This window comes from Cheilinus undulatus, linkage group 14, assembly GCF_018320785.1.
Source record: "Cheilinus undulatus linkage group 14, ASM1832078v1, whole genome shotgun sequence".
Lineage (NCBI taxonomy): Eukaryota > Metazoa > Chordata > Actinopteri > Labriformes > Labridae > Cheilinus > Cheilinus undulatus.
Genome location: NC_054878.1, coordinates 2,132,423 through 2,275,217, shown reverse-complemented (window position 1 = coordinate 2,275,217; position 142,795 = coordinate 2,132,423). Strand labels below are relative to the sequence as shown.

General features: G+C 39.2%; 11 protein-coding genes across 11 annotated transcripts in view; 4 read left to right on the top strand and 7 right to left on the bottom strand.

Moving 5' to 3' along the window:
* Positions 1–10,395, top strand: part of LOC121520958 (zinc finger protein 3-like) — an 11,225-nt gene extending 830 nt beyond the window's left edge. The window contains exon 3 of the mRNA XM_041804591.1: positions 7,396–10,395. Coding sequence (XP_041660525.1) covers positions 7,396–9,524 — 2,129 coding nt within the window. The 3' untranslated portion in view covers positions 9,525–10,395. The remainder of the gene's footprint in view (positions 1–7,395) is intronic.
* Positions 10,396–18,113: 7,718 nt separating this feature from the next.
* On the top strand, positions 18,114–21,064 carry LOC121520960 (zinc finger protein 16-like). The gene is made up of 2 exons (XM_041804593.1): positions 18,114–18,353; positions 18,760–21,064. The coding sequence occupies exon 2, from the start codon at positions 18,938–18,940 to the stop codon at positions 20,129–20,131; it is 1,194 nt and encodes a 397-aa protein (XP_041660527.1). The 5' UTR covers positions 18,114–18,353; positions 18,760–18,937; the 3' UTR covers positions 20,132–21,064.
* A 5,153-nt stretch (positions 21,065–26,217) lies between these two features.
* Positions 26,218–28,999, top strand: LOC121520961 (zinc finger protein 773-like). The gene is made up of 2 exons (XM_041804595.1): positions 26,218–26,466; positions 27,019–28,999. Exon 2 carries the CDS (start codon positions 27,197–27,199, stop codon positions 28,388–28,390), a length of 1,194 nt encoding a protein of 397 aa, XP_041660529.1. The 5' UTR covers positions 26,218–26,466; positions 27,019–27,196; the 3' UTR covers positions 28,391–28,999.
* Positions 29,000–29,672: 673 nt separating this feature from the next.
* Positions 29,673–44,024, top strand: LOC121521761 (zinc finger protein 721-like). Its single transcript, XM_041805920.1, has 4 exons — positions 29,673–29,927; positions 33,478–35,416; positions 36,709–36,856; positions 41,646–44,024. The coding sequence occupies exons 2-4, from the start codon at positions 33,566–33,568 to the stop codon at positions 43,844–43,846; spliced, it is 4,200 nt and encodes a 1,399-aa protein (XP_041661854.1). The 5' UTR covers positions 29,673–29,927; positions 33,478–33,565; the 3' UTR covers positions 43,847–44,024.
* Positions 44,025–60,311: 16,287 nt separating this feature from the next.
* On the bottom strand, positions 60,312–65,826 carry LOC121521625 (gastrula zinc finger protein XlCGF26.1-like). Its single transcript, XM_041805745.1, has 2 exons — positions 65,581–65,826; positions 60,312–63,048 (listed from the first exon to the last, which is right to left on the bottom strand). The coding sequence occupies exons 1-2, from the start codon at positions 65,747–65,749 to the stop codon at positions 61,451–61,453; spliced, it is 1,767 nt and encodes a 588-aa protein (XP_041661679.1). The 5' UTR covers positions 65,750–65,826; the 3' UTR covers positions 60,312–61,450.
* A 3,796-nt stretch (positions 65,827–69,622) lies between these two features.
* LOC121521670 (gastrula zinc finger protein XlCGF57.1-like) lies at positions 69,623–76,438 on the bottom strand. The gene is made up of 2 exons (XM_041805804.1): positions 75,925–76,438; positions 69,623–72,128 (listed from the first exon to the last, which is right to left on the bottom strand). Exons 1-2 carry the CDS (start codon positions 75,971–75,973, stop codon positions 70,180–70,182), a joined length of 1,998 nt encoding a protein of 665 aa, XP_041661738.1. The 5' UTR covers positions 75,974–76,438; the 3' UTR covers positions 69,623–70,179.
* A 1,429-nt stretch (positions 76,439–77,867) lies between these two features.
* On the bottom strand, positions 77,868–85,957 carry LOC121521760 (zinc finger protein 658B-like). The gene is made up of 4 exons (XM_041805919.1): positions 85,718–85,957; positions 83,972–84,052; positions 83,668–83,788; positions 77,868–80,190 (listed from the first exon to the last, which is right to left on the bottom strand). The coding sequence occupies exons 1-4, from the start codon at positions 85,955–85,957 to the stop codon at positions 78,164–78,166; spliced, it is 2,469 nt and encodes an 822-aa protein (XP_041661853.1). The 3' UTR covers positions 77,868–78,163.
* Positions 85,958–88,642: 2,685 nt separating this feature from the next.
* LOC121521955 (gastrula zinc finger protein XlCGF57.1-like) lies at positions 88,643–93,755 on the bottom strand. Its single transcript, XM_041806174.1, has 2 exons — positions 93,612–93,755; positions 88,643–90,944 (listed from the first exon to the last, which is right to left on the bottom strand). Exons 1-2 carry the CDS (start codon positions 93,649–93,651, stop codon positions 89,260–89,262), a joined length of 1,725 nt encoding a protein of 574 aa, XP_041662108.1. The 5' UTR covers positions 93,652–93,755; the 3' UTR covers positions 88,643–89,259.
* Positions 93,756–96,816: 3,061 nt separating this feature from the next.
* Positions 96,817–99,725, bottom strand: LOC121521956 (zinc finger and SCAN domain-containing protein 21-like). The gene is made up of 2 exons (XM_041806175.1): positions 99,595–99,725; positions 96,817–97,436 (listed from the first exon to the last, which is right to left on the bottom strand). The coding sequence occupies exons 1-2, from the start codon at positions 99,656–99,658 to the stop codon at positions 96,817–96,819; spliced, it is 684 nt and encodes a 227-aa protein (XP_041662109.1). The 5' UTR covers positions 99,659–99,725.
* A 4,638-nt stretch (positions 99,726–104,363) lies between these two features.
* LOC121521954 (gastrula zinc finger protein XlCGF57.1-like) lies at positions 104,364–110,106 on the bottom strand. Its single transcript, XM_041806173.1, has 2 exons — positions 109,969–110,106; positions 104,364–107,476 (listed from the first exon to the last, which is right to left on the bottom strand). Exons 1-2 carry the CDS (start codon positions 110,006–110,008, stop codon positions 105,561–105,563), a joined length of 1,956 nt encoding a protein of 651 aa, XP_041662107.1. The 5' UTR covers positions 110,009–110,106; the 3' UTR covers positions 104,364–105,560.
* A 3,234-nt stretch (positions 110,107–113,340) lies between these two features.
* si:dkey-63b1.1 (B2 bradykinin receptor) lies at positions 113,341–115,745 on the bottom strand. The gene is made up of 2 exons (XM_041805965.1): positions 115,672–115,745; positions 113,341–114,563 (listed from the first exon to the last, which is right to left on the bottom strand). Exon 2 carries the CDS (start codon positions 114,552–114,554, stop codon positions 113,469–113,471), a length of 1,086 nt encoding a protein of 361 aa, XP_041661899.1. The 5' UTR covers positions 114,555–114,563; positions 115,672–115,745; the 3' UTR covers positions 113,341–113,468.
* Between the last annotated feature and the right edge of the window lie 27,050 nt (positions 115,746–142,795).

Here is a 142,795-nt window from a genome sequence, read left to right as displayed (position 1 = left end):
TTATGTCTTTATTTGAAATATTTGTCCCTCAGAAAAGCTTACAAAGGGAAACTTTGACCTCAGAATTTATCCATTATAAGTAACATTAACCAGTTTGTTCCCACACTTGTGCAGTGGGCTTTATTATCAAACTTAACTGTCAAAAATGTTTTTCGTCTGTATATTTTGATTGCTCTTGTTTGCAATTTTGCCCCTCATTTCCATTTTTCTGCAACTTTAACTCAATTCTAGCTGCTTTTCACCTGTTTAAGTTGACTTTTGCGATTAAATGCCACTTTTTTCTGCCACTTTTTTCTGCTTTTTACACATTTGAGTCACCTTTCAATCATTTTTGCTGTTTTTGCTGCTTATGGAAAATTTTTGCCACCTGTAACTTATTTCTTTGGTCACTTCACCCATTTTTGCCACTTTCTCCACATTTTAGCCCCTTTTCATCCATTTTTCTCCACTTTTTGCCCTTTATTGTCACTTCTCATCCATTTTTACATTTTCTCCCCACTTAAGCCACTTTCTCCTAATTTTTCCACTTTTTTCTTACTTTTCACCCTTCTTTGTCACTTTCTCCCCGTTTTTTTCCACTTCTTGCCCCTTTGACTCACTTTACACACATTTTTGTAATGTATTTGCTGCTTTTTGACAGTTTTTACCACCTATAACTTATTTTTTACCCATTTTTTTTCACATTTTCTCTCCATTTTAGTCATGTTTCACCCAGTTTTTTTCCTATATTATACCAATTTGCCACTATTAAATCAATTTTTGCCACTTTTTGCTGCCTTTTGACCGTTTTTCCACTTCTAACTTATTTTTTATCACTTCTTACCCATTTTTGCCACTTTTTACCTAGTTGTTTGCCATATTATTCAAATTTTGCCCCTTCTCACCCATTTTTGCCACTTTTTTGCCCCTTTTTTGACCATTTTTACTACCTCTTACATATTTTTATTTTATTTAATTAACCCTTTTTGGCACTTTTCACCACTTAGATTGTGGCTCTTGTAAAGGTATTTTTCAGCAGTTTGGCTCTTTGGTTGAGCAGGGTTGAGTAATGCTGGTCTAAAAGGTATTGGCCTGTGTAGATACTTATATTAAATGAATACATCTTAATATTACATTTATCAGAGGAAAGTCTTATAAATGTTATTGTTTTATGTGTAGTCAGAACTTATGCTGCACTATCAGCTCATTTGACTTAGATGGGGGCAACACATCTCAAAAGTAGGGATGGGCCATGTTTACCATTGTGTAACAGTCTGTAAATGTCTGGGAAGTGAGGAACCCAGAGTTTTGGGAGAGGAATGTTGTCCCATTCTTGTCTGATGTAGGATTCTGGGTGTTAAACAGTCCTTTTCTGTTGGTGAAAGGTCTGGACTGCAGGCAGACCAGTTCAGGACCCGGACGTCTTCTCCTGTGAAGCCATGCTGTTGTGATGGATGTGGTATGTTGTTTATCATGGTCTTGCTGAAATAGTCACAGCCTTCCCTGACAGAGACGTTGTCTGGATGGGAGCATATGTTGCTCTAAAAGCTCTCTCTAATTTTCAGCATTGATAGTTCCTTTCCAGATGTTAGAGCTGCCCACACCATAGGCACTAATGCAACCCCATACCATCAGAGATGCAGGCTTTAGACCTGAGCCAGGAGAACAAGCTGCATGCTCCCTCTCCTCTTTAGTCTGCAGGACAGAGCAAAAATATCTTAACAGTCCCAGTGGTTTCAACAGTTTTCCATGTTACCATTCTAAATGAGCTTTGGCCCAGAGCAGACAGCAGTGTTTCTGGATCCTGTTCACATATGGTTTCTTCTCTCCATGATCCAGCTTTAACTGTCATTTTGTGGATGGCACGGCCAACTATGTTGACAGAAGATGATTTCTGGAGTGTTCCTGAGCCCATTTCCACTACAGAATCATACCTGTTTTTAATGCGGTGGCCCCTGAGGGCCCCAAGATCACCTCACAGAGATTTTATTAGGTTCTCTGAATCTTTTGATGATATTATGGAAGATTCAGTCTTCAATATTTTATGTTAAGGATTTTTTTTCTGAAATTGTTCCACAATTTTTAGACACATTTTTCAGAGAGTAATGAACCTCTGCCCATCTTTATTTCTGAGAGACTCTGCCTCTCTAAAATGCTCCTTTTGTTCCCAGTCGTGTCACTGACCTGTTGACAAATCAGCTGATTAGTGTCAAAATGCTCCTCCAGCTGTTTTTCAGTAGTACTACTTTATTTTGTAGCTTTATTGTCCTGTCCCAACTTTTTTGCCACTATCAAATTCAAAATCAGCTAATACTTTTCAAGGAATGGTAAAATGTCTCAGTTTCAGAATCTGATACATTATGTTCTTTTGTGAATCAAACGTGGGTTTATGAGATTTGACAATCATTAAATCCTGTTTTTGTTTACATTTAACACAGCACCTCACCATTTTTGGAAATGGGGTTGAAGTACTTTAAAGGTTTACCAAAATGCCTGCAGGAAGTTTTTTTAATTTTACTATAGTGCCACTGTTGCACTTTGACCCTTAGTTTCACAAAAAGAAAAACTTTTATTCTTCAGATATGTTCAGTTATTTTCAAAGCAGTGTTGTAAAACCTTCAGGTTTTGTGTTTTTATGCTCTTTAATATTTATGTTTCAAGTTAAGCTGAAGTTTGTATTACAAGTATAAGTCTTGGAGGAAACAGAAAGCTCCAGAAACACTGATATATTACAGCTAGGGCTGTAAAAAGACAAAAATTTTGATCCGCTTAATCTAGGAATTTCTGTAGTTAAATGCAATTAATCACATCTTTTTCATCACTCTTTAGAATGTATCAATTTGGATTTTGTACTACTTTAAACTAAGGCTAAATGACTTCCCATGTGTATACAGACCTATAGATTAAAGCTCATAACATGATCAAACCACAGAAAAAAAACCTTTATGGACTGAAATGGAAGTAAGAACATTAAAAAGGGGAATGTTTGACTTGTCTGACTCCTCTACAGAGCTGTGGAGTTTTTAAAGGGAAATGAGACATTAAGGATCAGTGCTGGACTTATTTTTCATCACTGTGACTGCAGAGAGACTCGGACACAGCTTGACCAGAGAAAGGTGAAAGTGAAAACACAAGATTAAATGTGCTTAAAACATTAGTGCACTCATTGTAGATCTGTGATTAATATATTTACAATGTAAAATTGACGATGGATCTAAATGTAAAAATATGTTACTAGTGTCGTTTGGAAGATTGAAAAGCTATCATATTCAATAAATTGCAATGGATTGTGGGATACGTAGCTCCTTCATTGAAATATGTAAACAGACTTGTATGTGCACCTTTTCTCAGAATGTTTTGTCGTCCTGACTCCTGAGTATTGGTAAGGCTGGTTGGTTTGGTTCCTGCAGTTAAACCACTGATATAGGTTGTTTCCACCAAGCGGTCCGACTCAGTTCGGTGCGGAACGGCATGCATTTTTTTGCGTTTCCATAGAGGAAAAGTTAGAAAAGGTCCCAAAAACCGACCCGTACCGTCCCACTTCTCAGCACCCTTCCGTAGGGGTACCAGTCTTACCTAGCGCCACCAAAAAGGTGGAGCTACACACACAACAATGGGGGTTGTACTGACGTCTCGTCAGCGCGCAACACAGCTGCTCGGCTCCAGGCTGCAAAACATGGAAATCTGGCCACAAATCAAGTTTCCTGACATTTATCTGGACTTGATTTTAAGAACACAAAGTAGAGCCCAAAGGCTCACATCAGCCTGGTCTATCTGTGATGGATGTGAAACTAAATTAATGAAGAAGTTTTGTGAATATGAAGCCTTAGAACAGATGATTATCTTCTGTAACTAGTTATTTATCTCCTTCTTACTTCAGGTAACCCGTGAAAACATCGCTCTTTGGTTGTTGAACGTGCTCTTAAAACTTTGGACTGCAGCCTATTTTAAAATGAGATCAGCACACCAAGGATTTCTGACTTAATCTAGTTTGATTTTAACACCAGCTGGACTTTTAACTTATTTTGAATGTGATGAATTCTCACAGTACAGCTCTGAACTTTTGTGTTTTGTTGTATAAACTGTTAAAGACTAGATATATTCACATATTAATGTACCGTTACGACTCAAACCATCTCTGTACCTGTATTCCATCAGCTGAGGATCTGTACTGAACGCAGTTAACATAATTAAGATATAGTTATTTCTTTTTAAAAAGCACTTTCAGCTGAAATAAAGCTGTTTAATGCTTATTCCCTCCTGATTTCTGTCACTTATCCTTTCTACAACTCTGCAGCTGGACCAGCAGACTCACGCTGACTGTGACTTCACATGCATGCTTTTACAGCCCGCCCATCAAGTGAGGGCGCGGGTGTCTGTGGAAACGCAAACTTTTTTTGGGTTTAGCGTACCAAACCATACTGAATCAAACCGGACCCCCTGATGGAAACATGGCTATTTAAGGACTTTTAGAAATGTCTGTGAGGGATCTGAAACCAGAGCTGCTGAAAAAGTGGGTGGGCACTGTTGATCTCTGTAGGGGCTTCACTCTTCAACTTTGTACAAGATGATGTGAACTTCTAGTCCATCAGTTGACTCATCACTCCAGTGATGATGATGGGCCATTTACTGTTTATGACTTACCTGGTGGTGTAGGTGTGGAAAATGCTCAGGATTTCACCTGCTCAAAACTTCCAAATAAAGTTTCTCTGCTCTCTCTCTCAGCCTGATGATTCTCCATCTGTATAAGTTCTTCGGAGTGCTCTAGTTCATACAGATATCCTCATCTATCCACAGTAAACGGCACATCATCATCACTCGAGTCAAAAATCGCTCATATTATCTTTGTTCTAGCTTGGTGTGGTGTTATTATCCCTGTAGAGGGCCGCAGACCCACACAGCTGATCAGAGGATCAGCAGAAGACAAAATGAATATCCCTTTGAGTATCATGGTGGAGGAAAACGGTGGAGTGCTACCTCCAGTGGAGTGAGTCTTCGCCTCAAGTGACAGGGTTCAAGTATCTCAGGGTCTTGTTCATGAATGAGGGTAAAATGAATCATGAGATTGACAGGCAGACTGGTGCAACCTCAGCTAGGCCTCAGTTTTTCCAAGTGGTACCATTCCTCTTCCATATCATGTTATCAGTTTAATGTTCAGAAAGTACAGCCCACTGGTGGTCTTTGAGCAGTGCATAGGAGATTTTAGACTCTTAGGGTGCTGAAGCACCCCTAAATTTGATCTCAGAGCATTGCCCATCTAGATTTCCAAAATCTGACAGGTATTTGGTAAATATCTTCTTATTCTCTAGCTATTTTTTACATAAAGCTTGGTAATAATTAGCACTATGTCAAACTTATAAGCCAAATGTCATGTCTGAAAGTAGCAAACACTCTGAGGGTGGAAAGAAAGTGGCCTAACTATCAGATTAATGTTGAGTGAAAATTAGAACAGATTTATTAGGTGTAGTTGACCACAGTTCTTAAAAAGTGGCAGAAAATAAGCACTCGAGTTCTACAATAAATCTATTTCATTTCAAAAGTGTCTGCAGTAATTTAGGCATCTTTCTCTTCTGTAGGTAATGTAAAAGTTGTGATGGTGATGTGATCAGGCAGGTAAACATGCCAGTCAATGATAATTGCAAATATATATGATAATGGTAATGAACCATTTAAAAATGTACACATTTTGTGGGGTGAATCCCACATTGTTGTTCATTTTAATACGTGGTGCACGTAGGAGACGGTCTCTTGTGATATTGGTGTTTGAGCTGGTGTACTAAACTCTAGAACAGGGGTGTCAAACGTAATCACAGCAGGGGCCGGATTCTGGATTCAGGACTAACCTGAGGGCCTAACAGGGTCCTCTTTTTAACCATAAACTGTCAACCTCATTTCACCAGTAATAAAATATGAAATAAAAACTTTAGCACTGATGATAAACAATTTTGACATTTAAAAATTTAAAAAGATACAGGCTGACAATCTGAGAAAAATAAATTTGTAAGTTCAAAAAGGTCAAAACATGAAATTGAAATTGAAATGTGAAAAATAATGTTTTTTTTAAGGCAAATATATTAGAAAGAAAATCAAAATCGTGAGTTTAAAAGGTCAAAGTATGAAACAGAATTTTTCATCATGACATTAAAAGTCAAAATATGATTCAGAAATTTAAATTGTGAGTCTAAAGGGTCAAACTGTGGGATTATGAAGTCAAAATTTGGAGTTGAAAATATGAGGTAAAATACAAAATAACTGGTTAAAAAGGTCAAAATATGACTTAAAAATTAGAATTATGAATCTTAAAGCTCAAAATATTATATGAGAAGTCAAAATTATGAGTTGAAATGCTCAAAGTATGAAATGAAAAGTCAAAATCCTAAGTTTAAGTCCGAATTGTGAGATGCTAAATTGAATTTCAGTTTCTTTTCCCACATTCCTGACTTCTTATATAAATATTTTTACTCCTTACTTTATTAGATTTTGTGACTTAACAAGGATATCTTAAATCATCAGGATAAGTCCACATGTTTATACTTGAGGAAATCTGCAGACCTCAGACTGATGGGCCTGTTAGAACAGAAATATGAGATCATCTAGCAGGCTGGATTTAATTGTTCCACCGGTTGGATAACACAGTGAAGTTTGAGAAATCTCATGGCATTAATTACACCCTGGACACTGAGATCGTCCCAAAGTCTGACACTAAGGAGGAGGAGACTCACATCCTTATTGTGGAAGGCTTTCTGCTTTACACCTACGAACCTTTGATTGACGTGCTGAACCAACGTTACTTTATTTCCATCCCATATGAAGAATGCAAAAAGAGGAGGTGCTCTAGGAACTACATGGTGCCAGATCCACCCGGCCTGTTCGATGGCCACGTCTGGCCCATGTATTTGAAACACAAGAACAAGGCCCCCGGGCCTTGAGTTTGACACCTGTGCTCTAAAATGTCTACATGTCACAGTGTCTTTAGAAGCTCAGCACCCAGAAAGTTTTTATTCTAAAATCCCTCTTGGGGCAATCAGATGTCTCAAAAAGGCTTACCAGCTCAAGTTCAAGTTCATTTACCATGTCCTGTTTGAGATACTTGAGGAGGTGGAGTTTGAACATATTCCAGGTTCACTCAGGGGTAGCTGTTGCTCAACTTTATGTACAATCTGTGATTTAGAAGCCGTTTTTCTGCATCTCTTTAAGTCGGAACTGCAGCAGAATTCTCTGATTTGAACCACTGGGGCGTTTTCCAATGTCCAGTCTTTTTCATTACAGGACAGACTTAGTTGGAGCTCACAGTAAATTCCACACACATTGGACAACAGAACTGACCTGGAGAGAGCTAAGCGGCAACTCTGACCTATGACAGCAAACTTTCTGTTTGTAGTTTTCTACAGTTTGATTATTTTTTGTGTCCTGCAGGTGCTCATGAGGTGCTGGTGAGTCAAGAAGAGCCTAGCCCTGAGCAGCAGGAGTGGAGCCCCAGTTGGGACCAGGAGGACACTGGGCCCCCACAAATTAAAGAGGAACAGGAGGAACTTTGGAGCAGTCAGGAGGGAGAGCAACTTGGAGGAATAGAGGAGGCTGATACCAAGTTACCCTTCACAATTGTTGTTGTAAAGAATGAAGATGATGAAGAGACAACCCAGTCCTCTCAGCTTTATGGGAGACACACCGAACAGATGGAAACAGGAGCTGATGGAGAGGACTGTGGAGGAGCAGAAGCAGCCAGGAACTCAGATTCAGAGACACATTTACAACCAGAGACCGTGGTCAAGACTGAAGACTTTTCTGAGGCTGAGACTGAAGACAGTGATGGATGGAGGGAAGCCACAGAAAATCAATCAGAGATAGACTCTGTGGAAAACTCTCAAAATAAGAGACAAAATACTGATGAGAAATCTCACAGCTGCCCTGAATGTGGTATTACATTGAAAAATAAACAGAATCTTGGCAGACACATGAGAATTCACACAGGAGAGAAGCCATTCAGTTGCTCTGCCTGTGGAAAGAGATTTAACCAAAAAACTCATCTTGCACGTCACCTGGGAAGTCACTTGTCGAAAAAACCCTACAGTTGCTCTGGTTGTGATCAAAGATTCTCTTGGCCTAAACAGTTTAAAAAACACAAGTGTGTTGGAGGTCCAGGTTCAGAGCTTCGACAAGACCAAAATGAGGAGAAAAGAGATGCAGAAACAGGAGCTGCTGGAGAGGATGGTGGAGGAGCAGAACCAGCGAGGAACTCAGATCCAGAAAAGAAGAAAGACAGCAATGACTGGCGAAGGATAACGGAACAACAGTTAAATTTAATCTCTGCAAAAAAACATAACTATGTGAGACAGAAGACTGGTAAGATATCACTTACCTGCCCGGAGTGTGGTAAAACCCCTAAAACGAGAAGAGATCTGAGACAACACATGTTAGTTCACACAGGAGAAAGACCCTTCAGCTGCTCTGAGTGTGGTAAAAGGTTCAACCATAAGTCTTATCTAACACTTCACATGGCCCATCACAGAGGAGAGAAACCCTACAGCTGTTCTGGTTGTGACAGAAGATTTGCTTGGTTTAATCAGTTAAAAAGGCACAAGTGTCTTGGACCTCAACCCCCAGAGCTTCATCAAAGCCAAACTGAGAAAAGAGAGGCAGAAACAGGAGCTGATGGAGAGGACTGTGGAAGAGCAGAGCTAGCCAGGAACTCAGATCAAGAGAGAAATTTAAAACCAGAGACTGAGGACATTTCTAAACCTGAAATGGAGGATATTGATCATTGGATGAAGACTACAGATACTCAGTCAGGATTAATATCTGTAGTAAACACAAAAAATAAGAGGCGTAAGAGACCGCACTGTTGCTTTGAATGTGGTAAAACATTTGAGAGCAACAAAGATCTGACCAGACACATTAGAATTCACACAGAAGAGAAACCCTTCAGTTGCTTTGCATGTAGAAGAACATTTAGCCAAAAAGAGCACCTGAGCAGACACATGCTCGTTCACACAGGAGAGAAACCCTTTAGTTGCTCTGAGTGCGGTAAGAGATTTAGCCAAAAGTCTAATCTGACACTTCACATGGCACATCACAGAGGAGATGAACCATTCAGCTGCTCTGTTTGTAGTAAAAGATTTAACCAAAAAGATCATCTGACCAGACACATGTTAGTTCACACAGGAGAGAAACCATTCGTCTGCTCTGAGTGCAACCAGCGTTTTAAATCAAAGTATAATCTCACACGTCACATGATACAACACAAAGGGGAGAAACCATTTGGCTGTCCAGGCTGTGACAGAAGATTCTTTTTGAAATTTCAGCTAAAAAATCACAAGTGTCCCAAAGGTCAGGCTTCAGGGGTTTATCAAAAGAAAACTGAGGGTCAAAATGAGGCAGAACCAGAAGCTGATGAAGAGGACTTTGGAGGAGCAGAGCCAGCCAGAAACTTAGATCCAGAGAGACATTTTCAACCAGAGATTGAGATCAAGACTGAAGTTTACTCTGAACCAGAGAGTGAAGACCATGAAGACTGGTTTGACATCAGGGAACATCAGATAGGTTAAGTTTTGAGATTAACTGGATTGATTCTCATTGATTTCAGATGTTGGCTTGGTATTAAACCCCTCATCTGCTCTATATTCTATTCAGTCCCAGTGGGCAGGTAATTTTTGAGAACCAGTGTTTTCCCAATGTTCTCAAAAATAGCCTTTCACACACACACACCATGTTCTCGATAACCTCTTTGTCCACAAGAAACTGCAAAAAGGCACTGTTTGTGCTGCAACAACCATACCATGTGACCAGCTGTCTGTCCCTCTAGTGCTGGCAAAGCAGAAGCATATCCATGAAAAACATTTTGTCACCTTTTCTCTGCAATAGCCATGTCTTTTTCAAAGTTGTTCTATCAACCCAAACTTAGTTAGCAGCAGTTTATAATGCTGCATGAAAGAGGAATGACCTCTGTAGTCCACTCAGGCATCTCTGTTTACCAGTATTGTGGGGAACCAACTGTGTATCTGTTTGTCAAATATCCAGTCAGCAGTGTTAAAAACGGCACAAATTTCCTCCGTCTGTTTTTGCCATGTAAACGAAAATGATAACACCCCTCACAGCCACATCAAACAGAGGAGGAATGGGCACACAGTGTGATGTAAACAGCCCAAAACTCAGCTTTTTCCTGTCTACTCATAAATGTTGTATAGGAGTTTCTGAAAATCTTCACCCTGGAAGGAATTTTACCAAAGGTGCATTTTCAGAGACCAACTATGCTGCCTGCATATGTACAGAAGGCCAAAACACAGAAAAAAAACCTTTTCAAAAATCCCCTACATTCATGGCCTCAGTTATCTTCTGAGGGGCAGAAATCAAATCTATTAATTTCTGTTGATATGTGGAAATAAACTTAGGACAAAAGGAACATTCCTTTGTGGGATGAGCAGCAGAGCTGAGTTAGTGGGTTGCGCCCATGAAAGATTTGCCGAATCTTCTCTGCCAATGCCAAACAGCTGATTCTGCCTTTGACTCTTGTTTGGTGTTTGGTGGATTGGATGATTGAAATTTGAAGAAACAAGACATATTGGGAATTTAACAATTTGTTCATTTAACAAACAGGAGCCTCAGTAGCATGTGGAAGAACCGAACACAGCCACAACAGCCTGGCTCCTCCTCCTCATGCTGGTCACCAGCCTGGTCACACACTGCTGTGGGTTGGCATCCCATTCTTCAACCAGCATTTATCACAAGTCAGCCAACGTGGTTGTGTTGGTCACTCTGGCACTAACAGCACACCCAAGCTGATCCCACAAGTTCGATTGACACCTGACTGGCAGAACCTGGGGGTACCAGAAGCTCAAAACGAGTCAGTAGCACCAGCAAAATAACCTGTTTGGTAATAGCAGAGAAGATTTGGCAAATTTTTCATGGGCGCAACCCACTAACTCAGCTCTGCTGCTCATCCCACAAATGCATGTTCCTTACAAATGTGGCATCATTTAAAAGGGAAATAAACAGGCTTTCCAAATGTGTAAGAATTATTGCCAAGAAGCATTGTTACAACAAAGAAATAATGTACCAAACACAAATTTCCTTACTTTTTGTGCTAAGTTTATTTGCACTACCAGCTGTGTTGTGACAACAGAAGTGTAAATCATAATAAAATAGATTCCTTTTTTCTTCCTGATAGTGAGTGTGATAGATAGTTTAAGTTCCAGCTGGCTCAGTGTGTGCATGGTTTAAAAAAGTAGTGATGTACAAACCCGATTACTGATGTTTTACTACTTTAACTAATGTTACACTCTGTAGGCATCATCATGCATTACGATTATCAGTCATGACACCAGTTAGTTTTTCTTGGGTTCAGAGTGGTTTAGTTGCTAATTTATAATTTTATATATTTTCTACTATCTACAGAGAATGAAGGTCTCTGTTGCTATGCCTTTTCTGTCAGTATTATATGTGTAATATTTTGATCAGTGTCAATCTGACATGATGAAGGAGGAAGGGAAGAAGGTGACATGACTGATGCATGTAGTTCCTGGTTCATTGCTAACCAGCTAATTTACATAAATCCTTTAGAGCAGAGGTGTCAAACTCAATTTACAGCAGAGGCTGAATTCTGAATTTGGGTCCAACCTGAGGGCCGAGCAGCGTCAACATTTAACCATATACTGTCAACCTCATTTTCACAAGCAATGAATTATTGGGGAAAAAACCATAGTTCTAATGATAAAGGATTTTGAAATTGAAGAAGGTCAAAATAATAAGGTTAAAGGCTCGAAATCTTAGATAAAAATTCAAACTTGTTAGCTGAAAGGGTTCAAAACATGACATTTAAAGTCAAAATATATTTTTTAAAAGGCAAATATATGAGATAGAAAGTTCAAATCATGATTCTTAAGAGTCAAAGTATGAGATCAATTCAAAATCACAAATTTAAAACTTCAAAGTGTGAGAAAAGCATTTAAATATTTAAATTTAAAAGTCAAAATATCACTTAGAATTTAAAATTGAGGATCTAGAAGGTCAAATTATGAGATAAAAGTCAAAGTAAGGTGCTAAAAAGGTCAAAACATGAGAAAAATTTGTGCTCATGAGTTTAAAAGGTAAAAATATTACTTTAAAAATTAAAATTGAGGATATGAAGTTCAAAAAAATAAGATAAAAAGTCAAAATTGTGAATTGAAAGGGTCAACATATGAAACAAAAAGTCCAAACTATGATTTTGGGTCATAACTGTGAGGTGCAAAATTAAGAATATGAAATGAAAACATGTATTTTAGCACATTCCTGACTTTTTTTTCTAATTAATTTACCTTTTTTTCTAATTTTTTTGACTTAACAAGGATATTTTCGATCATCATGGTTAACATTTACATTTTTAAACTGAAGGAAATCTGCAGACCTCAAACCAGTGGGCCAGTTATAATAAAAATATGACATGATCTGGTGGGCCGGGTGTAACTGTACTACCGACCGGATTAGGCCCCCGGGCCTTGAGTTTGACACCCTTGCTTTAGAACAACATAGTATTGCTATTTGTAGCATTTTATTGTATTATATTTACTTTAATATCTTCTGCCTAGGGTTGTCTAGTTGACACATCCTGCTGTCTCTGCATCGTTTTATTATTTATTTCAGAAATGTCAGCGTGCTTTACTTGCTGATGTGTGGACTTGCCTTTTTTTATGCCACAGTGTGCAACTTAAACGACTCCAGCTGAGGTAGGCATAGAGCAGCAATGATCAATGGCATATTAGCGTTGGCTATCATTCAGGCTGTATCGTCTGCTGCAGGAGAAATAATCACAGAGTGCCCTACTACATGAAGTAGAACCAGCAACCACGTCACAGTAACACTATACAAATCATGTTTGAGGTGGACTGTTAAAGAATCTTTGCTTTATTAGCTGAATTAGGTAGCACTAGCTTACTTTGTTGCATTTCCTGACTGAGTGGGTAAAATTAATGCTCATTCTCTGGTAGAACTATCATAAAAGTTTAAAGTAGCCGTCTCGTACTCGTTATTGCTTTGTCTCTTTTTCTGTGTCTTTGCATTTCACTTCTTAATCTCAAAGGCAATTAAATCTACCTTCCTGCTCCACTGTGTTTGTGTGACATTTTTAGTCTGGCTAGTCAGATTTCAGACTCAGAAGAGTTGCATAAAATATAATAAGTAAACTGAGAAATGGAAAGCTGCGCACCCATGGAGGTAAATGATAGAAACTGATATGTCATTCAAAATGTGCTAACATTAGCTGTATTAAAATGGTGACAGACACATTTTTACACGAAGTATACAAATACCCACATGTATGTCTTGTATTTTGTTTGACTTAAACACATTCTGATGTAAATCTCCTCAAAGTATTTTCTCTGCAATACAAAACTCATATGAGAGTATTTTTAGGCTAAAGCAGGTGCATGTAAAAAAATAGGAATTTTTGAAATATCTGTATAAAGCTTATTAAGAAAGTATTCAGACCCCCTTCGCTTTTTTTCCAGTTTTGTTATGTTGCAGCCAAATACTACAGTCGTTTAAATTCATTTTCATTCTCAATAATCTACCCTTATTAGACTCATTGTATTTTGCAAAAATCTCCTAATGAAAGCCAAACGGTCAGTGTTGTTTTTTTTTTTTTTTTTTACTGTACAGAGGTTTCTGTCCAGCCACCCTGCCATGAAGCCCAGATGAGTGGAGGGCTGCAGTGATGGTTGTCTCTCTATGTTTTCATAGTACAGCTGTATTTGTACAAATGCTTAGGGTGCTTGACTGCCCTATAGTTTAAAACAGAAGGTCTTCTCTCCTAAATAACATACATTTGCTTTAATATTTTATTTTTCTTTTTTAGTAACTGTCAGCCTTTAGTCAGGATACCAGTTATTAAAATGGTGACCATGCTATGTTATGCGTGTTGAAGAGTGCCTTAGTTTGATTCCCTTTCATTTCTGCTGGGCTCAAACACAGATACCCTAAATACCACAAAACACTTCTTCCTCTGTGAGGGGCCAATGGGGAGCTTTGGGAGGCTGATGATCACTGCTTTAAGGAGGAATTTGGCACTCATTCAAAGGAAGATTCAAGATGAAATTGGATAGGAAGTGAGATTGTCACCTAAATGTTATTAAATAAAATGATTCAGTTAGATGGGAAACATCCAGCCAAGAGTTATCAAGAGGACCTGGATGCATCCGAGGACCTCCGCTTCACACCGGAAGTTGGAAAATCGCCGCCATATCTCGTCTTCTAATACCGGAATTCACTTGAACTGAACATCTTTGTTGTTTTTTCTGTGTCTGTGTTAGGGTGAGTAAAGAAGAGTACCCCATGAGCAGCATAAGTGGAGCCTTAATCTGAGCCAGGAGAGCAGTGAGCCCCAACACATTAAGACAAACCACCATATTCCTCTTCACTCCTAACTCTGAGGAGTGGTGATAATGAAGAGGAACCTCCCTCTTCACAGCTTCATCAGAGACAAAGTGAACAGATAGAAACAGTACCAGGTGGAGAAGACTGTGGGGAAGCAGAACCAGCTAGGAACCCAGATTCAGAGAGACATTTACAACAAGGGACTGATGATGAGACTGTAAAGACTTCTGGAGTTGAGACTGATGACAGTGGTGCTGACTGGAGAGAGACCAGAGAACATCAGTCAGGCAATAAAAACATAAAAATAGACAATCAAAGATGGGCAAGAAATCACTTAGCTGCTCTGAATGCATTCAAAAAGAAACCAGATCTTTTCCTACACATGAGAACCCATTCAGGAGAGAATGCATTCAGTTGCTCTGTTTGCAATAAAAAGATTAGACATAAGGGAATCTGTCAAAACACATGCTAATTCACACAGGAGAGAAACCTTTCTGCTGCTCCATTTTCAGTAAAAGATTAACTCTAAAATCCACTCTGATAAGTATCCACAGGTACTGAACATACACATGCTAATTCACACAGGAGAGAAACACTTTAGCTGCTCTGTTTGTAGTAAAAGTTTTAACTGAGAAGGTACTCTGATTAAACATAATTTAATTCACACTGTAGTGAAACCTTTCATCTGCTCAGAGTGCATTTAAGGATTTAACCAAAAGTGCATCTGACCTCAGATCATTTAGTTCATACAGGAGAGAAAACCCTTTATCTGTTTTTAGTGTAATAAAACCACAAAACTAGTCTTGCCCATCATATTTTCAATCATACAGGGGAGAAGCCTTACAGCTGCTCTGTCTGCAGAAAAAGTTTCTCTGGAGAGTCCAATCTGAATAGTCACATGGTATGTCACTGAAGAGTGAAACCCTTCAGCTGCTCTATATGCAGGAATAGATTTAGCAGTAACAGTCATTTGATCAGACATATAATAGTATAGTATAGTATATAGTTCATTGAGCGAAACCCTTCAGCTGCTCTGTTTGTAATAAGGGTTTTGATAAAAAGCCTGCTCTGGCAAGCCACATGGATCATCATGAGTGGGAGTAACATTCAAGCTGCCCTGAGTGTGGAAAGACGTTTAAAACGAGGAGGGACCTGGTTGTACACAAGACTTCATACAGGAGAAAAACCCTTCAGTTGCTCCGAATGCGGTAAAAAAATTCAACCATAAGGAAATCTTAATCAACACATGAGGGTTCACACAGCAGTGAAACCCTTCAGCTGCTCTTTTTGCAGTAAAAAAATGTCACCATAAAGGACATTTGACCAAACACCTCAGAGTTTCCACAGGAGAGAAACGCTTCAGTCATCCTGAGTGTGGTCAAAGATTTTATGAAAAATATGATATGGCACATCACTAGGCACATCACAGAGGTGAGAAACCCTTCAACTGCAGGTTTGGAAATGAAGATTCTCATGAACTTCACAGTTGAAAAGACACAGATGTGTCTAAGAGTTCAGGCTTCAGAGCTTCCTTAAAACCAAATGAGGGGGAAAAGAGAGAAGTGTTAACCAATCTGGAGCTTAAATTGGTGATTGAGACATTTCCAACAAGAAACTGAGATCAAGGCTGGTAGCAGACCAGAAAACATCGTTCAGGGTCAATCTGAGGACTAAAGAAGTTTATTTCAGTGATATGAGATAGTTTACTGGTGAGAAACCACTCAGCTGCTCTGACAGTGGTAATACCTTCAGTTGGAATTAACCTTTCAAAAGACAAAACCTAAAATGGGAGGGATACCATATGATGGCTCTTACTGAAGATTCACATAAAGGTAATTGCATGTGACAAAACATTAGTTTGGATGATTCTAAAAAATCTGTTTTAATGCTTAATATCTCAGTTCCCAATACACTGCCCTCCAAAAGTATTGGCCCATTTCCTTTACTTTTGTTGTAGACTGAAAACATTTGGGTTTGACATCAAAAGATGGTTGTGAGACAACAGATCAACATTTCAGCTTTTATTTCTAGGTATTTACATCTTGATCTGATACACAGCTTAGGAGATAGCTTTATTTGTAACAGAACACTACATTTTTAGTTGAGCAAAAGTTTTGAAACAGAGAGATTTAAAACAGATTAAAGTGAATCAGACTTAATATTTAGTTGTAAATCCTTTTCTTGCAGTGACTGCATCAAGCCTGTGACCCACTGATATCACCGAACTTTAGCGTTCTTCTTTTGTGATGCTTTTCCAGGCTTTCATTGCAGCCTCTTTCAGTTGTTGTTTGTTCTGGGGGTTACTCCCTTCAGTCTCCTTTTTAGCAGGTTAAATGCTCTATAGGGTTTAAGTCTGGAGATTTGCTTGGCCATAAAACCTTCCACTTCTTGCCCCTGATGAACTCCTTTGTTTAGTTTTGCCAGTGTGTTTAAGGTCATTGTCTTGCTGCATGATGAAGGATCTCCCAATCAGTTTGGTTGCATCTTTCCTTAAACTGGCAAATAAAATGTTTCTGTAGACTTCTGAGTTCATGCTGCTGCTGCCATCATGTGTTACATCATCAATGAAGATTAACCAGCCCGTCCCAGAAGAAGCTAACCTGACACGCCAGATGGATGTGTTTCACACATCTATCTACTACTATTTGCCACTTGTTTTTTGAGTATCCTGAGAGTCGCTTATTTTGGTTAGATGTAGAGCAGTTCTACAATCTACAGACCAGTTCCAAAATTCAATTAAACAGAAAAAGGATGTTTTATTTTTTACAATTGTGGAAATTAAAACTGTCAAAAGCTGTATTTTTGAATGTACTTATATTGTATGGGGAATATTATATTCATAAGTGTAAATGGACACAAAAAATACCAAAGATACAACAATTCAAAAAGGAAATAAAATTTTAAATGAGGTCACTTAAAGAAATGAAAGACAAAAGAGCAAAGAAAACTCTGGACATAATGGAATCCCTAAATATGTTTATTCAATTCTGAGATTTCCCATGTATATGTATATATGTATATAGTGAATAATTTTATATACACAGGTGAATAATGTAAATGTCTGTATATATGGTTGTATGTGCTTCACATATATCAATTAAAAAATAAAAATAAAATAAAGAAAACAGCCTATGGCTTGAAAGCTTCTAAGCCAGATGTCTACATCATGCATCAGCAGTGTTTGAGCTGAAAGGGGAAACAAATGTGAAGATCCCTATGAGCAGAGTTGAGCTGAGAGCAAAAATTAAAGCGGATGTGGAGAATGAATGGCAAAGAGAATGGGAAATAGAAGACAAGGGAGGACACTATTTCTCTTTTCACCCCAAAATTTTAAAAGTTGTTTATTATCAAGGAAACTGGAAAGATTCTGTTAAACTATGCAGATTAAGACTGGGACTCTGTGGATTAAATCATGATTTGTATGTTACTGGGAAACATAGTGCAGGGCTATGTGGGTGTGGCCGCCCTGAAACAGTAAAACATTTTCTCTTGAATGTAGTAACTATAATGCTGAGAGGAGAGATTTGTTTGAGACACTATAGGATCTGGGATTAGTTTCATTCTCTATTAAATCTCTCTTTGGCCTCCAAGACAACCATCAGCAGATAATGAAAGCAATTTTACAGTTCCTGCGCGATACACGACTGTGTGCGAGGATATGAGACGAGAGTGTGACACCTAGTCTGACCAGTGGATGGCAGTAATACGCCTAGTAGCGTCGAAACTGCCGGGAATACAAGAAGAAGAAGAAGTGTTCGAGTTTCCGGTTTTTTCTTCGTCATGGCTCAGCTAGCATGTGTGGCTGTGCTAACTTTGTAGATTAGCAGAGTAATGTTGTAGTTTTCTTTTCCTTCTTCGACTCTTGGATGTGTGGAAGTGTCCGGGTTTGAGGATCTTAAAACTTTATTTTGACGGTTCTCAGAGACCTGAGAGGACGAGAAACAAGATCTGAATACGAAGAGGAGCTCCACCACCAAAGAATATCCTGGATGTGACTTTAAGACCTGCTATAAAGCTGCAGGAGGCTGGTTGGTTTCCTTTATACTCCTGGAAAGTTCCGTTTCCAGTTCAGTGATCTTTAGTCTTTAGCTTTAGCCTTTAGCTTTAACCACCAGCTAACGTTCACAGGCCGACACAGCACAGTGTTAGCCACAGCTAGCTCCTTACAGAGAATCATTGAGTTATTGATATTAAAGAAGCTTGTGTAATATTTATAGTTTATCCGATGAAGCTTCAAATTGTTGCTAAATAAGAGGTGAAAGTTCATTAACCTTGGTATAGTTTTGACAGTTCTAGAGCTTTATAGAAAAGAAATTACATTAAAGAAACGTGACGTACAAAACGTCAATAATCCTGACATTTTTTAAATCAGCTAAATGTTTATTGTTGGTTTTATTTGGCATGTATTTAATTTGTATTTGCTGTGTTCTGCAGGCGTCCTTGGTGAGTAAAGAAGAGCAGCAGGAGTGTAGTCCCAGTCTAGACCAGGAGGACACTGAGCCCCCCCACATTGTGAGAGGATAATGATGAACTGAGGAGCAGTCAGGAAGGGGAGCAGCTTCACAGACTGGAGGAGGCTGATATCACCAATCCTGTTTCTTTAAACAGTAAAATGATGGTAGAAACCTCAGTCCTCACAGCTTCATTGGGAGCTGATGAAGAGGACTGTGGAGGAGCAGAACCAGCCAGGAGCGCAGATCCAGAGAGACATCTACAACTAAAGACTGAGGTCAAGACTGAGGACTCCTCAGGAGCTGAGACTGATGACAGTGATGATTGGCAGAGGACCACAGAGCATCCATCACGTTTAGCTTTTCTAAGAAATGATGACGTCTACCAGACTGCAGCAACTTTTGACTCTGACAGAATCTGTCATCCAGGAAGGACATTTTTCAGTGGCTCAGGATGTTTGAACCAGATTACAGTAAATGGAGCTGTGGGTCATGAAATCGATGACATCGGGGTACACAGAGAAACAAAGCAGGAGGACAGTGCATCCTCATTTATTAAAGAGGAACAGGAAGAAGTCTGGATCAGTCAGGCCGATACCCCAAAGTCACTGTTCACTCCTGTTCCTGTGAAGAGTGAAGCTGATGAAGAGAAATCTCAGTTCTTACATCTTCATCAGAGACAAAGTAAACAGATGGAAACAGGAGCTAATGGAGAGGACTGTGGAAAACCAGAACCAGCCAGGAACTCAGATTTGGAGAGCCATTTACTACCAGAGACTGAGGTCAAGACTGAAAACTTTTCTGGAACTGATGACAGTGTGGACAGTGATTTTTGGACAGAGACCAGACAACGGCAGCCAAGTTTAGAATCTGTAGAAAACACTGACCATGCTAGAGAAATGGCTCAAAAGACATCACAAAGCTGTTCAGAGTGTGGTAAAACCTTCAAAACAAAATGGCTTTTGAAACAACACATGAGAATTCACGTCGCAGAGAAACCCTTCAGATGCTCTTTTTGCACTAAAAGCTTTCATCATAAAGGAAATTTGACAAAACACCTGAGAGTTCACACAGGAGAGAAACCCTTCAGCTGCTCTGAGTGTGGTCAAAGATATGTTGACAAATCTTATCTGAAGTGTCACTTAGCAGTTCACACTGGAGAGAAACGCTTCAGCTGCAGGGTTTGTAAAGAAAGATTCTCATGGCATTCGCAGCTGAAAAAACACAAATGTGTCAGAGGTCAGGATTCAGAGCATCCCAAAACCCAAAACAGGGGAAAAAAGAAGCAGAAACAGAAGTTGAGAGAGAGGGAGCTGGAGAGAACTGTTGACCAGCCTGGAACTGAAATCCAGTGAGACATTTGCAACAAGAGACTGAGGACAAGGCTGAAACCTGAGACTGAAGACAGCCATGATGATTGGTAGGAGACCAGAGAACATCATTCAGGGTCAGACTGAGAACTAAAGAAGTTTATTTCAGTGACATGAGATGGCTTACTGATGAGAAAACACTCAGATGCTCTGACAGTGGTAATACCTTCAGTTGGAGCTAATCTTCCACAAAACCTATTTTGTCCATCTCAGCTGCTTTAGTACCAGCTCTGTGTGAGAGAGCCTATTTATTTGTGGAGGAGAGTGCCAAGTGGGTTTTTGCCTCTGATATCAAGCTCCTGGCCTTGCACTGGTTGGTGCAGAGTTTGACCATTGCCTGCTGCCAGTGTGTGCTAAGGACTGCAATTAAGGTGCATCATGATGCAGCGCGACAGTCTATCACCGAAGTGTGCTGGGCTTAACAAAAGCACTAATTTGTAGTATTCTACAAAGTATGTGTTATTGGGCCATATTTCAGTTCCCAGTGCATACTATGCTATCTCATCTTGAGGTTTTGTGTGTAAAGCAATGTTTTTTATGTAAAAGTAGATGAAAACTCAATTTTTACAGCCTCTCGGTATCACAGTAATGTTCAATATTCACATAATAGTTATCATTCTTCAAGTTTACTTTTTGGTTTAGTTGGCCAAAGATAATAGAATAAGATCAGTGCGTTGACTACTGTAGTGGCTGATACTGAATTTGGTTTTATTTCATGTAAGTAATTTTCTTGTAGCTAAACCTGATGTCTTTGCTTTTTTTATCCAGCTAACATGATAAAAATACTTTGGCGATGTGTCCAAGCTGAGGTCAGATTGATTAACTTATTATCTCTCTGTGATATTTTTTACATTGTCTTCTAACTGAAGGGTTCCTCTTTTGGGATAAAGGAGTTTATGAAATAAACCTAATCTGACTGTTGTAGTTCTGCAGCAACACCTGCCAAACTTCCTTTTTTTACTTTAGACACTTGATACAAACTAATAGAAGTAGATGCTATCTCTTGCATAGCATCAATTCATAACAGATGACATCTCGAGACACTTTTTAAAAACCAGAACTAGACCTTACTCTTCATTTGGTTTACAAAAACAAACTGTGATCTACTGTAAGCTCGGCACTAAGCAACATTTTGCAAAGTAACAGTAGCAAAGAAAACCACCTACCTTAACAGATGGAATCCCAGAGCAGAACCAGACTCGTGTTGAACAGCCAAAACCTTGATGGAATTGTGAGGGGACAGAGGAAGATCAGAAAGAGAGAGACTGGTAGAGACAAACAACAGCAACAACAGTGAAAGGATGGATTTATAGCTACAGTGAGAGCAATGATGGTAACAGTATTTGTGGTATTAGCTGAACACTAATGCAGTTCAAATCCAGCATCCCTTAGACTCCATTTAACATTTATAATAGGGAATTGTAGAAATAAAGCTGGTATTGATAGTTGTTGTGGTTGGCAGTCAGGTAGATCCCCAATGGTAGATAGTTCACACCGACAATCTTGAGAACCCTTGACAAATATGGTAAGTATCTTATAGCGCTGTAAAAAATAATTTCCCCCTTTGTGATTTCTTACTTTTTGCATAATTGTCACACATGTTTCAGGTCATCAAAAACAAATTGTTATCCTGACCCCAGCTGGATTTCTTTCACACATCCATCTGGAAAACCTCTCATACACAGCATTTGGGAAAGGGCAGAGGCTTTGAAAAAAAACTCAGGGTGATTGCATGAAGGTTCTGTCTGTCACATCTTTACGGGCCAATCAGAGCAACAATACATGTAACGTTGTCGTCCCAAACTGAAGAGCGCTGCTACGATGAGTAAACTCTATATAGAACTGCATAACGCCAAACATGGCGACTATAGACATGTAAGTACACGACTTTCATCGTTTTTGAAAAGAAAACAACTCACTGCTTTTCTTTGTTCTTCTTTTAATGAAGAAATGTTGTCAAGTTTTGACAAAACTGGCACTTTAGCAGCATCCACGCTAAGCTCTTCCACCATAATTGCACCGGCCCCTTGTTGCTGCTTGCTTACGTCACGTCACCGCCATGCCTGAGAGTACTGCCCCTCAATGCTGATTGGTCCTGGTACTTTCTAACCGGGCCCAAACATTTTATATGGGAGCTTTGCAAGATGGATTTGCCAGTGAGAAACACGGAAATGAGCGAATCTCTCTGCTTTGCAAGGTTAACTAATTGTAATATTAGACAAAAAATAACCGGTGTAACTAAAAAGTGAGTTTATAAATGGTGATTTCATTTATCAAGGAGAAAAAAGACATCCAAAACTACGTGGCCCTAATTAATCACAGTTTTTGAAAGCTGAGTTCAGTTTCACTATACGCACCCAGACCTGATTACTACAAGATCTGCTGAAGGAATAAATCCCTTAAATAGAACCTGTCTGACCAAAGGAAGTAGGCTAAAAAGATCTCCAACACATCAGGGTGCCATCTCAAGACATTCAGGAACAGATAAGAAACAAAATCAGACATCTATCAGTCTGGAAGGAATTACAAAGTCATTTCTAAGGCTTTGAGACTCCAGCCAACCACACTGAGAGCCATTACCCACAAATGCAGAAAACTGTGAGCAGTGGTGAACCTTTCCAGGAGTGGCCAGCCTACCAATATGACTCCTAGAGCGCATAGACGACTCATCCAGGAGGTCCCAAAAAAACCCAGAACAACAGCCAAAGACCTGCAGGCCTCACTGACTCAGTTAAGGTCAGAGTTCATGATTCAACAATAAGAAAGGGACTGGGCAACAATGGCATCATGGGAAAGTTCCAAGGCCAAAACCACTGCTGAACAAAAAAACACCACCACTCGTCTCACAATTGACTAAAAACATCCTGATGATCCCCAAGACTTCTGGGAAAATATTCTGTGAACCTACCGGACAAACAAGACTAAGCAAAATAAATAAATAAATATAAAGAAGAAAGGTTGCTCTATAAACAGTCAAACCTCTTCTTTTCCTCTCCTAAATGTGTGAGTGCTATACCATACCACTATCAAAATAGATATTTAGTAGTCAGTACTTTGTGTAGATTTTAAATGAGTTACTTTTTTCTTTGACTTCAGTACAGCAATTTTCAAAGTTTGAGGGGGGGCCCCCTGGGGGGCGCCACAGGACCAGTGTTGGGGGTAACGTGTTACAAAGTAATCTGTTAGAGTACTCAGATTACTTTTTTTGAGTAACAAGTAACGTAACGCGTTAGTTTTACAATTCAAGTAATCCCGGTATTAGTTACATTTTCATAAAAGTAATCCGTTACTGAAAGAAAAATCCCAAATTTCCTCTCTCTTCCTTGGCTTCAAAAAGAGAGAAAGAAAAAAAGGACGCTCCTTGAAGCATCTACTCTGTTTGTCCTTCTCTCTTCCTGTAGTCACGTTGGCACGTGCCAGCGGAAGGTAAACATTCTGTGCCAGTATGCCCACGTTGTTAGCTTGTTGAACCAGCGAGATGACAGAGAGGACAGCAGGCCACTGTGGAATTATCCCATTATGATGGATTTTTGGATAAAAGGGACTAGAGCAGCATCCTGGTGAAACGTAAGTTTAAACGCCCTGTTTGCTTTCATTGAATCAGCTGTGCAGCTGTTCCACTTACGCGCTGTTATTACACACAGCCTTGGAGTGATTCTGTCTACCTCTGCTCAGCTTGTTGTCAGATTGTGAGCATGTTAAAGAGCTGTAAATGTTTTCCTGTCTATAGGTGGTGTTTTCAGGCAGCACAGATACAGATTATGGGCTATAAATTAAGCTGTACATCGGCATTAGAGTCTGCACATTCAAATACAGAAGTGCGGTCGTTATCTGTCATTTTTACAACCACTGAGTGGAATGAGTGGCTAAAGGGTTCTGGTATTTAGTAACGCAAAAGTACTCTAACGCGTTAGTTTTAGAAGTAGGTAACGCAGTAACATAACATTATTTTTCTCAGTATGTAACACAGTAATCTAATGAGTTAGTTTCAAAAGTAACACTACCCAATACTGCACAGGACTACATGGGAGGTGTGGAACTATAATCCACAAAAGAGGTGATTTGCTTTTCTAACTTCTGCTGTGCATGAGGCAAATTGGACAGATTTCGTTAATGCAGAGACTACACTAGAGTCTACTATTGAAGTTAGGATTTCCCTGCATTGGTCCTGTTGATGCTCATTTGCAACAGCGTTTAATTAGCAGAGATGTACAGCTAATGACAGCATGAGGCTGTGTAAACCCTGGGGTCACATGGAAACCAAACACTAAGTCTAATGACCAAAACCAGGGAATTTTTTTGACAGGAAGTAAAAGGAATTTTAGTCACTGAAGGTAACTGAGACATTTAGCGCCGTAAATGCTCAGACAGCCTGCCCAGCTGATGTTTTTTTTTTTTTTTTGGCACTGAAAATGATCAAATGTGAGCACCAGGCAAGGCTGAAGGTGGAGGATGATCTGCTGTTATACAATACTGCGTTAACTGCATAGACCCAAACTCATAGTTCCCACTAGTGAAAGTCTAGAGCAGGGGTGTCAAGGTCAGTCACAGCAGGGGCCGGATTCTGAATTTAGGTCTAATCTGAGGGATGAACAGGGTCAACATATAACCAGAAACTGTCATCTTCATAGTGTCAGTAATGAATTGTGGGAAAAAAAATACTAAGCTGATGAAATGATTATTTTGAGATTTTAAAAAAGTCTAAATGATAAAAATAAAGGCTCAAAATCTGAGATCAAAAGTCAAACTTATAAGAGCAAAAGTTCAGAACGTGAAATTAAAAGTCGAAGAAAGTTTTTAAAAGGCAGTAGCATGACATAAATTCAAAATCATGAGTTTTGAAGGTCTAAATATGAGATAAAATTCAAAATTATACATTTAATCTTCAAAATATGAGACAACTCAAATATGAGATGGATCAAGTAATACATTTTAAAGGTCAAATTATGAGATAAAACTGGAAATCATGAGTTCTATCAGTCAAAATATGAGATAAAATTCAAAATAATACATTTTTAACTTCAAGGTATGAGATAAAAAGTCAAAATCATGAGTTTTAAAGGTCAAAATATAAAATAAAATTGGACATCATGAGTTTTGAATGTAAAAATTTGAGAATACATTTAAATCACATTTAAAGGGTGAAAATATGACAGAAATAAAAATTATGAATCTAAAAGGTCAAAATATTACATACAAAGTAATATTTATAGTATATATAATAAATAGTAAGAATTATTTCTACTCTTAACTTTTTCACATTTTTATGACTTAAAGATATTTTAAAGCATTGAGATTAAGTTTAATTTTTTTATACTGAAGAAATCTGCAGACCTCATACTTGTGGGCCAGTTGTAGCAAAAATATTAATGATCTTGTGGGCCGGGTATAACTGCACCACGGGCCGGATTTGGCCCCCGGGCCTGAGTTTGACACTCCTGGTCTAGACCATAAAGATCAGGTAGTATTGGCAAAAAGTTCATTACTGAAACCAAATATCTGATTGCCCAGGAAAAAGAGTGATATAAAAGAAATGCAGACCAAATTATCAAAAATATAAAAGTGTTAAAAGAAAAATGCTTAAGGTTGAGACATAAATGTTTAAAAATATAATTGTTAAAACCATACTTTTTATGGGGGGGTGGATCCACGCAATAAATTATTTTCTCTTGAGGGAGGCTCACTCTCCCACACACTGAAGAGCCCAGCTTTACTGTTTTTAGACCAGTGCTTTTAAATTTAAAGAATGGCTACTTTAACTTGAGGACACTATCCTCGTTCATCCTCCTATTGTAACTCTTGATCGGAAATTATTCTTTATAAAACAGAAGATCTGATTTTAACTGCCCAGACATGCCGCCTTAGATTTGGTAGATAGAGTCGACCTCTGTAAGGGAGTTGTAGTCGGCAGGTAGAATTTTAAATGATGATAGGGGGCATTTTAAATCCAGCGCATTGTCATCGGCTTACATTTCCCCGCTCCAAGATGGCGCGCTCTTAAACGCGTCTATACCGGATGTGATATCTACGTCATGGATCAGCAGTGTTTGAGTTTCCGGTTCTTTCTTCATCATGGCTCAGCTAGCATGTGTGGCTGTGCTAACTTTGTAGATTAGCAGAGTAATGTTGTAGATTTCTTTTCCTTCTTCGACTCTTGGATGTGTGGAAGTGTCCGGGTTTGAGGATCTTAAAACTTTATTTTGACGGTTCTCAGAGACTTGAGAGGACGAGAAACAAGATCTGAATACGAAGAGGAGCTCCACCACCAAAGAATATCCTGGATGTGACTTTAAGACCTGCTATAAAGCTGCAGGAGGCTGGTTGGTTTCCTTTATACTCCTGGAAAGTTCCGTTTCCAGTTCAATTTTTGGGGGTGATGATCTTAAGTCTTTAGCTTTAGCCTTATGTCTCTGTTGTACCTTTGTTTACGTTGGTTTATTTTAAGTTATTTTTATAGTCTGTCAACATTATGTTTTTATGTATGCCTTCATGTAATGTCACTTAAGTTTATTAAATAAATAAATAAATAAATAGCTGTAGCTTTAGCTTTCAACTAACGTTCATAGGCAGACACAGCACAGTGTTAGCCACAGCTAGCTCCTTACAGAGAATCATTGAGTTATTGATATTAAAGAAGCTTGTGTAATATTTATAGTTTATCCGATGAAGCTTCAAATTGTTGCTAAATAAGAGGTGAAAGTTCATTAACCTTGGTATAGTTTTGACAGTTCTAGAGCTTTATAGAAAAGAAATTACATTAAAGAAACGTGACGTACAAAACGTCAATAATCCTGACATTTTTTAAATCAGCTAAATGTTTATTGTTGGTTTTATTTGGCATGTATTTAATTTGTATTTGCTGTGTTCTGCAGGCGTCCTTGGTGAGTAAAGAAGAGCAGCAGGAGTGTAGTCCCAGTCTAGACCAGGAGGACACTGAGCCCCCCCACATTGTGAGAGGATAATGATGAACTGAGGAGCAGTCAGGAAGGGGAGCAGCTTCACAGACTGGAGGAGGCTGATATCACCAATCCTGTTTCTTTAAACAGTAAAATGATGGTAGAAACCTCAGTCCTCACAGCTTCATTGGGAGCTGATGAAGAGGACTGTGGAGGAGCAGAACCAGCCAGGAGCGCAGATCCAGAGAGACATCTACAACTAAAGACTGAGGTCAAGACTGAGGACTCCTCAGGATTTGAGACTGATGACAGTGATGATTGGCAGAGGACCACAGAGCATCCATCACGTTTAGCTTTTCTAAGAAATGATGACGTCTACCAGACTGCAGCAACTTTTGACTCTGACAGAATCTGTCACACAGGAAGGACATTTTTCAGTGGCTCAGGATGTTTGAACCAGATTACAGTAAATGGAGCTGTGGGTCATGAAATCGATGACATCGGGGTACACAGAGAAACAAAGCAGGAGGACAGTGCATCCTCATTTATTAAGGAAGAACAGGAAGAAGTCTGGATCAGTCAGGCCGATACCCCAAAGTCCCTGTTCACTCCTGTTCCTGTGAAGAGTGAAGCTGATGAAGAGAAACCTCAGTTCTTACATCTTCATCAGAGACAAAGTAAACAGATGGAAAGAGGAGCTAATGGAGAGGACTGTGGAAAACCAGAACCAGCCAGGAACTCAGATTTGGAGAGCCATTTACTACCAGAGACTGAGGTCAAGACTGAAAACTTTTCTGGAACTGATGACAGTGTGGACAGTGATTTTTGGACAGAGACCAGACAACGGCAGCCAAGTTTAGAATCTGTAGAAAACACTGACCATGCTAGAGAAATGGCTCAAAAGATATCACAAAGCTGTTCAGAGTGTGGTAAAACCTTCAAAACAAAATGGCTTTTGAAACAACATATGAGAATCCACACAGGAGAGAAACCCTTCAGCTGCTCTGTTTGCACTAAAAGTTTTTATCATAAGGGAAATTTGACAAAACACCTGAGAGTTCACACAGGAGAGAAACCCTTCAGCTGCTCTGAGTGTGGTCAAAGATATGTTGACAAATCTTATCTGAAGTGTCACTTAGCAGTTCACACTGGAGAGAAACGCTTCAGCTGCAGGGTTTGTAAAGAAAGATTCTCATGGCATTCGCAGCTGAAAAAACACAAATGTGTCAGAGGTCAGGATTCAGAGCATCCCAAAACCCAAAACAGGGGAAAAAAGAAGCAGAAACAGAAGTTGAGAGAGAGGGAGCTGGAGAGAACTGTTGACCAGCCTGGAACTGAAATCCAGTGAGACATTTGCAACAAGAGACTGAGGACAAGGCTGAAACCTGAGACTGAAGACAGCCATGATGATTGGTAGGAGACCAGAGAACATCATTCAGGGTCAGACTGAGAACTAAAGAAGTTTATTTCAGTGACATGAGATGGCTTACTGATGAGAAAACACTCAGGAAATTAACCTTCCTTAAACAGGAGAGACACCATCTGATCGTTATGCTCTTGGTGAATGTTCACATAAAGGTTATTGTATGAGAAGCTCAAAACACACAAATTAATGTCAAAACGATCGCCCTCATTGTTTTCAAACCCACACCACTGGCCGCGAGGCGCACCATGGCACTTTTACACCACTGCTCTATTTCCTGCTGGTCACGGCTGGCTGAGTGTTTCCTGAGAAAAGCTGTTTTATCTCATAAGTGCTAACTTTTCAGAGTTTGTGCTAATTAAAAAAAAAAAGATTATTGTTTTCTGAAGCAGCATTGGTTTTTATTGTATGGCCAACTTAAGGATATTTGCATTTATTCCTGTAATGTAATGTCTATTTCTGTTATTCAACCCCCCCAGCTTATTTTCAGTTTCTTTTTTAACCTTTTTTCCTTGTTCATATCCAATTTTAGTATTTTTCTGTCTATTTTTCCTTATCACTATTTTGTATTTTCATCAAGTTTTTAATAAACTTTTTTTTTTTTTTTTTTCTCAACCCCGCTCCAAGATGGCGCTCACTTAGACACGTCCAAGTAATCCGGCTGTGTTATCTATGTCATGGATCAGCAGTGTTAAGTTAACAAGATTAAGAATAGGACATTCAGGTTTAAACAAGACACTTCACTAGATAAAAAGCATCCAACAGGACTATGTGAACAGTGCAGCCTTGAGGAAGCAGTTGAACATGTTTTATTTCATTGTCAGAAGTATGAAGATAAACAAGAAATATTAGGAAGAGAACTCAGGAAATTGGGAGTTGAGATGACACTTAAAAGTCTTTTTACTGTTGGACAAAAATGGCTGTTCAAGTACCTTATTGAGACAGGTTTAATGCACAGAATTTAGGATTGTTTTGTTCTACTTATTTATTATTTTATTTATTTATTTATTAACTTTTTTTTTAAATTAAGACTATTATTTTCATTAGTGTTGGTTGAACACGGGTAGTTATTCTGGTCCACACTCCAACACAGTAGGTGGCGGTAATGCACCTTAACGCTGGTTGCCACCCGCCAAAAAAAAAAAAAAAAGAAGAAGAAGAAGAAGAAGTGCTCGAGTTTCCGGTTCTTTCTTCATCATGGCTCAGCTAGCATGTGTGGCAGTGCTAACGCTGTGGTTTAGCAGAGTAATGTTGTAGTTTTCTTTTCCTTCTTCGACTCTTGGATGTGTGGAAATGTCCGGCTTTGAGGATCTTAAAGCTTTATTCGGACGGAGGCTGCTCGCTGCGGTTATCAGAGACCTGAGAGGACGAGAAACCAGATCTGAATACGAAGAGGAGCTCCACCGCCAGAGGAAGCTGCTGGATGTGATTTTAATCCCTGAGATAAAGCTGCACAGAGCAGGTGGGTTTATTTACACTCATGGAAACGTGTGCTGTGTTTATGTTTCAGGGATTCTTTAGCTCAGCATTCATAAACGGACACAGCTCAGTGTTAGCCGCAGCTAGCTCATGATTAGAAAATCATCGAGTTTGGGGGTTTAAAGGCTTTTAAGTAACGATCATAGTATATCTGATGGAGCTTCACATTATCAATAAAAATCTGAGGTCAGAGTCCACTAATATTGGTATGAATCTAATGACGAACTGTAGAAAAGTCTGTTTTAACAAGGCAAGTTTTATTACAAAGCAGCATTCATATTTAATAATTCAAAGAGCTGTACAGAGTTAGAACCAGGGCATCAAGAACATTTAAAGAAATATGAACATAAAGAATATATGATCAGTTGAAAACTGATGCATTCAACTATTGTTCTTCATATAATGTTTAATACTTTTTAATTTTTAAATTAACACAAATTAGACACTTCTCATACTACCAATGCTCAACAATACTCTGTAAAAAATCAAACATCTGAAATGAAATCTGTTCAACAGGGGTGGAAATTGACTAATTACATTTACTCAGAATACTGTAATTAAGTAGTGTTTTCAGATCCATTTTCTTCTATTCAGTATATTTAGAAATCAGCACTTTTACTTCTACTAAAGTTTATTTTAACCAGAGTAACAGTACTTTTACTGGAGCACAATAGTCCTCAGCTTTTTCCACTTCTATTGACTATACAGTAGCACAGAGAGAGAGAATGATTTTACATCACATCCGTAAACAGCTGTGGGACACGGCAAAATTAAAGTGTTGAAATCTCAGAGTTACCTAGGGGAGATGTAACCTGACACGCCAGATGGATGTGTTTCACACATCCATCTGGGAAAGCTTCAACAGGAAACGTTTGAGAAAAGCCAGAGGATTTGAAAAAAACTCGGAGTGTAATTGTATGAACATTCTGTCTGTCACATCTCTACAGGCCAATAAGAGCAACAAAACACGTGAAGTAGCAGCTATTGAGCTGCACATGCGCAGCTACGGGGAATAACACAAAACATGGCGACTGTAGACATGTCAGTACTCGACTTTTGTCTTTTAACGAAGAAATGTCATCAAGTTCTGATAAAACTGGCGCTTTAGTGGCATCCACGCTAAGCTCTTTCGCCATAATTGCACCAGCCTCTTGCTGCTGCTTGTTTACATCACAACTCTGCCGTGCCTGAAAGTACTGCCCCTCGTCGCTGATTGGTCCCGTCACTTTCTAACCAGGCCCAAGTGGTTCAGATGGGAGCTTTGCAAGATGGATCCGCCAGTGAGAAACAAGGAAATGGGTGTATCCATCTGCTTTGTAAGGTTAGGGGAGATGTAGGTAGTATCCCCATCATGCCCTTGGGCAGAATGTTTAGACGTGTTTGGATGTTGCCTGTTGTACAGTGTTTGCTCCATAAGTGAAGTTATCCACAGAGTTAGAGTTCCAGCCTGTGACTGAAGGTGCTCCTCAAAGAGTGCATATTCTTCATCAGTTTGCATCGTCTTGCTCTGAGGCTGACTCTGCGTTGTTCTAGTGATAGCAAACCCACCTTGCCACCGATTTTCAAGAGTAGCTGAAACTCTGTCATATTGTAAGATATTAAACACTTTAAAGTGTAGTTTAACGGGTTTAACTCTAATGAAGATGCAATGCGCGTTAAAACCTAAGTCCTCTGCACCTGATTAATTGCAATGCATGATTACTTTACTCCAGTTTCTTCTTTGGATCTGCCTGTGAGATAGATCTGTTGAAACACCTTTGTACTGGTGCCTTCTGTGGGCATCGACCTCCACCAGTGGAGGGGCTGAAGTACAAGAGACTTCCTCTTCATCATTAAATTTAACTCTATATGAGTTTAATTAACGCTGTCATTTTCCTGTGCATTTGACTTCATTATAAGAGATGTGACTTAACCTGAACAACCTGGTTGGAGATCTATTCTCTTGATGTTCTTGCCAATAAGATTAGATTTTACCGTACAACTCCCCAGTAGCTACTCAGTACTCAAAGTAAACTTTAGATTAAATACTTTTTACTTTTACCTAAGTAGCAATGATCTTCAATCACCCAGAAGTGGTTGATAATTTTGAAAGAGACACTAATCACATACAAAAATTAGACAGACTAATGATAATAATGAAATGCAAAGTAATAAGACTTAGAAAAATCAAAGGTGAAACACTCATGTCTGTAGACTGACAGGGTGCTGGATCCAACAATAAAGCGAAGGCAAAGAGAAAAGGTCTGCATACCAAGGAGCTCCCATATCATCCATCAAGTGATGTTTCAAGCCGGCATGCTCTGGTTGACTCTGAAGAGCATGCTGGCTCGAAACGTCACAGACTTGTACATATGGCAGTATTTAAAAGCTGCTAAATTGGTTATAAGTTTTTGCAGAAAAGTTCATATCTGAATAAGCAACTTTTTTAAGCTGTTACCTACTGACACTGATATCTTGTCAAATATGCTGTGTATCCTGAATGTAAATGTATTTAGAAAGTGTGATCAAACTGACTGATAATTAAAAAAAAGAGACAGTGCTTTACCTAAGCCATTTGCTGATGTAACTGATCTATCTACATGGATTTTTTTAACAGAGTAAATAAATCACAGCTTGGTAAGCAATTAGTCAAACATCCATAGTCAACAAACTGATAAAAGTGGGGCTCAGATTTCCTTCTTTTGATACAAGGAGAGACCTTAGAGCAGTGTTACTCAACTGTACTCACCCAAAGACCCCAATTGTTGAAAATACCAATGCAAGAGCAACAATCTAAGTGGTGAAAGTGGCAAAAAACAGCTTGAAGTAGCAATAACAATAAGTTAAAGGTGGAAAAATGGTCAAAAAGCAACAGAAATGGGTGAAAATTAGCAAAAAATGGGGAGGAAAAGGTGGAAAAGGGCCAGAAAGTAGCAAAATTGGTTGAGAAATGACAAAAAAAACTAGTTACAGGTAGCAAAATATGGTCTAAAAGTGGAAAAAACTGGCCAAAAAAGTGAGTGAAAAGTGACGAAAATGGACAAAAAGCAGTCAAAAGTGGAAAAAACTGGCAAAAAATAGGAAGAAAGTGATATATAATGGCAAAAGGTAGCTTAAATGGGTGAAATGTGGGGGGAAATGGTGAAAAAGGGCAAAAATGGGATACAAGTGGTAATAATTGGACAAAAAAGGGGTAAAAGTCACAAAAAAAGTGGCAAAAATGGGCAAAAAGGTAGGAAAAAAGTGGCAATTATTGGCAAAAATGGTGGAAAGAGCAAAATTTCTCGCCTTTTTAAGGTTTCTCGGGGTAATAATATTTAAAATAAAGACAGAAAAGAGCCACAAATAATCACAAAAGAGCCACATGTTGAGTATCACTGCTTTAAAGAATGATAAATTCACTCAAACACTGATCTGACAGTAGAACTCTTTTAGAGATAAGCACCAACTGTAAGCAGGAGGATAAAGTTCCAGATTAGGGTTCTTAATTAGCTAAAATGTTAATCAGTGGTTTTCTTTGCATATATCTTATATTGATTACCTGTGTTCTGCAGACATCCTTGATGAGTAAAGAAGAGCTTCCCCCTGAGCAGCAGGAGTGGAACCTCAGTGTGGACCAGGAGGACACTGAGCCCCCCTGACATGACAGAGGAAAATGATGGACTGAGGAGCAGCTGGCACGCAGAGCAGCTTCACAGACTGGAGGAGGCTGACACTACCATTCCTGTTTCTGTGACCAGTAAAAATGATGTGAGAAACCTCAGTCCTCACGGCACTGTGGGAGCTGATGGAGAGGACTGTGGAGAAGCAGAGCCATGCAGGAACTCGGATGCAAGGAGAGATTTAGAACTAAAGACTGAGGTCAAGACTCACCACTATTCTGAAGCTGAGACTGATGACAGTGAAGACTGGACAAAAAGCAGAGAACTTCAGTCAGTTTTAAATTTTGTAGAAAACACTGAAAATGAGAGATCAGAGAAACCATATAGCTGCCATGAGTGTGGTGAAGTATTTACAGCGAAACAACTTCTGACTCAACACACGAGAATTCATGTAGAGACACTGTTCAGCTGCTCTGTATGTGGGAAAGGATTCAAACAAGAACGACACCTCACCAGACATTTGAGAATTCACACAGGGGAGAACCCCTTTAGCTGCTCTGAGTGTGATAAAAGATTTAACCGTAAAGACAGTCTAACCAGACACTTGGTAGTTCATACAGAAGTAAAGCCTTTCTGTTGCTCTGTTTGCAGTCAGGGATTTAACCACAAGTCTGTTCTGACACTTCACATGGCACATCACAGAGGAGAGAAACCCTTTGGCTGCAGTATTTGTGACCAAAGATTCTCATGGCCTAAACAGTTAAAAAGACATAAGTGTCTTGGATGCCAGGCTGGGGAGCTTCACCAAATCCATCCTGAGGAGACAAGAGAGACAGAAACTAATGGAGAAGACTGTGGAGGAGCAGATCCAGTCAAGAACTCTGATCCAAGGAGACATTTACAACTCAAGACTGAGGACTCCTCAGAAGCTGAGACTGATGACAGTGATGATTGGAAAGAGACCAGAGAACATCCATCACGTTTAGGTTTTCCAGGAAACGATGACATCTGCCAGGCTGCAGCAACGTTTGACTCTGACAGAAGAAAACACACAGATAGAATGTTTGTCAGTGGCTCAGGATGTTTGAACCAGGTTACAGTAAATGGAACGGTGGCCCATGAAATCGATGACATCTGGGGACACAGAGGATCAAAGCAGGAGGACAGTGCATCCTCATTTATTAAGGAGGAACAGGAAGAGGTCCATATCAGTCAGGCCAATACCCTGAAGGTCCTATTCAATCCTACTCCTGTGAAGAGTGAAGCTGATGAAGAGAAATCTCAGTTCTTGCATCTTCATCAGAGACAAAGTGAACAGATGGAAACAGGAGTTAATGGAGAGGACTGTGGAGGACCAGAACCAGCCAGGAACTCAGATCTAGAGAGCCATTTACTACCAGAGACTGAGGTCAAGACTGAAAACTTTTCTGGAACTGATGACAGTGTGGACAGTGATTTTTGGACAGAGACCAGACAACGGCAGCCAAGTTTAAAATCTGTAGAAAACTCTGACCATGCTAGAGAAACAACTCAAAAGACATCACAAAGCTGTTCAGAGTGTGGTAAAACCTTCAAAACAAAATGGCTTTTGAAACAACATATGAGAATCCACACAGGAGAGAAACCCTTCAGCTGCTCTGTTTGTAGTAAAAGATTCAATGTGAAGGGAAGTCTGACCAAACACATGACACGTCACACAGGAGAGAGACCCTTCAGTTGCTCCGAGTGTGGTAAGAGATTTGACAGAAAAGGAAGTCTGACCAGACACAAGATAGTTCACACAGGGGAGAAACCCTTCAGCTGCTCGTTTTGCACCAAACGTTTTAACCAAAGGTCTAGTTTGAAACGTCACTTGGCACAACACAGAGGAGAGAAACCCCAAGTCTCCTCTGACTGAGCTCTAAAGCACTTCTGATCAAGCGGCTGGATAAGCTCTGTTAGTAGAGCAGATGCTACACATACAAAGGGTTACAGTCCTCATCGACTCCTGGACCTGAGAGTATTTGATGTATACTATTGTTCACCATTCTGTATCCACACCTTTATTTGTATCTATAGTGCTCTCTCAACAGCAATAAAGATGTCATCCGACCTCACACATTTAAGTTTGCATGGGAGAGAAGGCAGCCATGAGCTGTGGGATTTTTTTTTCATAAAGCATTCTGTGAGGGTCTTAGAATGTGTTTTAAGTACTGCAGGCTTCCTTACAGATGGGAAGAGACTAGAAGTAGGAATTATGGCAGACTATGCCTTTTGCCCTACTAGATTTTACGATGGTAATGGTAGTAATTTAAGAGCTTCAGAATGAGGATTGGCAATTGGCTAGGGACAGCAGAAAGGGCTGCCCATCCCCTGCTGCTCTTTATTGACTAGAACGTATAACACTGAAGTCATTGATGATCATTTTAATGGTCAAATATATAAAAATCCTGACAAGTACATTAAATACTTTTTTTCAAAGTGCCGTCATATAAACTAGAGGCCATAATTACTGTTCAATGTAATTTTGGTGTCAAAACAATGTATGATGATGGTATAACTGATGATGTCTTACATGATTTAATATCCTGAAAATTACATCAAAGAGTTTTTTCAAAGGACTGTCATACAGACTAGAGGCTATGATCAATGTGATTTGTGTCTTGATGTCACTACAGTCATTCAGTACATTAGTAGACATTTAGATCATGAACTCATATCTCATGAATTATTGAAAAGAAGTGTGGGTTTTTGTAATTGTCATGTTCTACTGTTTTTGGGCCAGGAAGGATGAATCTGTAAATGTCTTTCTAACTTACCTGACTATATTTCTATTAAATTATTCCTCTTTCTGATAACTTTCTTAAAAGATTAGAGGTTTCATCTTTGAATATATTAGGGGTTTCATTTGTCTTTGAATGAAATTGGTGTTATATTCAGAAGGTGGTTCTTCTCTTCCAAACTACAAAACATTTCCTTGAGCTTTGATAGAAGTGGAATATAAAACCTACAGTACCACTTCAAATCAAAACGGAGGCGGAGTTGCAACATTTTGTATTTTAAATCACCGGAAAAAGCAACGAAGTCGTTCCGGGTTTGAACGCCCTCAGAGCTCCGTTAGTATGTGGAGATTAGCTCACATGAGGTCAGTAGTAATGTAATCAAAGCTCCTAGCTTTAGCTTAGTTGTCTTTCCCTTCTTTGACTCAGAGGTTTGGAAATGTCCTGGTTGAAAGAATCACCCTCTCCGGTTCTCAGAGACCTGGGAAGACTAGCAACAAGACCTGAATACGAAGAAGAGAGAGAACTGCTGGATGTGGGTGTAACACCTGAAATAACGCAGCAGAGAGCAGGTGGGTTTAATTTAAACTTAAGGAAACGTGTTTCCTTTTAAAGTGTCAGTGGGCCTTTAGCTTTAGCCTTTAGCTTTAGCCTTTAGCTGCCGTTCATAGACGGACACAGCTCAGTGTTAGTCGCAGCTAGCTCCTGAGAAGAACATCACCGAGTTTACTGGACTTAAAGAGTCTTTGAAGGCATAAAAATACAGATAAACGATGATTCCAGACCAAACTAAATATAATGGCTGTGTTTGTATGATGTCTGACGGAGCTTCCCATTATTATTGAGACATTATTGAGACATTGACTCAGGTTTGATGGATAGGATCAGGGCCAATGAGCAGAATAATTTAGAGAGCCATCTTTTCAACTTCTGAGGGAAAAAAATCAGAATTCTTTTTTTTTTTAATGCAAGACGGTGCTGTTTTTACAAATTCTTAGGGAAAAAAAGATCTCTATTTTTTTTTCAAGCAGTGTTAATTTCATTGACTAAAACTATTCATCGACAGCCTTTTTTCCATGACAAAAACTAGACTAGAATAAACAAAAGTAGATCAGTGATGACTGAAACTGACAAAAACTAAGTTTAGTTTTCATCAAAATGACTAAAACTAGACTAAAATGTAATGCATTCAAACATTCAAAGTCCCCGATATTTCTCCACTGTGGGTAAATCTGTCAAAAACAATGTAATTATCTGTAACTATTCTGCCTCTCAGCTGTAGAAAGCAGGGACCCCAGGTTAGACGGAGTGCAGAGAACACACTACCATGATTTGGTACCAGATTTAGGCAAGAAAATAAATGCTTGGACTAAAAGTAAAGACTAAAATGTGAGGACATTTCATGGACTAAAACTAGACTAAAATGTTTTGAGTTTCGTCAACTAAAACTAGACTAAAACGGAAAAGGGTAGAAATTACCCTTAGTATAAAAAGTATGTGAACCCCTAGGCTAAGGACTTCTCCAAGAGCTAATTGGAGCCAGGAGTCAGCCAACCTGGAGTCCAATCAATGTGATGAGATTGGATGTGTTGGTTAAAGCTGCCCTGCCCTATAAAAAACACACACCAGTGTTGAGTTTGCTGTTCTCAAGAAGCATTGCCTGATGTGAACCATGCCTGGCACAAAAGAGCTCTCAGAAGACCTACGATCAAGAATTGTTGACTTGCATGAAGCTGGAAAGGGTTACAAAAGTATCTCTAAAAGTCTTGATGTTCATGTGTCCATGGTAAGACAGACTGTCTACAAATGGAGAAGGTTCAGCACTGTTGCTACTCTCCCTAGGCATGGTTGTCCTGTAAAGATGGCTGCAAGAGCACAGTGCAGAATGCTCAATGAGGTGAAGAAGACTCCTAGAGTGTCAGCTAAAGACTTACAGAAACCTCTGGCACATGCCAACATTTGTGTTGACAAATCTATAATAAGTAAAACATTAAACAAGAATGGAGTTCATGGGAGGACACCATGGAGGAAGCCACTGCTGTCCAAAAAACACATTGCTGCACATTTGAAGTTTACAAAAGAGCACCTGGAAGGTGGAGCACCGTCCACAGCACTACTGGCAAAATATTCTGTCCATAGATGAAACCAAAGTTGAGTTGTTTGGAAGGAACACACAACGCTATGTGTGGAGAAAAAAAGGCACAGCACACCAACATCAAAACCTCATCCCAACTGTGAAATATGGTGGAGGGGCCATCATGGTTTGGGGCTGCTTTGCTGCCTCAGGGCCTGGACGGATTGCTGTCATTGACAGAAAAATGAATTCCCAATTTTATCAAGACATTTTGCAGAAAAACTTAAGACCATCTGTCCACCAACTGAAGCTCAACAGAGGATGGGTGATGCAACAGGGCAACGACCCAAAGCATCGAAGTAAATCAACAACAGAATGGCTTCAACAGAAGAAAATACGCCTTCTGGAGCGGCCCAGTCAGAGTCCTGACCTCAACTCGATTGAGATGCTGTGACATGACCTCAAGAGAGCGATGCACACCAGACATCCCAAGAATATTGCTGAACTGAAACAGTTTTGTAAAGAGGAATGGTCCAAAATTCCTCCTGACTGTTGTGCAGGTCTGATCTGCAACTACAGGAAACGTTTGGTTGAGGTTATTGCTGCCAACGGAGGGTCAACCAGTCATTAGCCTAGGGGTTCACATACTTTTTCCACCCTGCACTGTGAATGTTTACATGTTTTGTTCAATAAAAACATGAAAACATCATTTTTTTTGTGCAGTATTAGTTTAAGCAGACTGTGTTTGTCTATTGTTGTGACTTCGATGAAGATCGGAACACATTTGATGACCAATTTATGCAGAAATCCAAGAAATCTCAAAGGGTTCACATACTTTTTCTACCGACTGTATGTGAAAACACAGATCTATGTGTGTCTGAATTTTGGAATTGGAACTTTAGAAGTTTTTCCCCACTTTTGTGGCTAGGTTTATTTGGACAGGGCCGAATATATGACATTACCAGGTGCTGAGAGAATTATCCTGCACCCTGATGCTGCAACGATATAAATCATCGCAATGTTAGGAGGGCTGCTAGATAAACTCCTCAGTAGCAATTTATCTAAAAACAGTTTAGTTAGGGGTGGGCGATATATCGAGTATACTTGACATATAGCGGCCTTTGCCACACACGATGTATAAAAAGGCTATATCGCGAACATCCGAGTATAAATTATGTGGAAGTTTTGAGCCGTCAGCGTGTATTTCTCACTGGAGTTTCCCTTCTCCCATTGTCCCTGAACACAGCAGAGCGCTTGTCCCCCGCCCATCCAGAAACCTCCGCCTCACATGTGTGTTTTTGTATCAATGGAGGAGAGAGGAGGTAAACACTATGGGTAAATGGAGCAGTGTGGCGAGTTAGCGGAAAAGCCATGGTTTAAAAATCTCACAGAGACACTCCACCCAGAATACTTGATTTGCCTGGGCGCAGGCACTGTGCTAAAAACTCTGCCAGAGTCGTACATGTCAGAGAGAAGACAGCCCAGCAGCAGAAAAAGTGATCTACTTCTCCACAACAACATAGCCTTATCTCAGCCTAACAGCTCAAAACAGCAACAATGAGGAGTTAAAAAGTTCCTCCCTCCATATGAGCTCCCCCCCCCCATGGTCACACAGGAGAGTTTCTTAAATAAGCTCTAAAGACGCTCTCATGTTATGAACTTGTCAGAAACTGGTCCAGCGTTCATCAGCACAAACTACAGCTATGAGTTTGAACGGTGGACTAGACTGCCGGGTTTGGTCTGAATGGTGGACTAGACTGCCAGGTTTGGTCTGAATGGTGGACTAGGCTGCAGGGTTTTGGTCTGAATGGTGGACTAGACTGCAGGGTTTTGGTCTGAATGGTGGACTACACTGCAGGTTTTGGCCTGAATGGTGGACTAGACCGCAGGGTTTTGGTCTGAATGGTGGACTAGACTGCAGCATTTTGGTCTGAATGGTGGACTACACTGCAGGTTTTGGCCTGAATGGTGGACTAGACCGCAGGGTTTTGGTCTGAATGGTGGACTAGACTGCAGCATTTTGGTCTGAATGGTGGACTAGACTGCAGCATTTTGGTCTGAATGGTGGACTAGACTGCAGCATTTTGGTCTGAATGGTGGACTAGATTGCAGGATTGGTGAGGTTTGTGTAGCTTTGCTTACCCTTAATGAGGAAAATAACCATTTTATTAACAGCAATAGTAAACATAACACAGAAAAAAGTTCAGGACTGCCCATACACTGTAAAAGACAGAGTATTTCATGATTTAGGTATTTTTTAGTTTATTAGTAAAAGTTTTAATGAAGTTCTTTTCAAAATACAATGGCTAAATTTTACTTTATATTAATATTTCCTCTTTCTGCAAACAATATTATATAAAAATCCAACAGAACAGTCAATTTTAATCACCAAACTAGTGCCATTTAGAGCTGAGTTAAACATTATACAGACAATTAGAGGACATTTCAAAGTATTGCGACATATATAATGCTTTGGGATATATCAAAAATATATTGCTATATATCAATTTTAGGCCATATCACCCAGCTCTGAGTTTAGTGTTGCTGATGTCACTGCCTTCATCTAAAATTAATGTTCAGCTCAATGCTGTATCTTTGTTTATTGTGAGGTGCATTTTCCAAATCTATCAGCCACAGTGGCCTATGAGTCATTGAAAACATCATAACAAGGAGATATTTGACAGGAAACTGTAAAATCAATCCGTGACTCCCCAGTGCCAGGAAGCCTTGCTTGGGCCATAGTTCAGTGTAAGGTCAGGGGGGATTGCTGGACGGCTTGTCTATTTTTTACTTGAACTCGATACAGCAGAAATAAACATCGTACCTCTTCAAGGTGTGTTTAAATCTTTTTTTCTTTTTAAGATTTATTTTTTGGCTTTTAATGCCTTTATTGATAGCTGATGACAGTGGGTAGAATCGGAAATAGTATTAAAACAGAAAGTACGGAACAGAAAGTACCACAGGCCGGTTTCAAACCCAGGCTGACCATGTACATTTGCCACGCCTTAAACCACTAGGCCACCTGTGCCGTGCTTTAATCCACTTTTTACTTATCTTTAGCTCTGGATGATTAAAAGAAACGGGCTGTATCTATCTCCCTCCAAACAGAAACAGTTCAATCCCTCCTTTCTAACAGTGTTATGATGCTAAAGTTCAACAAAGTAACCAATGATAGGCATGTTCTCTTCCTGCTAAATTTATCACAATGTTTGTCACAGTGCTTTGGATTTTCCTTGAAAATGAAATAATTAATTTTATTATGTGATTTTCTCTAATGTTTCCTGCAGATATCCAGCCACCATTAAAGAGTAAAGAAGAACTTCCGTGCAAACAGCAGCAGGTGTGGAGCCCCAATCTGGACCAGAAGGATTCAGAGCTCCCACACATTAAAGAGGAACAGGGCAGTGAGGAGGGACAGCAGCTTCAAGGACTAGAGGAGGCTGATTCGACCAAGTTCTCCTTTACCCTTGTCACTGTAAAAAGTGAAGATAATGAAGAGAAACCTCAGGTCTCACAGCTTCATCAGAGACAAAGTGAACAGATAGAAACAGGAGCTGATGGAGAGGACTGTGGAGGAGCAGAAGCAGCGAAGGACTCAGATCCAGAGAGGCATTTACAGCCAGAGACTGAGTGCAAGACTGAAAACTCTTCTGAACCTAAGACTGAAAACAGTGACGAATGGAGGGAGACCAGAGAACACCCTTTAGGCTCACCCTCTGCAGAAAACATAGAAAATAATAAACCAAAGACTAGTAAGAAATTACACAGCTGTTCAGAGTGTGGTAAAACATTCAAAGACAAACAGGATCTCACCAGACACATGAGAATTCATACAGGAGAGAAACCCTTCAGCTGCAATGAGTGTGGGAAAACATTTAGAAGGAAACAAGATTTGACCAGACACATAAAAATTCACACAGGAGAGAAACCTTTCAGCTGTGCTGTTTGCAGTAAAAGATTTAACCTAAAGGACCATTTGACAAGGCATATTCTACTCCACACAGGAGAGAAACCGTTTAGCTGCTCTGAGTGTGGTAAAAGATTTAACCAAAAGTGTACTTTGAATTCACACATGGCAACTCACAGAGGTGAGAAACTGTTTGGCTGCTCAGAATGCAGTCAAAGATTTAGTCGAAAGTCAAATCTAACACGTCACATGGCGCTTCACAGGGAGCAGAAACCATACGTCTACTCTATTTGTGACCAAAGTTACTCCTGGTATTTCATATTAAGAAACCCTAAGTGTGCTGGAGTTCAGGAATCAGGGCTTCATCAAAACCAAACTGGAGAGAAGGGAGAAGCAGAAACAGTAGCTGATGGAGAGCAGTGTGGAGGAGCAGAACAGGCCGGAAACTCAGACCCAGAGATAATTTTACAACCAGAGACTGAAGTCAAGACTGAAGACTTCTCAGAAGCTGAGACTGATGACAGCGATGACTGGATGGAGACAAAAGAACAACAGTCAGGTCTACCCTTTGTGAAAAATATAACACTCAGGGGACCAGTTATTGATAAGAAATCACATAGCTGCTCTGAATGTGGGAAAAAATTTAAAAAGAAACATGATTTGACCCGACACAGGAGAATTCACACAGGGGAGAAACCCTTTAGCTGCTCTGTTTGCAATAAAAAATTTAATGATAAAGGAAATCTTTCCAATCATATGTTAGTTCACACTGGAGAGAAACCCTTCAGCTGCTCTGTTTGCAGCAAAAAATTTAAACAAAGAGCTAATCTAAAACTGCATATGGCACATCATAGAGGAGAGAAATCCTTCAGCTGCAGTCTGTGTGACAAAAGATTCTCATGGCGTTCACAATTAAAACAACACAAATGTGTTGGAGGGCAGACTTCAGAGCTTCATCAAAACCAAAATGTGGAGGCAGGAGAGGAAAAAAAACGAGAAGACTGTGGAGGAGTAGAACCCTATAGGACTTTAGACCCAGAGAGACATGTAGAACCAGAGATTGATGACAGTGTTAAATGGAGGGAGGCCAGACAGAATCAGTCAGATTTTAAAAATAAGAGGCAAAAGACAGGTAAGAAATCACATAGCTGCTCTGAGTGTGGTAAAACATTCAAAGATAAACAAGACCTGACCCGACATATGAGAATCCACACAGGAGAGAAACCATTCAGCTGTTCTGAATGTGGTAAAAGATTTTGCCTTAAGGGTTACCTCTCAACTCACATGGCCCGCCACAAAGGGGAGAAACGCTACAACTGCATTGTGTGTCACCAAAGATTCTTTTGGCATGCCCAGTTACAAAGTCACAAGTGTGCTGAAGGTCAGGCATCAGGGCTTCATAAACAGGAGAGAAGAAAGACAGGAGCTGATAGAGAGGATTGTGGAGGAGCAGAAGCAGCCAGGAACTCAGATCCAGAGAGACATTTACAGCCAGAGACTGAGATCAAGACTGAAGACTCTTCTGAACCTGAGACTGAGGACAACAATAGTAATTATAAATCAACCAGGTTTAAACTCTGAGTAATAATGACATTACTGTCAGTGACAGGTGTGAAACGTTTCATAAACTCACACAAGAGAAACAGCATTTTCCCTACATAATTTATGCAACATATGTAAAAAATAATAACCGAAATCTATTGTTTGTAAATAACTTGCAGGCTGTTGATGTGAAATAACTTAGCAGGGGACCCAAATGAATCCATCTGCAATAAAAGATGAAGAAATCCCTGCCAGTTGTGTCCTTAGCTGGATGGTCTAGGACACCTTTCAGAGAAAGAACAGGGACTTTTCAACAAGAAAAGCCCAAAAAGGTGAAAAAGAAGACCTCAGTCTCAACTACAACTCCTAGCTAGCTTAAAAGCTAACAACTGCCAGTAACTACTACCGAACACTGCCTGATCAACAGGAGACTACTGAATGCTACCTACTGAGATAGCATGGCAATGCGTATGAACGCAGCGGCCCGGCACTCCATCACCAGTAGCAAAACAAAGCCCTACACTTACACCAGAACTGACAGCGTGCTCACGGAGTTTACATCTGAGGAGCAGCATGACACCTACAGCCAGTGGGGAGGAGGCAGAGACGGCATTGTGCGAGAAGGTGGAAGCAGGAAAACAAGCTGGGCTGCAGGCTAGGCTAAGAGTGGCCCCACACAAACCTGCCCTGCCAAGCTTCTTTCTCCTAGGTGCCCACTCTCTCCCCAGCAAGATGGATGACGTGAGGATTTCTAACCACCACTTGGACGACTGTGTTTGCTGCTACAGAGGAGACTGATAATTTTTTTTTTTTTCACAATGCAATGACAATAAATGACTATCTATCTATCTGTCTGTCTGTCTGTCTATCTATCTATAAAAACCCCTAGGAATCAGTCACCTTGGGTCATAATTATCTAATGTTCAATTTCTCATACCGTAAAGGTCTTTGCACACTGGGTCTGTTATTTTCAGATGCATTTTTAATCTATAATCTGATGTAATGTAATCAGATGTAATGCACTCAAACTTTGCACAAGTCCAGTTCATGTACTTGTGTATTAGTGAAAATGTACAGAATAGGTCAAATGATCTCTCACAGCAAAGGTAAAAAGAAGTGATTTTGTGGCTCTTTCATTCATTGAAAGATATCAGGTCCATCCATTCTGGCGGAGATCCTCATATATTGAGGCTGTGAGTTAATGTGTCAGTGCTGTGCTGAGTTTGGGAGACAGAGCACAACTTTTCAATTCGGTCTCTGTGTCTAGTGATTGTGAGTAAAAACTTTGGCCTTTATCATGGTATTCCATAGTTGTCATCCACATGACACATGACTATAGTGTTAAAAATCAAAGTTTTGTTGAGAGAGAGTGAAAGGGAGCTATGCCGCTGCTCTGAATGGTTGATCTCTCATTTAAATAGGACAGACAGAGTTCCTCTCTTACCACCTCGTCCTCCTGGAAGATGCCAATAACTGCTGTTCTTTTCCAAGTGTATGGCTGCCAAAGGAAGTTTTTCTTTTATACAGTGGATCAAACTTAAGAAATAATTAATGAAAGTAGCACACTGTAATTCTTTTTTCTCACATATTTTACAAGGGTGAGTAGTGAGCTGTTAGTGAGAATCTCATGACATCCACAGGCTAAAATGTGTGATACTTTCCCAAAAATCAATTTTCTGTTTTTGTTCAGCTAAACCATAACCTGTATTAAGATAGACAGCATAGGCCAATGTCATCTGTTTGTGTTCATGTGTACATGTTGCATGTATTATCCCATTTCCAAAAAAGTTGGGGCACTGTGCAAAATGTCAAGAAAAACAGAAGACAATCTCATAAATGCATATTTTATTCACAATAGAACAGAAACAACATATCAGATGATGAAACTGAGGCATTTTACCATTTCATGAAAAATATTAGATCACTTTCAATTTTATGGCAGCAATGCATCTCAGAAAGTAGGGACAGGCCTCAAAAGGCTGGAAAAGGTAAGTGGTACTAATGAAAAATAGCTGGAAGAGAATTTTACTACTATTTAAGTTAATTACCAACAGGGCAGGTACATGACTGGGTATAAAAGGAGCATCTTAGAGGGGCGAATGTTCACCAATCTGTGAAAAACTGTTAAAAAATTGGTGGAACAATTTCAGAAAAATATTCCTCAATGCAAACTTGTGAAGATTTTGAATATCCGACAACCTACAGTCCATAATATCGTCAAAGGATTCAGAGCATCCGGAGAAAGCTCTGTGCACAAGGAACAAGGCTGAAGGTTCCTCTCTGGTGATCTTGGGGTCCTCGGGTTGCACTGTGTTAAAAACAGGCATGATGGGCTCAGGAACACTTCCAGAAATCATCGTCTGTTACCACAGTTGGCCGTGCTATCCACAAATGACAGTTAAAGCTGGATCATGGAGAGAAGAAAACATATGTGAACAGGATCCAGAAATACCGCCGTCTTCTCTGGACCAAAGCTCATTTAACATGGACTGAGGAAACATGGATAACTGTTCTGTGGTCAGAGGAATCAAAGCTCATTTAAAATGAATTGAGGCAACAGGTAAAACTGTTCTGTGATCAGCTTGATCAAATTTTGAAATGCTTTTAGGAAACCATGGGCACTGCCTCCTGTGGACTAGGGTCAGGGTCTATATGAACAGGATCCAGAAACATCGCCATCTGCTCTGGACCAAAGTTCATTTAGAATGGTAACATGGAAAACTGTTGAAACCACTGGGACTGTGAAAATATTTTTTGCCGTGTCCTGTGGACTAAAGAGGAGAGGGAGCATCCAGCTTGTTCTCCTGGCTCAGTTCTAAAGCCTGCATCTCTGATGGTATGGGGTTGTACTGGTGCCTCTGGCATGGGCAGCTCTAACATCTAGAAAGGAACTATCAATGCTGAAAAGTAGAGAGAGCTTTTAGAGCAACATATGCTCCCATCCAGACAACGTCTCTTTCAGGGAAGGCCTCAACTATTTCAGTAACACAATGCTAAACCACAGACCACATCCATCACAACAGCATGGCTTCACAGGAGAAGAGTCTGGGTCCTGAACTGGTCTGCCTGCAATCCAGACCTTTCACTAATAGAAAAGGACTGTTTAGTACCCAGAATTTTACATCAGATAAGAATGGGACAACATTCCTCTCCATCAACTGGTCTCTTCACTTCCCAGACATTTACAGACTGTTGATAAAAGAAGAAGGGATGCTACATAATAATAAACATGGCCCATCCCTACTTTTTTTTTTAGATGTTTCATGCCATGAATAAATAAATAATTCAGTGATTAATATTTTTCATGAGATGGTAAAATGTCTCAACATCTGATATGTTGTTTATGTTCTGTTGTAAATAAAATATGGGTTTCTGAGATTTGGTTTTATTTACAGTTTTTACAGCTAGCCAACTTTTTTGGAATTGGGGTTGTGTATTAAATCTGTGTTATTCTGTACATTGTGAGATCAAAAGAATATATTTTCAACTACTGCCTTGAAAAGCTCTTTTAACATTTTGTGAAATGGAGGGCTCAAGCCTGTGAATATGGGCCCTGCTCTACAAACTGAGCCAAACTGGTTGCCAATGGATCTCCTAAAATTGAACATGACTTCAAACATCACGTCTATATTAAAATAAACGGGAACTTTTCCATCTGCTTCCTTTAGTGTAATTCATAAAGTCATTCCTGGCAGATTTAAAATGTATTCCATGTTTGCAGGAATGTCACTGACAGAGGAAACAGTGCAGAGAAGAAGAAGAACTGAGAACTGTTTGGGGACAGCATTTCATTCATTGAAGAGGCCGTGACACAAGTCACAAGTAACCTTGCAAAGCAGATGGATTCGCTCATTTCCGTGTTTCTCTCTGGCACATCCATCTTGCAAAGCTCCCGTCTGAACTGTTTGGGCCAGAAAGTGATAGGACCAATCAGCATCAAGGGGCGGTGCCTTCAGGTGCAGCGGAGTGGTGACATAAGCAAGCAGCAACAAGAGGCCCGTGCAGTTATGGCAGAAGAGATTAGCATGGATGCTGCTAAAGCGCCAGTTTTATCAGAACCTCATGACATTTCTTCATTAAAGGAAGAACGAAGAACAGCAGTGAGTTGTTTTCTTTTCAAAAACGATGAAAGTTGTGTACTGACATGTTTACAGTTGCCATGGTTCACGTTTTGTAGTTCTTAATGGAGTTTACTTCCTAGTAGCGGCGCACCTCAGTAGCAGCTACGATGTGACGTATTTTGTTGCTCTGATTGTCCCATAAAGATGTGACAGACAGAACGTTCATCCAATTACCCTCCCGAGTTTTTCAAAGGCTCTGCCCTTTCCCAAACACCGTTTTTGGGAGGTTTTCCAGATGGATGAGTGAAACAAATCCATCTGGCGTGTTAGGTTAAGTCACAAGTCTTACAAAACAGAATTCAATGCGGGGTCAGCATCAAGCCTTCTGATGAAGTCAAACGTTTGACTTCCTGATCAAGGCTTGATGGCGAAACACGTTGAAATGTGTTTTAAGGTTTCACATGACCATGCTGTGAAAATAAAAGCATTTCAATACTTGTAGAGAATGCCTTGGAGTGTTTTGTTTATTCAATGACTCCATGAATCCCTTTTCTAGAGAGCACCTCAAACAAAATTTTTATTGAGTCTAAAAGCAATCCTACATATAAAAAAACAAAAAAAAAAAAAAACAGAATTCAAGTCGGACTTGAGTCTGAGTCTCGGACTTAAGTCCTGCTCCAATGGTCACACACCTACAAATTAATTCATCAATGCAAAGCCAACAAACATTTGGAAACAGTGAGTACACCACTTTGGACTGATTTGATACTTTATTACCATCCACACCCCAAAAAACCTAACTGGTGTCATTATAATCATGTGCAAAAAATATAAAAACAGTAGCAAAGGAGGTATCATTAGCTCAAGTTATAGAATATAAGCAATCACTGTTTTTCTGTTACTATAAATCTTTTTGAACTTGTATCAACAGGACTCTGGTCTAAGTTTCATAACTGAGAACAGAAGTCAAACATTTAAAATTAAGATCTCTATTATCAGGTGTTGGCTATTTAACTAATCTCTTGTTACAACAGCTGTCTTTTGTATATTTGTTCCCAGCAGACAGAGCAACTAAACGGTTTTCTAATGTGCAACATTTTTTGTCCCTTCAGAAAGTTAGCCCATGTAAATATGTCTGCCTTCCAGGGTATTTGCATAGTGTCTTCCAAATGCTACATCCCACATCCTTGACCCAAAAAAGTAATTTCTCAAGCCCTCTTGATAATATTTCTAGAATTTTCTTCAGTCCAGACTTCCCTCTCTAGTTGTAAAAGTCTCTCTTTGTCTGAGTGCCTAGTGGCACTGCTCCACTGCAGTCCTCTCCACCAGCTCCTGTTTTTATACACGGGAGGGTTATGTGACTCTTTGGCCACAAAGAAATGGGTCTTGGGGGCCAGTCTCCCAAGATTTGACTTTAGATGTGTCAAATCTGACTTTTTTGTAAGGCCCTCTCCCCTGTGTGAGTTTTATTGTGTCTATTAAGATTGCCCTTTTCCCGAAATTGTTTCCCACACACAGAGCAGCTAAACGGTTTCTCTCCCATATGAATAAACATGTGTGAAGTAAGATTTCCTTGCTGGTAAAATCTTTTACCACACTCAGAGCAACTGAAGGGTTTCTTTCCTGTGTGAATAATCATGTGTTTGGTCAGATTTCCTTTTAACATAAAGCTTTTACTGCAAACAGGGCAACTAAAGGGTTTCTCTCCTGTGTGAACTAGCATGTGTGTGGTCAGATTACCTTTTTGATTGAATTTTTTACCACACTCAGAGCAGCTAAAGGGTTGCTCCCCTGTGTGAATTCTCATGTGTTGTGTCAGATGACGTTTAGTATTAAATGTTCTATCACACTCAGAGCAATGATGTAATTTCTTATCAGTCTCCAATGTACTATTTTTAAAGTTTTCTCCAGAGTTAAAACATGGCATATGATCTATGTTTACTGACCTGTCATTACAACTATTTTCATGCTCTGGTTCAGGAGATTCTTCAGTCTTTTGACTCTTCTTAAGATTATTGTTAGGGCTATTTGCCTTTGTTTGATAGGGCAGCCCAAGAGAGACAGGAAACCTGTGAACAGAGAGAGAGGGATTACATGCAGTAAACAGCACCAGGGCAGGGAACTGAACCTGTGAAAAATCTACTGAGGACTGTGGCATCTGTACAAGGGGTTCCTGCTCTTCTAGTTGATCATATCCAGCCCCCTGTGAGTCTTCAGTCTTGACCTCTGCCTCTTGTTGTAAATGTGTCTCTCTATTTGAGCTCCTGGCTTCCTCTTCTCCTCCACAGTCCTCTCCAGCAGCTCCTGTTTCTGCCTCTCTTTTCTTCTGAATTTGGAGTTGATTAAGCTCCAAAGAATGAACATGAATACACTTGTGTTTTTTTAGCTGTTTAAGCCATGGGAAACTTTGTTCACAAATACTGCAGCTGTAGGGTTTCTCTCCTCTGTGATGTGCCATGTGAAGTTTTAGACTAGACTTGTGTTTAAATCTCCTTCTGCAAACAGAGCAGCCGAAGGGCTGTTCTCCTGTATGGACCAATATGTGAGTGGTCAGATTCCATTTTTGGTAAAACCTTTTACCACAGAATGAACAGCAGAAAGGTTTCTCCCCTGTGTGAAATCTTGAGTGTTGTGTCAGATGCCGTTTCATACTAAATGTTTTACCACACTGAGAGCAGCTATAAGATTTCTTATTATTGTTCTTGGGTCTCTTATTCTTTACATTTTCCACAGAATTTGAACCTGACTGGCTTTCCCTGGCCTCCCTCCAGTCATCACTGTTTTCTGTCTCAGCATCAGAAGATTCTTCAGTTTTGACTTCATTCTGTGACTGTAAAAGTGTTTCTGGATTTGAGCTCCTGGCTGCTTCTGTTCCTCCACAGTCCTCTCCACCAGCTTCCGTTTCTGCCTCTTTTATGTCTACTTTTTGGTTCTGATGAAGCTCCAAAGCCTGAAATCCAAAACATTTGTGCCTTTTTAATTGATAATACCAGGAAAATCTTTGACCACAGACAGTGCAATAGTATGGTTTCTCACCCCAGTGGCATAACATGTGACGTCTAAGACTGGACTTTTGGTTAAATCTTTTACTGCAAAAAGAGCAGATGAAAGGTTTCTCCCCACTATGAACAAGCATGTGTCTGGTTAGATGCCCCTTTCTGTTCAATCTTTTATGGCAGACAGGGCAGCTGGAAAGTTTCTCTCCCTTGTGAGCTAACATGAGTCTATTGAGATTTCCTTTTCGGTTAAATCCTTGGCCACACACAGAGCAGCATAGTGGTGTCTCTTCTATGTGAATTTTAATATGTTTGGCAGGATCCTGTTTCTTTTTAAATGTTTGAGTAAACTTCTTATCAAACAGTGTTCTTTTAATCTCAGTGTTTTCCACAGAGTTTATACTTAATGGATGTGCCAACGTCAGTCTCAAAACATCCCTGTCATCTCTTTCAGAGGATTCTTCAGTTGTAACCTCAGTCTCTGGTTGTAAATGTCTCTCTAGATCTGAGTTCCTGGCTGATTCTGGTCCCCCAAAGTCCTCTCCAACTCCTATTGTTGCCTCTTTTTTCTCTTCAGTTTGAGTTTGATGAAGGTCCGAAGCCTGGTATCCAACACACTTGTGTTTTCTTAATTGTGTGCGCCAAGAAAATCTTTGGGCACAAACAACACAGCCGAAAGGTTTTTCCCCTCTGTGATATGCCATGTGGAGTGACAGACTGGAATTATGTTTAAATTGTTTTCTGCAAACAGAGCAGCTGAAGGGTTTCTCTCCTGTGTGAACCAACATGTGTTTGTTCAAATGCCCTGTTTGGTTAAACCGTTTACCACAAACAGAGCAGCTGAAGGGTTTCTCTCCTGTGTGAACAATCATGTGTTCAGTTAAATGTCCTGTTTGGTTAAATCGTTTACCACAAACAGTGCAGCTGAAGGGTTTCTCCCCTGTGTGAATTCTGATGTGAGTGGTCAGATTATGTCTTGTCTTGAATGTTTTATGACACTCAGAGCAGCTGTGGGATTTCTTGTTATTCTTTGCTCTCTTATTCTCAGTGTTTTCCACTTGGTCTAAACCTGCCTGATGACCTGTCAGCTCTGTCCGATCATCAGCACCATTTACAATAACAGGTTCAGCAAAGTCTTCAGTCTTGATCTCATTCTCTGATTGTGAATGTGTCTCTGGATCTGAGTTCCTGACTGATTCTGCTCCTCCACAGTCCTCTCCATCAGCTCCTATTTCTGTCTGTTTAGTTAAGGACTGAGCTTTCTCTTCATCATCTTCACTCTTTACAACGACAATGTTGAATGGGAAATCACCGTTATCGGCCTCCTCCAGTCCTTGAAGCTGCTCTCCATCCTGACTGTTCCACGGTTCCTCCTGTTCCTCTTTAATGTGTGCGAGGTCAGTCTCCTCCTGCCCCAGACTTGGGCTCCACTCCTGCTCCTCAGGGTGACGCTCTTCTTCACTCATCAACAGCTGCTGGACATCTGCAGGAAACAGTTAACAAAAACAGAATATATGTTAAAATCCAACTCTAAATCTTTCAGCAAATCCTATAAATGTGAGAACCATCAAAGAAGGACAAAATCTTTGTCTTCATAGCCGGCACAGTAGTGACTGTTGTCAGCTTTAATGTTAATAATGATCTTGAAACTGGATAAATCACAACATATTCTTCTAACCCCTACTCATCTATATGCAGCTTGTGCTGCAATAACACTCATTTACAAACATCAACATGCAAAAAAGAGGGAATTGAAGATCTTCTTTAAAATTTTATTCAAGAATTTGAACCACTTCACATTCAACAGCCATTCAGAGATGGAGAGGAGGCATCATTGTAGTTACAGATGTGATGAATATGAAAACAAGGGTCAATGTTGATAACTGCCAACAGGCAGTCACAACCTGGCAGGGAAATTTGGTTATGACTCCATGAAGCTCAACATCAAAAAGACTTAAGCCAGGTTTACACTGTGTGATTTTCCCCCAATTCAAACATGAAATTAGAGTTGCCCGACTCACTTTAAGTCGGGCTGACTTTCAGTCTGATCAGGCGTCATTTGTCGTGCTGTGTACAGGGGGGTATGACGCAACCCCACGACCTGCTCCCGACTGGTTTGAAGGATTTCTGGCATGTTTGATATTTTGGTCATACGACTCCAGACACTTCACAGTGAGAGCAGAAATGTGAGCAGAACAAACAACTTTAGGGGAATGTTTTCCTTCGTAAACTGTCAGAAAATGTCCTTAGGCGCCATGGATACGGAGATGAATTCAGGAGTATACGGAAAAGTTTTTTGTCGTATCAGCGTTTCATCCACATGGAAACGGCATTTTGGGGGGCCGTAAACGCTAATTTTTAAAACCGGGTCCCAGAGTGAACAAATCTGTAAACGCTTACCGTTTCATCTCTGTGTGGACAACCAACTGCATCTTTCTTGAAATGATTACATCACGCATAGCGTAACTCACGGCACATGCACTGTAGAACCAAAACAACAATGGAGGATTACAGGGCTGTAGAAGCTACTGATGCTCCTTTACAACCACCGAGAACAGCAGACACCAGATGTTCTTAAATCCAAGGCACAGAACAACCAAAGGGCAACTAGAAGAAAGTTTGTGGCAGTTTTCTGTGATCTTCTTCTCTCTTTTGGTGCATTTTCGTGGCAGCCTTACAGCTCCACTTACAGGCTTGGCATATATACTACAGGGTTTTCAGTCGTTTTTAGTGGTTCCATGCTTATGCAGACATTTCCTGAAACGATCCTGTATTTACGAAAAACTTTTTCAAAACGAAACAGCAATATATAGTTTTACATTAAAACTACTAGTTTATAGTTACATCAGAAGAAGAGGGGGAAAGCATGAGAGAGTGAAGATTGTTAACACACAGCCAAGGCGAGTTAGCGGTGTTTAGAGATGAAAATCTGAGATGAAGATGGACGATTTGGTTCCAAAAAAAAAAAAAAACAACTGGATCTGTCATCTGATAGGGGTTCAGATTTCAAAGGGAAGATGTCAACAAAATGCGGTGACATGTGGCGAGATTATGGCAGCAGTAACACATCGCCCTGGAAAAGACAGGGCCCCACTAAGTGTTGTTGAAAAGACAGGGTTTAAAAATATCATAAAGACATTCCACCAACAGTGCTGGTGTTATTTTATGCACCAAAACGCTGAATTAAACATGTATGCTGTAATTTAGAGTGACCTTAATGCACAATGTTAATTTTAGGCCATAGTGCCCAGCTGTAAAGAGAAGGAATTTTAAAAAATAAGACTTTGCCATCAGCTATTTTTAAATCATCATTATCTTACCTAATTTCACAATCGGTACACCCCTATCTTTTCACAGTAACAGTAGACTACACATCATGAGCAGGTTTATCCAACGATGATGATTTTCAGTCACTGTGGAGGTCCAGCAGGCAGCAACCACTAAAGCGTCTTTTAAAGTGCATTAAACTCAGTGATTATTTCTGGATCAGGAGCTAACTGATGCTAATGCTGTGTCCGTCTATGAACGTTAGCTAGAGGCTAAAGCTAAAGCCTTAGATCCATTATTAGAAAACAGGATTACATCAGTGTAAATAAACCCACCTGCTCTGTGCAGCTTTATTTCAGGTGTTAAAATCACATCCAGCAGTTTTCCCTGGTTGTGGAGCTCCTCTTCATATTCAGATCTTGTTCGTCCTGTCAGATCTCTTCTTCGAGCTGCAGCGAGCAGCCTCCGTCCGAATAAAGCTCTAAGATCCTCAAACCCGGACATTTCCACTCATCCAAGAGTCGAAGAAGGAAAAGAAAACTAAAGTCTGTCAGCTCCTCCACACATAGCTCCATAGATATCTACGGTTAGCTCAGACGTGCTAACTGTTAGCGCCTGAAGAAGTGACGTCAGGTTTGAGTTTCCGGTCTTAGGAGTCGAACCACGGCCGGATATAGCTGGGATTCTTCTTCGTGGCGTTCCGTCAGTCAGTACCCTGCGCCTCCACAGTCCAGGAGTGGGTACTGGGCTCAGATCCTGGAGTCCAGTTCAGTTACAGGCTGGAATCTGATCACTGCTCCGCCAACTGAAACAGCTGGACTTAAGAGAGAAAGATGAGAGTCAGATCTGAACAACTGCTGTCTTTCACTCCTTTATTTTTTACAGAAAAACTCCATGTTGGATTTTCTCATCATGTTCACACTCACACTAACCATCAGAGTGTTCACCTCTTACTTTCAGATAGCTGTCCAGACCACAATGACACATATCAGCCTTGTTAAAACCGCACTATTCTTTCTACTAGATTTCATCTGCAGCATCAAAAGAAAGACAGTGGTCTATCTATTTATTTCCTCCTTCATTTATTCCCATAGGATCCCCATGAGTTATACTGCAGTAACAACTCTTCTTGCTGGGGTACTTACAAAGAGACATGACAAAACGGCCTACACACAATCAGTAACGAGATACAGTGAAATAAAATAAAATGAAACAAAACAAAATAGCAAAATTTATCAGTAAAGATTTGTAATTGGAAAGGACACACCAGTGGATAGAGTCAGGACTTGTTTAATAGGAAATGAAAGCCCATTTCTGCCACTTCACCGAGAAATAAATAGAATTATGATGATAAGTCATAATTCTAAAATAAAAAGTCAACATTATGGGATTCATCACTGGGATATAAAAAGTCCTTATTGTGAGATTAAAAGTAAAAGTATGAAATAAAATATCAAAACCATGTGATTAAAACGTCAAAGTTATGAGAATTAAAGTCATAATTTTGAGGAAAAAACATCACAATTATTTAATACTAAGCCAAAATAATGAGCTAGTGAGTCATCATATAACTTTATATCTTAATTTACTAAATAACCTCAACTTCCAATCTCAAAATTGAAACTTTTCATCACAAATGTTGCCCCCTTTTTTCAGAAATTACCTCACTACATTATCTCTCTTGTCTTTAAGTGGCAGAAATGGGCTTTTATAAATAACATACTAGTATTTTTAGTATTGATGTTGGGGGTTACAGCAGTGCTATCTGTCATTAAAAATCACTCTGTTTTTTAAAGATGCCTGTTTTTTCTGAATGTTAAAGAAACACTTTTGAAGATAACCCTAAAATGTTTCTGCGTGTTTATTGAGACAAGTTTCATTTTATAAAGCCTTGTATCTCCTGTAGTGAGACTGAAGAAACCTTAGCGCTCATTTGATTTGTGTTCTGTCACTCAAAAATTCTAGGCCATGGGTGTCAAAATCAAGGCCCGGGGGCCAAATCCGGCCCATGGTGCAGTTATACCTGGTCCACCAGATCATATGATATTTTTATTAGAGCTGACCCACCAGTATGAGGTCTGCAGATTTCCTCCAGTATGAAAATGTAACCTTCACCTTGATGATTTATGAACAATTATAAAAAGTAAACAGTAAAAACAACTTGATAAAAAGTCAGGAACGTGGGGGAGAAATTTGTGTTTTCTCTATATTTTCCATTTTGAGTCTCACAGTTATGACTAAAAGTTCTGGTTTTGACTTTTTATTTCATATTTTAAACTTTACATCTCCTAACTTTGACTTTATCTCATATTTTTACCTTTAAGATTCATAATTGTAAATTTCATATCTTATTTTAACCTTTTAATGTCATCATTTTTACTTTTATCTCATGTTTTGACCTTTTTCAACTCCTAACTTTGACGTTTATCTATTTTCTTAACCCTTAAAACTCATGATTTTAAATTTAATTTCATATTTTGACTTTTAAAACTCATTCATTTGAAATTTTATCTCATATTTTGACATTTTAAAATTATTATTTTTAAGCTTAGCTCATGTTTTGACTGTTAAAACTCATGATTTTGAATTTTTTCTCAGTTTTTGACTTTTAAAAGTCATGGTTTCAGTATCCTATCCCATATTTTGCTTTTTAAAAACATTTTGACTTTAAATGTCATGTTTTTGCCTTTTAAACTTCTAAGTTTGACTTTTTAATCTCAGATTTTGAGTTTTTAACTTATGTTCACCTTTTAATGACAAAATCATTTATCATAAGTGCCAAGTTTTTTACCCCCATAATTCATTGCTGGTGAAAATAAGGTTGACATTCTATGGTTCAATATCCAGCCTGTTATCTTTATTTATTTATTTAGACACGAAATTGTTCAGTCCTCAGGTTAGACCCAAGTTCAGAATCTGGCCTCTGCTGTGATTTAGTCTGACAGCCCTGCTCTAGGTTAATATAAGAAATGGTTATCATGCAAGATAAACAACATTAATGTTCTGTTATCCAAATGTTTGCATTCCCTCGCTCAGTAAGATTTTTTTCAGAAGTTTCAATTATTATTTTATTTCGTTAAAAAATTAACTGGAGTTTGTTGTTGCCTTTTTTCTTCTTCTTTGGTGAGGTTTATAAGCAGTCGGCAAATTAAATGATGCTTCTCCGCTGCCTACTGTTTCACTTTTTCTTCCTATCCACAATAATCATTTCCACCTGTGTGTTGCACTCTTTAACCCACTACGTCCACATCTTAATCCTGATATAATTATCTAATTCCTCCTATTTGTTCTTGCTTTTCTCATTTCTCCAACTCTCCTTTTGATTCCAAAACATTTTCATCCCTTCATTTCTGGCAAATCAAGTCCCTACGTTATTCTACATACATTAAATGATATATGAAATTCTATTCATGTTTTATTGTTTGTTTGTGAACAACAGGGAACATAGATGTCTTTCCCAGGTCGTCTCAGGCTTTAGATAGAAACCTCTGCATTCTCTCTCAGTGCAGATTCAATCTACAGCTGCTTCCTGAGCTGCTTTGTGAGTGTGAAGTCCGGATTTCCTGTTACTGCTGCAAAACACTCTACTTCCTCATATCTGTCCCTCATTCTTAGTGTGTGCCTGATGCAAATTCAATCAGTAGTGCACCGTGGACACAAATTTTAACCAGAGGCTTTGGTATAGTTCAAAGAACTTTTTAATTCTAAAATATCAGCAAAAAGAAATAAAAACAAATTACAACAATACATGCCCTGATTCAAAACACTGTTAAAAAATGTGAATAAAGCAGAAGACAGGGATATGAAAATCCATTTAAATCTAGATTTGATTGAATACAGAACCAATACATTATACTTTATGTTCAGTCTAATAAAATTTTATTGCTCTAAGGAAACACATTCTGAGTTTGATGCCTATAACACATTCCAAAAAAAGTCTGGACAGGAGCCCTGCACAGGAATAAACCATGAAAAAGTCCACTTCTGCACAACAGACTCCTTCAAGCCAGACTGAAGCCTGCTAAGGACAACATGGAGAAAGATCTGGATAGGAAGCATGTCCTTTGGTCATATGAGACCAAACTAGAGCTCTTTGGCAGTATAGACGATGGAGAAAGAAGGGAGTGGCCTATATCCCAAAGCACACCATCACCACAGTAAAACCAGATGGGTCTGTTTGGCTAAAATCAGAACGCTGGGTCCATCTAATGTCAACAAGAGGTGACCTCACAGTAAATCTATTCCTAGATGTAGGCAGTGAACTGCAACAATGGAATCACTTTCACTTGTCATTCCTTATCAAGAAGTGGCTAAGTTTGTAGAAGTGTAGATTATTTTAGTTACAAAAATGGCCACTTCCTTTTTTTTTTTTCTACTACTCCTTTGGCGTTTTTGTGTACCTTCAGAAAGTAACTCAAACTGAATATACGACGCGCTCCAAATTACCATGCAATGATATTTTTCTCCTATTTTCCAAAATATTAATACAAATGACAGAATATTTTTCAAGTCATCAACCGTTAGAGCATAATTCAAATGTTTTTGGACAAACTTCATAATGATAATAATTTTTTAAATAAAACCTCAAAATGCACTGTTCCACATTATTAAGCACAACAGTTTTAAAATGTTTTATAGGTTGTAAAGAACTGAAAATGGTCATTTGTTGAATTTGCAGCATTAGAAGGTCATATTTAATGAAATCAAAGCTATTTCAGTCAAACACATCTTAACTGGCCAAGTTCCATGTTAACATAGGAGCCCTGCTTTGATATCACCTTCACTATTCTTGCATCCATTGAACTTGTAAGTTTTTGGAGTTTCTGCTTGAATTTTTTTGCAGGATGTCAGAATATCCTCCCAGAGCTGTTGTTTTGATGTGAACTGCCTCCCACCCTCATAGATCTTTATCTTGAGGATGCTCCAAAGGTTCTCAGTAGGGTTGAAGTCAGGGGAGGATGGGGGCCACACCATGAGTTTCTCTCCTTTTATGCCCATAGCAGCCAATAGCTACTTTCACACTGCCGCTCTTTTCCATGTCTGTTATGCCTTCGTTCCGCAACGCTGTTCTGTATGAAAGCGACCGTTCCGCAATGGGGGGGTTCAATCTCGCCCCACCTCTGATCCGGATTGAGAGGTAGTATCAGAGCCGTAACAGACTTTTCTACAACGAGTGTGAAAGGACGTAACGGCATTCCACAACGGCGAGTGTGCGTGGCTGTCTTCAGAAACGGGAGATTTAAAACCAGCACACTTTAATCGAGCAGCATTTCATTGGAGAAAAAACAGTGGGATAAAACAAAGAATAATGTGGATTAACTGGAGAGACTGCAGGGTTAGAGAGCTGATCACACTCTGTACAGGAGAGGAGAGAGCAGACACATCTCTGCTCACAGCAGCGTCTGAAAAGTTCCATGTGAGCTCAGTACTCTGAAGTTTCCGACCTCCAATGTAAATACGTGTGCTGTGACACTGCTTAAAGTCAGACCTCTAACTCAGAAACATGGAGGAAAAAAGTCTATTGATCTAATTGATCAAAATGAATGTTCATGTTATTTTCCCCGTATTTCATTGAGTAAATACAAAGTTGTCAACTGAGAAATCAAGAGTTTCGAGTTTCATTGAAAGCAGCAGCTTGGGCAGCATATCTGGGTAGTATATCTTGGGCAGTTTCCATCTGATTACGGGATGCCGGGGTGTGTGTGTACGCTTGGGCGTGCACGGCTCTGTTACACCTTTGTGTGAATTGCTTGTTGCAGAACAGAGACGGGCATTCCTTTTCACCTTTATTGCGGAATCTCTGTGTAAAAGTGGCCAATGACACAGAGGTATTCTCTGCAGCATGAGATGATGCATTGTCATGCATGGAGATAATTTTGCTACAGAAGGCACCAGCAGCTTCAAACACCCGTGTGCTGCTTTGTAATGGCATTTTAGCAGCTGCTCTCCTAATCTGATGAATTTGACTGTCAGAAACCTTCCTCATTATGCCTTTATCTGCATGAACCCGTCTGTGCTCTGTATTAGCCACAAATTTCACAGCTTAAGTTTTCCTGAAATATCGAATGTTTTCATACCTTGTCCAAGGCTTTGCACTATTTGAGGCTTTCCAGCAGCAGAGAACCTTTTTCTTTCCCATACTGCTGAAACCTTTGGCCTGCTTAATAATGTGGAACATCCTTCTTAAGCAGTTTTCCTTTAATTGGGCTCACCTGGCAAACTAATGATCACAGGTGCCTGAGATTGATTTTAGTGATCCAGAGAGCACTGAGACACAATACCATTCATGAGTTTAATTGAAAAACAAAAATTTGAACCCCTGCTCTAGGCTAATACAAAAAATGGTTATCACACAAGATAAACAACATTAATGTTCTGTTATCCAAATGTTTGCATTCCCTCGCTCAGTAAGATTTTTTTCAGAAGTTTCAATTATTATTTTATTTCGTTAAAAAATTAACTGGAGTTTGTTGTTGCCTTTTTTCTTCTTCTTTGGTGAGGTTTATAAGCAGTCGGCAAATTAAATGATGCTTCTCCGCCGCCTAATGTTTCACTTTTTCTTCCTATCCACAATAATCATTTCCACCTGTGTGTTGCACTCTTTAACCCACTACGTCCACATCTTAATCCTGATATAATTATCTAATTCCTCCTATTTGTTCTTGCTTTTCTCATTTCTCCAACTCTCCTTTTGATTCCAAAACATTTTCATCCCTTCATTTCTGGCAAATCAAGTCCCTATGTTATTCTACATACATTAAATGATATATGAAATTCTATTCATGTTTTATTGTTTGTTTGTGAACAACAGGGAACATAGATGTCTTTCCCAGGTCGTCTCAGGCTTTAGATAGAAACCTCTGCATTCTCTCTCAGTGTTGTTCTGCCTGCATTCAATCTACAGCTGCTTCCTGAGCTACTTTGTGGGTGTGAAGTCCGGATTTCCTGTTACTGCTGCAAAATAAAAAATGGTTATCACGCAACAACAGGGAACATAGATGTCTTTCCCAGGTCGTCTCAGGCTTTAGATGGAAACCTCTGAGTTCTCTCTCAGTGTTGTTCTGCCTGCATTCAATCTACAGCTGCTTCCTGAGCTGCTTTGTGAGTGTGAAGTCCGGATTTCAAAAATTTGAAAGTTTATGACACTAAAATCCAATGTGCATAATAATTTGGAGTGTGGTGTAGAAGTACCCTCAGAGGCTGGGTGATTTCAGATCAAGATGATGTCTTATGTGCCTGAAAAGGCCTTCACAGATTCCAAGATTTTAAATGTTCTCTGTTCTGCTTCCAGTCATCATCCAGTCAGATCACTCTGTCATCTAACACTGACTGGTCTCAGCATTGTTGGAGGGAATTCCTTCAGTGTGAACCAACATTTGCCTCGGATTTACCCCCGCCCTTACGTGCCTTGCCATGTGAAGATGAAGAGTAAACTTTCGGGTAAAACTTGTGCTGCAAACAGAACAGCTGAAAGGTTTCTCTCCTGAATGAATCATCATGTGTCTGGTTAAAGTTAATTCTCGGTTGAAGCTTTTACCACACTGGGAACAGCTGAAAGGTTTCTCTCCTGTGTGAATTCTGATGTGCCTGGTCAGGTCACGTTTGACTGTAAATGTTTTGCCACACTCAGAGCAACAGAGAGAATCATTTTGCTTCCTTCCCATGTGAATGCACATATGTTTGGTCAGATTTCCCTTATCGTAAAATCTACTACCACACTCAGAGCAGCTAAAAGCTCTCTCTCCTGAGTGAATAATCATGTGCCTGGTTAGTATAGTGTTACACGGAAATCTTTTGTCACAAACAGAGCAGCTAAACGGTTTCTCTTCTTTGTGAATCAACATGTGCCTGGTTAGACCATCCTTACGCTTAAATCTTTTATTGCAAACAGAACAGCTGAACGGTTTCTCTCCTGTATGGATTCTCATGTGTTTGGACATATTTCGTTTCCTTGTGAATGTTTGACCACACTCAGAGCAGCTATGCAAACTTTGTTCCTTCTTTTTTCTTTTATTTACGTTTTTGTTAATGTGTTTTAAGCCTGCTTGATGCTCTCTGGTCTCCCACCAATCATCACTGTCATCAGTCTCAGTTTCAGAGACTGACACTGAGACTGAGTCTTCAGTCTTGATCCCAGTCTCTGGTTGTAAATGTCTTCCTAGATCTGAGTTCCTGGCTGGTTTTGCTCCTCCACAGTCCTCTCCATCAGCTCCTGTTTCTGCCTCTCTCTTCTCTTCCGTTTGTTTTTGTCGTTGATTATACAAAGAGAATCTCGGGTCACAAACAGAACAGCTGTAGACTTTGTCCCTGTGACGTGTCATGCGTTGGGTCAGATTCTGTTTTGTATCAAGTGTTTTACCACACCAAGAGGAGTCGTTGGATTTTTTACATAACTTTTGTCTCTCATTTTTAATACCTTCCACAGCGTTTACAGCTGACAAATCTTCTGCAGTCTTCTTCCAATCATCACTGTCGTCAGTCTCAGCTCCAGACAAGTCCTCAGTCTTGATCCCAGTGTCTGGTTGTAAATGTCTTCCTGGATCTGAGTTCCTGGCTGGATCTGCTCCTCTACAGTCCTCTCCATCAGCTCCTGTTTCTGCCTCTCTCTTCTCTTCCGTTTGTTTTTGTCGTTGATTATACAAAGAGAATCTCGGGTCACAAACAGAACAGCTGTAGACTTTGTCCCTGTGACGTGTCATGTGTTGGGTCAGATTCTGTTTTGTATCAAGTGTTTTACCACACCAAGAGCAGTTGTTGGACTTTTGTCTCTCATTTTTAATATTTTCCACAGTGTTTTCAGCTGACAAATCTTCTGCGGTCTTCTTCCAGTCATCCTCACTGTCTTCAGGCTGAGGTTCAGAAGGCTCTTCAGTCTTAATCTGTAGGTTTTCTTGTTTAACCAACAGTTGCTGAACATCTGTGGGACACAGTAAAACAAAAAATATGCAAATATTTGAGTCAAACCACTGAACTAGTTAATAAAGACTAAAAACTCTAAAACTTTGCTTCATAGCTGGTCTGTTCTGTTTATAACCTCATAACCTGCTGAAAGATAGAAAAACTCCTGCTCTGATTCTCAAAGTAGCCTTTGGTCTGCTCTTATGACATTGTTCATCTTCTGTGACTTCCATGAAACCACCCAAAAACAGATGTTTTAAATATTTTTTCTTGCAGACCAGTTATCTGCTCAGGGGAGAGTTGGGCATGAATGCTTTTCACTGAGAAAAAGAAATGGTTACACTGTAAGCTAACGTAGTAATAACTGACTTATTTGCGAACTTACTAAAATTGTTTTTCCGGTCTGTTTCACAGGGGAAGAGGACTATGCAAAAATAATCGTTGATGTGTGTGCGACTCAGACCATGAGAAAGGACTTTGACAGTCTGTCTGTTGACAGTTGAATGTCTTGCAGTCAAAAAAGAAAAAGTCTGATGATTGAAAATGTATCCTTATCATTGACTCTGTATAGTATCAGTGTGTTCAGATGTGGACAGTTGCCCAGGGAGAGGAGCCGGGAGATCCTTCCCCTGCAACTAGCAGCTGGGCAGGGGTTTTGTTCTCCTGCGCTGACATTGTTACAGAACATTTTGTAAACTCAAATATCTTTATTCATTACAGGATTTCATAACCTGTACAAATGCATGAATGTCTATCTTACTGATATTTTACAGTGTTACAACTTTATCTCATAATCACATTGTAATTTTGGGGCAGTTAGATGACATTGGAGGTGCAATTTTTACAGAATATCATTAGCATTATATCCCCAGATATGTTATACTTGCCTTATAGTCTATTTAGCATCTTTAAACAGGTATGTTCTGGTTTATTTCACAGTTTGATCTTGGTATCATCTCATATTGATGTAACAGACCATCTTGGTTTTCCACAAATTATGTTCAGATTATCTCATAGTCACAATATGGTGGCAACAAAAGGGTTAAATATATACTACTAGAAAAACTAGAATTGCAACACAGTTAGCTTTTAGCTATCAAGGTTGGTAGTCTAATCACATATAAAACCTCAAATTGCACTGTTCCACATTATCATGCACAACAGAGTTTCAGAACATTTTATAGGTTGTAAAGAACTGAAAATGGTCATTTGTTGAATTTGCAGCATTAGGAGGTCATATTCACTGAAATCAAAGCTATTTCAATCAAAAACATCTTAACAGGCCAAGTTCCATGTTAACATAGGAGCCCTGCTTTGATATCACCTTCACTATTCTTGCATTCATTGAACTTGTGAGTTTTTGGAGAGTTTCTGCTTGAATTTCTTTGCAGGATGTCAGAATATCCTCCCAGAGCTGTTGTTTTGATGTGAACTGCCTCCCACCCTCATAGATCTTTAGCTTGAGGATGCTCCAAAGGTTCTCAGTAGGGTTGAGGTCAGGGAAGGATGGGGGCCACACCATGAGTTTCTCTCCCTTTATGCCCATAGCAGCCAGTCTTTGGGGCTTGACTGATTGAATTGTTCTCTATGCGCGACCGGCGGAAGATCGGAGGCGAAGGGACCGTCTACAAATTACCATATGGGAATGAAAAATATTCAGGAACTCTAATACTGTACATTGTAGTGACATGAAACTGCCACCAAACATCAATCATGTCCTCTACTTTATACTACAAGACTTATTTTGAAAATTAAGTATTTACTGTAATTTTTATGATTAAAAAAAAAAATATATATATATATATATATATTTAATTAGGTAACAGTTCTTTAATAACTTCAATATTATATATTTTAGAGACATGAAACACATCACAAATCAGTCGTGTCCTGGACTTAATACTACAAGACTTATTTTGGATAAAAAAGTGTTTACTGTAATTTTTTATGATTATATATATATATATATATATATATATAAATTAGGTAATTAGGTAATAGTTCTTTAATAACTCTAATATATAAAAATTCATAAAAATTACAGTAAACATTTTTGCCAAAATAATTCTTGTAGTATGAAGTAGAGGAGATGAGTGATGTTTGGTGGCAGTTTCATGTCACTACAATGCACAATATTAGAGTTACTGAATATTTTTCATTCCCGTATGGTAATTTGTAGACGGTCCCTTCGCCTCCGATCTTCCGCCGGTCGCGCATAGAGAACAATTCAATCTGTCAAGCCCCAAAGACGGTTCGTTTTGAGAAAAATCGTGTTGTAGCTCGCAGTCCACTGTACGGTGATTGAAAAGAGGTGTAAGTTTTGTAAATGTGATGATCTTCTACTGAGTTATTAAAGCGGAAGGTCTGAATCTGTGAATATCTTTCTATCTTTACCGAAGATCTGCACACTTTATCAGCACTCTTATTAATAGACATTAACACGGTACTCTGAGCCAGGGTTGACTGTGCACGGCTTCCTTAGCAGGAGCTAGCTGAGGCTAACGTTGTTCATAAACAGTAAACAGGTCTCTGTGAGTGTAAATAAACCCACCTGCTCTGTGCAGCTTTATCTCAGGGATTAAAATCACATCCAGCAGCTTTCTCTGGCGGTGGAGCTCCTCTTCGTATTCAGATCTGGTTTCTCGTCCTCTCAGGTCTCTGATAACCGCAGCGAGCAGCCTCCGTCCGAATAAAGCTTTAAGATCCTCAAAGTCGGACATTTCCACACATCCAAGAGTCGAAGAAGGAAAAGAAAACTACAACATTACTCTGCTAACGCTAGCACAGACACACTGAGTCAGAGATCTACAGCATGGGGCGGGCTGGAGGGAGGTTTACTTCCATATATGGTTCGTTGATGAAGCGTCAAACTTTACTTCCTGTTGATCAGAACGACCCAGCAGGATGAGATGAGGTGGTTCTAAAGGCCCATTAGAGACAGGTTATCTGCTAAATAATAAAAAATGAAGTATTTTTAATGAAAATATAAAGATTATAAGAGAGGAACTGAGACTGGGGGGTGAGTAATAAAGAGCTGCAGAAAATACTACACTCTGTGAACCAGTCACAAATTTCTAGAAGAGATGGTCTCTTTCAATCTTTTTAAAGGTGGATTGAAGGCATTGGAGGAAGATGCTTCAGGCTGTAGATCAGGGGTCATCGAGTACATCTGCACTAGGGCCAGATTTAGTCCCAGAAACTTTTCTTCAATTTTTTGCCACTTTTTAACCCCTTTTCACTACCTTTTTTTGCACCACTTTTGCCACTTTTCACCCATTTTATCACTCTTCTACCCCTTTTTTGCATCATTTCTGCCAGTTATTCCCCCTTTGTGCCACTCTTCAACTAACCTTGCAAAGCAGATGGATACGCCTGTTCCCTTGTTTTTCACTGGCGAATCCATCTTGCAAAGCTCCCATCTGAACTGTTTGGGCCTGGTTAGACTGTGACATGACCAAAGTCGTGACGTAAACAAGAAGCAGCAAGAGCTGGTGCAGTTATGGAGGAAGAGATTAGCGTGGATGCTGCTAAAGCGCCGGTTTTATCAGAGCTTGGCGACATTTCTTGTTAAAAGAAGAACAAAGATCAGCAGCGAGTTCTTTTCTTTTCAAAAAGACAAAAGTCAAGTACTAACATGTCTATAGTCACCATGTTTCGCGTTATTCCTCACTAGCTGCTCAGCGAAGCTCGATAGCAGCTATGTCACGTGTTTTGTTGCTCTTATTGGCCCATAGAGATGTGATAGACAGAATGTTCATCCAATCACACTCTGAGTTTTTTTCAAATCCTCTGCCTTTTCTCAAACATTTCCTATTGAAGCTTTCCCAGATGGATGTGTGAAACACATCCATCTGGGCGTCAGGTTACTCTTAAAAACCTTTTCTCTGCTTAATTTAGCTATATTTTTTGCCACTTTTAACCAATTTTTGATATTTTTTCCCATTTTTGCCTCCTCAACCCAAGTTTTGCTATTCATTAACCCTTTTTAAACCACTTTTCCTGCATGTTTTATCCCTATTGTGGCACGTTTTTATTTATTTTATTTTTTGCAACTTTTTGACTCCTTTTTATTACTTTTTGCATAATGTTTGCACTTTTTCCCCATTTTTGTTACTCTTTGCCCTTTATTTTCTCTTTTACCAATTTTTGGCACATCCCTGCACATTTTCCTGCAAATTTTAGTCTGTTTATGTCACTCCACAACCCATTTTGCCACTTGGCACCCATTTTTGATACTCTCTATCCCCTTTTTATCACTTAATCTGGCCATTTTGGCAACATTTCTGCAAACCTTAACCCCTTTTTTTAAAATTTACTAAAAACGGCTTTTATATTTACCATAAAAACAGATCAAATGTTAAGTCAGTCCAAAATTGTTTCAATATTAGTCATTTTTGTAATGGATTTAACAGCTACAGACATTTAAAGCCAAAGGATACTCTTAAAACCACATCTCCTTTTTCATCCTTTTCTAAATTTATTGTTTTGGAGGCCGGACAGGAAGCTTTGGATGACCTGATATGGCCCCCGGGCTGCCAGTTGATAATCAGTGCTGTAGATGTTTTAACTGATCAGAAGTTATAGCTATACTGTACAGTGTATTATAATAGCTATATAATAGACTTTTAGGTATAGATTTAAAAATCTAACATTTCAAATTTTATAATATGGTGAAACAATCTAGCTGAAACATTTGTGGATTAGTTAGCCCTTACAAAATGACCACATAAAGTTTCTCCTCTAGATGAACTTAGTTTATCGTTGCTGTTCCTGGATTGTAACAGACTCAGTCCATATGTGCCTCTTTAAATTCAGACCTCCTGCAGAGTAGCAAGCATGAGTAAGTAAGTAAGAATGAGCCAAAGCCACGCCCACTCATGGGAAATCTGATCCGCTTAAACAAATTTAAAAAACTGCTACAATCTGAATGGAGAGCGCTCACACTATTCGAAAGCCCCTTCACCTTGTTGACCTTATGATCATGATGAAAAGAGACGAAGCCCATTTTCTGGCTCAAATCTGTTCTGATGCTTTAACCCTCGGATCCTACTATGACATTCATCAATTTTATCATCATTTTTTTGAGTTGACAGTCACATTTTTATAGATTGAGGCATCAAATTTGGCCAAAGTTATTATTTTTCTTCATATTAAAAAACAAAACCAAAATAAAAAAAAAACGTGTTGCCCATAGGACTCGTTTTTTGACTGTGTGTCTAGGGCACCAAAACAACTTACAGCAACTGTTTCTTTGCAGTCACTCGATCACCAGGGATCTAAATTTCACCATTCCAGATTGATCCAGCAGATCGTGCCTGTGCATCGTTTTAATCCCTTCAGCAACGCAGACATGGTTTTCCTTCCATGGACTCAGAGTGTTTGAAGCACTATTTCACCCACTAAACATCATCAGAATTAAATGAACCGATTCATGCCACTAGATATGGATGTCTGAGAGTGGGCTACATGTGTAAGGAAAAGTTTGTATGCTCCTACGTGTATGAATCTGCGTCTATGTTTACAGCCGGACATGCTGTAAGTGGAGTGTTTACAGTCGAAAATGCTACTTCTGAGTTCTGTAGTCTGGGACTAAGAAAGAGTGACATTTGGACAATTTCAACTTTGCCCTCCCTTCATAGCAAGTGGAAGGACATGCATGGGGATGCACGGGTCCTTTCGATCAATAGGTAAGAATATATCATTTCTCAAATATGCAGTAAATTTATGTATGCGCGTAATTGGCATATTTGTGGTCACATTTTGGTTAGAGGTGGAAATGCGCGTGCTCATAATACATATCCTACATATTTCCTCAGCTTTTTATGCCTGTACATAAAATAAACCTAACATGAGCATTCTCTCGCATATGATTTGGTAGAGGAGGAGGCTCAAGAAAAGGATAGACTCATCCGATAGACTCATCTGTTTAGCATGGACGCTATCTCACTGAATCCAAGTCATAGGCATAGTGTACAATTACTGGCATAAAAAGGGTGTAACATTGAATTAAAAATAAATAAATAAATAAATAATGGTCAGGGTTGAAGTTGTTGAAGAGATCTAAAGCAGTGAAAGTTTTAAAAAAATGAAAAATGAGTATTTTATTAACACCTTTCTGCATGTCTGTTTTCTGGACAAACAAGAACAGATGGTGCTAAAATAGAAATTTGGCACCACAAAAATTTCAATGCATCAAAATCAATGTTACTGCTCATCATTGACATGGCCCTGACTGCATTTATTGAAAAAAAAAGTTTTTTTCTAGATCATTTTTATATGGTAAATATGGTGTTTTTGTGTTTTTTTTTTTTTTTTTTTTTTTTTAATCATAAAAAATACCAGTGACATAGTGTACAATAACTGGCATAAAAGGGTGTAACATTTAATTTTCTAAATGTTTTTTTAGTGGTCAGGGTTGAAGTTGTTGAAGAGATATGAAGCAGTGAAAGTTCAAACAAATGTTGAAAAATGATTGTTTTATAAACACCTTTCTGCATGACCGTTTTCAGGACAAACAAGGACAGATGGAGCTAAAAATTACAAGGGAGCGAGGGTTAAATGATCCATGGACCACTGTGGCTGATAGATTTGGCAAATTTACCTCACAATGTACAAAAAACCAGGCATTTAACTGACCGTTAACTTTCAAGGCAGCGGCATCAGCAACAGACTGTACTGAAATGAACTGCTCTGTGATTTTTATATTGCTGTTTTAATTTGGGCGGGGTCATTCCCTACTGTGGGCTGGTGATCCACATAGTTTCCCCACTCAAATTTAACCCAGCCAAGAAAGAGGTGAAAAACTTTCTAATGGTCTAAATCCAAAATTCAGTTACATGTAAATCTCGGTATTTTCACATGTTTACAGCAACCATATTCCAACATATCAAGAGCGTCAGACACAAATTTTGGATTTCACTTTACAGGGGCTTTAAGAAGACAGTACTTAATAGCTGAAATAAAGCTGCTTGCTGCTTCCTTCCTACTGATTTCTGTCACACAAACTTTCTGCCACTCAGCGGCTGGAACAGCAGAGACCTGTCCTCCCTCTGAGGTTGCATGCCTACTCTCTATATTTAATTAGTCAGAGCTGCGATGCGTTGCTGGATCTGAGTTCTTAGCTGGTTCTACTCCTCTACAGTCCTCTCCATCAGCTTTCTGGTTCTACTTCTCTTTTCTCCTTAGTTTGGTTTGGAAGTTCCTCTGAAGCCTGGCGTCCAACACACTTGTGGATTCTTAATTGAGATGACCAAGAGAATCTTCTATCGCAAACAGAACAACAGAAGGGTTTCTCTCCTCTGTGTTTTGCAATATGAAGTGACATGTTGGACTTTTCAGCAAATTTTTTACCACAGTCAGGACAACTGAAGGCTTTCTCCCCTGTGTGTACTTTCAGGTGTCTTTTCAGTTGTCTTTTTTCTCGGAACAGGCTTCCACACTGAGAGCAGCTAAAGGGTTTCTCTTCCGTATGAATAGTCATGTGTTTATTAAGATTACCTTCATGGTTAAATTTTTTACCACACTCAGAGCAGCTGAAGCTTTGCTCTCCTCTGTGAGTTGCCACGTGATACCTAAGACCAGCCTTATGAGTAAATCTTTTGTCACACTCGGAGCAGCTGAAGGGTTTCTCTCCTGTGTGAATCATCATGTGCTGAGTCAGATTTCCTTTTTGGTTGAATCTTTTACCACACTCAGAGCAGCTGAAGGCCTTCTCTTCCATATGAAGCAGCCTGTGAGTGGCCAGATTTCCTTTTACATTGAATGATTTACCACACTCAGAGCAGCTATGGGGTTTCTGTCCACTGTGATTTGAAATGTGAAGTTTTAGATTACCTTTCTGTGAAAATGTTTTACCACAAATAGGACAGCCAAAAGCTTTTTCACCAGTGTGAACTCTTTGGTGTGTGATCAAATGCCCCTTTTTTCGAAATGCTTTCCCACATTGAGAGCAACTAAAGGGTCTTCCTGGATCTTTCTCTTTATGAATAAGCATATGCTCTGTCAGATTTCCTTGCTGGTAAAATCTTTTACCACATTCAGAGCAACCAACGGGTTTCTCTGCTCTGTGAGTTTTAATATGGTAATTCAGGCTAGATTTTTGGTGAAATCTTTTGTCACAGTCAGGGCAGCTGAAGGGTTTCTCTCCTGTGTGAATGACCATATGTTTGGTCAGACTTCCCTTAACTTTGAAACTTTTACTACACTCAGAACAACCAAATGGTTTCTCTCTCATGTGAACCAACATGTGGGTGGTTAGGTTTCCTTTTAGATTAAATGTTTTACCACACTCAGAACAGCTAAAAGGCTGCTCTCCTGTATGAACTAGCATGTGTGTTGTCAGACTTCCTTTTTGGTTAAAATTCTTACTGCAAACAGAGCAACTGAAGGGTTTCTTTCCTGTGTGAACTAACATGTGTGTAGTCAGACTTCCTTTTTGATTAAATTTTTTACTGCAAACAGAACAGCCAAATGGTTTCTCCCCTGTGTGAAGTCTCCTGTGGTCTGCCAGGCTCTGTTTCATTTTGAATGTTTTACCACACTCAGAGCAACTGAAGGGTTTCTCTCCTGTATGCATTCTTATGTGTTGTGTAAGATGCCAGTTATCTTTGAATGCTTTACTACACTCAGAGCAACTGTATGATTTCTTATCAGTCCTTGGCCTCCTGTTTTTTCTTCTGTTCACAGAGTTACGTCCTGACTGATGTTCTCTGGTCTCCCTCCAATCATCGCTGTTGTCAGTCTCAGGTTCTGAAGAATCTTCAGTCTTGACCTCTTTCTCCGATAGTAAATGTCTCTCTGGACTGAAGTCCCTGGCTAGTTCTCCTCCTCCACAGTCCTCTCCATCAGCTCTTGTTTCCATCTGTTCAGCTGAGTACTGAGGTTTCTCTTCATCATCTTCCTTCTTTATAACAACAAGAGTGATGGGGAACTGACTAATGTCAGCCTCTCCTGATATCTGAAGCTGCGCTCCCTCCTGACTGCTCCACAACTCCTCTTGTTCCTCTTTAATATGTGGGAACTCAGAGTGTTCCTGGTCCAGACTGGGGCTCCACTCCTCCTTCTCAGGGGGAAGCTCTTCTTTACTCAGCAGCTGGTCTTCTGTGAACAAAAACAAAATGATGTTTAGATAAAAACACACTGAAATGTTACAGGAAACCTTTGAAGAAAGAGCCGATAGACCTAGAATAGAAGAAGTACTCTGTGTCAGACTAACTACATCAGAATCTACCAGTATCCTTCTTAAAATTAACCTGACACAGACATCGGAAAACCTCCGATATACAGGGAAAGGCCAGAGCCTTTGAAAAAAAAAAAAACTCTGAGTGTGATTGGATGAACGTTCTGTCACATCTTTACGGGCCAATCAGAGCAACAAAACACATGACGTCATTGCCGCTACTGAGGTGCGCGTGCTCAGCTGCCAAGGAATAAACTCTGTATAGAACTGCATAATGGGAATCATGGCGACTGTAGACATGTCAGTACACGACTTTTGTCGTTTATGAAAAGAGAACAACTCACTGCTGTTCTTTGTTCTTCTTTTAACCAAGAAATGTTGTCAAGTTCTAATAAAACTGGCGCTTTAGCAGCATCCACACTAATGTCTTCCACCATAACGACACCGGCCTCTTGTTGCTGCTTGCTTACGCCACAACTCCGCTGGGCCTGAAAGTACTGCCCTTCGTCGCTGATTGGTCCTGTCACTTTCTAACCGGGCCCAAATGGTTCAGACGGGAGCTTTGTTAGATGAATTCGCCAGTGAAAAACACGGAAACGGGTGTATCCATCTACTTTGCAAGGTTATCTTTGAACTGCCTCTGAAGACATGTTTTGTAGAACGGCTTTTTGTAATTTCTACATTTTATCCCTGGTGCTTTAATTAACTGGATTATTATCAGTATGTCATCATTATATGTCATTATCATGACACATTTTTTGTCTGGCTAGCCATTTAAGGGGGGGCCCTGTGTAATATTCTTTCTGGGGGCCCAAAATCCCTAGCTACGCCCCTGCTGCCACACCATCTACTGTCTCAGAATGTGCAGCAAGGAAGTAAATGAATGTCTTTATTATTGATGGATTTTATCAGCCAGTATGTAAAATATTTACAATATGGGCAAATAATTGATCAGTAACTATATTAATAATCCTGTGCAGCACTTTTTTTCACAGATAACTTTTTATCCTTTACCACATAAACACACGTGATCCATTATGCAATTCAATGACAACTACACACATCGACAGATACACACACACACACAACCATACAGACACACACACATGCAGACATGGGACAGTTTAAATTGTGCTAAATTGTTTTTCCTTGTTTTTGTCTTCTGACAATGTTCTTTTAATATTTAAATGATATTTCATTGATGCTTTCCATTTTTGAGGCGCAGGTGCTTCCTTGTTTTTACAGTGTTGCAACACAAGCTTTTTATAAACTAATGAAAACAAGATTCGCCATCTGATTGGATATTTTATTTGGCCACAATTCTGAAAGAGACGAATCACTGGAGAGAACTGCACATTATAATTACTTGTTTCTGAGACCCATTATTCAATATTATCCCATGGCAAAGTGTATCGACATGTATTAGGGCAGTGATACTCAACATGTGGCTCTAGGGCCACATGTGGCTCTTTTATGTCTAAATTTTAAACATTAAAACATTAACATTACATTAAAAAACATTAAAAACATGAAATCCATAAAAAGGGAAACTTTAGCCTCAGAATTATCCATTACAATTTGTTTCCCACACTTATACAGAAAGCTTTAATTGTCAACCTTACTTTTTTTTCCATTGCCCTTATTTGCAGTGTTTTGCCATTTTTTACCCTTTTTTGACACTTTAATCCTGCTTTTCACAAATTGCATTTTTCCCCTTTTTTTGCCACTTGCCAATTTGAGGTGCCTCTTGCCATTACATGTCAATTTTTCCCATTTTCCCTCACCTTTTGCGGCTTTTTGCCAATTGTAGTTATTTTTCAATCATTTCCCCCCACCTTTTGCTATTTTTTCCCCCAATTTAAGTAACTTTTCACTCATTTTATGTCGGATTTTTTTTTGTACCATTATAGCCACCTGTAAGTCATTTTTTTTGTCATGTCCCACCCATTTCTGCCACTTTTTCCTCACATTTTTTGTCACTTTATACCAATTTTTTCCTTTTCTTGCCTATTTTACCCTTGTTCGCCCAGTTTAGGCCACTTTGTTGCAGCTTTTTCACCTATTGTACCAGCTTTAACTTATTTTTCTTTCCACTTTTCACCTCTTACATTGTTGCTCTTGCGAAGGTATTTTTCAACAGTTTGGCTCTTTGGTTGAGCAGGATTGAGTAACACTGTATTAGGGTTCACAACATGCCCCTGGTTGTGCTGTGAATGTCCCATGGTTTGGAACCGCCAGAGGTCTCAGTGTTTTCTATACTTCGCTTTTAGCTCTGGAAAGCACTAAGAAATACTCTTCACTGATAATAAAAGAATAACCTGTTTTATTTTTGTGATGAAAACAAGCCTGTCTACTGACGGCAGGAAAAGCACTCAGTGAAGACATCATTTATCCATTTTATGCTCTGATGCTTCTGGCTTTACCATCTTCAACCCCTAATAGTCTTTGCAGATACACCCTTCTCTCTTCAACAGAGCCAGGCTTGATTCATACGAGCCAGCCTGGAAGAGGAGTCGGTGCTACCATCCTTATCACACTGTCCCCAACAGCCGCTAAAGCAGGGGTGTCAAACTCAGTCACAGCAGGGGCCAGATTCTGGATTTAGGTCTAACCTGAGAGCCTAACAGGGTCAACATTTAACAATAAACCTCATTTTCACCAGTAATAAAATGTGAATAAAAACAGCATTGATCATTTGGAAATCCAACAAAGTAAAAACAATAAGTTTAAAGGCTCAAATCTGAGATAAAAATTCAAACTTATTAGTTCAAAAGGTCAAGACATGATATTAAAAACTGAAAAAAAAAGTTTTTAAATAGCAAATATATGAGGAGAAATTTGAAATCACAAGTTTAAAAGGTCAAAATAATTATAAGCTCAAATTTGAAATCATGAGCTTAAAAGACAAAATATGACTTATGAAATGTAGATTTAAACTGTGAGTTGTATGGGTCAAAATACTGGATTAAAAAGCCAAAATTTGGAGTTGAAAATGTAAAAATATGAGCTAGAATTCAAAATGATGACTTAAAAAGTTAAAAATGTGACTTGAATTTAAAATTGGGAGTCTAAAAGGTCAAAATATTATATAAAAAGTAAAAGTTATTCATTTCATATGTCAAAATATTAGAAAAAAATGAAAATATGAGTTTAAAAGTCAAAACACGGTATTAAAAACCCAAAGTAAGGAGTTGAAAAGGTCAAAATATGACTTAAATTTAAAATTTTGAATCTAAAAGATAAAAATGTGACATATAAAGTCCAAATTATGGGTCAAAAAGGTCAAAGTGTGACATGAAAAGTCAAAATCATAAGTTTGAGTCGTAATCTTGAGATGCAAAATAGAAAATATGAAATAAAAACAAATTAATTTCTTTCCCAACATTCTTGACTTTCTATGAAATCTTTCTTACACTTTACTTTTAGATTTTTATGGCTTAACAACTCAAACTGGAGGAAATCTGCAGACCTCATACTGGTGGGCCAGTTATGATACAAATATGATATGATCTTGCGGCCGGATATATTCGTTCCGCTGGCCGCATTAGGCCCCCGGGCCTTGAGTTTGACACCCTTGCGCTACAGAGTCTTAGTCCAGGAAACCCGATGATTTTTTAGCTAGCTGCAGCTAACACTGTGCTGTCAGTCTGGCTAACGGCTAAAGCTAACGGCTCTGCTCGGCAGGAAACCCGTTTACGGCGGTGAAAGAAACCCAACCTGCTATCTGGGGCTTCTCTTCGTGTGCAACTCTCCACACCCCGGACATTTCCACTCATCCAACAGTCAAAGATTAAGAAGTTAAAAAGCTGACGTTAATCGTTAGCAGATGTAAACATGCTAACTCTGCTCTGAAGCGACCCTTCAAACCCGGAAATACAAACAGGACAGGTATACGTCACGATCATTCAGCCTGGGACCGTCCTGAATGGCTCTACTCACCCCCTCATCCGGCTGGGACAGCTGTCTGTCGGGACTGTAGAGTTGGAAAAGAAGAGCCTCAGACCCACGTGGTTGATGTTGTTCCAAGCTCTCTCCCCTGCTGAGGTTCAGGGGCTCTTCTGTTAGTTCTGTGTGCTTGACTTTTGGCGTTAATTGAGCCCGGAAGGCCACCGTAGCTGCCATAAAGCATCTGTTGTTCTCACTGCACATGTGTTTATGTATTTATCTATCCGGCTGTCAGCCTCCCTAGTCAAGTACATGACAACACGATGGGCATTTTTAGTTTTTCAAAGTTGTGAAATAAATAAAGGTAACCTCATATTTAACTCTCCTGATTGAAAAACTTGTGCTGTTTTTAACTGTGTACTGCACAGGTGTCCAACTCAAGGCCCAGGGGCCAAATCCGGCCTGTGGAACACTTTAATCCGGCCAGCAAGATGATCTCATATTTCTGTTATAATGGGCCCATCATCCTTGATGGTTGAGGATATTCTTGTTAAGCCGTAAAATCTGAAAAAGTAAGGAGTAAAAATAATAAGATAAGAAGTCAGGAATGTGGGAAGAGAAACTAATTTGTGTTTTAATTTCACATTTTCAATTCAGCATCTCACAATTAGGACTCAAACTTAAGATTTTGACTTTTAATTTCATACTTTGAGCATTTCAACTCATAATTTTGACTTCTCATAGAATATTTTGAGCTTTAAGATTCATAATTCAAATTTTTCAGTCATATTTTGACCTTTTTAACCAATTAATTTCTATTTCACCTCATATTTTCAACTCCAAACTTTGACTTCATAATCCCATAGTTTGACCTTTTAGACTCACAATATAAAATTTTGAATCATATTTTGACTTTTAATTTCATGATGCCAAATTTTATTTCATATTTTGACCTTTTAAACTCATGATTTTCACTTTATTTCTGAAATATTTGCCTTTAAAAACTGTATTTTTCATTTTAAGGTTCTGACCTTTTTGAACTAATACATTTACTTTTCTCAGATTGTGAGCCTTTAAACTGATCATTAACTGTCAAAATTATTTATCATCAGTGCTAAGGTATTTTTTTATATATATTTTATTACTGGTGAAACAAGGTTGACAGTTTATGGTTAAAAAGGTGAGCCTGTTAGACCCTCAGGTTAGTCCTGAATCCAGAATCCGGCCCCTGCTGTGATTGAGTTTGACACCCCTGGATGTAAATATGTTATGAAGAGCCGCCTACAAAGGGCTAACTGAAAAAGAGGTGAAATTTTATCATTCACCCATTTAATTAGGTGTTCTGAATATGGTAGACAGCACTGAGTTAACAGGTTTCTGCTGCTGAATGCAGCCTCTCCCTCAGCCCCCCTCCCCTCTGCACTCCCTCAGCCTACCTTATAAAAGGCATATATATATATATATATATATATATATATATATATATATATATATATGAAAAGTAAAATACTAAACCAAGAATGACAAGATAGAAGAAGCATACCCAACAAAAATATTAAAGTAAAAATGAGCATTAAAATAGATTTTTTAACTTAATAAAATAAATTGAAAAGTTTATCTTAAACATCTTTTACACTTCTCAGTTTAAGGATTTTAGTTGGATAAGCAATGTTGTGTAAAATTACTGTTAAACAAACATGTTGCAAGATTACTGCTATTAAAGGTAGTTCGTTAAATTACTTTGTTTACTGCATTTTGTGTTTTTCTCAGGTAAACTGTGAATAATATATAAAAAAATTGTTTGATTATCTGGATCATTTAAGTGTGATACATCTACAAAAATAGGATGGGGCACACACTTTCTCACAGCACTGCATTTAGTATTCTATTTGCCTCTCTCACAAGGCAATCAACAAAGTTTAAATATTCTCAGATCAGCCGACAGGTTTCACACCAACATCACTTCTCCAATCACTGACAGGAAATGTATCTTTCCTCAAGCAACCTAATCTGTTGTTTTCTGGTCTCAGTCCAATTATCACTGCAGCCAGTCTTAGGCTAAGGAGTCTCTTCAGTCTTTGGCTGTAATTGGATCTAGATCTGAGTTTCTGGCTGGCTCCTGACCTCTACAAGCCCCTCCATCAGTTCCTGTTCGTGCCTCTCTTTCCTCCTCTGTTTGGTTTTGATCGAGCTCTGAAGGCTGACCTCTGACACACTTGTGCCTTTTTAACTGTAGGTGCCAAAAGAAGTCTTGATGACAAGTGCTGCAGCTGTAGCGTTTCTCCCCTTTGTGACGTGCCATGTGAGGTGCAAGATTACCCTTTTGGCTAAAATTTTTACCGCACTCAGGGCAGCTGAATGGTTTCTCTCCTGAATGAATTCTCAGGTGTTGTTTCAGACGCCATTTTGTCTTAAATGTTTTACCACACTCAAAGCAGCTATGTGATTTCTTATCATTCTGTCGTCTCTTAGTTTTCCTTAATCCATCCAAGTTTAAACTTGGTCGATGTTCTCTAGTCTTCTTCCAATCATCACTGCCGTCAGTGTCATGTTCAGAGAACTCTTCAGTTGTGACCTCTATCTCTGCTTGTAAATGGCTCTCTGGATCTGAGTTCCTGACTCCACAGTTCTCTCCATCCGCTCCTGTTTCTGCCTCTCTTTCCTCCTCTGTCTGGTTGTGGTAGAGCTCTGAATGTTTACACATACTTGCGTGACTAACAGAGCAGCCTAAGGGTTTCTCTTCTCTGTGACCTAACATGTGTGTGGTTAGATTATGTTTTCGGTTAAACCTTTTGCTGCAAACAGGGCAGCTGAAGGGTTTCTCTCCTGTGTGAATTCTAATATGTTTATTTAAATTTCCTTTATCATTAAACCTTTGACCACACACAAAGCAGCTGAAAGGTTTCTCTCCTGTGTGAGTTCTCATATGTGTAGTTAGATTTCCTTTATCATTGAATCTTTTACTACACAGGGAGCAGCTGAAGGGTTTATCTCCTGTGTGAATTCTTTTGTGTTGTATCAAATGATGTTTCTTTTGGAATGTTTTACCACATTCAGAGCAATTATGTGATTTAATAACCATCTCAAGTCTCTTATCAATATTTTCCAAAGAGTTGAAGTCTGAATGATGCTCTCTGGTATCCATCCAGTCATCACTGTCTTCAGTCTCAGCTTCTGAAGATTCTTCAATCTTATTTTCAGTCTCTGGTTGTAAATGTCTCTCTGGATCTGAGTTCCTGGCTGATTCTACCCCTCCACAGTTATTTCCTTCAGTGCCTATTTCCATCTGTTCAGTTTGTGTCTGATGATGTGAGAAAAGAGGTTTCTCTTCACCTTCAATCTTCACAGGGACAGGAGTCAGAAAGAGCTTGTCCGTATCAGCCTGACTAATCCAGACTTCCTCCTGTTCCATCTTCATAACTTGGGGGTCATGGCCCTCCTCTTCTGCTGTCCTTTTAACCCCTTTGTGGACTGTAATGTCTTGGCTCAGACATCCTCCTTTTGTAAACTGGTTCTTATATCCTGAGCAACTGAAATCTGTATCTCCTACAAGATTAGTTCTGTGGATCTTCAGAAGGTGATTTTTGTAAAAGGTTTGGTCAGAATCAGTGGAGATGACTTGATTTCTGTCAGAGCCAAATGTTCCTTTACAATGAAAGTGGTGATCATGTCTCAGAGCAAATAAAATGGACTGATGCTCTCTGATCACCACCCAATCATCACTGACATCAGCCACAGGCTTAGAACACTCTTCTGTCTTGACCTCAGTCTCTGGTTGTAAATGTGTCCCTGGATCAGAGTTCCTGGCTGGTTCTGCTTCTCCACAGTCCTCTCCATCAGGTCCTGTTTCCATCTGCTTTGTTGGTCTCTGATCAAGCCGTGAGGACTGGGGTGTCTCTTCATCATGTTCATTCTTTACAATGACGAGAGTGAAGGGCTCCTTGGTATCCTCCTGATCCAATCTTTGAAGCTGCTCTCCCTCCTGACTGCTCCAAAATTCCTCCTGTTCCTCTTTAATATGTGGGGGCCCAGTGTCCTGGTCCAGACTGAAGCTCCACTCCTGCTGCTCTTCTTTACTTGCCAACGGCTGCTGGATGTCTGTGGGATACAGAAAAGAAATTGTTATGGAAAAACTGCAACTAAACTTTTAACCAAATTGTCTCCATGATTTAAAAAAAAAAATTCATTTATTTTTCTTTTATTTTCACAGAGATAACCCATTGAGACTGAGGTCTCTTTTCCAGAGAAGCCCTACAGCAATAAGAGTGAAACATGAATGACTAAAAAAGTCAGAAATCGCTTCATACAATCTCAATCACTGTTTTGTGTATTAAAACATTTTCAATTCCCTTCCTTAAGTACTTCAGACACTAGCTCTGTGAAACCACCATAAAATACAAAAAAGGCAGCTTTGCTCCACACAACAGGTGAAAGCAGTCTTGCCCTGGACCATGCCATTTTTAAAGTAATCTAATTTGAGATCTGGTTGTTTGACTTCAGACATTTATAGATAAGTCAAGTTTATAATTTTTCTGCGGGGGTTTCCAGCTTAGGGCTATGCCTGACAGTCTCGTTCCTACTCACATATGTTCCTGATGTCTGTATATCCATAAATAGACAGATAATGTCTCCTTCTGAACACCTTGGGTGTTGTTTTATTTTATATTATTTTTCTTTTTGCTATTAAGTGACTTGGAATTTATTGCACAAAACGGCTGCCTACATTTCAATTTATCTTTATTTGTTTCTACAGAATGTAGAAATCTATGGGTTTTTTTTTGTAAAACTTAAAGAAAACTATATTTATGTTACTTCAATAAAATCAATATGTCTTATATCAACAGGGTTCCCTTTAAGGCAGGGGTTCTCACCCTTTTCAGCCCCCGCCCCCCAAAATGAAGGTGCCAGAGACCAGGGACCCCCACTGTACCTGAAGGTGGATGAAGACAGCCATGAACATTAAAGAATAGTCAAGTGAGACAAAGCCACCTGTTAGGGGGAAAAATGGGAGCGCTTTCTGGGGCCAGGCCAAACTGGCAGCCAGCAAAATCATGCTCCATTGTAAAGTGAAGCTGTGGTATTTTATATTTAACCTGAATAATAACCACTTTAATCAAAGAAACACATTTTAATTCATTTGTGTAGTAAGTAGCCCTCTTTTAAAAATGTAAATCCTTTTCTTAATAAAAGAAGAAAAATATGTTAAAAAATAGATAAACAAGTTAATAATGGCAAAGAAATAGTGGAAAAGGTGGTGAAACTGGATTTTAAAAGTAGCAGAAATGAGTTAGAAGTGCCAAAAATTAGATAAAAGAGGCAAAAATAATCTAAAAATTAAAAAAGTGGCTGAAGTAGTTTTAAAATGCCAAAAATAGGTGGAAATTTGGTGAAATGGGATGAAAAATTACTATAGCTAAACTGGCAAAAAAGGGGGTTAGCTGAGGCAGAAATTTGAAGAAATGGGTTAAACTGGCAAAAATGGGCATATCAAATTGTGAAATGTGGTGTACAAAGTGGTAAAGAGGGGTTAATAGTGGCAATAATGGATCAACAGAAGCAGCAATAAGTGGAAAGTGGCAAGACTTGGATTAGAATGGGCAAAAACAGGCAGAAAAAAGTGGTGGAAAGGGTTTAAGAACTGAAAAAAAGGTTTTAAGTGGCATAAATATGTTAAAATCTGGCAAAATTGGTGTACAGTGGCAACAGTGTAATTTTAAAAAATATTCTTAGCTTTTCAAGGCACCTGGAGACCCCATCTCAGCGTCTCGCGACACCCAATAGGGTCCTGACCCTAACGCTGAGACCCCCTGTTTTAAGGTACTTAGACATAAAATGATGCGTAAGCCAAACTCTTCCCATACTTTAAAATGAATAAATAAGCAAACAAATGAATAATGAATAAATTAAAAGTCATCAGCACAGATGATATATCCATCTATCCATAGCAGACTTTAAAGGTCACATATTATGCAAAATACACTTTTCTAACTGGCCTGTTCACAATCTCCCTAAGAATCAGACTCCAACCACTTGGTGATAACACCAGGTGGCTGGACAAGCAGGTTAAAAAAGCTGGCTCGGCAGGAGGCTGGACACTTTAAAAACTGGTGGAGAGGGCCACGCAGCAAACTAAAGGCTATAATGAACAATAGCAGACACCTTCTCCACAGCCTCCTCGCGGGGCAGAGGAGCAGCAGGAGGGTTTTTCTCACTGCGCTGCAGAATGAAGAGGTTCAGGAGATCCTTCATACCAACAGCAAAAAGACCAACACCTCTTGAGTTTGAAATCCCTCATTCCTGTTCAAAATGGTAAAACGTGGAGAGCCCACTGTAAATCAAGAGTCCACATTAAAGAACTTCATGATACTGGATGGTCTCTGAGACAAATATGACAGGTGGTCTATTTTGGTTATGAATACGGATAGAAATAGGCAATTAGGCCATCAAATTTTAAATACTATGGCACATTACCTAATGTTACTGCCAAGAATGTATTAATCACATTCTTGCTCGTAAACATCTTCACCTTCATCTATTCCAGATTCTTCTTCCTCAGCCTCCTCTCAAATTAGCTGAGGCATTAAGTTACACAAATACTAACAATGTCATCCACTTGTTTTACTCTACCAGGTATTAAATGGCTCAGAATTGTAAAGCTTTTTAACCATCTTATAGCACGCTCAACATGGATTCTGACATTTGCCAAGCGACAGGTTTCTGTGACTTCATGTTGAGAGAGATCTTTGCAGCTGCGTGTAAATGTCGGAGCTAGAGTCACTCTTGGGGGCAATGTATGTGAGTGAATCCAGTGAAATCCAGTGACAGTGAAATAAAGTGTGTGTGTGTTTTTTTTGTTTTGTTCTGTCCTCTTCAACTAATTTCATGAAGGTCAACTCTTCTCCCTCTTCTAATTGCAGCTGATATTATAAGAATTAGCACTATTATTGTTATCATCAGTATAAATTATATTATTATTATTATTTTGTTGGTTGGTTTATTCATCTTTTCATGTAAGGTATTTGCACTTTGTGTATTTCTTTGTTTAATTTTGTCCTTTTTTAAAGTCTTTAATCCGTTCTATTATTTTTAATATACATTTATTTTTGTCTGTTTTTAATTTTATTGTTAATTTAATTAATCATTATTGTCATTATTGTCATTACTACTAATATTATTATTATTTTCTCTGCATATAACTCCCCATACTGACCGTAACACTCTGTCACAACAGTTCCCCATCTGGAAAACCCTTGCTATAGGTCTCCAGTAGTCTGTATTGCTGTCTTAACAATGTCTTCTTTGTATATTTAATTTTCATTTTAGTATTATTATTTGTTTTTGTTATCATATAGGCATTTTTATTATTATAATATTCTAATATTATGAATATATATTAACAGATATACATTTTTATTATTTTTTTATCTTGTTTTTCTTTCTTTTTCTTTTCATCGCCCTTTCCCTCTCTCACTGTCCCTCACGTGCCACTTGAATATCACTCGTCTGTCTTGTTATTTCTCACCGAAAAAATAATAACAAAGGTAGTGAATCCATGATCTGCTAAAATCTGATCACCTGGTATCAGGTCCTTAGGGTTCACTTGAGTGTCAGATTTGACTTGAAGTTCAGCACTTGTGTTGACTTTTGATGACTCATGACGTCTGCGCTTGGGGGGTCGTCTACCACGTGACATTCCCTGACAAAAAAAATAGAAAAACAAATACACACATTTGTTTTTTTTATTAAACAGGAACAAGAAATAAAAAAGCAAGTCAATGATCAAAGGACACTGAGAATTTTGCTAACATTTAAATTTCTCTCACTGAAAGCTAATACTAATTATGGCCTTTCTGAAGAATAAAAAAAGAGTCAAACTTACATGATGTTCGTATCCAAGATGCAGCACTGGATACGGGTGCTCTTTGGTTGGCTTTCCATCCACAAAGTGTATTCCACACACCTTTAAAAGTGCAAGAATAAAAAAGATGAATACTGATCACTACATGATTGAAATATTACTTAAAAGTCAATTATATAATTGTTAATGTGTAAATCCTGACAGAATTAACTTTCTAACACACTTCAGTTTGCCACCATCGTGGACCTTCACCTGTTTACTGTTTTTGTTTACTGATTAACCTGCCTCTCACAGATCAGAGCCTTTAACTGTCTGATCACATAACCATGACATTCTCCTCTGATAAGTCTGAAATGTTCATTTATCAGAGGAAACATTTTAAGAATCTCTCTGTGAGTAAAGGATGCAAAGATAAAAATGGTTTATTGAAGTCCTTTTTTCTGCCAGAATCTGTTGTTTTAACCCTCAGAATTGTTTTGACCCTCTGTCCAAAATGTCACACTGCTCTGGCCTCTGCTTATCAACATTAAACTGGATTCTAGGGTGTAAAAACCCAACTAACGTTAGCCATCGAATCAGAACGCTAAACCACCTGAATGAGGGCTGCTAATGTCTTTAGCTAGAGCTCAGCTTAAAATATTCAGCATTCAAATTAAATTGTTTTCACAAAATACCTTTTGGATTTAAAAAGAAATCGTCTGGCAACCCCCTTGTTATTTTTATGGGTGTTGAGGGGAAATTTAAGGGTGCTTCAGCACTTGACGAGTCTAAAATCACCTATGCCAGTGTTACTCAACCCTGCTCAAGCAAAGAGCCAGACCGTTGAAAAATACCTTTGCAAGAGCAGAGCCGATTCTTGTAGCTTATATGAGGACTATGCAAATGCATAGGGCCCCATAAGCCACTAGGGGGCCCCAAAGCTGAATGTTCAGCTTCATCCAGGGAGAATTAAAATGTCTGTATCCCTTATATGTTTAAAAACAAATGTAGGACATAAGAATTAAATAAGCTGCAATGATAAGCTGTGTTGTTGTGCAGATACTGTACCTGCCATGTTATCGTCCAGTTGAAGATATTTCTCAGATATTTGCCACTAAACATTACTTTAGGATTAATTCTGATTAATTTATTGAGTTTAGTGTGTATTTTATATGCTGTATATAACTGTTCAGTCTGCCCACAGAAAAAAAACAAGTCAAGACCATAAGTCAGGGGTCATCAACTATATTTGCAAAAGGGCCAGCTTTATTCTTAGCACACATTTTGGGGGCCGGACTTTCAGAGGAATGAATATGAACATTTTGGTCTAATTAATACACACGTGGACACAATTGTTGGTCCCCCTCTGTTAATGAAAGAAAAACCTTCAATGGTCACAGATATAACTTGAATCTGACAAAAGAGATAATAAATAAAAATTCAATGAAAATTAACCAGTGAAAATCAGACACTGCTTTTGAATTATGGCTCAACAGAATTATTTAAAAAAAAACAAACTCATGAAACAGGCCTGGACAAAAATGATGGTACCCTTAACTTAATATTTTGTTGCACAACCTTTTTAGGCAATCACTGCAATCAAACGATTTCTCTAACTTTCAGTGAGACTTCTGCAAAAATCAGCAAAAAGGTGGGAGAAAATGAGTGAGGTTACACCAACGCTAGCTTCGCTAGCTAAAAGGTGCTACAGGTTTAACCGGAAGTCTAGGCAGCTTCATGAAAGTCTCCGTTAGATGAAACGATTAAAAACGTGAAACGGAAACGTACCGTGCTGTTCTTACTGGGGACAAAGTCCTTTCTGTTGATGTTTTTAATCCACTGCTGGCGAACAGCGGCATCCTCCGCCCGTCCGGGGAATCTGTGGAGTCCATAGGGAGTCAGACAGGGACAGTCCTCCCGGAGTAAAGGCTTGTGCTCTAAACACTCACTTTTTTTCCACACTTGTAGTTTTCCACTGCTGTTATGGCAGCCTACAACTGCACATGTTCTCCCAGAGCGCCCTGGCATAGTTTCTTATAGTGATCAAACAAAAATACTTCGGTTTATGTTGATTCTACGGATCGCTTTCATTCAAACGTATGCTAGTTTAAGAGCTGTATCCAACGCAGTAATGGCGGCTCGTCAGCTTCCGGTTCTTCTTCTATTGAATTTCCGGCAGACTACACGCAGCCAAGGCGCATTACTGCCCTCTACAGGTCCTTAGCGCTGGTCAGTCAGCGCCTCAAATTCAAGCGTACAATCCAGTGAAGAAATTTTAAAACGGCCTTTGCCGTTTCGTGACGATCCCAGCTGAGCAGTGGCTTCAGTGAAGTGTCTTAGATTCCAGTTGCTGTCAGTTCTGCGAGCATGATGGTTCTCTCTTTGTTGTAGTTAGTGCATGCCATCAACTGGCGGCCCGGGGGCCATATCAGGCCCCACAAAGCTTCCTGTCCGGCCCCAAAAAGATCAATAAATTCAGAAAAGGAGGAAAAGAAGATGTTGTGGTTTTCAAGAGAATCCTTTGGCTTTAAATGTCTGCAGCTGTTAAATCCATTACAAAAATGACTAATATTGAAACAGTTTTGGACTGACTCAACATTTGATTTGTTTTGATGGTAAATATAAAAGCAATTTTAGTAAATATTAAAGACAGGAGGTTAAGGTTTGCAGAAATGTTGCCAAAATGGCCAGATGAAGTGATGAAAAGGGGATAAAGAGTATCAAAAATGGGTGCTAAGTGGCAAAATGGGTTGTGGAGTGACATAAACAGACTAAAATTTGTAGGAATGTGCCAAAAAAAGGTGCAAAAAGTAATAAATAGTGGTCAAAAAGTTGAAAAAGTTTATAAAAGTGTGCCACAAAAGGAATAAAACATGCAGGAAAATGGGTTTAAAAGGGGTTAACAAATAGCAAAAATTGGGTTAAAGAGACAAAAATGGAAAAAGTATAAAAAATTGGTTAAAAGTGGCAAAAATATAGTAAAATAGGTAGTGAAAAGGGGTTAGAGAGTGGCACAAAGGGGCAATAACTGGCAGGAATGATGCACAAAGGGGTAGAAGAGTGGTAAAACAGGTGAAAAGTGGTAAAAAAATTGGTATAGAAGTGGCAGAAATGGTGCAAAAAAGTATTTATTATGGACTTAGTTGATTGTTTTTAAATGAATCTTTTATCCACAACTATTTAAAGTATTTATTTTACTACTTGCTGATGTCTGAATGTCTTTTAACAAATCTTTATTCTTGAATATTTATTGTTCTTATTAGTTACCTGTTGCTGCACTGGCCAGAGAACTATTGACATTTTGTTGTACACCTGTTGTGCAATGACAGTAAAGGTTTCTTGAATCTTGAATAATGGCTTCTTAGTAGCTATTCTTCCCTTTAAGCCTTGTTCCGTCAGTTGTCTGCTTATGGTCATTCTGGAGACTTTCTCAGACTCTGATCTAGCAGCATTCATCTCTGCCTGAAGATCAGCAGTGGTCTTCCTTCTGTCTCTAGTACTTCAAATCTTGAGGTGTCTGACATGTGCTTCAGTTAACTTTGGTTTCCTGACGACCACACTTTGAAAACACTTTATGTCTTTCCCTATTTGTCTCAGAGACCATCCAGCATCATGAAGTGCTTCTTTCATTTTCACTGAGCTCTCCACATTTTACCATTTTGAACAGGAATGAGAAATTTCAAACTGAATTCACCTTTTTATACCCAAATCTGAGCCGGCTCACTGGACTTCTCTGAGAAGTCAGAAATGAATCGAGCATAACATTCAACCACTAAAACTCATTTTTCTGTTCAGGAATGCAAGTGAACAATTAGAATTTGACATATTAAAGTTAATATTATATTCAAGAAATATTAATGTGCTTTACTATTTCTCAGTTTTTTTTTTGTAAATCAGTCAATTTGAAAATTCATAAAGTTCATAGATAACAATAATAATGATATTTTAGCATTAAAAATATCATTTGGGTTAAAGAGCTTCTACATATTGGTGTATTAACCATTGCAGAAACATCAAAAATGATGTTGGTAATTACCAGTGCTGTTAATTTAGGGCAGCTGTGGCATAAACCTTACTTTGGGTGGTGGTCTAATAAATTTGTTAAGCACTGTACGTATATATTTTAATAAGTGTACCATGTCACTGTACATTAACACGTGTCACTTTAATTTCTATTGACTGCACAGGATGTTACTTTTATAAAAAAAAAAAAAAAAAAAAACTGTTTTATTGGAAACCAACAGGCTATGTTCCTGTGGTTAATCGGGCTCCTGATTAACCAGGGGAACATAGCCTGTTGGCTCCTTATGGAGCGGCATCTAGACAGGAACTAACAGGCAAAGGACAGACATGCCTCAGACCAGTTTAAACATTTCAGTTAGAGTCCAGCTTTGTCAATGGTACATCAATTAATAAAACTACATCCAAACTAATTTGACAGATTAAAAAAAACAGTAGAAAGCAGTTTGGCGTAAAATGACTAAAGAGTTTAAAATACCAAAACCAAAACATGTTTTCAAGACAGAACTTGGAGCGTTTTCAAATCATGCTGCCATGTGGTGCATATAATTCACAAAGAGAAGAGGACGAGGAAGCAGCTGAGGAACAGAAAATGTCAATCAATCAACCAATAAATCATCCAATCAAACCAACCACTCAACATCTTTTTATTAACAAAGCATAAAATCAGAAGGTGACACAAGGTCTGTTCAGCCCACTCTTTAGGATATTATTTACAAAGATCAAACTTTGATTCACCATTAACAAGAATAACATCAAATATTTGCTTCACTCTGGTGATTCATTGAAAAAACCCAAATTTCCAATTTGTTTTCAGGAATTGGAAGTTCATTCCTAACTTACTGAGCCCTTATTGGTCAGGCAGCATCATATCTTGAAGCACTTAGAGCAAGCCAGTCTTGTACCAACATTAGTCACATTCTTTCCTGCTTGAATTAACTCTAATCTACATGCTAAGTTCATTATGGTCCTCTTCACTGACACCATGGACAGATTTGGGTGTAAAGGGCTCGTAGATGGCAGTTGTGTAGGGAAAGCATATGCAGGACAAGATCAAGCAGCCATTTGACATCAAGTGCAATGCAGTATATACAACAATGGAGGCTTACGTGGGAATTTGTATTTTTAAATGTTCAAAGATGTAGAACCCAAATGTGTTTTTTTTAATGAAATACAAGTAAAAGATAACAGTGTTGATCTAATAAGGTAAAAATGCTTTTATAGGTTCAGGATTCACTTTGAATCTTTTACTGCAAACAGAGCAGCCAAATGGTTTCTTAACTGCGATGTATCTGATCACGCCCTTTTTCTCAAAATTGTTTACCACATTTAGAGCAGCTGAAGGGTTTCTCTTCCATATGAACAATCATTTGAGTGGTTGCATGTCCTTTAAGGTTATACCGTTTACCACAGTCAGAGCAGCGAAAGCATTTCTTCCCTCTGTGAATGGCCATGTGATGTATCAGATTTGACTTTTGGGAAAACCTTTTATTACAGTCAGTGCAGCTGAAGGATTTCTCTCCTGTGTGAATCATCATGTGTTCAGTCAGATGCCCTGATTGGTTAAATCTTTTTCTACAAACAGAGCAGCAGAAGGGTTTCTCTCCTGTGTGTATTCTCATGTGTCTGGTCAGATCCCATTTCTTTTTGAATGTTTTACCACAAACAGAACAGCTAAGCAAAGGCTTATTTATAATTCGTCTCTGAAGTTTTTTGTTTTTCACAGTCTTTGCACCTAAGTGAGGATTTCTCATATCCTGCCAGTCATTATTACTGTGATCAGGTTTATTTTCAGTCTCTGGTTGTAAATGTCTCTCTGGATCAGAGTTCCTGGCTGGTTCTGTTCCTCCACAGTCCTCTCCATCAGTTCCTGTTCCTGCCCCTCTTTTCTCCTTAGTTTGGGTCTGATAAAGCTCTGAAGCCTGACCTCCAACACACTTGTGCCTTTTTAACTGTGAATGCCATGAGAAGCTTTGATCACAAACACCACAGTAATATGGTTTCTCCCCTCTGTGATGTGCCATATGGAGGGTAAGAACAGATTTTTGAATGAATGTTTTATCACATATAGAGCAGCTGAAGGGTTTCTCTGCTGTGTGAACTAACATGTGAGTATTCAAACTTCCTTTTCTGTTAAATCTTTTACCACATTCGGAGCAGCTAAAGGGCTTCTCACCTGTATGAATTCGCATGTGTTTGGTAAGATTTCCTTTAACATTGATTCTTATACCACACACAGAGCAGCTGTAGGGTTTCTCTCCTGTATGAATTCTAATGTGTTGAGTAAGATGCTGAGTAGTTTTGAATGTTTTACTGCACACCGAGCAAGTGAAGGGTTTCTCTCCTGTGTGCACTAAGATGTGAGTGGTCAGACTCCCTTTTTGGGTAAATCTTTTACTGCAAAAAGAGCAGCTGAAGGGTTTCTCTCCTGTATGAATTCTTATGTGTCTGGTCAGATCCTGTCTTGTTCTGAATGTTTTACCACACTCAGAGCAGATATATGGCCTGTCATCAACAACATGAGTATCCAATAGCTTATTCTGATTTTTTTCCACAGAGTTTGAACCTGACTGATGATCTCTCTTCTCCCTCCAATCTTCACTGTCATCAGTCTCAGCGTCTGAAAAGTTTTCAGTCTTGACCTCAGTCTCTGGTTGTAAATGTGTTTCTGGATCCAAGCTCCTGGCTGGTTCTGCTCCTCCACAGTCCTCTCCATCAGCTCCTGTTTCCATCTGTTGACTTTGTCCCTGATGAAGCTGTGAGGACTGAGGTGTTTCTTCATCATCTTCACTCTTTACAATGACAACAGTGAATGGGAACTTGGTGTTGTCATCCTCCTCCAGTCCTTGGAGCTGCTCTCCCTCCTGACTGCTCCACAGTTCCTCCTGTTCCTCTTTAATATGTGGGGGCCCAGAGTCCTCCTGGTCAAGACTGGGGCTCCACTTCTGCCTCTCAGGGGGAAGCTCTTCTGTATTCACCAGCAGTTGCTGGTCATCTGTATGACACAGTAGAAACCAAAATTAATAGGTATTGTTATGGCTGCAGTTGTAATGTAACCAATTTTGTTGTTGTTTGTTGTAACTTGTATATGCCCCAAACTGGCTGTGCCTGCAGTGTTTGTGTGTGTGTGTGTGTGTGTGTGTGTGTGTGTGTGTGTGAGTGCTGAATCTCTGGGTCACGAGTTTGGTGTCTATCTACCTAATTAGGCGTGCCATTACCTGCCACTTATTGGCTGCTTAACCCTTAGAGCTCATGCGGCACGGATCCGTGCTACAAACACACCCCTTTGTAAATTGCTTGGTAACTTTTGAACCATATGTCATAGACACTCTTTTTTCCTCTGAAAGCTGACCATTTTACTGTTTGTTTTCTACCCTTGAGGTCTCTGTAGCCCTTAAGAACGCCGTTCTAGCGAGCTCGGAACTTTGGTGACTTTTTGGGGTCTTTAAAGGTTAAATCCACGGTGTTAGATCTGATAATAAGCGTTTTTTTGTCCATTTTTAATCCATTTTCGATCATGAACTTTGGCTGTCTTCGGTGGGTAGTGCCATATTTATTGAGGGTAATGTTTACATGCAATGCATTGTGGGAGGGGCTGTCCTCCAATAGCAAGATGTTGCATCTCTACTGCTTAGTTCCCATGTGGAGTGGTGATAGGCTGTGGCAGAGTGTGTGATTTAAAGACTGAAGTGACATCACCACAGCAGCAGGGGGAACCCCGGCACATTCAGATTCCAACCGGCCACACCAGTTTCTTTGTTAGAGCTCTTGTTGTTGATTATGCTTATTGGGTAAAGTAAGGGTGAGCCTTTGGTGTCTTTCTTCATCCAGTTAGTGCTTAAGGCTTGTGCCTCGAAAGCCGGGAGATTTGTATATTTATTCTGTTTTATTTGTAGTTTATATAAAGACCGACTGTCTCTCCCGTAGCGTATTTTCTTAGTTTAAAGTGTCTCTCTGATAAAATGCAGTAAAATAGAACTGGTAAAAAGAATGGCAATGTGGTTGAGTATCTTGCCCAAGGACACATCAACAACATGTGACTGCAGGAGCTGAGGATCAACTCTACCCACTGAGCCACTGTCGCCCCTAGAATTAAAAATGTTATTTTATTGTGTATGTCTCCATCTAGAATATTTAAGCACTGATGATTAAATTAAGCATATAATACGCTCTCATATCAAATGTTGGTCAGAGTGCTCTGGTGAAATTTGGTGAATATGAGAATCTTCTTAAAAATTATGTAAAAGTGTATTAGGAACAACTTTGAACGGTTGGTGAAGAAGTGGACCCATTGACTCCTGGGACAGCAAAGCCACCTCAGAAGTACTGACAGATCTTCTGCTCAGACCCCTCAGCTGTTGAAACACAGACTTCATAAAAAGCAGAGGCCCCAGGATTATAAAAAAGCTTGCTGGTACAACCAGGTCTTAAACTTGCCTAGAGGGCTGGACTTTCTGACTGCAGCAGGGTGGATCTCCAGCTTTTTCCCTGCCACCTTCAAAGTTGGGCTGAACAACTTTGAAAAAATGTCTTATTGAGATTATTTTGACACAGATTGCAAATGCAGTATAAATTACTGTATAGAAGGGAGTGCTCATTTTTTATGCCAGTCTCATATTTAATCAGAAAAAACTTGTTCAAAACTAAGTAAAGCAGGATTTTTTTTCTCACTGTTTTGGAAAAAATGGCACTTGAATGGTTGCATAATGCATAGAGCATAACATCTCTGCTGAAAAATACAGTATTAAACTGGTACTTTGACACATTTTAGGTTAAAGAAATATTGCTGTGGTAGGAGTTATTATAATTTCATCTATTATTTTGACTTATTGCCCAGCCTTAACTTACTTCATACTTCATTTTTCCACTTACCTACTGAATATTTTAACCCTGGCTGTTCACTGGGGTGTGAGATCGATGGGTACACAAGAAGATTACGACTGATGATTTTTTTAATTTTTATTTTGAAACACAACTTATTTTTAAATTCTGAGAAAATGCCACAACTCTGACAACACTTAAAGCCAGAATTCTGAATTTTTTTCTTTTTTTTTCCAGATCTGACTTCAATATTAATATTCTGACGTTTTCTCATACTTTAAAAAGTGGTGTTTCAAAAAAAAAAAAAAAAAAAAAAAAAAGACAGTGTTATGTAGATGGGCTCGATGGCCTCCCAGGCAAAAGCAGAGTTTGTCAGCCCTCTTTCAGTCCTTATGAGTAGAGATAACCATTATATAATATAATCTAGGGTCAGGTGTGCACCTTTACTATATATTAGAAAAGTTTACTTTTATTTGAATATGATTTCGCTCTATTTGTTTTCATTTCAACATTTGTATTGCTCTGTCTGTATCTACTCTTAAGTTTTTAGTTTCATGTCTGAAAGCTGCTTTATAAAAAAACTTCTGTTTAAACACTCGTGTTCATGAAATGTGCATCAGAATGACCTTTCACCTCTGATTTTCACTAATAATATGAAGCTCTGTCAGAAACAATCATTAGTTATCAGCCACTAAAGAGTCTGTTAGTCCGGTAAACCCTGTGATGCTCGTATCAGGAGCTAACTGATGCTAACACCGTGAACGTTAGTTAAATGCTAAAGCTAAAGGCTAACAGAACCATTAACAGAGAACTCGTTCACAATAATGTGAATAAAACCCACCTGCTCTCTGCTGATTCTCCTCTCGGTGAAGCTCGGACATTTCCCAAACACCCAAGTGTCAAATAAAACTAAACGACGACCGATTTTTACTTAAATACTCTTTAAACCTTTAACGTTAGCACAGACACACATGCTAGCCATGGAAGTGCCTACAAACCCGGAAATTACCCCTCTTTAACTTCTTCTTCGTTGGTTCTTAGAGTTGATAGGCGTCCTTAAAGTTACACTACCACCCTCCTCTGGATTTGTTGTTCATGTTCCATCTCTATTAAACCTGAGGAAACAACACCTGGAAATCTGAGGGACTAACTGTAAATATTTCAAATGAATAGAAATCGTTTCTTGATGAAAGACTGAACATGAATAGAAAGCATCGCTTCTAAATAGAATGGTATATTGATAATATATATTCAATAAAATACTTGGGATTCAGAAAACAAATCAGAGAGAAACTTACTGAGCGACAAACTCTACTACACGGATTTTAACAAAACTAAGATTTATAATTTGTACTTAATTTGTAAATAATAAATGTGAAATTTCTTTTTACTCTAACTCTTCTAACTGTTAAAAAACAATGTATAACCCCCCAACACACACACACAAACACACACACACACATCATCAACTACAGATGTACCAAAACAGAAAATGATTTTAATGTTCATGTAGACATAAACTGTGCATATCACTTTATTAGGTTTTCATTGTTTTAACAAAAGTTGTTTAATTCAATTCAATTATCATTCAGTTATTATTAGCATCATAGAAGGCCATTCTGAACCATTCAACATTTCTCTTTCAGTATTACAATCTTTTTTTCTTTTGATACTTATTTGTGCCTTTCTACACAAGCCCATTTCCACCACTTAAAAAAATCTAGAAGTTAGGTAATGTTAAAAAAATCTTGGTCTGTAATGACAAAGGAAGTCGAAGTTATGAGAAAGGAAGTTATAACTATGAGGTAAAAAGTCAAAGTTATGCTGAAGTAAGCCACGATGAGATAAAAAGTTGAGACTATGAGATAAAAAGTTATAATTAGATACAAATCTGCAGTAATTGAAAAAAGGCATTCGAGTTAAAAAGTCAGACTTCTGAAGAAAAAAAAGTGGAATGAGGGGACAAAAGGTTGAAATGATGAAAAAGATCATAATTATGAAACTTTTAAAAATCAAAGTTGAGTGAAAAAAACATGACATAAAGATCAAAATTATGATATATATATATATATATATAATCATGATGTGCTGTCATATAATTTCACTGTTTTTTTTTTTTATCAATAAAGACAAATTTGTCTCAAAATCTCCACTTTGTATCTCATAATTATGACCTTCTAGCTCAGATTTTCAATTTATGATTTGTTTTTAATAATTACATAATTGTATTTTTCCCTTTAAATTTTGGAAATAGGCTTCCATAAATTTCAGAATTCTTTTTTATTTTTTCACTATGAGCTAATCCTCAGCTACAAGTATTCTGTTTGTCTCATACTGACTTTGCTCCTCCACACTCCTCTCCATCAGCTCCTGTTTCTGCCACCTTTTTCTCCTCGGTTTGGTTTTGTTGAGCTGAAGACTGTCCTTCCCTTAAATGATTGGACAATGGAAATCTTTGATTAAAGATAACATAGCTGAAGGGTTTCTCCACTATGTGGTGTGCCATGTGAAGTGTCAAACTGCATTTCTGTTTAAATGTTTTACCACATTGAGAGCAGCTGAAAGGTTTCTCTCTTGAGTGAACCAACATGTGTTTGGTCAGAACCCCTTTCTGATTGAAAGTTTTGCTGCAAACGGAGCAGCTGAAAGGGTTCTCTCCTGTGTGAATTCTAACGTGTCTGGTCAGAGCACTTTTTTGATTGAATCTTTTATTGCAAAAAGAGCAGCTGAAGGGTTTGTCTCCTGTGTGAATTCTCATGTGTCTGGTCAGATTTGCTTTCTTTTTGAATATTTTACCACACCCAGAGCAGATATGTGATTTCTCATCAGTGATTGGTTTTTTGTTTTTGGTGATTTCCACAGATTTTGAACCTGAATGATGCTCGTCAGTGTTCCTCCCATCAGTCTCAGTTTCAGAGGAGTCTCCAGTCTTGTCTTCAGTTTCTGGTTGTAAATGTTGTTCTAGCTTTGCTCCTCCACAGTCCTCTTCTGCCTCTTTTTCTTCTTTAGCTTGGGTTTGATAAAGCTTTGATGCTAGACCTCCAACACATTTGTGGCTTATTAACTGTTTAGGCCATAAGAATATCTGATCACAAATATGGCAGCTGAAAGGTTTCTTCCCTCTGTGATGGGCCAGGTGAAGTGTTAAACTTTGTTTGAAGTTAAATCTTTTACCACAATCAGGACAGCTAAAGGGTTTCTCTGATCTGTGAACTCTTATGTGTCTAGTTAGATTGGATTTCTTATTAAATCTTTTACTGCACTTTTCACAGCTGTATGGTTTCTCCCCCAGGTGAATTCTTATGTTTGTAGTAAGAGTTGACTTTTGGTTAAAACCTTTCCCATATTTAGAGCGTCTATGAAAGGACATGTGTCTGGTCAAGTTCTCTTTTTGGTTAAATCTTTTGCTGCAAACAAAACAGCTGAAATGTTTACCGTCTGTGTGAACTAACGTGTGTTTCTTCAAATTAGTGTTTTGGTTAAATCTTTTGCCACAAATAGAATGGCTGAAGGGTTTAATTCCTGTGTGAACCCTCATGTGTTGGATCATATCATGGCTCTTTTTGAACGTTTTACCACATTGAGGGCAGCTGTGTGATTTCCCATCAGTCATTGGCATCTTCTTTTTAATGTGGTTATCCTCACTGTCTCCAGTCTCAGCTTTAGAACAGTTTTCAGTCTTGTCTTCAGTCTCTGGTTCTAAATGTCTCTCTGGATCTGAGTTCCTGGCTGGATCTGCTCCTCCGCAGTCCTCTCCGTCTCCTCCTTTTGCTCCCTCTCTTTTCGCCTCAGTTTGGGTTTGATGAAGCTCTGAAGTTTGGACCTCAACACACTTGTCTTGTTGTAATGGATTTGTCCATGTAAATTTTTTATTCAAACCACAGTAGCTGAAGGGTTTCTCCACAATGTGATGTGCCATGTGAAGTGCAAGACTCTGCTTATGGTTAAACCTTTTACCACAGTCAGGGCAGCTAAAGGCTTTCTCTCCTCGGTGAATTGTCATGTGTCTGGTCAGATTGGATTTATTATTGAATATTTTATCACACTCACATGTGTTTGGTCATGTTTCCTTTAAGATTAAAACTTTTACTACAAACAGAGCAGCTGAAGGGTTTGTCTCCCGTGTGAATTCTCATGTGTGTGTTCAGATTATGTTTTGTTTTGAATGTTTTACCACACTCAGAGCAGCTGTGTGATTTTGGACTAGTCTTCTGTTGTTCATTGTTTATGTTTTCTAAAGAGTTTGAATCTGACTGATGTTCTCTGGTCTCCCTCCAATCTTCACTGTCTTCAGTCTCAGCTTCTGAAGAGTCTTCAGTCTTGACCACAGTCTCTGGTTGTAAATGTGTCTCTGGGTCTGAGCTCCTGGCTGGTTCTGCTCCTCCACAGTCCTCTCCATCAGCTCCTGTTTCCATCTGTTCACCCCATCTCTCATAAAGCTGTGAGGACTGAGGTGTTTCTTCATCATCTTCACTCTTTACAATGACAGCAGTGAATGGGAACTTGGTGTTGTCATCCTCCTCCAGTCCTTGAAGCTGCTCTCCCTCCTGACTGCTCCACAGTTCCTCCTGTTCCTCTTTAATGTGTGGGTGCCCACTGTCCTCCTTGTCCAGATTGTGGCTCCTCTTCTGCTGCTCTTCTTTACTCACCAAACACTGTGGGCAGTCTGTGGGATACAATAAAGAAAACAGTTACATCCTGGAGGTTGAGCTAGGGGCCCCTGCCTCCCTCTGTATCTCTGTCAAAGTGGACTTAATAAGACAGAGCAGCCAATATAACTCTAGATTAAATCGTAATATGTCCTTCAATTTTCAAATTGCATAAATGTGAAATGTGTGATAAAATACCAGTTTAAGGCATTTTAGCAGAGATGTTTTTCTTGCACATCATCAAACATTCATGTTTTCTTTTTTTTTTTACACGAAGCAATAAATTCTACTTTCTTTATTTTTGTATGTTTCTCTTGATCAAATTGAAACTGACATAGAAATGATCATTAATAGACAGAGTGTGTAGTTCTACAGTCTTTCCTTCTAAATATCTTGACATCAAAAATGGAGTCCCTCAGGGTTCAGTCTTGGGACTAACTACTGTTATTTACACTTTATAGAAACATAACTGGTTATTAGTGGTGTGAAGATAATCCCATATCTATCGGTTAACCGATCTTCACGTCAGTGGTCTGAGTGCATCGGTGCACGGAGCCCTGGATCAGTAAGAATGAGGCACGAACCGGTCTTTGGACCGGTTTTAACATTAGAGATTGGTTCATTGATTGCTGCTTGTTTTCATATCCCATTCCGCCATGCTCTGGCTCAGCATCTGTAATCTTGCGCGACCTGCGGTGACCTTTTACCTTTAAATGAGAGTTCTGTTCCCCGTAGGTGCTCACTAGGTAGCTAGATGTGTTTCACTGTTTGCTGCCTAAACGACTTTCAGGTACAGTTCTCCACCTCAGGAAAAAGTCATGTGGACTTTATATGAAGGAAGGATAACTAAAGTTTAGCTAAGATGCTAACGCTAAACGCAGCACAAACAGACCTGAGAATAAACACTTTTTTGAGTTAAAACTCTTCAGTTATCAGTGTAACAAGAGCCCCTTTATTCACGGGATTTACCACCATAACGTGTTGATGAGAGTGATTTGGTGACATAATCAATACATCTGAGACCACTGATATGATATTAAACAGAGAGGACTTCACTGAGCTGGAGATCAGCTGTTCTCCAGTGTATTAATTCAAGTAATAACCATGTTTTTGTTTTTTAGAGGTATTATGAAAGGAAAAAAAACGTATAGAAAGGGCTGCTGGTCATTCTGACTCAATAAAAAAAGTTTGGTTTGCTCAAGTCATTTCAAACACAAATACATATTTTTTATGTCAAGAAATCTGTACATCACATGGGCAAAAAACAGAGCTTGATTTTAAAATGTATTCAAATTGCTTTCATCAGTCTTAGAACATAATACAACAAGTCAAATATCAATGGTTTTCACTCCTGCTGCTCAGACTTGGGTATGAACTACCAATCTCTCTTCTTTTTATTCTTTTAGGAAACATAACCGGTAGGTAGGGATGGGCGTTTGGAAGAAACCTGCCAACTCCAGCATCTATAATGTTAACAATCAATTAATAGATTAATCGTTATGTATGTATAAAAACATACATACATGGGCATATATGTGTATAGAAAATTTCCCTATATAACAAAAACAGGTAACTAAAGAGTGTGTTTCTAAATGACTTATTTATTTTCACCCTTTGAAAGCCTAGGGCTCTTAAACATAAACAAGGCATGGTCCCACTCCAGGGAATTCCTATAGCCACTGACAACGTTTATATTCATGACCATATATGATGAATTATACACTGAAATTGGCATATTTATGTCAATTTAGCATAAAAAATTAAAGTCCATGTTATGTGACGTGCTGTTTATATATAATCAGTTTTTCTGTGCATAGTCACAGTCAAATAAAGAAGTAGATTTAACAAAAAGAAACGCTGTTTTAACTCCATGGAGCTCTTTGAATGAGTGTCTGTATGAATGCTTCTTGGTTAAAACAGAATATTCTAGTTTAGTATTAGTTCGTCAACCATGAGCCACAGTTTCTCCTGATTATTGCTGTTAGTGTGAAGCTCTACCATCAGACATGTGATCATCTTAAACAAACACAGAAGAGTCCGTCTGTTCAGTAAACTGTGATTCTGCTGAGGCTAACACCGAGCTTTGTCCGTCTGTAACCGTTAGCTAACTGCTAAAGCTAAATGCTACCTCCATTAAACATCCACAGAAAACTCCTTAATAGGAATAAACCCCACCTTCTCTCTGCTGCTCCTCTTCGGGTATAACTCCCTCAAACTTTGACATTTTCCACACTTCCATTAGTGATGAAGACACCGAAATAACACCACCCTGCTGCTCTACACCGTTTGCACACTGGCATGTTAGCGTAAACCCGGAAATGTCGTCTATTGTTCTTCTTCTTCGTTTGTTTACGGCGGTAACCATCCATCACTTTGGTGCATTACCGCCCCCCTTCACTGCGGATTGCTCTGATCATGGATGAAATAATATCTTACAGAAAAATATCCATCCATCTCCAGATAAATGTGTCTTTCTTAACACCAAATAAACAAACATAAATATACAAAGTCTGCGATAACGCCACCTGTTCTTAATATCGTCTACTTTTCTTCTTCGTTGGTTAATACATTTTTTCTACATTATTTCTGAATGTCACCACATTAGAGATGTTAATACAATAACATCTTTTATAATAGTCAGTAACTTTTTTTTTAGTATTTTATTATTATCAGTATTATTGTTGTGATTGTCATTATTATTATTTATATTATTGACATCCATGCCATTAAAGCATATTTGGAACCTTGAATCTTATTCAGGCTGCTAGCATACAGATGCTGCATTAGCGCCCTCCTCTGGATCAAAGGTAATACTACATTTTCACAGATGGAGACACTTCCTGTTGGTGTAACATTCCTAAGAATAAAGTAATAGATAAACTTCATGAATGGAAAACACAATAGATATCCATGAGGAGGACACGAATGGGGCTCATTTAAATAGAATAGCTGTATAAAATAAAGTAGCTTTATTGTCATGGCAACAATGTAAACTGCTGCATTTAATTTACAACAAGGAAGAACAAATAAAACAAACAAAAACATTAAGGCCACTTAGCAACAGGATCTCTAAAGTTAAGACAGAGATAAAATAATTTTAAGGTGATGAAAATCGCACAAAAACAGAAAGTAAAACAGGATTTAAATGAACAGAGTATGAATACATGATTAGAATGACCTAAATACAGAGGAGAATGAGAGTCATTGGGAAAAAAAATCCTTTTGTTACTTCTGAGATAATAGCAAGGACACTGAGATTAAAGTCAGAACTCTGAGATTAAAGTCAGAACTCTGAGATTAAAGTCAGAACTCCAAGATTCAAAGTCAGAACTCTGAGATTAAAGTCAGAACTCTGAGATTAAAGTCAGAACTCCAAGATTCAAAGTCAGAACTCTGAGATTAAAGTCAGAACTCTGAGATTAAAAGTCAGAACTCTGAGATTAAAGTCAGAACTCTGAGATTAAAGTCAGAACTCTGAGATTAAAGTCAGAACTCCAAGATTCAAAGTCAGAACTCTGAGATTAAAGTCAGAACTCTGAGATTAAAGTTAGAACTCTGAGATTAAAGTTAGAACTCTGAGATTAAAGTTAGAACTCTGAGATTAAAGTTAGAACTCTGAGATTAAAGTTAGAACTCTGAGATTAAAGTTAGAACTCTGAGATTAAAGTTAGAACTCTGAGATTAAAGTTAGAACTCTGAGATTAAAGTTAGAACTCTGAGATTAAAGTTAGAACTCTGAGATTAAAGTTAGAACTCTGAGATTAAAGTTAGAACTCTGAGATTAAAGTCAGAACTCTGAGATTAAAAGTCAGAACTCTGAGATTAAAGTCAGAACTCTGAGATTAAAGTCAGAACTCTGAGATTAAAGTCAGAACTCCAAGATTAAAAATCAGAACTCTGAGATTAAAGTCAGAACTCTAAGATTAAAAGTCAGAACTCTGAGATTAAAGTTAGAACTCTGAGATTAAAGTTAGAACTCTGAGATTAAAGTTAGAACTCTGAGATTAAAGTTAGAACTCTGAGATTAAAGTTAGAACTCTGAGATTAAAGTTAGAACTCTGAGATTAAAGTTAGAACTCTGAGATTAAAGTTAGAACTCTGAGATTAAAAGTCAGAACTCTGAGATTAAAGTCAGAACTCTGAGATTAAAGTTAGAACTCTGAGATTAAAGTCAGAACTCTGAGATTAAAGTTAGAACTCTGAGATTAAAGTCAGAACTCTGAGATTAAAAGTCAGAACTCTGAGATTAAAGTCAGAACTCTGAGATTAAAAGTCAGAACTCTGAGATTAAAAGTCAGAACTCTGAGAATTAAAGTCAGAACTCTGAGAATTAAAGTCAGAACTCTGAGATTAAAGTCAGAACTCTGAGATTAAAAGTCAGAACTCTGAGAATTAAAGTCAGAACTCTGAGAATTAAAGTCAGAACTCTGAGATTAAAGTTAGAACTCTGAGATTAAAGTTAGAACTCTGAGATTAAAGTTAGAACTCTGAGATTAAAGTTAGAACTCTGAGATTAAAGTTAGAACTCTGAGATTAAAGTTAGAACTCTGAGATTAAAGTTAGAACTCTGAGATTAAAGTTAAAACACTGAGATTTAAGTTAGAACTCTGAGATTAAAGTTAGAACTCTGAGATTAAAGTTAGAACTCTGAGATTAAAGTTAGAACTCTGAGATTAAAGTTAGAACTCTGAGATTAAAGTTAGAACTCTGAGATTAAAGTTAGAACTCTGAGATTAAAGTTAGAACTCTGAGATTAAAGTTAGAACTCTGAGATTAAAAGTCAGAACTCTGAGAATTAAAGTCAGAACACTGAGATTAAAGTCAGAACTCCAAGATTAAAAGTCAGAACTTTGAGATTAAAGTCAGAACTCTGAGATTCAAGTCAGAACTCTGAGATTAAAGTCAGAACTCTGAGATTAAAAGTCAGAACTCTGAGATTAAAAGTCAGAACTCTGAGATTAAAAGTCAGAACTCTGAGATTAAAGTCAGAACTCTGAGATTAAAGTCAGAACTCTGAGATTAAAGTCAGAACTCTGAGATTAAAAGTCAGAACTCTGAGATTAAAGTCAGAACTCTGAGATAACAGTGAGGATGAAGTCTGAATTCTGAGATCACATTCAGAGTTCTGGGATGTAAGTCAGAATTCTAAAATCACAGTTGGGATTTTGAGATTATATTGAGGATTCTGAGAATAAAGTCAGACTTCTGGCAAAAAAATCTGACTCTTTTAGTCTTGAGCTCCTTGTTCGACATTGTTTTATGATTTTCAATTGAACACTATTATTTATTTTGTTTGCAGCATACATCAGAAGCAAAAGTACACAAATGAAATAAAAGCTTCTGCTTTATAATGGTTACAGAATTTAAAGGGGCATATTATGCAAAAATTACTTTTCAGGCATTCTAACAAAAATATGTACCCCTGGCCTGTCCACAATCCTCTCAAGCACCCCCACCCCCCCAAAACACGCTGTTCTCAGATTTTCCCCTCATGATGTCATGTGGGGAGTAAGTGTCACTCCCAGGTTGGAAGGAAGTTCTGCCCTCCTCTCCTGGCTTTATAGGAGTGGCTCTGGCTTTTAAGGAGGTAAATGATGTGACAACATGAGCTTTACTTTTCCCAAAGCTGGAGGGATCTCAAGGCTACATCTAAATAAAGCACACAAAGAACTGGGAGTGATGTCTTTTTGAAACATCATTAAGTATGCAATGAAATGCTAGACCAAAAGGTAGGGATTATTTTTGATTTCCATGAGCTGTATGAAGGCATCAAGATGAGAAGACACTTTAAATATGTATTTAACTTTATGTGTAATGAATCTAGATGACCTGAAATTTTCCATTTTTTTTAAAATTAGATTAAGAAAAAATGAATTCTTAATATTTTGAGAGGTACTGTAGTTCCTTAGACTAAGGGCAATTGAACAGTCAGACACAGAATTAAATTAGAAAGAGCCAAAAGACTTGAAATTGATGTATCTCTAAAAGGAACAAATGATGTTTAAGAACAGAATATTAAACATTGAATATCTAATCACAGTCCTTTTGCTTAAAGCAGACTTTCATTCAGTAAATATGTACAATATTTACTAAGTACCATTAAATTACATCATAGAGCAGTGTTAATTTTGGCAGCTATTTTTAATTTTAGTCTTGGTCTTTAGATTAAATGTCTTTTAGTTTTAGTCACATTTTAGTCATTTCTACCCTTTTCAGTTTTAGTCTAGTTTTAGTCAAGGAAAACTCAAAACATTTTAGTCTAGTTTTAGTCCATCAAAGTCCCCGCATTTTAGTCTTTACTTTTAGTCCAAGCATTTATTTTCTTGCCTGAATCTAGTACCAAATCATGGTAGTGTGTTCTCCGCACTCTGCCAAACCTGGGGTCCCTGCTTTCTACAGCTGAGAGGCAGAAGAGCTACAGATGCATTGTTTCTTGACAGATTTACCCACAGTGGAGAATATCCCAGATTTTGAATGTCTGATGAAAACTACATTACATTACTCTAGTTTTAGTCATCTTGACAAAAACTAAACTTAGTTTTAGTCAGTTTTAGTCATGAAAGATCTATTTTTGCTAGCCTTAGTCTAGTTTTTGTCATGGAAAAAAGGCTGTAGAGGAACATTTTTAGTCTTAGTTTTAGTCGACGAAATTAACACTTTCATAGAGTACGCCAAACATACATATCTACTCTCATTATTAAGATAAATGATGAAGGAACATGGGCTTTCAGTTAAGATGAGTTAATCACACCAGAACTATTTTGTGTCCAAATACTTTGCCTATCATTGCATGCATACATCAGGACAACATGAAAATGTTGGTAATTTTTCAGAGATTTCTAGAAATTAACAAGGGGTAATGACAAAACCAGCTTAGGGTTCTCATGAAAGATCAAAAATTATATTCTTATCATGGCAAAACTTAGTAAAGGATGCATGTCTATCTACACTTTCTCTACTTTCTAAACATTTGACATTTTTATCCCCAGGGACACAACAGTGACCCACTGAAAACAGCTCAGTGACCCACTTTTGAGTGCCAGCCCCATGTTGAGAACTACTGCTCTGGTCCAAAGGTGGTAATCTTTCACCAAATAAAAAATAAAAAATAAATAAGAATATAATCTACATCATAGTCTTAGTAGTTAGTAAATGTTAGCAGTGCAACTAATGACCCAGGAGTGACACACTACCTGATTCATTGGTGTGCTGAGGAAGATGAAGAAGGTGCATGGAAGATGCCAGCAGCTGCTTTTTCGAGCTCAAACCTGCTGCTGTACATGAGTTATTTAGGGCTTAAGAGCAAAAATTAATTTTGGACAGTTTGATTTGATTTGGACTTGTATAAATAAATATTTGTGATTCTGATGTGGGGAAAGTTTTACATATATCCAAACCTGGGCAGGTCCTGTTATGAGCAAAGCAGGGATCTGATTTCTTATCAGTCTTCATTCTGTTCCTTTTAATGTTTTTCAGAGTCGAAACCTGGCTGATCTATCGTCTCCAGCTGATCACCACTGTCTTCAGTCTTGACCTCAGTGTCTGGCTGTAAATGTCTCTCTAGATCCAAGATGGTTCTGTTCCTCCACAGTCCTCCCCATCAGCTCCTATGTTTGCCTTTCTTAAATCCTCAGTTTGGTTTTGATGAAAATCTGAAGAATGACCTCTTACACACTTGTGTCTTTGTAACTGTGAATGTCATAATAGTGGTTGGTCACAGACACGGTCGCTGTAAGTTTTCTCTCCTCTGCGATACGCCATATGAGTTGTCAAGAGAGACTTTGAGTGGATCCTTTACTGCATACAGAGCAGCTGAAGGGTCTGTCATCCATGTGAATCGTCATGTGAATGCCCATTGTCCCTTTCAGGTAAAATTTCTTTTGGCAAAGAGAGCAGCTGAGGGGTTTCTCTCATGTGAATTAACATGTGTGCTGAGACCATACTTCTGTCTGAATGCTTAAGTACACTCAGAGCAGCTGTGTGACTTTCTTTCAGTCTCTGATCTCTCAATTTCTGTTCAGCAGAATTTAATCCTGAAAGATGCTCCCTGTTCTGCTTCCAGTTTTCACCGTCCTCAGCCACAGCCTTAGAAGAGACTAAGGTGCTGACCCCAGTCTCTGGCTGTAAATGTCTTTCTGGTTTCAAGATCCTCGTCCTGCTCCTCCACAGTCCTCTCCATGAGCTTTTCTTTCTATCTCACTTTTCTCCCCTGTTGGGATTTGTTCAGGCTCTGACACCTGACCTCCAACACAATTGTGACTTTGTAACTGTGGATGCCAAGAAAATCTTTGGCCACAAACAGAACAGCTATAAGGTTTCTCACCCCTGTGATGGGCCATGTGAACTTTTAAATAAGACTTGTGGCTAAAACTTTTACCACAGTCAGAACAGCTGAAGGGTTTCTCTCCAGTGTGAACCACCATGTGTTGGGTCAGATTGCTCTTGACTTTAAATGTTTTGCCACACTCGGAGCAGCTGTAGGGTTTCTCTCCTCTGTGATTTAGAATGTGAAGTGTCAGATAATACTTTAATGCAAATCTCTGACCACAATCAGGGCAACCAAAGGCTTTCTCCCCTGTGTGAACTTTATTGTGCCTTTCTAAAAGCCTTTTAGCTCCAAACTGTTTTCCACACTGAGAGCAGCAAAAGGGTTTTTCAGCTGTATGACTAATCATGTGGATGTTCAAATGTTGTTTATGGTAAAATCTTTTGTCACACTCAGAGCAGCTGAAGGGTTTCTCCCCTCCATGAGTTGCCATGTGATATGCCAGACCAGCTTTATGGGTAAAAGTTTTCTCACACTCAGTGCAGCTAAATGGTTTCTCTCCTGAGTGAATCATCATGTGTGAGGTCATATATGCCTTTTTACTAAACGATTTACCACACTCAGTACAGCTGTAGGGTTTCTCTCCTCTGTGAGTTGGAATGTGTAGTTTGAGATTACCTTTTTGTGAAAACCCTTTACCACATATAGGACAGCTGAAGGCTCTTTCACCCGTGTGAACTGTTTGATGTCTGATTAGAATCCTTTTTTCTCCAAATTGCTTTCCACATTGAGAGCAACTGAAGGGCTTCTCCTCCATATGTACAAACATGTGTTTAGTCAGATTTCTGTGCCAGGAAAATCTTTTACCACATTTGGGGCAGCTGAAGGGTTTCTCCCCTCTATGAACTGCCATGTGAAGTGCCAAACCAGACCTTTGGGTAAATTTTTTTTCACACTTGGTACAGCTAAAAGGTTTCTCTCCTGAATGAATCATCAAGTGTGTGGTCAGATTTCCCTTTATTTTAAACCTTTTGCCACACTCTGAGCAGCTGAAGGGTTTCTCCCCCTTATGAACCTTCATGTGTGTGGTTAGGTTTCCTTTCAGGTTAAATTTTTTACCACATACAGAGCAGCTGAATGGCTTTTCTCCTGTGTGAACTAACATGTGACTGCTTAGAGAGCCTTTTACGGAAAACTTTTTTCTGCAAACTAAACAGCTGAAGGGTTTCTCTCCTGTGTGAGTTCTCATATGTCTGCTCAGATCCTGTCTTGCTTTGAATGTTTTACCACACTCAGAGCAGCTGTGTGATTTTTTACTAGTTTTCAGTCTCTTCGTTTTTATGTTTTTCACAGAGCTTGAACCTGACTGATGACCTCTTGTCTCCCTCCAATCTTCACTGTCATCAGTCTCAGCTTCTGAAGAGTCTTCAGTCTTGACCTCAATTGCTGGTTGTAAATGTGTCTCTGGATCTGGGTTGCTGGATTGTTCTGCTCCTTCATAATCCTCTCCTTTAGCTCCTGTTTCCATCTGGTCACTTTGTCTTTCATGAAGCTGTGAGAATTGAGGTTTCTCCTCATCATCTTCACTCTTCACAATGACAAGTGTGAATGGGAGCTTGGTGGGATCATCCTCCTCCAGTCCTTGAAGTTGCTCTCCCTCCTGACTGCTCCACAATTCCTCCTGTTCCTCTTTAATGTGTGGGGGCTCAGAGTCCTCCTGGTCCATACTGGAGCTCCACTCCTGCTTCTCAGGGGTAAACTCTCCTTTATTCACCAGCAGCTGCTGAGCTTCTGCAAGATACAGTAAAACAAAATCAGATAAGAAAGAAAATCAGCATCTATTGGTGAGAGCAGTGATACTCAACTTGTGGCTCTTCGTGATTATTTGTGGCTCTTTTATGTCTTAATTTTGAATATCATTCCCCCAGAAAACCTAAGAAAAGAGAAACCCCTTTTCCCCACTTTTCACCCATTTAAGCTACCTTGTGACATTAAATACCACCTTTTTCCTTTTTTGCCCCTTTTTTCACATTTGCTACTTTTTGCCATGTTTTTTCCACTTTTCACTTATTTAAGCTATCTTTTGCCACTACATACCCCTTTTTCGATGTTTTGCCCATTTTTGACACTTATTTTTGCCACATTTTCAATGTTGCCACTTTTATTCCATTGTTTTGCCACTTTTTATGTATTCAAGCTATCTTTTGCCATTAAATACCACTTGTTTCCTATTTTTTGCCTATTTAAATCACTTTTCACTCATGTTTTTTGCTAATTTTTGCCACTTTTCAACCATTTTTGACCTTTTCACAACTTTTCACCCATTTAAGCTACCTTTCCCATTACATACCACTTGTTTCCCTTTTTTTGCCCATTTTTGCCACTCTTGACTGCTTTTTGCCCATTTTAGTCAATTTTCACCCATTTTTATTGCCACTTTTTGACCATTTATTGCTACTTGTAACCCATTTTTTGTCACTCCTCACGAATTTTTGCTGCTTTCTGACCATTTTACCACTTTTTCTCCCCATTTTTGCCCTACTCATCCATTGTTGCTGCTTTTTGACCATTTAAGCCACCTTTAACTTTTTTTATCGCTATTTCAAGCTGTTTAAGTCATTTTTCACCACTTAGATTGTTGCTCTTGCAAAGGTATTTTTCAACAATTTGGTTCTTTGGTTGAGCAGGGTTGAGTAACAATAGTTTGAAGAAATCTTATAAAATAAATGCATCCTTAAATTAGAGACTAAAAGCCCCTTACACAAAGCAGTTACACTGCAGGACCAAGTTTTTATACAGCCCGTGACTGCATGGGGGGATTTTAGCCTAGGCTTTTCACCCTGGCTCTGTCTATTCCTGCCTCTATGTCTTAAATACATTTTATAGATTTTTCTCTCAGTTTTTGTCTTTTTTTTCTGTAATATTTGTTCCTAGAACAACTGTATAACTGTATCACTGTATGACCTTATAACATAGGAATGCAACAGCAAAACTAAGTCCTCTGGGTATTTTGTGCCATGACAGCATGAAACTTTTTCATGTGCTTTAATTTAAAGGGATGTTCAACAGACTTGTAAATATGTCAGTCCTACTTAAACCTGCAAATCATACTTTACAATTCATTAACTGTATGTTTTTTTTTTTTGTTAATTTTGTTTTTAACACACCCTTGAATGAAAAAAGGTAAATTTATATAACAATACACAATGATCTGTTGTTTGTGCACACAAACAAGAACTGAAGAAGCTGTTGGAGGAGAGGTGAAATGTCTTCAAGATCCTTAATCAAAGTGAGTTTGTGTCAGTGAATTTTTACAGCAAAATTATTTTTAATTTGAAATGAGGAATCCAAAACCAAGAATCAAGCTGTTCTCCAAATAGGAAAACAAGCGCCTGAAAAAAGCGCACCTGGCCCTCTCAGGCATTCATATCAAATAGGAAACTAAAAAATAATTGTACACTAAAAAGGAATTATCTGGTTTCTGTTCCTTGTGTTTAGTTTCCAAGTCGTTTTTCTTTTTTACTTTTGGAAAAATGGGACTGTAACATTCTTTTATCTGTAACCTGCTGCAGACATTAGGATAATCATTTTTGTTGAGAATACAAAAAGAAAAAGGTAAAGAAGATAAAAAATTAAGCTAACCAATTTATCAATTTCTTTTTCTGAAAATGAAAACGCAAAGGCAGAAACAAAAACACACTTTTGTGACTGTCAGTTCAACTCAGTTTTATTCCATGTTTTGTTTCCCGTATTTGAACAGTAATTAGACATCGGCATGTTTCTTGATTTCTCATTTCTTATTAAGAATCTGTTGGCCCTAAATCCACCAACCCCTTTGGACCAGGTTTTGGATGTATGCACAAACTAAACTCCTGCATTTCTGTCATGCTTCTACCGTTGTGTAGTCTATGTCTTTGTATTTATCTTCATTGCAAAAAGTTATATTTAATGCATGCAATTTTCCGTTTTAACTCAGTCAAGCTCTTTGAATTACTTTATGTCTGAATGCTGCTTTATAATTTAATTTCCTTTTTTTAACAGGACACTGTGGTTGTGTATTAAATCATCACATCTATAACAAAGTTAATGGTTTTAAACTTCCACCTACGACATGAAACATTTTCCTTAATCAGTCTAAAGGGTCTTTGAATCCAGGAGCTGGCTGAGGCTAAAACTACTGAGTCCATGAACGTTAGCTAAAGCTAAAGGCTAAAGCTAAAGGCTAAAGCTAAGGCTACAAACATTAGCAGGAAACACGTCACAGCAGTGGAAAGAAAACAAACCTGCTCTCTGCGGCTTCTCTTCTGCTTTAAACTCAGACATTTTCACACATCCAAGAGTCAAAAAGGACAAATGACGTGAACATTACATTACTACCAGCTAGCGTTAGCTTAGCCACTTTGAGAGAGCCTGTGGTGAAATCCGTCCTCCATTCCTTCTTTTTACTGACGAGTCGCAACCGTGACTTAGATGAGCACAGCGCCACCTAGTGGGCCGGAGACCAGAGTAGGGAGGAGGTATCCTGTTACAGCACCAGAACTCGAATTTAAAGAAAAAACATCCTGCATCATAAGATTTAACCCTCAAACCTCCTTTACATCTTATCCTGTTGTTCTCTGTGCATCCTCAAAGAATTTCCTACCTTTTCTTTTTATATTGAACTTTTCCTGGTTTCTCTGCAGAAAAGGGATAAAGGCCACTTATGTATGTATTCATTCATTCATTTATTCATTCATTCATTTATTCATTCATTATAGAATTTCGAGATCAGAGTCAGAATTCTGAGATTTTAACCAGGTTTAAGTCATTCTGAGATGAAATTCAGATTCCAGGAATAAAAAATAAATAAATCAGCATTCTGATTTTAGACACATTTTTTTAGTCTCATAATCTACTTGGGTTTCTTTTTTTCAGCCAATTTATTGTAGATGTTTTTACTTTGACATGTTTCGACTGTCATCTGCAGCCTTCCTTTTTTTAGTCTCAGAAAAAATAGAACTATTAGAACAAAAAGAATTATTAGAAATAAGCCAGAGTTCTGACTTTAGACATTATTTTTTTTTAAATTTCATAGAAAAGTCAGAAATCTGAGATTAAAGCAGGAGTTCTGAGTTTCCACACAACTTTATCTTTTTAAAAATCTTGCTAAAAGGTTAGGATTCTGAGGTTAAAGTCAGGTTTCTGAGACAAAAAGGTCAGAACTGTGTTTGCCTACACTGCCATTGAGCGCTACTCCAGTCACACCACAATGACATACAGTTCAGGAGAAGCAGTGTGATGAAGGTACCTGGGACAACTGCCATTTTATGAAAAATGAAGACAGGACTTCCAAATATTCATTTTCCAAGTTCCCAAACCACGAAAAATAACATATGAGACTAATTTTTTTGGAACTGAAATGTTCATTTAACTTTCTACTGAAATTTAAAAAATCAAAATTCCTATGAAATTTAACAAATATATTTTTAGTGTCTCATTTCATTCATTAGGTGTTTTTGGTAACTAATAATCCACTTGAGGGCATTTTTATCATTTATCAGATTGTATTCAGAAGTTTTTTGAATAATTTATTGAGCATATTGATCAGATAGAGGTTTCATACAAGTATGTATCAAATATGCGACAACAGGCGTTAAGGGTAAAGACTGGCTCACTGAAATGCTGGACAACATTAAGGTGAGAGCACTGACCTGTTGAAGACAGACAGAAGTTTACCTGCATAAAACAGAATCAGGTTTTAGAATAAATGTAAGTTTGGGTTTTAAATGCATGTTTTACATCAGGCAGAACACGCAGTATGTGGACTGACCTCACCAACTTCAACAATCCTTTCAGACTCCTTTCAATGACTCTGGGACTTGATAAACAAGTATTTGGGTTCCTGCTTTAATATTCCATGTAATGGTAGTCGTGTGGGTCACTGTACAACATGGCTTCACCATATTTGTGCAGAAACAGCTGTCTAATCTAACCTTGCAAAGCAGATGGATCCACCTGTTTCCATGTTTCTCACTGGTGAGTTCATCTTGCAAAGCTCCCGTCTGAACTGTCTGGGCCCGGAAAGTGACAGGACCAATCAGTGACGAGGGACAGTACTTTCAGGGGCAGCGGGGTCGTGATGTAAGCGAGCAGCAACAAGAGGCCGGTGCAGATGGCGGAAGACATTAGCATGGATGCTGCTAAAGGGCCAGTTTAATCAGAACTTGATAACATTTCTACGTTTAAAGGGGACATATTATGCAAAAATCACTTTTTCAGGCTTTTCTAACGAAATATTCCCCCCTGGGCTGTCCACAATCCCCTCAAATACCAGAAAAATCCATTCCCTTACACCCTCTCTTTCTCCACCTTCCAGAAAATGTGTGCTGAAACAAGCCGTTCTCACATTTTAAGCCTAGTGACCTCACATGGGGAATAAGCACCTGCCCCCAGGATTGGTTGGCCCTCCCCCTTTTGGAGGAAAGTTCCGCCCTCCTCTACTGATCTTCCTCTCAGCCACCAGCTGAGATGCTGGATAGCTCAGTGGGTCACCCTGCTGACTACGGTCTGGGAGATTGATGGTCCAAAACCCAGTCAGGTCCTAAACTTTGGGTAAAAGTGTCTGTAACATCAGGTGAGCCACATCCATTTCCTGAGAGGGGTGTGGTCAGAGGCGGAGGCAAACAGCTCATTACCATTTAAAGCCACAGACACAGAAACAGCTCATTCTGAGAATGGCTGAAACAGAGTGGTTTTTAGACACGCAGAAGTCCAATACTAAAGTGTTTTTTCAGCAACAAACTTAACAGGCATGTTTTGGGGACCTCTGAGACCCATATAAACTTGTCTTAAAGGGGTGAAATATGTGACCTTTAAAGAAGAACAAAGAACAGCAGTGAGTCGTTTTCTTTTCAAAAACAAAACGACCAAAGTCGTGTACTGACATGTCTACAGTCGCCATGGTTCATGTTATGCAGTTCTCTATGGAGTTTACTCCTTTGGTACGGGCACAACTTGGTAGTGGCTATGTCACACGTTTTGTTACTCTGATTGGCCCGTAAAGATATGACAGACAGAATGTTCATCCAATCACCTTTTTTTCAAACGCTCTGCCCTTCCCTAAACGCTGTGTATGAGAGGTTTACCAGATGGATGAGTGAAACAAATCCATCTGGCATGCCAGGTTACGTCTAATCCATATTTGTCAAGCAAAGTTGCTCTCTTGACCAAACACCCGTATGTGTCTGAAAGAGTGGAGGAATTATCTACCTGTTAAAGCAGGTCTGTATCCAAACAGGAAGTCAGTCCCCCTTAGAGTTTATAACAGTAGAAAAATCCAAAATGACCTATTTAGAATTTGGAAATCTGACAACAGTGATGTAGTTTATTGTGATTGGCAAGAGAAATTCTGAGATGAATCGCTCTTTTAATCTTTTGACCAAATAGTAACAACTAAATGTTCTTAAAAACATGACCATAGTCTTCTTCCTGTTATATTATGACCTCATTCTTGTACTTTCAGGTGCTCAGACTTTGTCAAACTGTCAAACCCAGCATAAATAAATAAACGACTTCACTGTTTTGGATTGGCACTGTAATATTTTTAATACACATATCATCATGCACAATAACTCCTAAATGACACAGTCAGAAGATTTTTTTGCATCATGGTTTCCTGAGACTTTGGAGTTTATCACAGCAGAGAGATATTATTGCAGACTTCTCCTTAAATAATCACAGTTTAATGTTCTAATACTTCATGTTTGAGTCACAGTTTATGCTGCAGAGTCCTCACAGTTCTCTGTTATGTTAGAGTTTGTCTCAGCACTGATTTATCCAGCGTTTCAATGCTGATCCTCTGTTTTTCATTCAGCCTGTTGACTGAGGTGAAGCTCACGGTCAGATTGGTCGATTCCTTTGACCACGGTTTCACTGCTCTCCCAAACACCTCTCTGGCTCGTCTCCTGAAGTGTTTCCCCACGATGACAAACAGGAAGGGGTTGATGGCGCTGTTGCTGTATGCCAGATATGTGGACAGCTGTAAGCCGATGTCCAGAATGTGACCCCAGAGACATCCAGGAGTCAGCTTGAAGTAGTCCAATGTGTCCAGAAACCTCATCACTTGGTGAGGTGTCCAGCAGAGGAGGAAGACGGCCCAGACAGCCAGGACCAGGTCTGTGGCCTTCCTCTCCACCTTGACCCTGGAGAGACCTCCACGGTCGTTCAGAGTTGCCACAATATGACGAGTGCAGTAAGTCACCACCAGAACAGGGATTAGGAAGCCCAGCAGGTTCCTGGTGATGTTGTGATACAGCCTCCATGCTGGGTGCGGGTAAGCCAGAATGCAGGCATGCACGCTGGCATCGTCTACAAACACGATGGTTCGGAAGAGCAATGTTGGCAAAGTGAAAAGGAAGCCCAGACTCCAGATCCCCACGCAGATACGTCTAGCCCAGGAGACCCTCCTCAGACGGCTGCAGCTCACTGGCTTCACCAGAGCCAGGTATCGGTCCACACTGACCAGGACGAGGAAGAGGACGCTGCACATGTAGTTCATGGAGATCGCCACATTGACCAGCTTACAGAGGATCTCGCCAAACTCCCACTGGTAGCCTCGAGCGATGGTCACGGCCCAGAAGGGAAGGCACGACATCATGACCAGGTCAGCCGCTGCCAGGTTTCCCAGGTACACGTCAGCCACGCTGCAGGGTTTCCTCTGCAGGCAGAGCACACAGACAACCAGGCCATTTCCCACCAACCCCACCACGCTGATCAGGGCCAGGTAGGTGGGCTGCAGGGATGACAGCCAAAGCCAGGCCTGAGTGTAGTTACTGCATGGGTCCAGCTCTGGGTCCACGGTCGGGGCCATCCAGGTGGATTTATTCAACATTGTTGGAAACTGTGAATGAAAAAGGGTTGTCTTATTGCATACGCCTGATACAATGCTGGAAAAATCCAACAATATCTTTGATTCTGTGCCACAGTTACAAAAACAGAAGTCCTCGGCTCCCAACGCTGAAAATATTCTTGTATTTAATCGCCAAATACTGACTAACCTGACGGGGCAGCAGATGCAGACATGCTGAAACTGGTTCTCCCCTTGTGCTTGTATGACCGGACAGTAGTCCAGTTCAATGGCCTTATGGAGCAACAGCTAAACTAATAAGTAAAACTACCACTGGGGTGTCAAACTCAAGGCCCGTGGGCCAAATCTGGCCTGTACCGTTATACCCGGCCTGCTAGATCAGATCATATTTTTATTATAACTGTCCCACTGGTGTGAGGTCTGCAGGTTTCCTCCAGTATAAAAATTCAAACTTCACCTTGATGATTCAAAATATCCTTGTTAAATCATAAAAACATGAAAAGCAAATTATTAGATTAAAAGTCAGGAAGATGGAAAAAGATCTTAACTTGTTTTACATATTCTGACCTTTTCATCTCTTAAGTTTTACTTTTTATATCATATTTTGACTGTTTGGATTCACAATTTAAAATTCTAAGTCATATTTTGAATTTATTTTAATATTTTAAATTCACAATTTGAATTTTTGACTCTCATACATTTGTCTTTTTAGAAATGATTTTGACTTTGAATTTACTGTTTTGCCCTTTTGGACTTTTTATCTCAGCCTTTGGACCAAATAGTTCAGCCCTCAGGACGTCCCACTGGAGCAAATCTGGCCCTTGACTCAATTTGAGTTTGACACCCCTGTCATATCACATGGAAGGTGTGCTAAACATAATGCAGGAGCATTTTCTGTGTCAGTTGTTTTTCAGGTGTTGTTACTAAGACAGATGTTAGCCTAGCTTGGGTTAAATAATCATTCAAAACTGAAGCAAACCTTAGAACTACTTAGACACAGAGGAGGCTTAGGGTACTAGAAAGAAATATTTAAACACAAGTTTTATTTTTAGACTCTGAGAAAAGTCAAAATTCAGAGAAAGTAAAATTCCAGTCAGAAAGAGAGAAACTTTCCAGATATAAAATCACTGAAAGCTCTCACCTCTAGTGCTGCTCTGCTCCCCTCCTCCAGATTTTCCTCATATTTGCTCCCAGCAGATAGCCATGGCTGTGACGTCTCCTCCACTACAGCCAGCACTGGGAGAGCGCTCACTTTTATACGCGCAGACCCAGAGATCATCAGTGTCGTCACTCATACCTTCCTTTTGAATCCTCCCACGGATACTGAGCATGCTCACAAAAATGATATCCACTACACAGCAACGCAGCTATTAATCCCTGAGTCAGCCACTCAACAGAAGATTTGGCTTCAGACACAAAAATACCAAAAAGAATGATGTCTTTATTTGTTAGAAACCAGATGTTTGAAACAGAGCAGATGACATGGACTGTACTGGAAGAGAGAAAGCTTCAGAGAAGTCCAGTAAGAATGTGTTTACTGATAGGACAAAAAAAGGATTTTCTGAAGTGATTTTAGTTCATTTTCCTCCTCTGATTCACACATTACCAAACCTGAAACTGAACGTTTGAATCAGCTCTTCATTCTCACTGCAGCTCAGCTTGTAGCACCTCTCAACATGGTCCCATTCTTAGTCAAAAATATCTCATCAGGTAATATCGATCTAGGTAGACTCACCATTATGTTTCTGTGGAAGTATGAGCAGACTGTAGGCAGGAGAACATCATGATTTCTTCATCTCTTTTCAGTTAGAAATCACTACCTTCTTTACTCTTTAAATATTAGTAATTATGAAAGTCTGACAGTTTGGTTTCTGATTGATCTGGGCTCTTACACAGAAATATGATGTAGCTCACTGCTAGACTCCAGAGGAGGGTCTGGTTCTGCTCTAGGTGATTTAGTCTGACCTTTTTGACTCCAGTCACAGGGAGCAGGTAACACACAAAATTTGCCTCCAAACTCACAATTAATTTTCCAATTTTAAATAAAAACTGGTGCAAAAATACACTCTAAATCCCTGTGGGAGGCCCTGTTTGTGGACTTCTGTTTTTCCATTCCGATTTCTTTATCAGGGACCTGGCCCACATAATTGGCTGGGCCCCTGACAAACCCAGAGAATGGCCCTGATGAACCCAGAAAATGGCCCCTGATAAACCCAGAGAATGGGCCCCTGATAAACCCAGAGAATGGCCCTGATAAACCCAGAAAATGGCCCCTGATAAACCCAGAGAATGGGCCCCTGACAAACCCAGAGAATGGCCCTGATAAACCCAGAAAATGGCCCCTGATAAACCCAGAGAATGGGCCCCTGATAAACCCAGAGAATGGGCCCCTGATAAACACAGAGAATGGGCCCCTGATAAACCCAGAAAATGGTCCCTGATAAACCCAGAGAATGGGCCCCTGATAAACCCAGAGAATGGGCCCCTGATAAACCCAGAAAATGGCCCCTGATAAACCCAGAGAATGGCCCCTGATAAACCCAGAAAATGGCCCCTGATAAACCCAGAAAATGGGCCCCTGATAAACACAGAGAATGGGCCCCTGATAAACCCAGAAAATGGCCCCTGATAAACCCAGAAAATGGGCCCCTGATAAACCCAGAGAATGGGCCCTGATAAACCCAGAGAATGGCCCCTGATAAACCCAGAAAATGGGCCCCTGATAAACCCAGAGAATGGGCCCTGATAAACCCAGAAAATGGGCCCCTGATAAACCCAGAGAATGGGCCCCTGATAAACCCAGAGAATGGGCCCCTGATAAACCCAGAAAATGGCCCCTGATAAACCCAGAAAATGGGCCCCTGATAAACCCAGAGAATGGGCCCTGATAAACCCAGAAAATGGGCCCCTGATAAACCCAGAGAATGGGCCCTGATAAACCCAGAGAATGGGCCCCTGATAAACCCAGAGAATGGGCCCTGATAAACCCAGAGAATGGGCCCTGATAAACCCAGAGAATGGGCCCCTGATAAACACAGAGAATGGACCCTTAATAAAACCCAGAGAATGGCCCCTGATAAACCCAAAGAATGGGCCCCTGATAAACCCAGAGAATGGCCCCTGATAAACCCAAAGAATGGACCCTTAATAAAACCCAGAGAATGAACCCCTGACAAACCCAGAGAATGGGCCCTGGCAAACCTTAGGGCTCATTTTGGTGCTTAAAACTTTTATTGGTACTTTTTTTTTTTTTTACCTCTTTCCCCACTTATTTTTCATGCATTATTGTCACATCTTTTTGCCACTTTTAACCCATTTTTGCCTTTTTTTTCATCAATTTCTGTCTCTTTTTAACCACTTTTGCCCATATTTTCATTTTTTCTTGTTTCTTGCCGCCTTTTGCCCATTTCTATAACATCTTTTTGCAAGTTTTTGCCAACCTTATCTGCCTTTATCAAGTTTTTCTCCAGTTTTGCTAGTTTTTGTTGCATTTAACCCATTCCTGCTACTTTCCACATGCTTGTGCCGCTTTCTGCAAATCTCTTGCCACTTTTTTGTCTTTTTTGCCACTTTCAACTATTTTTCTCAACTCGAATCCATTTTGCCCCTCAACTTCACTTTTTGACCATTTTTGCCACATCTGCTCTTTTTTCACCAATTTTAATCCATCTATGCATTTTTTTCACTTTTCTATCCCATTCTTTCCACTTGTCATCCATTTTGTCTTTTTTACCAGTCATTAAATTATTCACTATATTTCCATAACAGTTGTCTAAGTTTCTTTTATTTCATATTCTGGCATCCTGACATTTGTGCACATCATGGCCTAGCGATACAGTCTGACATTACTTTCCTAACAGTTCCTAACAGTCTTAGTTTTATTTAAATTAAATGCATTTTAGTTTTAGTCAAATTTTAGTCATTTCAATCATTTTTAGTTTTAGTCTAGTTTTAGTCCATAAACAGTCCTCACATTTTAGTCTTTACTTTCAGTCCACACATTTATTTTCCTGCTTAAATCTGGTACCAAATCATGGTAGTGTGTTCTCTGTCTAACCTGGGGGTCCCTGCTTTCTACAGCTGAGAGGCAGAATAGCTACAACTGCATTGTTTTTTGACAGATTTTCCCTCAATGGAAAAATATCGCTAGACTTAGTTTTTGCCAGTTTTAGTCATCACAGATCTATTTTTGTTGGTCTTGGTTTTTTTTTTTGTCATGGAAAAAAAGGCTGTTGAATAGTTTTAGTCATATTTGTAGTCGACCAAATTAACACTGCTATATAGTACTACAGAATAAATAACTGAAATTCATGTTCTGTTATCTTTTATTAGAGTTATTAATACAGGTAAAAATATATTGTTATCACAGCTTAACTTCACAATTGATGAGGATTTTACCGACCTCCATGTGCCCCGCAGTGGGGCTGGGCCCCAGAAAGCTCTCCCCATTATTGCCCCTTATGGGGGGCCTTGTCAGGGACGTCCTGCTTATTTCAGAGAGACAATGCCTCGCCACATTCTGCATGGGTTACAACAACATGGCTTCACAGTAGAAAAGGATGGGGTCCCATCCAGACCTGCCTCCCATTAAAAAAAGTGTATGACACATTATCAAGAACAAAATAAATCAGCGGAAACCCCATATTGTTTGACTTCAGATGTATATGAAGCAAGAATGGGAACAAATTCCACCCTCAGTCCTTTAACAGTGAGTGTCTTTCCTCCTCAGATGCTTACAGGGTGTTATTAGAAAAGGGGAACAAACAAAGCGGTAAACATGCTCCTGTCCCAACTTTTTTGGAACATGTAGCAGGAATCAAAATCAGAAGTGTGTTTATTTCTGGGAAAAAAAAAACAGAAGTTTTGAAATGAATATCTTGTCTTTGCGCTGTGTTCAGCTGAGGTAGAAAAAGATTTGCAGATTTGTTTGTATTCTCATTTACACAATGTCCCAACTTTTCTGGAATTGCGGTAGGTTTTTATATTTAATTAGTTAATCCTTTGCTCTCTGTGCTCCATAGAAGTTGGGTTTTCATGCTGATGGCTGTTCTCTGACCTCCATCTCCAGCAGACTCAGGAAACAGAGCCGGACCATAGAAGGCCTCAGATGGGCTGAATCACTCCTGATCGGAAGTGTGAGCAGACACGCTGGAGTATAAACTTTATATAACACCACTAAGCTCCAGCAGAAAATAGACTGTCACTGTCAGAGCCAGGAGGGATTTTTACAGCTGTTTTATGTCTGAATAAAGCTGTGGGACATGAAACACATACATTGGGTTTTTCTAAGGCCTGTAGCTATTCGTGGATCTATACGGTCCACCCTATCCTGCATGAGGAGAAACATATTTAAAGAAAGCTGTTCATACAGACCCCTTATTTACATGGGGGAAACTCTGGCAGCACTGCTTTTGTATCATTTTAGAGGACATCTGTGTTTGTGTGACTCCACGTCTGTCATTTGGAGACGAAAACTTCTGGGGCAAATCACTGAGGATATTTCAGCACAGAGACCCCTCTGATGATAGTAATCCAGTCTGGATCATCACACCCATCCTATACTCTAACCCAGAGGTTCCCAAACTTTTCAGCCCGTGACCCCTAAAATAATGGCGATGAAAACCGGGGACCCCCACTGTCCTGAAGATTGGTTGTGGCATAGTTGAACACAGCCATACACATCTAAGAATTTAGAGGGGTTTTTTTTTGTTTGTTTTGTTTTTTTAATTGCTTGGATTTCAGCATAAATTTCAACAAATAACAACAAAAAAATGAAATGTTTTTGTTTTTAATTGAATAACCTATCTTATGCATATATTTTACAGAAGTGTGCAAAATATACAATTTAAACCCATTTAAAAATACTCTCTGTTTCTTGGAAGGCATCTCTTGACCCCCACTCAGTGTCTCACGACCCCCCAGAGGGTCCTGACCCCTAGTTTGGGAACCACAGCTCTAACCTACAAAAGGTCTTTGGTCTATCTCTGTTCATCAGGTTCAGAAATGTTAAGATGAGACCCGTGAGCTTTAACTGGTCAGTCTGCAGGCATTCAAAGTGTCACCTCTCATTAATTATGTGCTGTTTTGTTTATTAGGTGCACTGAAGATACCAGCAACCCTTTATTGTTTCATTTTGGCCCTTTCTTTCTTTTTATCTGTTAACACTAGCCTTTGAGATTCCAGATTATGGGTTGCTCCTGATGGATTTGGGTCTGTTTCACACATCCATCTGGAAAACCTTCAATCCTAAGCATTTGGGAAAGGGCAGAGGTTTTTCGGTATGATGAGGCTGCTGCTCCTCATCATACTGCAGGCTTGCTGCTGAGACAGAGGAGGAGGTCTGGATAATCAGATTGAAAAGCAGAAACATTCCTCCGGTAATGATCGCAGAATACATTACACAGACTCGCAGTGATCCTGCTCCTCAGCTCCATTACATGTCATCAGCAGTGAGTCAGAGGAGAGGAGGGCTCTAACATAACATAGGGACTGTTTACACTAAAAAACATTTAGTGATAAAAACACAAGATGAAACGTTTTCATAAAGACTTATTCAAGCGTTTCTGGATGACTCTGGGCTTTACTGAAAATAGAAGTGTGGGTGGTGTTTTCTCCTTAAGTGAGTGGGGGCGGTTCTTATAGTCAGACCAGAAGCTTGATGTGCATGCTGGACTGTATCTATCCATGCCAGCAGTGTGTGAACTGGTTTGATTATTCCAGTGATTACGTTTCATGTCCGAGTTGGTTAAATATTCTGGATTACTCTGGGTATTGTCTAGGATGGTCCTGATGTAGCTGGTGGTCTTGTGTCTATTCGGCCCCTCAGGGAGGAGCTGTGTGACGGTGCTGCAGGAAATGATTGTGGGTCATTAACGTTTTACCTCCTTCCTCCTTTGAGGAAGGAAAAGACGTCAGCCCTGATGAGCACATATGGAGCAGGAAATTCACTTTGTGTATGCAGCACTGTGAAAATGCATTTACCCCTTCCTGATTTATTATTGCACATTTGTCAGACTTAGATGTGCAGAACAGGATTAGAGACATTGAAAAAAACATTTTTGAGATGCAATTTTTTTTACTTGTGAAAAAAAGTCAGAATTATGACCACTCAGAACTCAAGAGATGGGAAAACATTTCTGCTCAGAGCTGCAGTCAGATCTCTGCTCCTGTGTGTTCCTTCCAGGCTGACATGACAGGTAGGGTAAACAGCTCCTGGAATTTTCAAAGTAAAAGCCTGATCAGTTTGCTTTTGTGGTGAAGATGGGAAATAATCTCAAAAGGAATCGTGTTCTAGTCTTGTAGTTAGTGACCGTCAGTCTAGGCAAAATCTCAGTCTGAGACTAAAAACTCAACAGCTTGCTGACAGATTGTCTTTAGATGTGAGAGGGTCTCAGAAGTCCGTCTGTTTGGAGCCTTTTAAGAGTTTTAGCAAAGTCTTGTGGTGTAAGGCCGGCATTAGTTTGAATAGTTTCATTTGATGAAAAATGATTGGCTTTAGAGAAATATAATAATAAACCTAGGGTAGAATTTGAGAGTGTTAGATTTAAACCAGGTTAAACAGTGGGTTTGCTGGTCTGGGGTTATATATTCATGAATTTGACATTTTTTTATCTGATGGATATGAATTTGCTGTGTTTCGAAGAAGCGTGATTTGATTTTCTTGAAAAAAGAAAAGGGGTGACTTGTGATGAAATATTTGAACATGATTAAACAAAGGTGTAACTGCTTAACAAAGTTTGTTTATTTCAAACTAACACTTAGAAAAGATAACTTTATTTGTATTATTTATTTTTCTTTTCGTGGTTTATCCTTGGTTTATATCAAGTAGTTTGCATTCACTGTTATAATTTTCAATATAGCTGGCAACACTTTAAGATTTCTGTTGGTCTGTTCATTTTCACCAAGCTCCAGAGGCAAACCATTAGCCCAACATCTGACTCAATGATATACTGAATAAAATAACAGTTATATGCAATTGTAATGTATTATTCATTGAATACTGCATCATTAGTGCTGCATAGGGCCTGTCTGACAAAGTGATGTAAGCTAAATCTCAAAATCAACACATCATGGCACCATCTACCTCAAGAACAGAGGAGAAACTAAGTCACTGACATCTATCAGTCTGAAAGGGTTACAAAGAAATTTCCAAGCCTTTGGAACTCTAGCCAACCATGCTGAGAGCCATTATCCACAAATGAAGAAAACTGTGAATAGTGATGAACCATCTTAGGAGTGGCTGGCCAACCAAAATGACTTCAAGAGTGCATGGAGAACTCATCCAGGAGGTCCCAGAAGAACCCAGGACCACATCTAAAGACCTGCAGGCCTCACTGACTCAGTAAAGTTCAGAGTTCATGATTCAACAATCAGAAAGAGACTGGGCAAACATGGCATCATGGGAGAGTTCCAAAGCCAAAATCACTGCTGACCAAATGAACTCAAAGGCTTGTCTCACATTTGACTAAAAACATCCTGATCATCCCTGAGACTTCTGGGAAAATATTCTGTGGATCAGCCGGACAGAAGTTGTGTGAGGTGTGTGTCCTGTTCTATCTGGAGTAAAAATAACACAGAAGAACATCAGACCAACAGTCAAACATGGTGGTGGCAGTGTGATGGCCTGGACCAGGACCTGGACTGGAACCATGAATTCTGTCTGGCCATCAGTTCATGACCTCAGGCTGAGGAACACTTAGGTTATGGAGCAGGACAATGATCCTAAACACACCAGCAAGTCCACCTCTGAATGGACTAAAAACTACATGGAGTTGTCCAGTCTGGACTTAAACCTGACTGAGATTTTGTGGCACGACCTTAAACAGGCCGTTCATGCTGGAAAACCCTCCAATACGGCTGAACACAAACAATTCTGCAGAGAAGAGTGGGACAGCATTCCTCCACAGTGATGAGAAAGACTCACTGATCACAAATGCTTGCTTCAGTTGTTGCTGCCAAGGATGGAACATCCAGTTATTAGGTTTGTGACTTTTCCCACATAGGGCCAGAAAAATGAAATCATCTCTTAAAAAGTAACTTTTTTATTTACTCAAACTGTCTTTGTCTGATATTAAAGTTAGTTTGATGATCTGAAACATTAAAGTCTGACAAATTGCCAAAAGAAGGACTGTAGCCTGAACAGCAGATTCAACCAATGAGAGCTGAAATAAAGCTCCAGGTTAAAAAAAAGACTGAGATTTAAAAATTTCAGAATTTCTTTAAAGCAGTTCATCACGAACACCTCCTTCTTGGCTCATGTAGCGCCTCATTATCAACAGACTCTGATTTTTAGCCTCTATATCAAGCAGCTGTCATCACATCAGCTTATTGTGTGGTCTTGGACTAGGATCTGCTTTACTCCATCCTATCCTGGATCATGTTATGTAAATTCATTCACAGCAGAACCAGCGATCACCCAAACTGCCCTCCTTTTCTCGTTTCCTGCGTCACATTCTTAAAGCTCTGTTTACACATTCCCCCGGCCATATAAGGACTTCCTTTTGTCAGCGTGGAAAGAACGCCTTCTGGAAACTGGACTCCTCTGTCCACACCTCTGGCAGGAAACACCTCTACCATGACTGGGTTATCTTCATTTTTACTCCATTTAACGTCAGAGCTCAAATGAGAGACAGTATCCTCCTCTGTGTTATTTTAGAGTAAACTTCTATTTATTTCAAACTTTAAAACATTTCCTGTAAAAGTCAAACTGTGTAGATTTCTGTTTCTATACCAACAAAAGTAGAAAAACACCAATTTTGATATAAAATTTTTTAAATGATTAGTCTAAAGGCTCAAAAACTGAGACAAAAAAGTTAAACTTATTGGTTCAAAAGGTAAAAACATAACATTTAAAGTCGAAATAATATATTTAAAGAGCAAATATATGAGACAGAAGGTTGCTATCAGGATTTTTGATGGGGAAAATATGAGATAAAGGTCAAAACCACTAGTTGAAAAGGTCAAAACAATAAGACACAATTCTTAATCATTAGTTTTAAAGGTCAAAATAAGATATAAAAGTCAAAGTTAGGAGTTGAAAGTGTCAAAATGTGACAAAAAAAAAAAAAAATCAAAATCATGACTTTAAATGGTCAAAATATGGAGATAAAATTCAAAATCATGGGTTCTGAAAGACAAAATATTGCCCAAAATTTAAAGTTGTTGATCTGAAAGGTCAAAATATAAGAGAAACGGTCAAAATTATGAGATGAAAAGGTAAAAATATGAGACAATATTCAAAATCAAGAGCATTAATGGTCAAAATGTGAGATAAAATAAAAAAAAATATGAGTTTAAAAGATCAAACTTTTACTTGAAATTTAAAATTGTCATTCTAAAGGGTAAGACAAAAAGTTAAAAGCACAACTTTGAGTCATAATTGTGAGAAAGAACATTGAAAATATGAATTGAAAACAAATTTCTTTTCCACATTCCTGACTTTTAATCAAATCATTGCTGCTCTTTACTATTTATCATTTTTATGACTCATCGGGGATATTATAAATCATCAAGGTTAAGTTTACATTTTTATACTGGAGGAAATCTGCAGACCTCATACTGGCGAGCCAGTTATAATGAAAATATCACATGATCTGGTGGGCCGGGTATAACTGCACCACTGGACAGATTTGGCCCCCGGGCCTTGAGTTTGACAGCCCTGCACTAGATCATAGTCATTTATTTCATGATGTTAACCTTGACAGTAAATACCACAGATGTAAAAGTTCTGGGTTTGGAATCCTTGAAATCTTTCAATATTTGTGAAAAGTGTACATGAGAGATGTACTAAATGATGAAAACAAACCCGGGGCGGTCCATCACACTGACAGAGCCCCTCCCTCTCTGGAGGTCACAGTCTCCTTTAGATGGTGAAACTGGGACCTAGTAAAACCAGTGAGCCCAGGACAAAGCTGCTCAGCATCTCTCTCACTCATAAAGATGTCTGTCTAACTGGATGGTAAGTGTGTGTCTGCTGTACCCCTCAAAATAAAGGTACTAGAGTGCAGCGTCACCATAAAAATACATAATTTGTTTTGTCAAAATACTGAAATTATCCCAACTGTTTCTTTATTGAGAAAAAAAAAATTGTGTTTTTTCAAGAAAATGCAATTCGCCACACAATAATAATCTCTCCTATAACCTATAATACATAAGCTGCAGTTATTTAGTCAAACAATCCCTGTAATATCATCACCCCCCAGTGTGCTACACCTCTGCTCCCTTGGATGTTTAAAACCCTTTTATTGATTAACCCTAACCCTAACCCTAACCCTACCTCCCGTTGATGCCAAGATAGACACTACTGATGATGAGTCCTCAAATTCTTAGCTTGACAACCTCCAGCACTGGTTTAAAACTAAGGTACTTAAGGCCTTCTGCCACTAACCCCAATTTCAACAATCCTAGACAGGAACTTAGCTTGACTTTACCCATCCTAGGGACAAGAGTTGAGTCTTACCTAGGAGATCCTGGACCTATTCCGGGTCCTTAGATACAGTAACAACCCTTAATGACCTAAGTCTTTCCTAGATGGTCAGTGGACCACATGCCTAACCCTAAATCTAGGCTTTGATAACCAGCTCAACTACCTTACTCAAGTCTCTATGCCTAAACTTAACCCTTCTATAAGGTCAGTAGCAGAAATGCCTAAACTTAATTCTAGGGCTTAGAGTAACCTCCACAGTAGACCCTACCCAAATGCCTTTCCCTAACCCTAACCACTCAAAATTTATGCCTAATTCTAACCCCCTAAGGGTCTTCGGACTACACACCTAACCCTAATCCTGGGACTTGGTGGTCTCCGGTATATACCCTGCCCAATGGCCTTGCCCTCACCCTAACCACTCAATGTGTGTGCCTAAATCTAACCCCCTACGGGCCTTCGGACTATGTGCCTAACCCTAGCCCTGGGACTTAGTGGTCTCTGATGTAGGCCCTGCCCAATGGCCTTACCCTAACCCTAACCATTCGATTTTTTGTGCCTAAACCTAACCCTCCTTACGTGGTCAACAGATTGGATGCCTAACCCTAATTCCAGGGCTTAGTAGACCCTACCCGAATGCCTGTCCCTAACCCTAACCACTCGATTTTTTGTGCCTGGACCAAATCCCCCTGCAGGGTCGATGGATTGCGCACCTGCCCCTGGTTCCAGGGCTTGGTAGACCCTGCCTGGATGCCTTTCCCTAAACTGAACTGCCCGAGATTTGTTTCTAACCCTAACTCCTTTAGGGTCCTCAAACTTACTTTGGATCCATGGTTGCAGTTTACCCCTATGGCCTATTGCCTTGACTAAAATGACAACTTAGTATGCTTAGCCTGTCTCACCCGAATGGCCTTCTGGCCCTTTGCTGACGGCGACTGGGGACCCCGCTGGCGTGGGGTGGACGTATAGCATCCCAGCCATGGACTCAGGGGGGTGGGCCGGGAGCACCGGGATGACGTGCGTTGGCCTGTGCCCTTCCCTTCATCCCCTACTCCAAACCGCACTCGGCGACGGCCAAGGTGGGGGGGGATGATTGTAAACTTAATCAACCTAACCCTAACCCTAACCTAACCCTAACCCTATATAAATTGACCTTTTTGAAAAGAAAAAACCCACAAAGAACCATCCTTAATGTCAAAGTGAAAACAGATTTCTACACAGTGATGCCAACTAAACAAAAACCTGTTCTGTAAAATAAGTGACTGCAGAAATATTACATACAGTTCCAGACAACTGGTGCTAGTGGTCTCACAGTTAAGAGAAATGAGGATCACCTATGTCTGGAAGGTCCACTCACTCGTTAATCAGTATTCCTGGCTACCATTACACCATGAAGACAAAAGAACACTCCAAGCAACTCAGAGAAAAGGTTATTGAAAAGTCAGAGGATGGAGACAAAAACATTTCCAGGGCTCTGAACATCCCCCAGAGTTCAGTTAAATCCATCATGAAGAAGACTCAACAGCATGAACCAGTAGCTGCTCATCTCTGGTTCATCATACCAGTATGTCATACATACTGTGTGAATTTCTATGGTAATATGGACTCTAGCTGTTGACAGCTCATCATTGATAATGGCCTCATAATACTTCCCTTTCTATACTGTCAAAATAAAAGCACCAGATGTAATATTTTCTTAAATATTGAACATATGCAGTCTGCATGTGGCATGATGCTCCAAACCATGTGGCGCTGGCGTGCAGGGCGGTGGAGGAGGTTATGTAGAGTCCACTGAGACCTGCCACTGTCGACTTTTACTGATTCTGACACTTACTGTTTATTGTTTCGGTAAATTACTCTGCATCTTCCTCTTATTTCCAGGAATCTCTGTGCAGACGGAGATTATCTTCTGCTGTGGACAATAAAACCAGCGCTCTTTGTTGGGCCAGGTTTGGCTCTAGGCCTGTGTCCTAAATCAGCAGATCAATGAGCTTTAGCTTTTCAAATAACTCCAACTGAACACCACAGAGAGAGATCCACAGAAAATCAGAGACTGGGGGGTTACCACCGCTCAGAGGAAGCACAAACCTCTACTCTTTTTTTCTCTTTTCCCTAAAATGTACCCTAGAGATTAGTGCTGTCATTTTTAGAGTTTTAAATGCTCTTATTATCAAGTGTTTATTTCCATTATTTTAACTTTATGTACTGCACATTGAAAGTGCTTAAAATGTATTTTCATTATTATCATTATTATCTATAAATTAACATAGAAAAATCCATCAACTTGTATTTTTTTTAGATAAATTAGTTCAAGTCTGGTGTTTAAATGAAGAAATATTAAACAAACTAGAGTTTTTAAACTTATTTACGGTTTGTAAATCAGAGTGTCTTCATTCACTGAGCAATAATAAACTGCAGTAGAGCCCAGCAGACAAACACATCAGGTAGAAAATAACCTGTGCTGTAAAGTGAATGATCAGGTGTGCTGTTAACCCGAGGTAGCTGAAGTTGCTGACTGATGTCCAGTGGTCTCTGGTCAGTGTAATAAATGTAGCTCGGGCCAGCTGCTCCACTTTAGTTGCCTTTTTAGCTGTCATACAGTTCACGGATTCTTGTGACAGTAGTTCTCGTAGGTGTTCTGTTGTAAGGGTCATCAGAGGCGACCTGGATGACGTCTTGAAGCCCCTTGTCGTTAACGATATTGATGGTCTGCAGTCTCTGGTGACCCATTAGCGATCACATTAATTAGCTTAGATGTTGTCTTTTTGGGGACTAATCCAGGTCTGCTGGACTGCGCTGGTGTAGCTTGGCGTTATGGCTTGGTCCTGTATTGTTGTTAGCATCTTTGCTAACATTAGCGACATTAGCTATCATGGCTTGCTCCCATGTTTTGCTAACATTAGCACCATTAGCTATCAAGGCTTGATCCCATGTTGTTGTTAGCATCTTTGCTAACATTAGCACCTTTAGCTATCATAGCTTGATCCCATGTTGTTGTTAGCATCTTTGTTAACATTAGCACCATTAGCTATCAAGGCTTGATCCCATGTTGTTGTTAGCATCTTTGCTAACATTAGCACCTTTAGCTATCATAGCTTGATCCCATGTTGTTGTTAGCATCTTTGCTAACATCACTCACTTATCACTGCAGGCTGCATTTGACCCGCCTTTAACCTTTTCACCTCAAGGACGTAAACATCCATGCAGGAGGACTAAGGAAGGAAGTTGTGGTCAAACGTAGTCATCTGATTAAATTGATTAATTGATTAAATTTCCAGATTAATGAGCGTTAACTCTTTTCTATTAACAGGCCTACCAAAGATACAACCTGAGGAATTTTCAGACTGATGTGACTCTATTAGGACAGAAAACTAAATTACTGATGTCTGTTGTTCTTGTCCTGAAGCAGTCTTTTTATTACCATGGACTGAATTACTACACAGTTAGCTGACTGATGTGTGAGAAAACTTGGTTTATGGGCACTCTTCCCTCAAAATGTGATGAGACTACTGTACCTAATGAACACGTCCTCCTCTGCATGAACAAATGGCTCCGACTCAATAAAAATACACTAACTAATTGACTGTAGAATTTACAGTAAATACCTGGCAAAAAAGTTGGCAATAATGTCCTGTAAAATTGCTGTTTGTTACTGTAAAATAAATTACAGAAATTTACAGCTATTTATTTACAGTTTAATATTGTATTAGAATTACAGCCGTTTATTGTAGTTGTTTTACAGAAACATCTAGCTGTAATCCAATTTACAGCATGTTCTTGTATTAATCTAAATTACAGAATTTACCTGGCAACTCGAATTGCCAGGTAATAACCGTTAAATGCTCCCTACAGTATGTTGCTGTAGAAAATTTTACAGTTAAGTTTTGTTTTAACATTAGCTGTGCAGCGTTTACCTGTAAACAAAGATAATAGTACAAAGACATTGAACTTAAAATCCTAATTGCATCAACACTGCATTTTAAAGTCACTTTACCTGTAAAATATAAACAGTCAAAGCTGCAATAAGGACAAGACATTTATAAAATTCTAATAGTTTTCATTACATGCTAAAATTTTTCACCTGAAAAAATAATCATAGTCTTAAGTTTACACACAGACAAATATACATGTTGTGGACACATTTCTTAAATATAGTCTCAATAATTCCAATGCTTCACATCAAAATAAAAACAAAGGTATGCATACCTAAGACAATTAGTCTTGGACAGTCAGGAGACCTCACTGTCAGCAGTTGACAAAACTGACAAAGACAGAGAAAAACATGGAAATCAGAATTCAAAAAGTCACTTCCCTTAGAGCTCGTCTTCTATTCCCTCAGCTTTACTGCTGGGAGTACAAGAATAAAAAGAACAATAAAAAACTTGAACCTTTAATAATTCAAACTTAATCTGATGACATTATATAGAATGTGTGAAGTAAACAACAGTAGATTGTTTTTAATCTGATTAAATTAGCCTCTCTTTTTAAAAGTATAATAAAAAACCATTTAAAACATACCTTCAGTTCGCTGAAGGTATGAGGAATCAGAGGAATCAGAATTACGGAAGCGGATTAGGGCCATTTTTGATGGAGAAAATAATTTTGGGCGAGTTGAGAGTAAAGTGGAAATGTCAAGAAAAAAGTCGAAACTTTTTATTGATAACAGCGGATCATAGACACTGTGTTTATGTGGCAAAGAGAAATCCAATAATGAGGTATAATTTCACATGTTCATTGATATGAGGCATAACTGGCATTTTGTAGAGACAGTTATTCTCTGTTATTGTCTTAAATAGCCTACTCATACACTAACAGGAGCACAGCAGCGCTCTCTCTCTTCCTCTTCTTCTCTGTCTGATCACCTGACACACAGGTGGCAGACAACCTCATTAATGGGAGAGTGAGGGGAGATTGATCATAGACAAGTTGCTGCTAATGACAAAATGTTAGAAAAGGCAAAAAAAAGGAACACTTTGTCACGTGTTGTATTGGGAACTCTAGTTAACAGTATTGTGTATGGTACATAAAGAAAATGTTACCTGCAAAACACCATGTACACGATGTACACTACATTTGTGTATGAAATTTAGGAAAAAAAATCCCCGTATGTTTTCATCGCTGCTTTCATGCAGCGCCTCCACGCTTCCCTTCGGATATGTCAGTAGATATTGATGTTGTCTATCCCACCACAACAAACACTGATCGATAAACGAGTGATCAATCTCCTTTTGCTCTCCCATTACTGAGGTTGAGTCTGTCACCTGTGCGTCTCTACAGGTGATCAGATGAGAGCTGTTCTGTCTCTCCTGTTAATGTATGAGTATTTAAGACAATAACAGAGAATAACTGTCTCTACAAAATGCCAGTTATGCCTCATATCAATGAACACGTGAAATTATACCTCATTGTTGGATTTCTCTTTGCCACATAAACACAGTGTCTATGATCCGCTGTTATCAATAAAAAGTTTCGACTTTTTTCCTGACATTTCGACTTTAATCTCGAAATTGTGTTTCAACTTTATTCTTGAAATTTCGACTTTAATCTCGTCATTTCGACTTTAATCTCGACTTGCCCAATATTATTTTCTCCATCAAAAATGGCCCTAATCCGCTTCCGTATCAGAATACCTGTAAAGATCATTAAGACAAGTTTATAGCTCTCTGTCTGCAGACAGATGGCCTCAATACATAACGTTAACATTAGCCAGCTTTAGCCACAGTAAAGCTAGTTTTCATAAGTTAATGACGGATATAAACGCTGCTGTATGAGCTCATGTGTCATCCTTAATAAGACGAAGCTAAAACACGAGTCAGTTTAACAATTAGAAAATTAAAGCCATGACAATAAATCAGTATTGTTCTCACCACGGAGCTTTGCGTAGTGTTTACTTGTCTGGGTGAATGAGTATCTGCTACATGCCTAGCATGTAAATTAAAAAACGACACATATAAGTCCACAAAACTTTAAAGCCTATAACATACAGTTAGGTAAATGAACTTGCTATATATTATTTTATAGACTGCCATGAGCCATTCAGCATTAATATTAACTTGAATGTCGGAAACATTTCTTGCTAACTTTGTTTTTTGGGCATGAAAATGTAATGAACACACAACTAACTTAAACTATGTCAACAACAAGATCAACTAGCTGAAGTTTAATATGAATATTAAATCAAACTTTGAGGTAACAGTAGACCGATGCTGCTACAGCTCTGCCTGTTAATGCAGCAGATTTTCTTCTTCTTCTCATTCAAATTGCGTGGTTCAAAGCAGCATTACAGTATGATGGTGTAGTAGGAGTCATTTACAGTCAGATAACAACAAGGCTGTAGTCATACAGTGGATTACTGTAGTAAACTACTGTAGGCTACTGTAATCATTTTTTACCCACAATGCACTGCAATTTACACTTAAACTCTGTGAAATAACCAAACAATAAGTTATTGTAAAATTTTACTGTAGAAATTACATCAGTTTGTTACAGTGTATTCTGATTGAATTCCCCTAACGGACCTGTTACCATTTAATTGTCCAATCAGGATTTTGATTCTTGCTTGTCTCTGTTTGATGTCATTGATATTCAATTTTCATCAAATGCTGCAGAAGAAAATACACCCAGAAAAGTCGATAAAAGCGTGCAGAGGATTTGTTTTCTTTGCTGCAGGACAAAGGTTCTTAATTTAACCCTAAAGAGAGCTGCATCGATGAAATCTCCTTCACATGAGCAGCAGATAATCAATAAAGACTGCTCTACAGTCAGAAGTGTTGATTCCTTAGTTATCCTTGACGTCAAACGTTTCAGTTGAAACTTCTCCACAGTCTCAATCCTCCTGTCCATGACTGCTGAGACTCTAACGTCCTGGTTAATGTGACTAATGATCGAGAACCCACAGGTCTACACAGAACAAATCAAACAATTTTATCTTAAAGAAGTGACTCCAGCATGAAGAATCAATTCATGAGTCCTGACAGCATGAGAAAAAGGCCACGTATATAATCATTACAGGAATCTGCAGCTTCCCTCCTCATGGATCTTTGAATTGTTGAGAATGTTGAGAGGGACCTCCACTTCACACCAAAAGTTAGATGAGTGCCGCCCTATCTCATTTTCTAATACCGGAAGTCATTTCAACTGAACGTCTTCTTCGTTGTTTTCTCCGTGTGTCGCAGCCATATTATTAGAGGCAAGTCCGCCACATAAGGAAATACAAGTAGATGAAAAATACATATGTTTTCAGACTAATAAGCACAGCGATTATATAACATTAATTTTAATAAACAGTGTTGCAGAACAGCTTTGGGGCCAACCAAAAGTCCTTCTCCATAGCCTCCCAGAACTCCTCCTACACCCAGGGTTTTGCTTCTGCAACAGCTGCAGCTGCAACTTTCTGAGCCATCTGGTACCTGTCAGCTGCCTCCAGGCGTCCCTCACCACTGGTGTCCACCAGAGGGTTCTGTGGGACCAGTTGGTAACGCTCCACCTCCTGTTCCAGCTCCAGCTCCTTCCCTGCCAGAGAGGTGTCGTTCCACATCCCCAAAACCAGTCTGCGCTGCCGGGGGTCAGTTCTCCTGGGCTTCCACCCCTGCCTGCCACCCGGTCTCAAATGCACCCAACCCTCACACCCATCCCTACGGGTGGTGAGCCCACAGGATGGTGGCTCCATGTTGTTTCTTCGGGCTGAGCCCAACTGTACCCCATTGAGAGAAGCCCGGCCACCAGACGCTCGCCGTCAGGCTACACCCCCCAGGTCTGGCTCCAGGGGGGCGCCCTGGGAACCCTATTACAGCGAGGTAACTCCAGTCCGTTGGTTCTCTTTGTCTGGACCCTCCCCCAGGACCATTTTGCCTTGGGAGAGCCTACCAGGGGTATTAAGCCCCCAACAACATAGCTCCCGGGTTCCCTGGGCCACTTAAACCCCTCCACCCTGATAAGGTGGTGACTCTTGGAGGGGTGAATAAAATCTAACATTTGTAAATCATTTATTTAATCTATTTTCATTTTCTTTTAAACGGTGCCCCAGCTTTTTGAAATTTTTGGGGGGGTTGAAAGACTGTCATTTAAAACTTCCACTCAGGCAAGAATATTCCAGAATAAAAATCTGTACTCACAAAGGGCTGGAAAAATGCTATAAATCCTTGTTGTACACCACTTTGACCTTTAAAGAAAACCCTTTCCATCCAGTAATGGTTAATGTCGCTGATCTCCAAGCGTGACGTCGGGCCGGCTGTTTGCTCTGAGGAATAATCTGTGACAGTCTTATCAGAGCTCAGACACTGCTGTCACTTCTGATGGATCTTTTCTCTCTGCTGTGTCTTGGAGCTACATGATAGCTGAACTGATGTGTTTCCATTCTTTAACACCCTTTCCACTGTAAGATATCAGAGTTCAGAGACCCTGTCCTGTGTGGACCGCTAACACCACCCTTTCTCTGACCTTATTCACCGTTAATGGAAAACAAAAATAAATAAAAAAATCCAGTAATTTTACAGAACAAATGAAGATGTTCTTTGTATGAAGCCCAGCTCATTATAGAGTTTATTATACACTGGAAATTTTTTTCTTTTAATGAAAACATTTAAAACGTCATAATATTTTTTTTTTAATTGGAATAAATACTCTCACTTTTGCAGCTGAATACAGCACACTCTGCTGGTGTAACTTGTAAAGATGTGCAGCTGGAAGACACTGACAAGTGAGCAGCACATGCACATGACAGGCCGTCCTACTAGAAGATTTCCTTACGGCCATTTCTGAGAGCGACTGTATAACAACTGCATCATGGCTTTACTTTCAGTTTGGCAGGCATTTTCACAAGTCAGGGCTCTCAGACTGCCTGCCAGAGTGTCGAGTCTTGTCCCTGAAACATGTGCTCTGAGAATCTGAAGAACAGAGAACTTTCCTATTTTTACTGCTGTGTGTGTCTCACTAGCAGAAGGATTTATTGATGCTAAAGTTAAAGGACAGGACTGACGGCAGAGAGCAGACGGTCAGGGTTTTTTCTGGCAGATCCGTTTCCTGGTTCAAACCAGACTCAAAAAATGAGAGAAACTCTCATTATTCTGTTTTTATCGTTTTTGACCCAAAATGGAAAAAAACTAAAAAATGAGCCAGTACTCTGTTTTTTCATTTTTGGCCACAAATGGAAAAAACAGAAAAACAAGTCGTTTTTCCATTTTTTCATTTGGGTCACAAAAACTGAAAAAACAAATAACATTTTAAAATAGGGGTCCAATTTTTGTTTTTTCAGTTCCGTAATTTGTTTTCTTCATTTAATGAAATTCTTGAGGAAAAGGAAATCATGTGACCCACTGGGAAAGGTGAGCTTTTCAAAACAAAAGTCTCCATGTCAAAATAAGAGCTATCCACAGAATTTTACAATATTATTATAGGCAAAAATGCTCCATAAACAATATATGATAAATAATGTAAATTTTAAATGTACTGGCAATTTAATGGACAGTAATGTTATTACCTGTAATTACCTTTTATTAGCTTTTATTTTTATTTCATACACACATAAATATATTTATAATCTGTGTATATACAGTGCTTAACAAATGTATTAGACCATCCTAACCCTAACCGAAGTAAGGTTTATGCCACAGCTGCCCATTGGTAATTACTAAAATCATTTTTGATGTTTCTGCAATGGTTAATACACCAATATGTAGAAGCTCTTTAACCAAAATAATATTTTTAATGCCAAAATATAATTATTGCTGTTATCCATGAATTTTCAAATTTACTGATTTACAAAAAAAAAAAAACAAAAAAAAACTGAAAAATTGTAAAGCACATTATTATTTCTTGATTAATATGTCAAATTATAGTTATTTACTGTCATTCCTGAACAGAAAAATGAGTTTTAGTGGTTGAATGTTATGCTTGATTCATTTCTGACATCTTGGAGAAGCCCAGTGAGCCAGCTCAAATTTGTGTGAATTCAGTTTGAAATTCCTCATTCCTGTTCAAAATGGTAAAACGTGGAGAGCTGACTGAAAATGAAAGAGTCCGGATTAAAGCACTTCATGATGCTGGATGGTCTCTGAGACAAATATGACAGCTGGTCTAATACATTTGATAAGCACTGTAAGTGGGAGATGGGTGGCAGGCAGGTGGCAGTGGGTGGCAGGCAGGCAGGCAGGCAGGCAGGGTGGGTGGGTGGGTGCAGGCAGGCAGACAGGCAGGCAGGCAGGCAGGCAGGCAGGCAGGCAGGCAGGCAGGCAGGCAGGGCAGGCAGGCAGGCAGGCAGGCAGACAGGCAGGTGGGTGCAGGGCAGGCAGGCAGGCAGGCAGTGGGTGCAGGCAGGCAGGCAGGCAGGCAGACAGATAGGTAGGTAGGTAGGTAGGTAGGTAGGTAGATAGGTAGGTAGGTAGGTAGATAGGTAGGTAGGTAGATAGGTAGGTAGGTAGGTAGGTAGGTAATACTATTATCATACTGTAAAATTTAATGGATTGCTCTCGTTTGACATGGAGGCTTTAATTTTGAAAAGCTTTCCCAATGGGTCACATGATTTCCTTTTCCTCAAGTATTTAATTAAATGAAGAAAACAAAACAACAGAATTGAAAAAACAAAAGTTGAACCCCTTTTTTAAAATGTTATTTGTTTTTTCAGTTATTGTGACCAAAATGAAAAAATGGAAAAACAACTTGTTTTTCTGTTTTTTTTTTTTTCCATTTGTGGTCAAAAACGAAAAACAGAATAAGGAGTTTCTCCCATTTTTTGAGTCTGGTTTCAACCAGGAAATGGACCTGCCAGAAAATACTCTGACCGCACACACTCAGCACACACTGGTCTGAGAATGCCAGAGGGCTAACTGAGCTAGCAGAAAACATTAATAGTGTTTAGTTTAGTGATATCTTAGTTTTGTTACATTACTTTTTGGGGCTTTTATTTTGAAAGGACAGCTAAATAGACATGGGACATATGGGGAGAGAGAATGTTGGAAGACATGCATCAAACCGTGCCGGTTCCTGGCGGCTCCAGTCTCTGGGCGCCCGCTCTTCCTGCTGAGCTAAACTCCACATCTGTTTCTGCTTGTTCATTTTTGAGGTCAGTTATGAAAAATGAACATGTCAGATGAAGTGTGTATTTCCATGTTGGTAATCAATTTTAAAATGTGATGGATTCATGTAGTTAAAATCAGAAATTGTGCTTATTATTGTAGAATGGCTGTGGATCCTGAGAGAAGTGTGTGTCATTTTAAAAGTCTGCACAAACGTCTGCCTTTTCAGGAATCAAAGGTTAGGTTCTTTGGCATTTATAAACAATCCTAAGTACATGCCATGCATTAATTCAGATTGCATGAGAAGGTTTTGTTTTTGAATGAATGTGTGCACAAGTTTCTGAGTTAACTCCAAGTTAACTATTTTCAAGGACTCTGCTTTCCTGGATTTGTCTGGATGAGGACACGCACGCCTCCACAGATTGATTTATAAAGCTCATCATCTCTGAGGATGGAGGTATCTGTCCCCTAAGAGACCTTCCTCTGATAGGATCCATTATGTGGTGTTGTTTCAGAGCAGCTCTTCCTGTCGGGATAAGCAGCCTAATTGTTACATTTGCATAAAGCAGAATAAATGGAGGAGCCGAGCAGAGAAAACCTCCCTGTGCATTTGCATCCAAATTGGATCAAGAGACTTAAACTGTTGTTTGTCCCCGTTTTTCTCCTCCTCCTCTCTGCTGTCATCATGCTCCCTCAGCTGGTTACTGCTGTGTTAAAGTTGGCCATTAGAAGACATGCAGAAAGGACGATAAATCATAGGGAGAATATTTAGAGGCAGACAGCAGCCTCATAAGAAACATGGACATAAAACATTTCTCAGTGAAGCCTCTGCTGCATCACTGATACATGCTCCAGCATTCAGGGAGCAGAGGCGGGTTTTTAGTCCTCAGTTTAAGATGTTATACCTCCTCTAGGCCTCTCCATCCCTCATCACAGAGGGATGACGAGTTTTTAAATGACGGCTCAGTAATGGCTGAATCAGACAACCTGATTTTTCTGTATTTACAATGGCACCATGTTAGATGATGCTACAATAAATGTGTGCTCTTATCTGACAGTAATGAAGAACTTCAGTACTGTATTACTGTGCCTACAAAAAGTATTCACCCCCTGGGAGGTTTTAGCCTTTGACTGATTTAATAAATCAGTCATGGTCAATAGAATTTCACTTTTCTGACAAAAAAAACCTTGTATACAAAGAGATGTCAATAAAATGAAAATGTGTAATGTGAAATAAGTAACTGCATAAATATTTACTCCCTGAAAGTCAGTATTTAGCAGAGTCGTTGGCTGCAGTCACAGCTCTGAGGCTGTGTGTCCTTGTCTACACAGAGATGGAAATGATATATTTTGTTTTGAAAAAGTTTTCCTTAAATACTGGATAGTTTCAGGAAATTTCCGCATAAGCACTGAACCACTGAAAACAACTGACAACGTTGTCGTATATATGCCAAGCCTGAAAGCGGTGCTGTATTGCTTCAATGGAAGTGCACCAAAAGAGAGAAGAAGATCACAGAAAACTGCCCAGAACTTTCTCCTGGTTGCCCTTCTGGTTGTTCTCTGGGGTGGATTTAAGAACATCTGGTGTGTGCTGTACTCTGTGGTGGAAAAGGAGCATCAGATTTTGATGTAAAGCCATGATAAGCTCAGTAGCTGCAACAGCATGAACACAACCCTGGAAACTGCCATTGTTGTTTTGGTTTGATTTGCTTATTCAGCACAAGTGGCTACTATATGTGCGATGTAATCATTTTAAGAGAGATGTCCACACGGAGACGAAAGTGCAAGAGTGTAGCACAGGGGGTTCAAAGGATACTGATTACCCGGGCCCTCAAGGAGCCTGCAATGAGAAGTGTGTCTTTATCTATTTTTTTCTTAGTAATTAGTAACATTATTGAATCAAACGCGACAAAATGAATCAGTCAACGGACTGAAATTTGTATCAAATAGGGTAAAATGAATACTGAGGTGGCTCTGCTCCTCCCTTACAAATGTCCAAATGTTGCAGTCCGGACTGTGAAATAATGCAAGTAAATTCAATTTAACCGTTGTACAATAGTGCTCATAAATGGGGCAATTATGCTTCAAAAATACATTAAAATGTGTATTTGTAAAAAAAGGATGCAACAATTGTTGCTTGCCTAGCCGGGGGGGGGGGGGGGGGGGGAATATTATTTATGGGGGCCCAAAATCCCTAGCTATGCCCCTGCAAAAGTGTTTACAGACTTGTTGACTCTGGGACCTGGTTTACAAAAGTAGCGATTACAGCCTCCGAAAATGCCATTTCTGTGTGGACGAAATGCCGATATGACAAAAAACTTTTGCTTATCCTCCTGAATTCGTCTCCATGTGGACGGGGCCTGAGTCGGTGTGGATAGGTCTCAGTCAGGCTCAAACATTGGGACTCTGGAATTTTACTCCATTCTTCTGGCTAAACTGCTCAAGCTCTGTCAGGATGATCAGGGATCAGGTGTGAACAGCGCTTTTCAGGTCTATCTACACATTTTCTATTGGAATGATGTCTGGGCTTTGACTCAGCCACTCCAGAACATTCTCCTTGTTGTCTCTAAACCATTTCTGTGTAATTATTCTCTGTACGCTTCTATTTTTTATTTTATTTTTTTTAATTATGACTTGCTGGTTCATGTTATTATATGCTGTCCTGTGTGGTTGCTGATGTCTTTTGTAGTTTGTGTTTCTATATGCTCTCTGTGCAAGACAAATTCCCCCTGGGAAAATAAAGGTTTTATTCATCCATTCATTCATTCATTCATTCATTCATTTTCATTGTCTGACTGGAAAATAAATCTTCTCTAAGCTGTAGTTCTCTGTCAGACTGAATAAGATTGTCCTCTAGGATTTTCCTCTTTTTTGCTGAGTTCATTTTCCCTTCCACCTTTACAAGCTTTCCAGGACCGGCTGCTGAGAAGCATCCCCACAGCATGATGCTGCCACCACCATGCTCCACAGTGGGGATGGTGTGTTTGTGCTGATGTCAGTGTTTGGCGTCTTGTCTGATGGTCAAAAAGCTCCATTCTGGTCTCATCAGACCAAAGAACTTTCTTCCTCTTGACCATGGAGTCTCCCACATGCCTTTCAGTGAACTCCAGTCCAGACTGAATCTGAGTTTTCTTCAACAGTGTCTTTCTCTTTGCCACTCTCCCATAAAGCTCTGACTGGTGCAGAACCCGGCCAACAGTTGTTGTCTGCAGAGTCTCTCCATCTCAGCTGCTGATTCTGGAACTCCTTCAGAGTAGTCTTAGGTGTCTTGGTGGCCTCTCTCACTAGTCTCCTTCTTGCATGCTTGCTCATTTTGTGAGAATGGCCTGATCTAGGCATGTGACATATTCCTTCATTTCTTCATGATGGATTTAACTGAACTCTGGGACCTTGGAAAAATTTTTGTCTCCATCCCTGACTTAGACTTTGTACTTGATTAACATTTGCATGTTCTTCCCCTGCATGTGTGGGTTGTCTCTGGGTACTCTGGCCCGGTGTTAATTTTGGCAGATATTTTTAATTTCAGTCTTAGTTTTAGTCTTTAAATGAAATGCATTTTAGTTTTAGTCCCATTTTAGTCATTTCTATCTTTTTTAGTTTTAGTCGAAAAAATATCAAAACATTTTAGTCTAGTTTTAGTCCATAAAAAGTCCTCACATTTTAGTCTTCACTTTTAGTCCAAGCATTTATTTTCTTGCTTAAATCTGGTACCAAATTATGCTAGTGTGTTCTCTGCACTCTGCCAAACCTGGGGTCCCTGCTTTCTACAGCTGAGAGGCAGAATAGATACTGATACATTGTTTTTTGACAGATTCACCCACAGTGGAGAAATATCTCAGATTTTGAATGTCTGACAAAAACTACATTACATTTTAGTCTAGTTTGAACCATTTTGATGAAAACTAAACTTAATTTTTGTCAGTTTTAGTCATCACAGATCTGTTAGTTTTGATCTGTTGGTTAGTTTTAGTCTAGTTTTTGTCAAGGACAAAAAGGCTGTCGACGAACAGTTTTAGTCATAGTTTTAGTTGACAAAGTTAACACTACTCTGACTTTCTCCCACCCCCAAAGTCAGGCTTGTTAGGTTAATTGACCTATGGCTAAGCCACGCCCCCTCCACTCACTTGGACAAACAATGAACATTCACTGACAGACGCTATTGCAGTTGTCACAGTAGGAGACATTTCACTGGAGGCCACTGATGATTTTTGGAGACAGAAAGATCACATATCATCTAGAAGTCACTAAAAGGGTCTAAACTACGCATTGGAGGGATATATTAATCATTTTATTGTCGAGAAGGCTGATAAAAAGTTAAAAGCCAAAATTTACAGGTCCCAGTGCAAACGTGATAAAGCACATCTCGTTGCCATCACAATCTCAGACCACAAGATAGAGGATCAGCATCAAAGTGGCACTGAAGTTCAGGTTTTTGGCTCATAATATGACAAAAATATAACAGCCTTTATACCATCTTTACCAAGAGTGTCTCTCCGTTAGTTTGGTGCTACAGTATTTACACTGACTCATTCAGCATGATGTTTGCCAACCTTTGTTATCTCAGCAATTACAGATACGTTAATGAAGCTAAGCTCCATAAGTTAATGTTAGTTTAACTAGAGCCCTTTAGACAACAGCTAACAATGATGTACGATCACCAAAGTACAAAAACTAGAACAAAAAAACACCAACGAACTCCCAACAAACAACGTGACACAACGAACGACGCAGCTAGGAGCTAACGTTAGGCTAACTTTAGGCTAACTTTAGCTAACATTAGAGATGTTAAAAATAACTTTATATTTCTTTACAGCAAAGTAACAATATGTTGCCTCAAATATGATGTTGGCTTACCTTAGAACAGATGTTGTTAATTTTATCCATGTTGAGTTGATGTTGTGGTCTACTGCAACACTTTTATCCAAAGAAGACACTTTTCTCACTTTAGATGTGGCTACACTCCGTCACCCAGCCTCTCAGGATACCTTGTGTTGGAGTCGCATGTGCCCCATGAACACCGTTTGACCATTTTTAAACTTAAAATCTCAAAAAACCCTCATAAAACCGGACGAAAACGGACCTTCTCCTATTCATTTCAATGGACGTCCAGGCAGCCGATGTCCGAGTGTATTGGAGTGGTATAAGCACTGTGATTGGCTCATTGCGTTTGAGGGCGGGACTTAGCCATAGGTCAATTGGTGACTCTAAAATTGGCCGTAGGTGAGTGTGAGCATACCTGGTTGTCTGTCTCTACATGTCAGCCCTGTGATTGACTGGCGACCAGTCCAGGGTGTACCCCACCTCTCACCCAAAGACAGCTGGGATAGGCTCCAGCCCCCGTGACCCCTAACGGGATAAGCGGTATAGAATGGATGGATATGATGCCAAAGTCATTTAGAAAGCCATATTTTGTTTATTTTTTCAAAAGTCTGTATGATGTTGGATCATAGTGTTCTGTAGTGTAGTTAGATGTTGGCACAGGTTTGTTAAACATTAAAGTGATCTGGTGGTAAATTTGACTGCTTTGTTAACTTTTTATCCACTTATGGGGCAACATAGAGATTTAGCCAAAATGTTCCCACCTGTAGGTCCACCTCGGGGAGACTTGATCATGTTTTTATACCATAGGGGCATCTGAGAGTGCACTTGAACCATGTTTTATTCTCACATTAGGGTACCAGCAGGGGCCATCGTCCCCCTGCCCCCCACCCTGAGCCCACCATGGCTGACGGTCTGTCGGCTAAGACAGGATCAGATCTGACATGGAGGAATCATGAAATACAACTTTTAGCCCCAGTTTGTCCTTAACAGCTCAAAGTTATGATGTTAAC

Excerpts from the sequence above, each read along its gene's own strand:
- LOC121520960 (XM_041804593.1), top strand. The coding sequence starts at position 18,938 with ATGATGGTAGAAACCTCAGTCCTCACAGCTTCATTGGGAGCTGATGAA.
- LOC121520961 (XM_041804595.1), top strand. The coding sequence starts at position 27,197 with ATGATGGTAGAAACCTCAGTCCTCACAGCTTCATTGGGAGCTGATGAA.
- LOC121521761 (XM_041805920.1), top strand. The coding sequence starts at position 33,566 with ATGACAGAGGAAAATGATGGACTGAGGAGCAGCTGGCACGCAGAGCAG. Across the intron at positions 35,417-36,708 it reads AGAAACCCCAAGTCTCCTCT|CTCAGAGGTTTGGAAATGTC; the intron begins GACTGAGCTCTA and ends TCCCTTCTTTGA. Across the intron at positions 36,857-41,645 it reads AATAACGCAGCAGAGAGCAG|ATATCCAGCCACCATTAAAG; the intron begins GTGGGTTTAATT and ends TGTTTCCTGCAG.
- LOC121521625 (XM_041805745.1), bottom strand. The coding sequence starts at position 65,749 with ATGTCCGACTTTGAGGATCTTAAAGCTTTATTCGGACGGAGGCTGCTC. Across the intron at positions 63,049-65,580 it reads GATAAAGCTGCACAGAGCAG|ATGTTCAGCAACTGTTGGTT; the intron begins GTGGGTTTATTT and ends TGTGTCCCACAG.
- LOC121521670 (XM_041805804.1), bottom strand. The coding sequence starts at position 75,973 with ATGTCCGGGGTGTGGAGAGTTGCACACGAAGAGAAGCCCCAGATAGCA. Across the intron at positions 72,129-75,924 it reads AGAGAAGCCCCAGATAGCAG|AAGACCAGCTGCTGAGTAAA; the intron begins GTTGGGTTTCTT and ends TTTTGTTCACAG.
- LOC121521760 (XM_041805919.1), bottom strand. The coding sequence starts at position 85,957 with ATGCCAGGGCGCTCTGGGAGAACATGTGCAGTTGTAGGCTGCCATAAC. Across the intron at positions 84,053-85,717 it reads TCCCCAGTAAGAACAGCACG|GTGTGTGGAATACACTTTGT; the intron begins GTACGTTTCCGT and ends GCACTTTTAAAG. Across the intron at positions 83,789-83,971 it reads ATCTTGGATACGAACATCAT|GGAATGTCACGTGGTAGACG; the intron begins GTAAGTTTGACT and ends TTTTTTTGTCAG.
- LOC121521955 (XM_041806174.1), bottom strand. The coding sequence starts at position 93,651 with ATGTCCGAGCTTCACCGAGAGGAGAATCAGCAGAGAGCAG. Across the intron at positions 90,945-93,611 it reads GGAGAATCAGCAGAGAGCAG|ATGACCAGCAACTGCTGGTG; the intron begins GTGGGTTTTATT and ends TGTGTCATACAG.
- LOC121521956 (XM_041806175.1), bottom strand. The coding sequence starts at position 99,658 with ATGGAAGTGTGGAAAATGTCAAAGTTTGAGGGAGTTATACCCGAAGAG. Across the intron at positions 97,437-99,594 it reads AGAGGAGCAGCAGAGAGAAG|ACTGCCCACAGTGTTTGGTG; the intron begins GTGGGGTTTATT and ends TGTATCCCACAG.
- LOC121521954 (XM_041806173.1), bottom strand. The coding sequence starts at position 110,008 with ATGTCTGAGTTTAAAGCAGAAGAGAAGCCGCAGAGAGCAG. Across the intron at positions 107,477-109,968 it reads AGAGAAGCCGCAGAGAGCAG|AAGCTCAGCAGCTGCTGGTG; the intron begins GTTTGTTTTCTT and ends TGTATCTTGCAG.
- si:dkey-63b1.1 (XM_041805965.1), bottom strand. The coding sequence starts at position 114,554 with ATGTTGAATAAATCCACCTGGATGGCCCCGACCGTGGACCCAGAGCTG.